General features: G+C 40.7%; 2 protein-coding genes across 5 annotated transcripts in view; both read left to right on the plus strand.

Moving 5' to 3' along the window:
- Positions 1–6,913: 6,913 nt before the first annotated feature.
- On the plus strand, positions 6,914–110,823 carry PASD1 (PAS domain containing repressor 1). Its single transcript, XM_015128424.3, has 17 exons — positions 6,914–7,109; positions 41,110–41,165; positions 42,144–42,298; positions 46,692–46,780; positions 53,714–53,803; positions 61,944–62,043; positions 62,495–62,605; positions 63,939–64,069; positions 66,446–66,528; positions 87,309–87,393; positions 96,083–96,209; positions 100,515–100,735; positions 105,208–105,357; positions 105,734–105,931; positions 106,333–106,811; positions 108,067–108,328; positions 110,151–110,823. The coding sequence occupies exons 2-17, from the start codon at positions 41,134–41,136 to the stop codon at positions 110,268–110,270; spliced, it is 2,433 nt and encodes an 810-aa protein (XP_014983910.1). The 5' UTR covers positions 6,914–7,109; positions 41,110–41,133; the 3' UTR covers positions 110,271–110,823.
- A 27,193-nt stretch (positions 110,824–138,016) lies between these two features.
- PRRG3 (proline rich and Gla domain 3) overlaps positions 138,017–144,179 on the plus strand; it is a 10,931-nt gene continuing 4,768 nt past the window's right edge. The window contains exons 1-4 of one of the 4 annotated variants that reach the window (XM_001092489.5): positions 138,017–138,353; positions 141,886–141,923; positions 143,098–143,258; positions 143,608–144,179. The exon at positions 143,608–144,179 is cut by the window's right edge and continues 4,768 nt beyond it. In XM_001092489.5, coding sequence (XP_001092489.3) covers positions 141,917–141,923; positions 143,098–143,258; positions 143,608–144,135 — 696 coding nt within the window. In that variant the 5' untranslated portion in view covers positions 138,017–138,353; positions 141,886–141,916 and the 3' untranslated portion in view covers positions 144,136–144,179. Of the gene's footprint in view, positions 138,434–138,505; positions 138,613–141,885; positions 141,924–143,097; positions 143,259–143,607 lie in introns of those variants that run through there. The other 3 variants (XM_077988217.1, XM_015128426.3, XM_077988218.1) reach the window with 3 other exon arrangements.

Here is a 144,179-nt window from a genome sequence, read left to right on the forward strand (position 1 = left end):
GCTTCAGTGGACTTAATCTTTCTTGCCTGAGAGCTCTGGAGAGAGCATCTGATCCTGACAAGGGGGATTCTCCCACCACAGCACACCAGCTCTGCTAAGGGACAGACTGCCTGCCTCCTTGAGTGGGTCCCTGACTCCCGTGCCTCCTGACTGGGAGACACCTCATAGAGGAGAGCTCTGGCTGGCATCAAGCCAGCGCCCTTCTGGGACGAAGCTTCCAGGGGAAGGAGCAGGCAGCAATCTTTGCTATTCTGCAGCCTCCACTGGTGACACCTAAGTGCACAGGGTATGGAGTGGACCTCCAGCAAACCACAACAGACCTGCAGAAGAGGGGCCTGAATATTAGAAGAAAAACTAACAAATAGAAAGCAACAACATCAAAATCAACAAAAAAGACCTCTACACAAAAACCCCTTCCAAAGGCCATCAGCCTCAAAGATCAAAGGTAGATAAATCCATGAAGATGAGGAAAAACCAGCACAAAAGGCTGAAAATTCCAAAAACCAGAATGCCTCTTCTCCAAATGATCACAACTCCTCTCCAGCAAGGGCACAAAACTAGATGGAAAATGAGATTGATGAATTGACAGAAGTAGGCTTGAGAAGGTAGGTAATAACAAACTCCTCTGAACTGAAGGAGCATGTTCTAACCCAATGCAAGGAAGCTAAGAACCTTGGTAAAAGGTTACAGGAACTGCTAACTAGAATAACCAGTTTAGAAAAGAACATAAATGACCTGAACTTCATGAAGCACACACAAGTATCGACAGCTGAATTGATCACGTGGAAGAAAGGATGTCAGAGATTTAAGATTACCTTACTGAAATAAGGCATGAAGACAAGATTAGAGAAAAAAGAATGAACAAAGACTCCAAAAAATATGTGAAACTTCTTGGGATTATGTGAAAAGACCAAACTTATGATTGATTGGTGTACCTGAAAGCGATTGGGAGAATGGAATCAAGTTGGAAAACCCACTTCAGGATATTCCCCAACCTAGCAAGACAGGCCAACACTCAAATTCAGGAAATACAGAGAACACCACTAAGATACTCCTCTAGAAGAGCAACCCCAAGACACATAATTGTCAGGTTCTTCAAGGTTGAAATGAAGGAAAAAATGTTAAGGGCTCAGAGCAAGAAAGGTCAGGTCACCTACAACGGGAAGCCCATCAGACTAACAGCGGATCTCTATGCAGAAACCCTACAAGCCAGAAGAGAGTGGGGGCCAATATTCAACATTCTTAAAGAAAAGAATTTTCAACCCAGAATTTCATATCCAGCCAAACTAAGCTTTATAAGCTAAGAAGAAATAAAATCCTTTACAGACAAGTAAATGCCAAGGGATTTTGTCACCACCAGGCCTGCCTTATAAGAGACCCTGAAGGAGACACTAAATATGGAAAGGAAAAACCGGTCCCAGCCACTGCAAAAACACACCAAAATATAAAGACCAATGACATTATGAAGAAACTGCATCAACTAATGTGCAAAATAACCAGCTAGCATCATGATGACAGGATCCAATTCACACCTAACCATATTAACCTTAAATGTAAATGGGCTAAATGCCCCAATTAAAAGACACTGACTGGCAAATAGGATAGAGTCAAGACCCATCTGTGTGTGGTATTCAGGAGACCCATCTCACATGCAAACACTCACATAGGCTCAAAATAAAGGGATGGAGGAATATTTACCAAGCAAATGGAAAGCATAAAAAGCAGGGATTTCAATCCTAGTCTCTGATGAAACAGACTTTAAACCAACAAAGATCAAAAAAGACAAAGAAGGGCGTTACATAATTGTAAAGGGATCAATGCCACAAGAAGAGCTAACTATCCTAAATATATGTGCACCCAATACAGGAGCACCCAGATTCACAAAAAAACAGTTCTTGGAGACCTACAAAGAGACTTAGACTCACACACAATAATAGTGGGAGCCTTTAACACCCCACTGTCAATATTAGACAGATCAATGAGACAGAAAATTAACAAGGATATTCAGGACTTGAACTCAGCTCTGGACCAAGTGGACCTAACAGACATCTACAGAACTCTCCACCCCAAATCAACAGAAAATACATTCTTCTCAGTCTCACATAGCACTTATTCTAAAATAAACCATATAATTGGAAGTAAAGCACTCCTCAGCACATGCCAAAGAAAGGAAATCATAACAAACAGTCTCTCAGACAGCAGTGCAATGAAATTAGAACTCGGGATCAAGAAACTCACTCAAAACTGCACAACTACATGGAAATTGAACAACCTGCTCCTGAATGACTCCTGGGTAAATAACGAAATTAACTCGGAAATAAAGAAGTTCTTGAAACCAACAAGAACAAAGAGACAACGTATCAGAATCTCTGGGATACAGCTAAAGCAATGTTAAGAGGGAAACTTAAAGCACTAAATGCCGGCATCAGAAAGCTGGAAAGATCTGAAATCAACACCCTAACATCACAATTAAAAGAACTAGAGAAGAGCAAACAAATTCAAAAGCTAGCAGAAGGCAAGAAATAACTAAGATCACAGCAGAACTGAAGGAGATAAAGACATGAAAAACCCTTCAAAAAAATCAATGAATCCAGAAGCTGATTTTTTGAAAAGATTAACAAAATAGATAGACCGCTAGCCAGACGAATAAAGAAGAGAGAAGAATCAAATAGACACAATAAAAAATGATAAAGGGGGTATCACCACTGATACCACAGAAATACAAACTACCATCAGAGAATACTATAAACTTTTATATGCAAATAAACTAGAAAATTTAGGAGAAATGGATAAATTCCTGGACACATACACCCTCCCAAGATTAAACCAGGAAGAAATCAAATCCCTGAATAGACCAATGACAAGTTCTATAATTGAGGCAGTAATTAATAGCCTACCAACCAAAAGAAGCCCAGGACCAGATGGATTCACAGCCGAATTCTACCAGAGGTAGAAAGAGGAGCTGGTACCATTCATTCTGAGACTATTCCAAGCAATAGAAAAAGAGGGACTCCTCCCTAATTCGTTTGACGAGGCCAGCATCATCCTGATACCAAAACCTAGCAGAGACACAACAAAAAAAGAGCCACTACATGTTCTCACTCATGAGTGGGAGTTGACCAACGAGAACACATGTACACAAGGTGAAAGACATCACACACCGGGGCCTGCTGGGGGTTGGGAGGCAAGGAGAGGGAGAGCATTAGGACAAATACCTAATGCATGCGGGGCTAAAACCTAGATGACGGGTTGATAGGCGCAGCAAACCACCATGGCACATGTATACCTATGTAACAAACCTGTGCGTTCTGCACATGTATCCCAGAGCTTAAAGTAAAAGAAAAAAATGGAAATTAATTGGCAATTCACCAAGAAAAAATTAATGAAATACATGATATTACTCTATAAAAAGATGTTCAACCCTAATGATAATATTTAAGAAATAAAAATCAAAACAATAAAAAACTCTAGCAAAGTTATGTATATTCACCTGTTGCGGAGTGAGGAGAGAAAAACTATCATTATAATTGGGAGGGGTATTAGAGGAGGTGAGGCTGGCATTAGGCCTTTCTCCACAAGCAAAAATGGTGGTGGTGGCGGTAGGGGAGCTGACAGTATTCCCATTATGGAAGTGATATGACATGAACTTCATTTTAGAGGTCACAATGGCTACTAGGCGGAGAACAATTTGCAGGGGTCGAGAGTGGAGGCAGCAAGAACTCCAGTCAGGAGTGCAGACTAGACTTAATGGCGATTTGAACTAAAGCAGTGCCAGTGATGGAGGAGAGGACAGTTCATATGGCATTTCTTGTGCCTAAAGAACATTTTTAGCACCAGAAAGCCTGACTGTTTTTGAGATTTTTGCCAGAGAGCAATAATCATGCTATATAGGAGAGACTTGGCATCTAGAAATGGATCTTATATCTGGTTTGTACTCCTGGAATTATGAAGACTATAGTAGGTAGTGAAATAGAAGTCACCCACTGTATGTTTGATAAACTGTATAGACATAAAATGAGGATTCTTCTAGAATTAATTGATTTTTAAAAAAATTCCAAATGAATTAAAATAGCACTACTTAAATTCCTTTTATGTATTTATCATTAAATTTTTCCACAAGTAAAATAGAGCAGATGTCTTTAAGGTACACCACTATGTATTAACATCATATGTCCCCCTCCCCCAGAAAAATGGAGGACTATTGAGGAAAACTCAAATCACACATTGATCAGTGTATTTCAGACGTAATGGAAATATTACCAAGGCTCCACAAAATTGCATTCAAATAAACTGGAGATGAGCAAAAGTGTGAGTATTCTTACAAGCCAAGATGACTTCATGTTGATTTTATACAAGTTTGCTCTGTTTTGCCTCAAGAGATGTGAAAATGAGATACTTATCTCCTCTGAGGATGAACCAAACAAATGACAGTTTGATGACCACATAGAAATAAAACCTTACCTCACTTGCCTTTATGTCTTCCAAGGAATTCCTCCAGAGATTTCTATGAAATTTTGGGACTTGCTGTACAGGCTACTCACAACTGTCTTTTCTTTGCAGACAAGTGCCTAGTCTTTGATATCGACCAGTCCCCCTGCGAGAAAGAGCAGAGGTAAGATGATACTTCCAAGAAAGACCACTAGAGTCTCAGGCCAAAGTTCCCCAAATCCTGCATCCCATGTTCAGGTGGGATGGACATCTAGAAGCCCTTCCTGCTTTTGGTGAGTATTCTATTGTGGTTCCCGGTGGTAATTACAGCCTCATTGACCACGACCACCTTCCTGCCAGGCCCTTTGCTAAGTGCTTTGCATGCATCATCCCATTGAAGCATCCCAATTTTGTGAGGCAAGTACTATTTATTACTGGGCCCATTGTCAGGAGAAGGACACCATGACTTCAGAGATATTAATTACGTTCTCTAAGACTGGTCAGGATTTATAGTTAAGCCCAAACTCTTCCCGTTCTTTGCTGCCGCTAATCTCTCTGCTTTTGTGGCGGAAGTCGTGCCTCCTTTCTGAGGAAGCTTGGTTGAGATTTTATCAGGAGAAAAGCATGTAAAAATCCTTTTTGAACGTCGTTTCTGACAACTCACTACTAAATTTACAATTAAAGTTAATTTATGCAGACAATATACTCTACAAATGACAAGTATTACATTCATACATGTTGTTATCACCCCTTTGCATGTAATATGGCACTTAAAGAAGGGAAGTGATTTGCTTAAGGACAAGAATTGCACGTGTGTTGGGGAAGAAGAGACCTGATTTCTCTGCCCCTGGAAGGAGATTGTGATTTAGGTTCCTAGAAGTGTTACATAAATGCCTGCCTCGCTAAACAACTTTTTTGCTCTATCATTTCCTGGTTATTTCAGATGTTACGTCATACTGAAGCTTTTACACTTAATAATTAGAGTTTGTTTGTAGAGACTGAAGGTTGCAGACACAGCTGCGAGTCAGAATGTTTTATTTAAAATGCCATCAGGAAGACCCATGCTGTTTTAAAATGAGTCCCTTCTGAAACTGGGTTTAGGAGCTTGTTTCTGAAGTGCCTTGATCTTCAGTTTTGATGTGGAGAAAATAATACATCCAAAGACCACCTTCAGAGTGGTCAACTTTTGACATTACAAGGATTGAGTAGGAGGCTGAACGCTCTAGGGCCCTTTCTGTGACATATCCTCCTTGTCAGAGGGGCAGGGGTTATCACTATTATGAATAAAATTTAATAGTAATGATGTTAAATTAATATGTACTTTGTTCTTCCTGTGCTTAGTGATACAGCAGAATTAAAGTTGATTTTTGGGCCGGGCGCAGTGGCTCATGCCTGTAATCCCAGCACTTTGGCAAGCTGAGGTGGGCGGATCACGAGGTCAGGAGATTGAGACCATCCTGGCTAACACGGTGAAACCCCGTCTCTACTAAAAATACAAAAAGAAATTAGCCGGGCGTGGTGGCGGGCACCTGTAGTCCCAGCTACTTGGAAGGCTGAGGGAGGAGAATGGCATGAATCCGGGAGGTGGAGGTTGCAGTGAGCCGAGATCATGCCACTGCGCTCCAGTCTGGGCAACAGAGCGAGACTCTGTCTCAAAAATAAATAAATAAGTAAACAAATAAAGTTAGTTTTGATCTTTTAACTCTTTGAATGTCTTTTTAACTTGTCTCAAAATTGGTCAGTTTAAGAAAATAACATGTAGTGTTAAATCTATTCCTCATTGAGGATTTATTCAACTCTGGAATGAGTGGTGAGGGAGGTTGTGAGATCATCTTCCCCGTGAGTGTTTAGAAACAGACTGGAGAAATCAAATGGTATAATATAGGGCAACCCTGCAAAGCTCAGTGGGTGTGTCTCCTGGAAAAGGCCAGAGAGGAGGGCGGATTGGGAGGTGTGAAAACAAGGCTGGCCTTGTGATTGAGACAACCATACTAAATGAGGCAGCAGGTCAAGGGGTACACTGTGCAGTTGTTGCCCTCCCTCTGACCTCTGGGGTTCCAGACACCCACTGATGCCCTGCTAAGCTGGACTTGATACTCAACAAGGGTCGCATTTTGCTCTGTGAGGCTACAAAGACCCTTTAGATCAGGATGGGGTCCTACCTTCTTTGTTCCACAATAGAGCCGTGATTGGACTCAAAAAGACCCCTCTTTTCTGTGATCCATACATTTTCTGGGCTCCATTAGGTGCTGCTCAGGTAGTGCTCCAGGGTCCAGGGAGGGTGGAGAGCCCAGATTGGGGTGGAACCTTTTGACTCGACAAGGTAAGGGCTACGTTGAAGTGGTTTATCTGCACCCCCAGTTTCAGAGGCAGTAGGGATCTCGCACTCCAACATCGCGAGGTCTGGGGAGAAATGCTACCACTCCTCCCCCCACTTCCGCAGCCACGCTGCCTCCGTGCCTGCCCCCCCCCCCGCCACGCCCCTACCACGCGCTTTGCACTCTGGGGCCCACGCACTTCCCTGGGGAGTTCACTGCGGGAGGAGTCAGTTAGAAGCTGCTCCTCATTTGCAGACTTTCCGGGAGCCCACCCGGTTCCCGGTCTCTCACCGGAGACCACAAGGAGGAGCTTCAAGTCACCCCAAGTTCCTACAGCCTTCAGCAGTGAAGACTTCCACAAGGGTGAGTGAAGTCCGTTAATGACGGCTACTCCAAAGTAACATGACTTGGGGTGGCGGCGGGGAGCCAGCCCCTTTGTCCCTCGGTGGCTGAGGAGCTCAAGCTACTCCATCAGAGACATTTCCTCCAGGACCCTCGTTTTCCTGGTCATCCTGGGAAGGTTGGTTGGGATGAGGGGGAGGGGGAGAGGTGGCAGTGGGTAGCTGGGGGTTGCACGAGGAAGATCTGCACATTCTGAACCTCCTCCCACATTGGGCACCAGCGCAGGTGCACCATAGGAGGCACCCGTTGAGTTTTCTTTGGACATTTCGAGAAATTGAAGCAGAGTTGGGATGAAAGGAAAGCTTGGGGTGTTGCGAATAGGCCGGCCTGAGCGCGCGTTTGAGTGAGAACGCCAGGCTCTGTCCGGTAGGGCTGGGCGCGTCTCCATTACCATGGTCGAGGACGGTGTGCTGCGGTGGGCGCGCATATCAAGAGGTTTGCCTCACTTTTAGCAGATTGAGCAGTTTGTGCACGTGAAATCTCAGACTTCAGAATTTTGAGGGCAGCAGTGGCTTTTCGGAGGATCTCCTTGAGGTTTTTGTTATTTGGGTTTGTTTTTCGCTTTTTTGGATTTCAAATGATGAGGAGTTTATGTCAGGATGTGTATTTGGGCACACTTAGACGGAGAACACAGAAGTTGTGGCTACCTTAGAAAATGTATTTTTACAAAATGGAGTCAGATTAGCGTGAAAGTGGCAGCAGCCACGTATCTGAAGACCTATAATGGAGGTGAGCGTGGGTCCGGTGGCATGCACCTTAGTCTCAGCTACTCGTAAGGCTGAGTTTGAGACCTGCTTGGGCAGACTTAGCGAGACCTGTTCTCTACAAAAATTTAAAAAAACAAAAAGCAAAAAACAAAAATTAGCCGGGCGTGTGGTGCCCAGCTAGTCAGGAGACTGAGGTGGGAGGAATCACTTGAGCCTGGGAGTTCTAGGTTGCAGTGAGTCACGAATGAACCATGGCACCCCAGCCTGAGCAACAGAGCAAGACCCTGTATTTTCATTCAAAATTTCCTGCAAAAATTACAACTCATAAGACAATATTTTATCAGTTACTCATCCATCTTAAGGGAACATAACTTTCCAACGGATAAAATCAAGAATGTAAATTAATCTACACTGGATTATGTATTATGCATGCCATACACCACACAATATGCCAGGAAAGGCAGGTGGCAAAGTCATGCTCCAAAGGAGATCCAGGAACAGAATCAGGCGTCCTAGTTTTTTTGAGATATCCCTACTGATTGGCTGTGCTTTTCTCTAACCTTAGTTCTTTCAGTAAGCTCAGTTTGTATCTAACGTAGATTTGTTGTGCTTATTTCTCTGCCTGTTCTAGAAAAGAGAGTATTGAGGGGTTAAGACACTCAGGCAGCAAAAGAGAATCCTTTCCACCAAACTCAAGAGAACGGGCAGAAAGCATTGGACTCATGACTTTGAAAGTATTCAGGCAAATGTAGCCAGTAGATGCCCTCCAGTCTGTCAGTACTTACTTAGACATCTGTCTCTGAGATTATCCTAGCACTTCCTTGGGAGAGTTGGGAGTGATGGAGGGAGGATGTGGGGGCGGGAACTGGACCTTTCTTCCATCAGCAAAGAACAGGCTGAGGGATGTTCCTCCTTTTTTTTCCCCAGCAAGTCAGGAGCCAGTGGGAAGTGGCTTTCCAATGGCTGGCCTTTATGTGGAGATTTCTTTGCAAAGTACTTCACAGATACCCAGTTTCTTGGGTGATAAGAATTACACTACAAATCCTCCTACTCTTAACTGAAAGCTGATAGGGTTTATAAAGTAATTAGGATTGTGGGGAGAGCATTTGGTTGTTGATAGTAAAATGAACATTTGTGATAAAAGTGTAGTTTAACTCTCCCGGTTTTAGTCTCAACATTTCATTCAACACATATTCAAAAGTTCTGTTAGAGGCACGTTTTGAGCTAAGATATAGGGCAAAGCAACTGAGAATAAAGATGCAAGCTTTTAGGGAGTCCACAGGCAAGTGGAGCTGAGAAACGTGCAAACAAATTATTATATCCCATTATTTGCTTTGAGCTATAATATGTGAATAAGAAACCCAGACACTGGACTTCAAAGAGAAGTGGGTTAGGGCCTCAGCCCATCTTCCCCAAAGAGGAGGATTTAGATTGGGTTTTGAATTATGAGATTAATAACTCTGGAAGGAGAAGGCAGAGGGAGACACACATATTAACAAAATGATGGAGGAGCAATAACGCCTAGCATTTTCTGAAGCAGGAGGTGACCAGGTGAGGGTGGCAACAGTAGAGAGCCATGGCAGGATTTTAAGAAAGTGATTCCCTATGCAGGTTGATATCCTTTATTCAAAATCCTTGGGACCAAAAGTGTATCAGATTTCAGATTTTGGAATACATGTATTTGCATTATGCTTACTGAGTGAGCATCCTTAATCTGAAAATCTGAAGTCCAAAAATGTTCCAGTGAGCATTTTTTGAATGTCATATTTACACTTAAAAAGTTTCAGATTTTGTCCAGGTGCGGTGGCTCACGCCTGTAATCCAAGCACTTTGGGAGGCCGAGGCAGGTGGATCACCTGAGGTCAGGAGTTCGAGACCAGCCTGACCAACATGGAAAAACCCCGTCTCTACCAAGCCCGGCGTGCGCCTGTAATCCCAGCTACTCAGGATGCTGAGGCAGGAGAATTGCTTGAACCTGGGAGGTGGAGGTAGTGGTGAGCCAAGATTGCACCACTGCACTCCAGCCTGGGCAATAAGAGTGAAACTCGTCTCAAAATAAATAAATAAATAAATAATAAAAATAAAATTTAAAAAGTTTCAGATTTTGGAGCATTTCAGATTTTGGATTTTCCATTTTTGAGTCAGGGATGCTCAACCATGAGTACACCTGATTTAGAGGTGTACTCATCAGGATTTGCTGGACTGGATTGTTTGGAGGCAGAGTGAAGGAGAGGGAGCTGTTAGCAAAGATCCTACAAGTTTTTGTTTTATACAACTGATTCCACTCACTGAGATGAGGAGCACCGGGACCAGGAGCAATTTGGTAACTTTAGTTTTGAACCTGAGCATAAGGTGCTGGTGAAATATCTAGGAAGTCACTGGATATGCTTCTAGAGCCAGAGCTCAAAGGAATAGTCACAGCTGGAAATAAAGATGCAGTGTCATCAAGGTTTCTTTTGGCAGAGGCTTCTGGGGACTACTAGCACCTCTTTATGGCTCTGGTGTCAGGGAAATCAGTCAGGGAAATGCCTACCCTGCTCTAGACATAAAAAGCTGCTGTTTATAGTCATGCTGATGTAACTTAGACTGTGTCTGAATGTTGATAGGCAAAGGTCTATGTGACAAAGGCTTCCACTAGATTTTCAAGGAGGTACTTCCCAAAAGTCAGTCTCTTAAAAGACAAGATCTAAGCAATTGTCTTTTCGTTTTGTTTTGTTTTGTTTTGTTTTGTTTGAGACAGGGTCGGTCTCTGTCACCCAGTCCGGAGTGCAGTGGCATGATCTCATCTCACTGCAACCTCTGCCTCCTGGGCTCAAGTGATCCTCCTACCTCAGCCTCCTGAGTAGCTGGGACCACAGGCATATGCCACTATACCCGGCTAATTTTTGTATTTTCTTGTAGAGACTGTAGGGTTTTGCTGTGTTGTCCAGGCTGGTCTTGAGTTCTTGAGCTCAAGCAATCCACCTGCCTCGGCCTCCCAAAGTTCTGGGATTACAGGTGTGAGCCACCACGCCCGGCCAATTGTCGTATTTTTTAATGGAAAATACAAACTACCTTTGACGTCCCAGTTTACACTGAAACTTTACATTTGCCCCTTGTCCTTTATCAAGGGCTTAAGATTTTGGCAAGGCTTTCTCCAAACACTATATAAATATTAAATTGACTTCCAAATGTTGTTTATGAGAACTGGAATACCATTCTTGTTATTTGATATGTATTTATGGAGTGTGTGTGTTCTGACTTGAGTCTAGCTAATGTCCCAGTAGGGTAGGATGTTTTGGACGTTGATGAGTTTTTCTTCTGATTCTATTTCTAACAGTTAAGCACATTGTTTAAGTAACTGGTTGTTTCTTGATTACAGAGTGTTCATGACCACTAATAAATGTTCCCCGTATTTAAACATACAAGTTGTACCTTTGGGATGGCAGGGAGCTAAGGGCCATCGGCTCTTTTATATGCTAATACCTGAGATCAAGGCACACAATACTACTCAGTCAAGCTAATATTTAGCTTTGGAAGTTAAAGCATAAATTCATGAATTTGAATAGTGTTCTTCTTTCTGCGTTGGTATTTAACCATAACGTATGTATGCACACAATGTTCCAAGATTTCTCCTTTTTGTTTTTATTTTTTTTTGATGATATATGTTTCACTTACTGCAATATTTGTTGATTTCATGAATACTACTGATATTTAGGGAAAAGATCTAAGAAGTGTTGAACTAGTGTGTCTTTCTTTAAGCTTGTCTCCTTGTTAAGGTGAACCTTAACATTCAAGGTTAAGGTGATCCTTATCATTTGAGACATTGACCAAATATATGGGTGAGCAATGCGCCTTAGACTTCTCCATCCGTGTGGTATCTGATCCTCCTGAGAGCGGCCTTATGTGGTAGGGAGGCCAGGGCTTAGCACCATTTTACAGGTACTCAGACAGGCTAGGTGACTTGCCCAAGATCACACAGCTAGTGCAGAGCTGGGACTAGATCCCAAGAATTCTGACCTCAAGAGGGGTGTTGATTTTCCATTGATTTTGCAATTCCCCCTACTTAAGTCACTAATTTTAAAGTGTGGATTAAGGCAAGTATATTTTGTTGGCTTGCTCTCCTCTAACTTTAGGTCTCCCAGTTGGGAGAATGAACTTGTAGGTTAATAGTTTTCTAGTAGAAAGCAATAAATATATTCCTTAGTGTAGACAATAAATTGTGGCAGTTCCACTCTCCTCCTTGGGCTGCGTCAAGATCACTTTGAAACATTCCTGGGTATTCTTCATACAGGACTTAGGGCTGTTTACTCTTTTCCTTCTCCCATATCAGCCTCCTTTGCCAATCATCTTCAGAAATATAGGTGTAAGCTGTGCTGTAAAGCATGAACCACACAGCACTTTGAAATGAGAAAGCTTTAAAGTAACAGGCAGGAATTTGAGGGGGAAATTGAAAAGTCTTTCTGCACAAAATGATTGTACTTTAAGGTGAAATTCACAAACAAGATCAATCAACATGAAGAATCTGGAAACTCTCATTGAGAGTTGTTTCTTTTTTTATACATTCCATAAGAAACAAGTTAGAGCTTTCGTGTAAAGTTCTAACTTGTGATTACGGAAGGCATTTGAAGTGTATAGAACAGAGTATATTGTAACTGGCAGCCAGGGCATTTGCAGAGCCTCACATAATGGGCAAGTGTCTTAACCATCAGCATTGAGAAAAGGAATGGCACAGGAGTAGGGGCTGAGGGTAAGGTGGGGAGAGGAGCTCTGGCATCAGGTAGCCAAGAGTCAGCAACAATTACAGAGATAATTTTAAGTGAGGAGGTCCATAGCATTTCTTTCGGGAAGTGGAAGGTTTCCTTGGCCCCTTTTTCTAATTTGAAAACAATGTGGCTCATACATTGTCAACCTTTTCACTCAGTGGTATATATTTTTTGACCTTTTATGTGATATTAATACTTAATTTGTATATCCATCTTAAATTAATTTTGTTGCATATAGATTTTTATGTGTGGACATAGCCCTTTATAAAAAAAATTATTCAACAGCTTCTAGGAGACAACTTCTCTGCTTTTTGGGATAAGGCATCCCTGCAGTAGGCAGAGCAGTAGGGTAGGATTCAGGAGAACCGGGGGTTAGGCTGGGGATTACTTGAAGATAAGGGATTTAAAGGAAGTTAGGATTCTGTTCCTCTTCTTGAAGTTGAAATAAAATAAATTAGGAGAAACCTAATTAGATACCTAATTGCTAAAGGGTTTGTTTCCCTACTCAGACTTGCCCTGATTCAAAAACTGTATTTACAGAATGTTCACAGCCATGTAAAATAGACTGGAAAGAAATACTCCAATATGGCAATGTTTCCCTCACAGTGGTAGAATTATGCTTGTGTTGTCTCTCCTTTCTATTTTGTAAATTTGGCACTCTTAAAAAAAGAAACCTAAAATAAATTTCCTTTAAAAAAAATGAAATTGTAAAAAGAAGCAAGAAGCCTGGCTCATTCCCAGCATTCTAATGGGAAATGATTATAGAGCTCCATAAAACTGGCCGAGGAGCTACATAGTGATGAAATGTTTTTGATCTCTTTGGGAAGTACTGTAGGGAACAGCTCTGCTGGCACTCCCACAGCCCCTTTCCTGTGTGGAGATTGGGCTCTGGGACCTTTGTCTTGAGTGGTAAACGCCCAGCATGCCACCAGGAGCCCTAGCTGTGGTCACTCCCTCATGGAGCACCTTTTGGGTCTGAGGCTGATAATTGTCCTGCTTCTTATGTGGTAAGCTGTCAGGACTGTGGGCTGCCAGCTGCCTTAGCTGTACTAAAAGGAGGTGGTTGATTCATTCTTTTACTGTGGATTGTCAGCTGAATAAAGCGGCCCACTACAGCCTTAGGGACAAAAGCTCTCCATTAGGATTACACTGCCAGGTTGGAGAATGGCCCTTTCAATGCTGTACAGCCTCAAACAGGGGCTGTATTAAGCTGACCACCTTTATGCAAATCTCTCTCCTTTGTCCAAAGGCTCCCTCATGACAGAGGCCAGCTAAGCCTTTCTGGACAAATAGGCTTTGTGCAAGTCTGGGGGATCACCCAGGTTAGGTGTTTCCAGGAAGAAAAGTGGATTGAGGCGGTTTTGTAAATGTCATTGCTAATAAACTGAACATTGGCAAAACTTGCACTTAAGACGTTACTTGGGAAGAACAGATTATTCTTAAAATGGAACAGATTGAGGTGCCATAGAGTTCTGGAGTGCTGAAATTGTTGTCCTTTGGCATTATGCAAAATAACATTATGTCTTTATCTGTCTTTTCCAGTTCCTTTCTAGTTTCCTCCCTGATCCTGAGCTGCTTTGTTTTTGTTCAGAGTGGAAAGGCTGCTCCCATCTGTGCTCATCTCCTCCTTAGTTGCTTTGGCTCTTTTCTCTCTCCTTGCTGCTGTGTTTTGCCTCCACCCATCTAACAGAATATTTCCAAGGTCTTATCTTCTTTTCCTCAAGTCACTTGCTTGGGGCGCTCAAGTAATTAGTCTAATTTCAAATATTCTCTGTGAACATGCCTTGTAGAGTCATGGATTCCCCAAGCTGAAAGAGACTTCGAAGTCATCTGTCCGACTCATGTCTATGTGGTCAAATTGACAATTCTTGTCAAATAGAGGTTGGAGTTTCTTCCATGTTTCATTGATGCCTAAGCATGCAAGAGAACCTAAAGTTGATGACTTTTCTGTCAGTACTTTTCCATGATTCAGTTTTTCTTTAGGAAAGAACACTCTCCTCTTCTGACCTTTAGCTATTTTAGCCCCCACTGCTCCAGGCCCACAGTAGCAACACATTTAATTCTTAATCTTTGTTCCTTCTCATATTAGTCTACCTCCTTCATAGCACGTCTGGGAGACATCCTCTCTTGCAACCTTTTTCTCTTCTTTCCGCAACAGCTAACCTCGAACCTCTTCTCAGCCTGTCTGCTTGAGCTCCCCTTGCATCACCTCTTTTAAAATTAGTTTGATCTTGTAAGTCAATTCTCGGAAAATTTTAGTAGTGCCCAGCTACCTCACATATTAAATAAAAATGTTACTACCTTCAGTTAGAGAATCCAGCCTGACCTGACCACTTTGATTTTCTCATTTGATTTTTCTTATCACCTTTTAACATTCCAGCTGCTCAAGTTTTAGAGAATCATTTTGACAGTTATAAGAGCTATAGCTCTTCTTTGAAATAGTAATATTTTAATTTTTCTTTAGGTCCTTTTGATTTACCAAAAAACCCCACAACAACAATAATAACAATAGCATTGAAAACACTGGACACAGTGCCTTGCTCATAGCAGATAACTGGGGGGCATGAATGATGAATAAATAAATAAAAGTATTTGAAATCACTGTAGATAACTTGATTTTCCCAGAAGCCAGAAATGTAGAACTCACTGTCCTGGAAACTGTATTCTTTCTTCCTTGGTAAATTCCTATGGCGTCAAGTAAAGGGAAACCTTAATAAATATGGACTGAGAGTGGCCTAAAATATCCCACTATAATCTCTAATACTTTCAGGTTCTCTACGGTTTAAATTTAAATTTTTCTGTTCATTTATATATGTAAATCTTTCGGTTTAAAAAGTCCTTTAATGAAGTGTTCCAGTATCATTTTCTCTAGATTGTTTTACTGATTGGCTGTCAATATTTTAAATTGAAAATGGACTGGAGACAGAGAAAAACTTACCTATCAGATTCTTAATTAAATGATTCATGAAGATGTCTTTTAAATGGTTCACTTGAAATATACTTTTATATGAACAGAAATGGCTATCTCCATATTAAGTCATCTGTATTAGTTCGTTCTTGCATTGCTACAAAGAAATGCCTGAGACTGAGTAATTTATAAAGAAAAGAGATTTAATTAACTAACGGTTCTTTAGGTTTTATAGGAAGCATGGTATTGGCTTCCGGATGGAGCTTTTACTTATGGTGGAAAGTGAAGCGGGAGCTTACACATCATGTGGCTAGAGCAAAAGGGGGTGCAGGAGGATGCGGTGGTGATGGGAGATGGGGGAAGGGCATGCTGGGGGTAGAGGATGGGAGTGGGGGGTGAGGGAGGGGAGGTTTTGGGGTGAGGGTGGTGGCTGGGGTCGGACTGGGGGAAGGTGCCACATACTTTTAAATGACCAAATCTCACAAGAACTCACTCACTATGGAGAAGACAGCACCAAGCCATAAGGGATCCACCCCCACGATCCAGTCACCTCCTACCAGGCCCCACCTCCAACCTCGGGGATGACAATTCAACATGAGATTTGGGCAAGGACAAATATTCAAGCTATATTATCATCTGTCCTTTATGTTTTCCTACATTTTTTTTCTATGTCTTAGGTCATTCTCTTCCTGCATCTCGTGATCTCTGGAGAAACAACAAGTTCTTGATTTTTCAGTTTTCAACTAGCTGAATGTTATTCTTCATAGTTTTACAGGCTATGTTTATATAGCCTTGTGTTGCGGAGAGAAGCTTACCCTATTCGCTGCACTAATCACGGAGAGACTGACAATACAGGACTTTGAAACAGTACCAAGTAAGGCAGGTGCCATAAGGGGTACAGGCAATGTGCTATGGAGCTGGAGGAGAGAGTATCAGAAAAGGCTTCTTGGAGAAGGTGCTTTGGGGGAAGTGCTTTGAAAGATTTATATTACTTCAGTATGTAAAGATACAGGGAAGGACATTTTAGGCAAGGAGATGATCATGAGCAAAGGCTGGGCAGTAGGAATGAAGAGTGAGTGTCTGGATAATAGTAGGTACTTCCTGGAATTCATGAATGGTGTGACTGGAAAGATGAGTTGGGTTGTATTATAGAGAGCCTTGGGTGACAGGCTGAGACAGTTTTACTGTGGTGATGCTTAAAATCTCCAGACAAGAACACATGTGATTATAATAGGAGAACATATTCAATAAATATTTGTGGAGAAATCATATATTGAACTTCTTATATTTTCCCTTTACTAACATGTTGTCTGTAATAAGGCAAGGTAGAAATGAATTTAATAAACCAAACCAAACTCAAACCTGTCTAACTAAGTGGGTTCCAAAGTCCACATGACTACTCCCGCTTGCTTCACAATGTTTTCAAGCGACAAACCTTGTGAGGGGATCTTCCTTGAGGTCACAATTGTGCCAAACAGGTAGTCCCAAGTGCCAGTCACTAGTGAAGTTAAGCACTGGGCATAAGTGCCAACTGTGGGCACCTAATCAGATTCTTGCCAGATGCTCCTTGACTGATGTGAATGAAAGTCATCTGTTGAGGAGTGGCTTCAGTTCATGTCACCGGATGATTCTTGAGCTTCAGCCCTGTGCTAGGTGCTGCAGACAGGGAGAAATCAGACCACATTCTGACCTTTTGCTCATACTCCACTGGGGGCGACAGACAAGGGGTCAAATAGTGATCAGACATCTTAGAAAGTGGCAAGTGCCCTGAGACAGTAGCGGACAATGAATTCTAGAGGGTTCAGGGAGAAGGAAGCTGAGGAAAACATTTGTGAGAGTGCCTTCTACCTGAATCTGGAAAAACTTGAAAAAAATGATGTACTTTGGGATCCAAGTGCATACATCCAGGTTCCACATACCTTTACACCCAGTAGATACTGTGGGGATTTATTTTGCCAAATATCAGAAACAGATTGCTTTTTTGGGACTATACTATTTGGCTTTAGCATTGGTATGCTCCAGAGGCAAAAATGGTGTGTCCCTCAGAAAAGGCAAGAATACTATTTGCCTAAAGTGAAGCAAGTCCATAGAATCCGTTAAAAGAAATTTTTGAACATCGACACTTACATTTTCTTCTTTTTTTATTAAAAAATAGAGATGAGGTCTCGTTATGTTGCCTAGGCTGGTCTTGAACTCCTAGGCTCAAGGAATCCTCCTGTCTCAGGCTTCCCAAAGTGTTGGGATTACAGGTGCAAGCCACTGCTCCCAGCCATCACTCATTTTTGTATCTATAAACCAACTTAAAGATTACAAGTAAGAGTTTTTACATTGCAGAGAAAGGAGAATTCCCTTAGAGGAAGATCTAAACACCATCTCTAGGGCTTGTATAAAAGACCACTGGACAAAATAGCATCAGAAAGCTCAGTCCCTTTGGTCAAGTAGACCACCGTGGTGATTGCGGGGGACTGGAATTGGGAGGAGACTGAAGACATTTGACTTCGTGCAAAAGGTAAAAGCGGTTTAAGAACATTTTTTCTCAGGGAGGGGGAGGTGATGAACATTCCCAGTTTCTCCAGTTGATAGCATTTCTGTGAGAATTGTAACACTATGAAAAGTCATTTCTAATCTGGAAAGTCTTGGTGGTTGAAAAGTTTCTCTTACCTTTATTTTCAGTTATGTGATTATTGAATTCCCTGGTGTTGCTAGACGGGCTATTTTTTATTTAAAAACGTCTTTTTTTCCTAAGATGATCTGGATAGACTATCCAGTGCCCATACACAACACTCACCAGCTTTTAAATCTCTCATTCTCAGGTAAGAAAACAATTTTTGTCTTTCAGACTTAACTTTTGTACTTACCTTTTTATATTTTACTATGTACTTGTAATGGAAGTAAGATTCCTCTGTAGTTTGAAACAGATCATCAAGTTGTAAGTGGGGAAAATCTAAGTAATGAGCTGGAATTTTTTTTTTTCTTTATTGAGACAAGGTCTGTCTCTGTCACCCAGGCTGGAGTACAGTGGCACAATCGTGACTCACTACAGCCTCGACTTCCAGGGCTCAAGCAATTATCCCACCTCAGCCTCCTCAGTAGCCAGTGAGTAGCTGGGACTACAGGCGTGCAGTACCGTGCCTAGCTAATTTATTTTTTTTTAAATTATTTTTATTTTTATTTATTTATTTTTTTGAGACAGAGTCTCACCCTGTTACCCAAGCTGGAGTGCAGTGGCACAATCTTGGCTTGCTACAACCTCTACTTCCCGGGTTCAAGTGATTCTCCTGCCTCAGCCTCCCAAGTAGCTGGGATTACAGGCACCTGCCACAACGCCTAATTTTTTTTTTGTACTTTTAGAATGGATAGGGTTTCACCATGTTGACCAGGCTGGTTTTGAACTCCTGACCTCAAGTGATCTGCCCACCTCGGCTTCTCAAAGTACTAGGATTACAGGTGTTAAGCCACCGCGCCCAGTCCTAATTTTTTACTTTTTTGTAGAGACGGTGTCTCCCTGTATTGCCCAGCCTGGTCTTGAACTCCTGGGCTCAAGTGATCCTCCCGCCTCAGCCTCCAAAAGTGTTGGGATTGTAGGCGTGAGCCACCTTGCCTAGCAATAAACTGCATTTTAAAATAATAACGCCTGAGTTAGTAATTCATACAATGCTCAGTCAGGCTTAAAGCACAGGTCAAGATGTAACATCATTCAAATAGTCATAATCAACCCTTATCCTAGTGAACTGATTACATGTGAAATTGTGTAGCATGAATAATAAAAATATCTGTTTATGGATGTTCTTGATTTTCACCAATGACAACTACAGATTTAAAGTGCAAATCATATTTTAATCTTGAGATTCTACTTGATCACTTTAAATGTAGCACTCTTCTAATTTCCCTCAGAGAATTGTAAAATCAAGTGAAGGAAAGATGTCTTAGTTTTGATAAATTGGTGATTGTAGATCAATAAGAAGTGTGTGTGCGTATGTGTGTGTGTGCACGCGTGTGTATGTGTACTCAGTTGTAGAACAATTGCAAACAGAAATGAACTTGAATGTTAATTATCGCCAACTACTGTAATTTTATGTTTATATAGATATTATATGATTGTATTCTCTCAAAACATAGCATATATTTATTGCCATAAATGTAATTTTTTTACATGATTTGCCATAAACGTAATTTGATACTTCTGTAATGAAAAAGTAAATAGATATAGAAAATAGATTTATAAATCTTAAGATATAACAATTACAGCTCATTCTCACCCAATTCTTTCAAAGGGGGCATTTTTCCAGCTATGCAGCTGGTCAGTTCTCTAAATATATTTTTTGAAATTACATGAGACAGCCTAGTGCAGTGGTTGTGCACCTGTAGTCTTAGTTATATGGGAGGCTCAGGTGGGAGGATTGCTTGAACCCAGGAATTATTAATAGAAGCCAGCCTGGGCAATATAGTGAGACCTGTCTTGAAAGAGAGAGAAAGAGAGCGAGAGAATGAGATTTACACTTCTGTTATGTTAAGTTGCTCATTTAATAAAAAATTCTCAGTAGAACCACATTTTATCCTTGCACAGCCTTGAAATTCCATTTTGGGACCATTTCCTTAGGATAGGAATTCTACTGTGATGGTACATATAGTGAACAGATTTTACCTTGTTTCTGTCTTCAAAGTTATTTCAATGGCAGGGATTAATAGCCTATTAATTTATGGTTCATACTGTTTGCCTGAAGGAGACTTATCTTACACAGATAATTCTGACAGAGATATATACCATAATGCACAGTCATTGCAATTGTTTTGTAAAAGAAAGGTTAGGTGAGAGTCTTTATTTATTTATTTATGAGATGGAGTCTTGCTCTGTTGCCCAGGCTGGAGTGCAGTGGTGCGATCTCAGCTCACCACAACCTCCGCCTCCCGGGTTCAAGTGATTCTCCTGCCTCAGCCTCCTGAGTAGCTGGGACTACAGGCATCCGCCACCATGCCCAGCTAATTGTTTTTGTATTTTCAGTAGAGACGGGGTTTCACCGTGTTAGCCAGGATGATCCCGATCTCCTGACCTCGTGATCTGCCCGCCTTGGCCTCCCAAAGTGCTGTGATTATAGGTATGAGCCACTCCACCTGGCCGTGAGAGTCCTTTATTCTTAGAGTTGTTTCGCAGGTATTTGGGCAGGCTATGCTGGGGACCTTTATGGGAGGACTTTGAACTACAACCAGTAAACCAGTTAAAAAGGATCTCTACTATTACCACATTCGTCTTTCCCTGGACCATTCATAAACCTTGGAGGGGATCCTAAGACTAGTATTTTTGTCACAGAGACCATTCAATATTTGTTAGGCTTTCAAAGTTTCCATTGTGTCATGCGTAAGCCAAAATGCATGCATAGGTGTTTGAGGATAGAAAGTAAAACAAGACAAAGACATATTGAAGTCATCTTGGAGATTCTCTGTGCTCTTAGGTCTATTAAAAGTGCTGAGATGTCTTGTGTCAATAAATCTGCTTCAGTATATTTAACCAGCATTTTTCAAATGTTCTCCACTAAGGAACACTTAATACCTATTTTTATTTTTGCTTAATCCTATTACCATCTTTTGGTATTCGTGTTCTGCAGGACCAGTGACCTTTAGGAAAGTTGTTGTTACCTGTATACCATTGTATATATGTGATCAATGGTATTTGGCTCAGCTATGTTGAATTCCCCAGGAGTAATATTGACCAGCCATTTCTGAGCAAGAAGACCATCAGCTAATTGCAGTGTCAAACTTCTTATGACAACTGGTTATTAATGTTTTTGTGCCAAATTCCCTGATGTATTGATTAAGGCTCTGGCAGGTTTGAAGGCAGCAAAAACTCCTGAGATATCTCCAGTAGGTTCAAAAACTGGCCTTGCAGGCTTAAGAACTTTCTCTGCTGCAGAGACAACAGAAACAAGCCTAACTCCCCAAATCCAGAATGACTCTGTTGACACAGTCCCCTCTGATCTTAGATGCTGTTGCATGGGGATGACATTTGCCAGAGATTTCTCCCCTCTCCCTCTCCTCTGAGTGGCTTTGAGATGGTGGGTTTTGATAACTGAGTTCACGTTGTTGGAGAGAAAGTGTGGACACCGGCATCACAACTGTGGTGAACAAAGAGGCTCCTCCCCTTCCAAGGAAGCTGGGAATGTGGATTGCTTCATTGAAGAGTTAAAGAAAATAGTTTTAGAATATATTATTTGATTTTTTTTTCTTTTTTCAGGGTCATCTCTTGGGCATTTAAGTCACAGACGAAATCTCATTCCATGTTTCTGATAATCCATCCTTTAAAATACTGTAGAAAAATGGGTTTGCCTGTAGTTTGACAAATTAACTTTTTTTTAAGGAAACAGTAAAATGTGATTTTCCCATTCCGCAAAATTTTGAAATTCTTTGATCAAGTTTCAGTGAGTTTTATTTTTAGTGTATATGGTTGGAATTCTGTTTAATACATCATTTTTAAAAGTCAGCATCTGTTTATATTGTATATAAGGTAGATCCAGTGTGGACAATGTCATATAAAATGTTAATCTTACAAGCCGGTAAAGGCTTCAAGTTTAACTTAAGCCTGTTACTAACTTTGCAAAATTTTTTAATAAGGTGAGGGACTAGAAAAACCTTAGTTTCTATAAATTTTAATAAACTCAAGTGAGAAAATATGTATGAAATGAAGTTTTACCCTTACATGAGTAATAATAGAAGTTTTAAAAGTGTTATGCAGATCTGTAGAATCCAAGTCAAAGGATAAGTTGTTATTCAGCTTTTGTAAGGAGCAAAGGAATAACTGTAGGAAGCTTAAAAGCTGTAGACATTTTAAGGAAAGAGGCATAGTGAAATGGACATGAGAGTAATGTAATCTTGACTCAATTTTAACTTTTTAAGTAATCATTTGCAAACTCCAATGCTTTAACTAATATTAAAACATGATTACTTCATTCATTTATTTATTCATTGAATACAAATTATTGGGAGAAAGTGAAGATGGAAGGTGTGGGGGAGATGTGCAGGAAAGAGCCTCTATTCTGGGTTGTTGGAGGCTGTCACTTAGTACTTCACATTATTTTTCTTATTAGACAAGATTACACATGTTGGATTGCCTCAGTGGTTTGAAATGGAAATTCTATTGAAATATAATGGGTGAAAATAGTTTTTCTTCTATAATGGTTTGCTCTCCTTATCTCAGTAGCAGTGTAGTCTATTTTCTCTGTGAGTCTAAGAATGACAGCCTGAGCTTTTCATTAGCCAGAGAACCCTGAACTTTACTCTAGCAGAGTTCAGGGCATTTAAGAAAAAGTATGATTACTTTAACCCAGGCGCCCCCCTGCTGTCCCTAACACTAGATGCTGACTCTCTGTGCTTCTGTTTCTGTATTCCATCTATGCTCTTCATTTTTATTTCTTCCTCTTAGCTTCCACAACACTTTATGTATAACTTTTTAAAGGGATTTATAAATTTTTACCTTGTATTCTAGTTATCTATCTATAAGTCTAATCTCCAAAGAGCAGAACGAATTGACTTCATCTCTTTATTCTCCAGAGTCAGCCACAGAGTTCACACTTAGAAAATGTCTATAAAATGAATAAATGTTAAATGAATAGTGGAATTTTATTTACAGAGGACTCTTCCGGAAAGATGTGTTATGTGATGTGTGTTATCTTTACTTCCACAAACGAGTCTCTACTTTTCATATAAGTGCTATCTGGTAAAGAGAACCAGGATGCTAGAATATGGGATTTTCTCCTGTTGACCTTTTCCTTCGAACATGCTCCCTTTACATCTTTTCTTATAGATGAACTATCAGTTATACGTTTTGAGTTTCTCATTCTTCATTTTTGGTAAATTCTCTGGTTGATTTCTTTTGAAGAGGAACCCATATTGGAACTTGGGGACAAAATGATGAAAAAAGAGAGAGGAAAAGAGCAGGATACAGGAATAAAGTGTCCACTAATGAACCCTGGAAAGAGGGGCCATGAACAGCCAGCTCTGTCAGCTCAATTTTGCATAGCTCTCAATTCAATGAATAGCTGAAATAGATAGGATAGAGTTACAATGTGTGAAGAGTAGACAGGAAAATTTCTCTGGGAGGTGTTCAGGGGCAGTATTCCCAATCGTGTGTCCTTGAATCCTTTTCTTTTTTCTTTTACCTTTTTTTTGTTGTTGTTGAGACAGAGTCTTGCTCTGTTACCCAGACTGGAGTGCAGGGCACGATCTTGGCTCACTGCAACCTCCGCCTCCTGGGTTCAAGTGATTCAACTGCCTCAGCCTCTCGAATAGCTGGATTACAGGTGCGTGTCACCATGCCCAGCTAATTTTTTGTATTTTTAGTAGAGATGGGGTTTCACCGTGTTAGCTAGGGTGGTCTCAATCTCCTGACCTCCTGATCCACCCACCTTGGCCTCTCAAAGTGCTGGGATTACAGGCATGAGCCACTGCGCCTGCCCCCCCCCACCTTTTTTTTGAGACAGAGTCTCACTCTGTCACCCAGGCTGGAGTCAGTGAGTGGCACAATCATGGCTCCCTGCAGCCTTGACCTCCCGGGCTCAAGTGATCCTCCTGCCTCAGCCTCCTGAGTAGCTGGGACTACAGACCTGTACCACCATGCCTGGCCTGTCTTTGGATCTTGAGTGCATCTAAGAGTATCAGCCTTGGTTCAGTGTCATGGTCCACTCGGATATGACAGCAACAAACACCCAAAGGGGCTTTAGGAGAGCTCTAGCTGGGAGAGAGGTGTAGCAGGAGCCTAGAACTCAAATACTGGAGGGGGAAGGAATGAGGAAGAAACAAGGATGGGATGCATTTCAAGATTCTTACCTCCTCCGAAGCCTAAAGTGCTGCTGCACTTCAGCCTTGATACTGTCTAGAGGTTTGAAGTACACTGGACTGTCACTCCTTTCTATACACTAGGAATTCTCAAATATTCAAATCCCGTGTCTTAGCAATCACTGTCAAGGGACCGAGCTCTCAACATGATGGAAACCAAGCTCTCCTATTTTTTTTTTTCAACGAACGACACTGATGTGTTTACAGACACTTTGTCACCATATTTATGATTTTTTTGTGAGTTTCAAGAGCATGATCAATTGCCAAAACATTATTGGACATAAATGTAATTGCTTCAGAACATCAAAGTAATTTGTTGATAGGCAAGGGAACCAGAATTGGGAGAAATGTGAGATGTTCGTGCTTATTCCTAGTGAGCTGAAGGTCACAGATGGAAATTGGGGGTGGGTGTGAGGAGGGTGGTCAGGATGGGCAAGAGTGTTGAAAAAGGGCCAATGCTAAGTAATGAAAAGGCAGTGCACTACAGCGAGTGAGTGCTCAGGCACTGCCGTGAACTCTCAAGATGGTCTTGGGAAAGTTAGCAAAAATATTTGGAACCCATTTTCCTCACGTGTAAAATGGGGAAGATAATGCCTGGGATGTAGTTTAAGTGTTTAATAAATATCATTTAATGTTATTACTATTTTTAATTTTTCTAAAATCTTATACTTTTCTACTGCTATAAATCTAAATTCACATGAGCCCCATTCCAAGGGAAGTTTATTGCTTAAATATAAAAGTAACATAAGGGGATGGTTTCATCTCCAAGGAACTCTTATAACAAGGGACCTGAGGACAGATTCCCTGTCAAGTCCCAGCGTAGTTTTTTTTTTGTGATTTTGAGGATGAATGAGAGTACCATACTTTTCATAATTAATTTAAAAATTGGCAATATTTTTCAGTTCTACCTGTCTTTTAGATTTCACAGACTGTTTTAATCTTGACAAAATCCTTTCTAATTGTGGAGTTATAATGATTGACTTAAATGCCTCTCCTTATTGACTGTGGACTTTGTGAGGACAGAGACTGTGGCATCTTCATCTCTGGATTCTCACACTTGGTATTGCTAAGGCTGGCTCAGAGTAGGCACTTCGTGAATGTATTGGGAATAAATGCAGTACTTCAGCTTTTCGACTTAAGGTGCTTTCATGTGTCCCAGTCCTAGAAGAATTCAGGTTAAGTCTAAGGGAAATCAAAAGAATATCCAAAAGAGATAAAAATTTACTGATATTTCTATCAGTTTTCAGCTAGATTTTTATAAGATGTCAATCTGGAGAAGAGTATGAATTTAATGAATTAATAGAACATCAAGGTTGGTATATAGGCACATTCCTAGTGAGCAGAAGGTCACAAATGGATGGAAATTGTGACATAGCTAGAAATGTAGGGACCATTAACAATAACTTCGGAATTCCCCTCTGAATCCCACAGTAGACCACTCTCATTGGGAAGTGAAGGCTAGCCTTTGAAATAGAGATCAAAGAAATCAATCAGGGAAAGATAGCACCAGACAATTATCCAGAAGAAAAGCAGAAGCTTTTCTTTTCTTCATATCAGGGGGGTTTATTGCTTCCTATACAGATTGATTTCTGTATTTAATATTAGGATATGCTTTGGGAATAATGAAAAACATTAAGTTCTACAGGCTGATTGAATTCCACTTAAAATCTTACAATTCGTGTTTGTCACCTGGGTATCTATAGGTCTTATTCACTAGGTTTTATTGTCCAGCTACTGCAACTAGCCGTGATAATGTGTACATTTGAGTAGCAGACTTCAGATTAATTTTCCTTTTCCAGGAAGTGAAGTCCTGCAAGGATGTCTTATTGTTTTACTGGAAATCAAAGTGATAATGAACTTCCCTTTGCCTATCGGGGGTGGAGTTAGCCCTGGACAGTTATAGATAGTGTGAAACAGCCCTTTAACCACTAGATGCAAGAAACTTGGAATCGATTTGTCTGGTAAATGCTTCCACAGTCTATTACCCGTTCTCTAACCCTTTGAAACGTCTTTAGACATGATGGGGTTGGTAAACATCACACAGAATTCACTATGGAAATTAAATATGCTGGATTTCTCTGGAATTATTTATTCTGTAAAATCCTAGGACTCCTAGTGACCCCATCTCTTTAATTTTGGTATTCTAAATTCTCATTTCCTCTCTTTTATCATCTCATTGTATAGGACCATATTCTGTCACTGCACTTTGCAAAGTAGAGGGTGAGGTGTTACAGTAACATAGTTTGCACCAAGTTATCTATATCATCTTTTGTACTTACATACATTTAATTTGATTGAACAAATACCCAATGCTTTGTGTCTATGGTGCACAGTTCTAGATGTTTTAGGATATAGAAAGTGGAATAAGCCTTCCTTGTCCTGAGGAAGCTTACATTCTAGTGGAAGAATAAGAAAAATGCACATAAAGGGCAGGGTTTGGAAAATAGGTCTTCAAAGGAAAGACTTAGGGGTAATCCGGGAAGACTTCTTGGAAACAGTAGCATAGGTATATAAGGAAATCCAGTGTACTTTTTAACCTTTATACCAGACTCTCTGGATTCAAATCTTTGATTTACTACTTACTAGCTGGTTAATCTTGGGCTACCTTTCTGTGACTCAGTTTTTTTCATCTGTAAAGTGAAGACAACATCAGATCATACCTCAAAGAGATGTGACAAATAAGTTACTTGCTGCAGAGGGCTTCAAGCAGGAACTTTCCAGTAGTCTGGGATAATGGGGGACCCAGGGGAGGACTTTAAGTGGAAGGACAGATCAAGTCAGTGTATAAGATCATATTGGCCGCTGGTTGAGGATGGACTAGATGGGGCAGGAATGGAGACCATGGAGGACGAGGTGGTTGCAGGAATTGAGGTGAAAGGGCCTGAGCTTGAGGCCTGGCATTGAGGATTGGTAGGAGCAGGCAAGTGTGAGCGATAGTACAAAGATGGGATCCAAGGACAGGCTATGGATGCTGGTCGATGGGCCCAAACCAGGGCAGAGAAGGAAGAGATGTTATGAAAATTGACTTGGCAACCATCATTTGCAGGAATAGATTGATGATATTGGTGCTTGAGAATTTTGTCATATAACTGGGATTTTCTCTGCTAATATCCAGGTAAATATGAATACCTGGCTTTCTACTCCTTTCAGAGGATTGTTATACAATAAATGTAGAAATTTAATTCTACCGAATTTCTGTTGTTTCAACCAAGGAAGGGGAATGTTGCATTCTGTTGATAAATAAGGAAGGGAAAGTAACAAACATTTAATCACCTGCCTGATACTGATCAGCAGAATTCTTACATGGCCTAGGGATTCTGGAGGAAAGGGTTGTGGGAAGGGCAGTCAGTTTGACCATGGAAGAGGAAGCAGATTGCTTTGGGGCTTCATGTACAACCCAGGAAAATGCTACATCTCTCAGATGTAGAAGACTGCATCTGAGAGAGTAGCTAGAGAGCTTTCCTGGGCTAGAGTGAATGTGAAGGCTGTTACGAAAGCTTAGGTGGTGTTGTCTGGAGAATGTAGTGGTTATAAACTGAATTCTAAAGTGTCCCACTTATTCATATACTCACTTTCACATCAGTTGGGCCTCCAAAATAGTTTAGAGAGCTTTTAGGGTAATCACTGCAGAGTTGAGTAAGAGAGAAAGAAAGTGGGTAGTGTAGCAAGACAGGGAAAGACCGCTTTCCTTGAGAATTGAAAAGCACTACAGAGGAGATGGTGAAGCAAATGTTTACAGACTGATTTTCCAGTGCTGTCAGGTAGTAGCTATGTAACTTCAGACAAGCTACTTAAACTCTGAGTCTCAGTACCCTCATGTGGGAAATGGGAGTAATAGCACCTATCGAACAGGGCTGTTGTGAGAATTAAATGGTGACTTGTGAAATACACAGGACCTAGTATGTATGTAGTAGTCTCAGTAAATGTTGGCTATTATGGCTCTACCTCTGCTGCCACTGCCCTGCTTCAAGGCCCCAACCTCTCCCAGCTGAACTCCTTGGGTCTTCTAACTTTAAGTGCTTCTCAAAGGTTAGCGTGCATAAGCATGGCTTAGAGAACTTGATGCTATGATGATTCTGATTCTACATGTCTGGGGCAGCCCTAGAACTTGCCATCTTCTGTGAAGCTTCTAGTTCAGTATTGATTACTCCCTTGCCCCTTGCCCTGAATCAGTGGATTTATATAGGTGCCAGTCTTCCCCACAAGCCTGTGTACTGCCAGGGTGTGGCAGGGACAGGGGTTGAATTGCTGAGATTTCAGAACTGGCAGGAGCACAGAAGGGTTTTATGGACTTAATTGGAATAAGACTAGGATTAATCGTTTAATGGATTGCTGATCTGTTTTAGAGTCTGCAGAAATTTTTGCTGGACCATCTAGAAACTTGAAATATTCTGCCGGAATGTTCAGGGATGCAAGAAATCTTCTGTTTCTTTAGTATTCCTTATTGTCTCAGACTAAGAGAACATGGCATACGAATTCCCAAAAGAGGGAAATCAGTAAGAAATACCCTTTTAAATCTGACTTAGTTTCTTTACAGATCTGGGTTTGCCTCGTTTTTTTTTTTTTTTTTTTTTTTTTTTTTGTATCTATCTTTTAGGAACAGGATTAGCTGGGTGAGAGGAGGTATTCAGCAAACTTTGGCTGACCATTTGCATTTTTCCAGGTAGGACTCAGCAATCCCTCATTCATTTATTCATCCACCAAACATTTATTCAACATGGGTTTAGGGTGCTAGGAATACAATAAGTGACAAAATTGGCCTGACCCTTTTCTCAGAAGGGGTCACAAAATATGCACCTGTGCTTAGAATGCACCTCAGCTTTGGTCTAGGAAAGAGTGAGCATTTTACCCATGCAGGTATGTGTGTATGTGTGTGTGCATGCTTCTGTGGAATTGAGTTCATTTTCTTCATTGCTTGGATTCCCTCACAACGCTGCCCAGGCCAGGGTCTATGCTTGTGCAGTAAGAGCTTACTGAAAGAACTAAGGTTAGAGAAAAGCACAGCCAGTCAGTAGGGATACGTCAGAAAAACCAGGACACCTGATTCTGTTCCTGGATGTCTTTTGGAGCATGACTTTGCCACTGCCTTTCCTGGCATATTCAGTGTTGTGTATGGCATGCATATTACATAATCCAGTGTAGATTAATTTACATTCTTGATTTTATCCATTGGAAAGTTGTGTTCCCTTAAGATGGATGAGTAACTGATAAAATACTGTCTTATAAGTTGTAATTTTTGAAGGAATTTTGGTTGAAAATAAATTGGAAATTTCCACTGACTTGGTTGATATATTTATATCATACACATTTAACATCATTACTATCTACTTGAGAATTGTAAATATTTCATTCTTTCTCACTGATTAAATGCCTTTAATAAACCTTATATGAGAAGATGACTTCACTCAAGTTGATGAAATCTGCCATAATGCATTTTCCCCTATAAACTTAAAACAAATTCCTGGAACCATATTGAGATTTGAAAGACCACTTTCCTTTGCTTGAGCAATTGTTTATAAAGAGTGTGTATGTGTTTCTCTATATATAAAGACAGAGTTGATCCCTGATAGTGCACAGCAAGTTTTATAACTACAAATACATGATGTGATTATCTTCCACAATAACATTTAAAATACTTTGAGGTTTTTACTTTAAAATAAACAAATATTGTAACCAAAGTAATATCCAAAGATGTATTAGTCTCTGCATTCTGCTTTTCTTCTGACCTTCTCTGGTTTTCTTTAAAATTCCATGTAAACATTTTAAATGATGTTTACATGAGCCAAACACTTTCTGGCCATTACTGCACCGTGAGGCCATAGAGTTTTCCTTCTCTCTGTCAGTCTGGCTAAGCTGACTGACAGACTGGGTGAGGGAGTTCAGACTGATCTGCAGAGCACGTTTCTGGGAGCTGCTGAAATAGTACTCATTCTGACAAATCGCTGATTAGGCCTGCCAGGAACTACCTGTGACTTAGGCAAGCCCACAGAGAGGGCAGTTATTCGTGGGTTCTAGAGCACTAACTAGTTAACTTTAACCTCTTCAGATGTGGAAGAGTGAGGATATGTTTTCTCTTTGTGTTGTTGGGGACAATGTCTCTTCTGTGCAGATCATTACCACTACAGAGTTATTCTCTTCTACCACATGTTGCACATTATGAGGACATACATTAGGTGCTGTGATACCCTGACTCTGCACCCAGACCTGAGACAGCACTTATTCATGACATGTTGGACTTACCTGGCAGGCCCACTGCATGGAGATTGGTCTCCACACAACTCTCTCATTGTTGCAACAACAGGTGATGTGAAGAAATCTCTCTGTATTGCCAAATTTTTGCCATCACTGACCCCTCTGAGAAGATTGCATCCTTGTCACAGTCTTTTAGATTTTACACTGCTATTAACAATCTCTAATTAAAGCCATAATTTATTGGGTGGTTGCTATGAGTCAGTCATAGTGCTAGCCACTTTATATACATTAACTTAATTCTCATAAAAACCTTGGCATGTAGGTATTATAACCCCCATTTTAAAATTGAGATAATTGAGACTCATAGAAGTTAAGGACCAAAGGTCACACATCTATAAACAGGTAGAGAGTTGGGATTTAAACCCAGATCCAATTGATTCCAGAGCCCAGTCTCTTCACTCTTCAACACTAGCATCCACATTATTTTTGAGAGGAGTTTCTTAATTCTGAATGACACACATACTAAATGTAACAAACTTTAAAAATATTTTAAAAATTTACTTGCTCATTGTTCTATCACTAAAGGACACCTTGTGAATGCTTTGCTTTTATTTCTCATTCTGTTTTCTACACAGTATTTCATTTGATCATTTGCTTAACATGATTGGGTTCATATGGCACATACAATCCTGTAACCTTTTTCAGACAAGATTATAATAAGTATTTTTCATAATACAGATTCTCTGCAAACATGCTTTTCACTAGCCTCTGCATTGATTACAAAACATGAAAAATCTACTGGGGAGTGTCACAAATGAGATACTCCATGAAATAAGAAATGTAATCTGGGGCAGGAGGATAAAGGGAGCTTGGACTCCTAGTCCTGGGCAAATGTTACTCTACTTGAAAATGAAGAATGCCACAAATATAGATATTTCACATGGAACTGCATTAAAATTCAACTTTAAAAGGCAGAACAGGCAAAGATGGATGAGTACAAGTATTTATCTGAATTTGTGAAGGATTTGTTGGAAAGGACATCAGCCCTGAGATATGTAAGTAAACTTATGAATTACAGTGCTTTAGTCTTTATTCTAAAACTCTTTCCTAGTCCCCTAGGTTTGCATTTAGAAAGTCACGATCTTGCAATTCTTGCTCCTCAGCCTGGTTGCTCTCCTTCCACAGCTGTCAGGTGTAGTAAAAGTCTGGCATTGTAAAGTAGTCCGTGGATGGTGGAAGATTTAATACCTTGAACCTAACCCCATAGTAAATGGGTCCTGGACTCATTTTCAGGACATGTTCCACTTTCACTTTTTATTTTTATTTTTACTTTTATTTGAGATGGTCTCACTCTGTCACCCAGGCTGGAGTGCACTGGTGCCATGTCATCTTACTGCAACCTCCACCTCCCAGGCTCAAGCGATCCTCTCACCTCAGCCTCCACAGTAGCTGGGTCTACAGGTGCACACCATCATGCCCAGCTTATTTCTTATATTTTCACCATATTGCCCAGGCTGGTCTTAAACTCCTGGGCTCAAGCTGTCCTCCTGCCTTGACCTCCCAAAGTGCCAGGATTACAGGTGTGAGCCACTGCACCCAGCCAGGACATGCTTCACTTTGACTCTAATTCAGGATTACAACTTTCGTGTCATTTAGTCCTGAAATGTTTGTTCTGGGAGATATGGCACATGACATGTATGTCACATAGGTCCCAGATAGAACTCCTGCAGCATGTTTCAGGAACATTATCTCCAGGAGCCCAGGTTTTGATCAGCAAGTTGCTTGTCTCTAGAAAAGGTTGGTATTGCTGTGGAGCTTGAGCCGGAAGTCTGATATTTGGGTCCTGGAAGTTTTGAGACTGAGAGAGTTAGACTGAGGATTCTTTTGACTGTGGACGTTATCCCAATTAGACACTGATAAATCTGTATTATCATAGTAGTCATGCCGGAAAGTATATATCTAAGTGATTCTCAACCACAGAGAACCAATGATGAATTAAATCCACCTATTCAGTGTATTTTCTTGTAAACTAAAACAAATATCTATGTGTGTATAGATGTGTGTGTACACATACATCTATCATATGTTTTTCCAGAAAATTAAAAATGGATGAGAACAACGCTCCCTTTCCCAGCTCTTAGAAGAAATGTTTGCAAGTGTGACCCTCTTGACCTTTATATTATACTTCCGTAATACAATTTGATGGGATTTTAGATTATTTCCCATTGATTTTGGAAAAATGTACTTATGTAAACTGCTTTTTCCAACCAATTAATTATTATTTTGTATAGGAGGGCTGACTATCCTTGGCCTGAGAGCTTTTAATTAGCCTTACTCTTTTTCAGTCTTTCCATGTTCTTTCACCGACATAAGTTTCTGAATCTGTTGTTTTAGAATGAATTACTGAGTGGAGAAGGTGCAAAGTCCATTAGCAGTTAGGTGTTTGAGCCTACCTTGTCCAGTAGGTAAGGAGAGTAGTCAGTTGTTTATCTGTGTATTTTGAGTGTGTGCTCTGTGTGAAGCTGTGTGCTGTTGGAGGTATCAAAGATATGCAAAGCATGGCTTCTGTCTTCAAAGAACTTGTAAACAAATTTTGTTGCCCCAAAACACAGAAAAGGCTGTATTAAACACACACACACACACACACACACACACACACACACACACACTCTCTCTCTCTCTGTCTGTGTGTCTCTCTTTTCTCTCTCTCTCCATGGTAAAACTTCAAAATTTTAATGCCTTTTTTATCATAAATCAAATTTCAATTTATGCATGGATCTGTTCTTATGTTGTCTCTTTTCTACTACATGTATGTATTTCACCATTATTCATTAGCCTAAATACTGTAGCTTTATAATAAACTTTGATGTCTAGTAGGCACACCGTTTATATTGCTGTTGTTCTTCAAAGTTATCGTAGATATTTTGGCCCTTTACTTTCCACAGGAATTTTGTAATTAACTTGTGAAGTGACATAGAAAAACAAAGTAAAACAAAACAAAAAAATTACTGGTTTGATCAGAATTATGTTAATTTGTACATTAGTTGAGAAGATCTGATAAATTGATGATATTGAGACATCCCTTACACAGACTTGGCATTGTCACTGCATTTATTTATTTTATGTGATTCAATAAAGCCCTATTATTTCCAGTGTAGTATTTCTGTGCATTTTTGTTAAATTAGCTACTAAGCACTGTATAGTTTCCTTCCTATATGAAGAAACCTATAAATATTATTTAAGAACATGAAAAACAGGTTTGAATAATTGTAGAGAACTTTTCTTGATGGAAATATGTACTGTGAAGATGTATAATGTAATTTTAATAAATTACAATTAGATTATTGAAGTTTTTGGAATTTAAAATTAATTTTTATAGTAAATAATTTTGAAATATTTTCCAATTTTCTTTGGGGTTTCTTCTTTGACCTACAGATTGTTTAGAAGTATGGCATTTAATTTCCAAATATTTGAGGGGTTTCCAGATATTTGTTTGTTTAGTATTGATTACTAATTTAATCTTGTTGTGGTCAGAGAACAAAATCTGTGTGATTTTAATGCTTTAAATTTATTGAAACTGTAGATGTTGAATCTTACTGAATGTTCCATATACAGTGGAAGATAATGTACATCCCATAGCTGCCTGGATGTGGTGTTCTGTGAATATTTTTGCTGGTAATGTTAAGTCTTCGATATCCTTACTTATTTTCTCTTTATTTATTCTATTGATTACTAAGGGGAGTATTTAAATTACCAACTCTTAATTGTGGATTTATGTATTTCTTCTTTCATTTCTGTCCGTTTTTACTTCACTGTCAAGCTTTGTAATTAGAGGTAAACATATTTAGGGTTGTTAAGTTTTCTTGATTGACTTCCTTTATCATTATGAAATGTCCCTCCTTTTCCCTAGTGATATATTTATCCTAGAGTCTACTTTGTGTAATATTAATATAGTCACCCAAATCTTTTATTATTAGGGCTGAGTGGTATATATGTTTTTATCCCACTTTTTTGTAGTTATTTAAATTCATTATTTTATTTTATTTTTAAAATTTTATTATTATACTTTAAGTTATAGGGTACATGTGCACAACATGCAGGTTTGACACATAGGTATACATGTGTCATATTGGTGTGCTGCACCCATCAACTCGTCATTTACATTAGGTATTTCTCCTAATGCTATCCCTCCCCCCTCCCCCCACCCCCGACAGGCCCCGGTGTGTGATGTTCCCTGACCCATGTCCAAGTGTTCTCATTGTTTGATCCCACCTATGAGTGAGAACATGCAGTGTTTGGTTTTCTGTCCTTGTGATAGTTTGCTGAGAATGATGGTTTCCAGCTTCATCCATGTCCCTGCAAAGGACATGAACTCATCCTTTTTTATGGCTGCATAGTATTCCATGGTGTATATGTGCCACATTTGCTTAATCCAGTCTATCATTGATTTGGGTTGGTTCTAAGTCTTTGCTATTGTGAATATGCTGCAATAAACATACGTATGCATGTGTCTTTATAGTAGTATGATTTATAATCCTTTGGGTATGTACCCAATAATGGGATGGCTGGGTCAAATGGTATTTCTAGTTCTAGATCCTTGAGGAATCGTCACACTGTCTTCCACAATGGTTAATCCTACTTTTAACCTGTGTCTTTATAATTAAATTGAGTTTCTTATAGACTATACATATAGTTTGGTCTTGCTTTTTAAAAATCTAATCATCAATCCTAAACTACATTTGTGTGTTTAGTCCATTGATAGTTTATATTATTATGAGTATGTTTTGATTTAAGTCTACCATCTTACTATATGTTTTCTGTTTGCCCTATTTGATCGCTGTTTCCATTGTCTTCTTTTTTCTGCTTCTTTTGGATTAAATGAGCTTTTAATTAGTATTCCATTTTATCTCTTTTTTGATTTATAATCTGTATCTGTGCCTTCTATTTGTTGCTCTAGGCAGTTTGTCATATACATCTTTAATTTATTACAGTCTGCCCATGGATTAATATTGTGCCACTTCATGTATAATGTAAGAAGCTTACAACAGCAGATTTTTATTTTCCACCCTCTCATCCTTTGTGCTATTATTGTCACAGGTTTTATTTCAGTATATATTATAAACTCTAGAATATTTTGCTTTTACATCAATTATCTTTTAAAGAAATTTAAAAAGAGAAACATTCTTTTATATTTATGAACATACATATTCTTAAGAGCCAGTGATTTTCATTCCTTTGTGTAGATCTGAGATTCCACCTGGGATCATTTTCCTTCTACCTGAAGTACTTCCTTTAACATTTCTATTAAAGCTGGTATGCTTCTCATTGACTTATTTCAGATTTTGTTCACCTGAAAATATCTTTAGTTTTCTCAAAGGGTGTATTTTTGCTGGATGTAGAATTCTAGGTTGATTTTCCAACTCCCCCTCCAAGCACTTTAAAGATGTTTCATTGTCTTTTGGTTTGAGTTGTTCTGATGGGAAGCCAGACAGAAAACATTATTTTTCCTCTGGTATTAAATGTATCTTTTATTTCTGTTTGCTTTTAAGATTTCTGTTTAAAATTGGTTTTCAGCAATTTCTTTTAGTTTTTCTTTGTGTTTATTTTATTGGAGTCACCAATATTCTTGGATATATGAGTTTATATTTTTCATCCAGTATGGCAAAAAAAATTGGTAATTATTTTTCCAAAAAATATGTTTGCCTCCCTCTTCTGGGAATCTAGTAACTTATATTTTAGATGGCCTGATACCATCCCACACTGAGAGAGAGACTGCTCATTTTCCTCTACACTGGCTAGATACAACTCAAATGTCTTCCGCCTATGCATGAACTGTGGTGGTTATTTAGTTTTGTATTCATACCATTTGTTCTCTCCCTGGTAGTTGATCTTTGACTGGTCTTGTAGAATGTCACCTTGCAGGCCAGGCGCGGTGGCTCACGCTTGTAATCCCAGCACTTTGGGAGGCTGAGGCTGGTAGATCACGAGGTCAGGAGATGGAGACCATCCTGGCTAACACGGTGAAACCCCGTCTCTACTAAAAATACAAAAAAAAGTAGCCGGGCGTTGTGGCAGGTGCCTGTAGTTCCAGCTATTCAGGAGGTTGAGGCAGGAGAATGGCATGAACCCGGGAGGTGGAGCTTGCAGCGAGCCGAGATTGTGCCACTGTACTCCAGCCCGGGTGACAGAGTGAGACTCCATCTCAAAAAACAAACAAACAAAAACAAACATGTATGCAGATTTCTGGAACTCTTTTTCCCCCAGAGCTCCCTTCTTTCTGATACTCTGCTCCATAAATTGTAACCATCTTTCTTGGCTTTCTGAACTCTTATGTCTGTCTCCTAAAACTTAATGAGACCACTTTATTCTGCTTGAGATCCTTCTCCCTCAATCATGGTCTGGAAGTGTCCTCAGGTAGAAATCTGGGATTATTGTGGAGCTCTTCTCATTTTTGCTCTTATCTCAAAGATCACAGGCATGTGCTACCTCTTTCCAGTGTCTTAGAACAGGCGTTTCCTATAATTTGTCCAGTTTCCTTGTTGTTCATGGCAGGAGGGCTGTTCCCACATCAGTTATTCTAGTGATAAGCAACAATCCTGTCTTAGTCTGTTTTCTGTTGTTATAACAGAATACCTGAGACTGGGTAATTTATAAAGAAAAGAGGTTTATTTAACTCAAGGTTCTGCAGGATGAGAAGTTCAAGGGCGTGGTCCTAGCTTCTGGCAAGGAATTTTGCACTACATCACAACATGGCAGAGAAAGTTGAAGGGGAAGGGGACATGAGCAAAAAGTGAGGCAAGAAGGAGGAGGAACTTCAGCTTCTAACAACCCAGTCTCTCAGAAACTAATCCATTCCCCTGAGAAGTAATCCTGTATCAGGAGAGTGAGAACTCACTACCAGGAGAATGGCACCAAACCATTCATAACCCAAACCTTCTCACTAGGCTCCACCTTCCAGCACTGCTTCTTTTTAAGGATCAAATTTCAACATGAGTTTTGGTGGAGACAGGAAACCACAACCAAGCCATAGCAGACCTCTATAATTTTTGGTGCTATTGTATGTTTTAAAAATACTTTCTAATTTTGGTTGCTGGTATGTAGGAACAAATTCGTTTTTAAATATTAATCTTGTACACAGCAACCTTGCTGAACTATTTTATTTCTAATAGTTTGCAGAATTTCTTAGGGTTTCTATGTAGATAATCAGAATGTTCATGAATGCAGACAGTTTTATTTTTCCTTTCCAATAATTATCCATTTTATTTACTTTTCTTGCCTTAAGGCATTGGTTAGCACTTTTAGCACTGTGTTAAGTGTTTTAGCAGCCACTCTTTTTTTTCCTGAAACTAAAAAATTCCTTTAATGTTCTACCTTTACATAGGAGGATTATATGTTCTGGTTGATAAATTTTATCAGGTTAAGGAACTTTCTGTGTATTCCTAGTCTGTTAAGAATATTTTCAAAAATCATATGTGTGTATTAAATTACATCAAATGTATTTTTCTGAATCTACAGAGATGATCACATGCTTTTTCTCTTTTTATCTGGGATGTTGAATTACATATTTTTTCTAATGTGAAAATATCCTGATATTTCTGGATTAACTCCACTTTCTTAATACCCTGCTGCTTTGGGTTTCTACAATTTATTTAGAATTTTTTCATATGGATCATAAATGAAACTGACATAAAGTTTCTCTTTTTGATGCTGCCTTTCTCTAGTTTGGTATGAAGAATATACTAGCATTATAAAATAGATTGGGTAGTTTCTCTTTTTGTGTGTTTTCTAGCATAATTTGCATGAGATAGGCGATACCTATCAGTTCTCTAAATGTTTAGAAGCATCCATTTGTGAAATCATCAGGTTTTGCTTAGATTTGTTTAGGTTATTTTCTGTGGATGGATTTTTCATTACCGAATTTATTTATTTAGATTTGTAGAGTTTATTCAGCTTTTTTTGTATCCTTAAATAGGTTTGGGTAAAATTCATTTTCCAAGGCAGTATCCCGTTTTATCTCTGTTTCACTGTTTTCAAATTTATGGGTGTAGAGTTGATCATACTGCTTTTTACTATGTTGTATTTATAGTATGCCCTTTCATTCCAAAATGTGTCCTCTCCCATGTTTCTTGATTAACATTGTATAACAATGCTTTATTTATTTCACTAGTTTTTATTTTAAGAAACCATTTTAAGATTTCTGTTCTATCTTTATTTTTATTGCATTATTTTCTGGTCCTATTTAGTATTTTCTTACTTCTCCTTTCTTTAGCTTTACTTTTATTTTTAATTTTTTTTGTTTACTAATTTACTGTTTTTTGTTTATTTGTTTTTTTGAGATGGAGTCTCACTCAGTCGCCTAGGCTGGAGTGCAGTCATGTGATCTCGGCTCACTGCAATCTCCGCCTCCCAGGTTCAAGCAATTCTCCAGCCTCAGCCTCCTGAGTAGCTGGAATTATAGGTGCCCACCACCACACCCGGCTAATTTTTGTATTTTAGTAGAGAGAGGGTTTTACCATGTTGCCCAGGCTAGTCTTGAACTCCTGACCTCAGGTGATCTGCCTGCCTCGGCCTCCCAAAGTGCTGGGATTACAGGTGTGAGCCACTGAGCCCGGCCAGCTTACTAATTTTGTTTACTAATTTGTTTACTAGTTTTTGTTTACTTTTTTTCCTAATAGGCATTTAAGACCAAATGCTTTGGTACTACTTTAGCTGCATTTTACTTTAATATATTTTTAACGTGGTATACTTGTAATATTTAGTTCTGAGTATTTTCTGCTTTTCAGAGCTATTTAGGAAGTTTTGTTATTTTGAATGTTCAAATCGATCAGGTTTTGTATTGTCTTTTTATTATTGATTTCTAATTTAATTGTATTTGGGCCAGAAATACGGTCTGTTTGATAATATTCTTTGGTATGTGTTGATCTTTTTCATGGCTTAGAATGGCTTAGCTGTTTTTGGTGCTCTGAAATTTCACTGTGATGTTTCTAGGTGTGGTTTTATTTTAATTTATCCAGATTGGGTCACATTTTCCATTCTGGAAAATTTAAAATTGTCTCCTTACTACTCATCTCCCCTTGCTATTATGCCTATCTGGAACCTCTCTTAGATATATACTGTGCCTTCCCATTTTGTCCTTCATATCTCATAACCTCTTGTTTCATATTTTCCAACCCATTTTCTCCTATTGTATGGCAAGTTTTCTCATAGCTCTGTTCCATTTATTAATTTCCTTATCTGATGTTTCTAATACATTGTTCAACCCATCTTTTAAAAATTAATTTCATTGAATATATCTATTTATATAACTTCTAATTCATCTTTCTCCACAGCTATTTGAAGTTCTTGCGGGTTTCATACTGTTGGGGGGTGTGTGTGTCCCTTAGTTTGGGGATTGATAGATTATTTCCTTACGTATTTTCTAATTTTGAATAGTGAGCTCATCTTCAACAGTGCCTTATCTGTGGAAATTCTGTGGAATCTGTCTTTAGAAAGTATCTCTCCAGAAGGGGTTTATCTTTGCCTTTTCTGGAACCCCAAGGTTGATTCCGTATGGTGGTGTCTTTTCCCCTGCACCCAGAGAACATGCTGAGACAGACAAGCTTCCTGTTTTCTTCTTTTGTTGGTGGGAGGATTTTTTTTTTTTTCTTTTTCAATGTAATGTTAGCCTCTGGGAGTCCTGGCTACATGTAGGCAGAGGTGGTGAGTTTTAATTCCACTTCCTTGTTTGGGTTATTCTTTATCCATTTTTTTTTTCAATGTAATGTTAGCCTCTGGGAGTTCTGGCTATACATAGGGAGAGATGGTGAGCTTTAGTTTCACTTCCCTGTTCAGGTTATTTTTTATCTAGGAGAGCATTAACACCAAGCACAGGTTCATATTTCGTGCTTAGTACCTTTCCAGTGTTTGACTCCCCAAGCTTTCCCTTACTTAGAGAGCATTTAAAGGATGTTTGCTATATTTTGATCACTTTTTTGTAACACATATGTATTGGGATGCCATTGACATCTACCTTGAGGCTTTGGCCTTGAGGTGATGTGTGAGTCTAATTGTACAGCTCAAAGCAGAGGACTTCAGTGATTTCAAGGTCATTGTTTTATGCACCAAGGATTTCTGTGAACAACAATAATGCAGATTTTTCTCTTTTGTGGCATGTACATGCTTGGCATGAAGCTTTCAAACTGCATCTGTCTTCATTTCCTTAAATTTTCTCAAAGTTAATGAAAGTTAAATGAATTTAAGGGTATGGAACTAAAACTACAAATACTTGTTTTTTGTTTTCGTTTTTGTTTTTTGATTAAGTGGTGTAACCACAGAATGTTTTTGTAACTTTTACAAATATATTCATGTGTAATGTTATTATCAAAAATATTCATTGGGGATTACACAATAAAGCAAGTCTTCAACATCTACATAACATATGAGAGTGTTATTGGTACTTAATGAAAGCCTATCTTTAAAAGAAGTAGGCATTCCTTGAGGGAAAAGTGTTATGCAATTGAGAATTTTGATTATCCTTATTGCTTTACTGTGATTCACCACTAAAACTGATTTCTTAGTCAAATATTGCTTCACTTTGATTTCAGGAGTCTTCCTTACATCACTGAATAATGAATGAGGATGAGAGAGAGAAAGAGAAGAGGTATGCATTCATAACTGACTGACATTTCTGTCAAAGCCCTCTCCCTCGTGCTCTGTTCCCATTTCACATCTAGCAAAATGCTATTTCCTCAGGGAAGCCTAATTCACTCAGAGAAATGTCGTTTCTCCAGTGTTTTTTTTTTTTTTTTTCCATAACTCTCAGCCCCAACTCTATTATAATACTTAGCACATTACCTATTTACCTGACAGCCCTCTTCCTCAAACTGTGTCCTCCATGCCTTGCATAGTGCCTGCCCAGAGCTGACTCTAATGGTTGTCAAATGACTGACAAGTATACAGTCCCTGATATTTTTAGAAGACTGTTTTTGAGCCTTGGCTTGCCTACAGCTTAAATTCATTTGTGTTTGAGAAGATAAATTAATTTATTTTTCCAGATCAAACTTCTAAAATAAATTCAAGTACACTGATCAAAAAGATTTTGTCAAAAGTTTGCAGTATGATCTGTGGTTTTTAAAAGTAAAAAATAAAAAATCAATTAGCATTTTATGGTTCAGTCTCCTCTCTGAGAAGAGCATTGGCTTTGAGAGAGCCTCTTGTGTGATTATAGACCACTTAGAAAGAATTTAATTTTATCAGAAACACTCTTGCTAAAGGATGTAATAATATATGGTGGAACAAAGACCCACTGTTAAATTCCAATTAATTTGGACTTATTTTATATAATTCTTAGGTCACTGTGCCAGGTACTGTGCGGGGCTTTGTTCTGGAAGAGACAAGGAGACAGATATGGTCCCTACCCTCAAGGGCCCCACAGCAAAGGGAAATGAAGTTGGCTTTCATTTCCTTATTTTAATAATGATTATTATTGTTGCTCTATGGGTAATCAAAGGACTGGATTTTTGCTCAAATATTGACACTAACTTCTCCCTTTCTCTCTTCTTCTATTGTTCCATCATCTGATTTCCCCACCCCACCCTTGCCATTAGTAACCCTGATTGGTTTTCTTTTTCTCAATTAGGGATGAATCTGATGAATTCGAAAAGGCAAAGAAGGCTGAATTAAATGCCGTCTTGACAAGACTCCGCAAAATACTGCAAACTCATGGCTATCCTGTAAAAGGAGACAAATCGGAAACATCACAGAGCACCACTGTCCTTTCACAAAAGGACAAAGGTTTGATTTGTTCAGCCTCCACCATCATTATAGGTTTTCGATTAGCCACATTGAAAATTAGCTGTGGGTGGGACAACTTGGTCTCTCACTTTACCTCAGACATTCGTTGGGAATAATTAATGATTAGAGGAACTCTTGAAGTACCTTCTAATACACAGATAGTTTGTTTCTTTGCATTCACAAGTTTGTATATGGTTGACACTTAAAATGTGATTGAGATTCATGCAAAAGTGGGCCAAGGAAATGAAAATTAATAGAAGCATATGTGGGAAATAATGCAAATTTCTGTATCTTAAGCACTTAAAGGTATGTGGTAAATGTTGCTGAGGGAAACATGGCCCCGAGCCTGTAAAATATTACCTACAATATTTTAAGGTTTAATTCAGTAGGTTTAACTCAAAACATCTGAGTAAGTCATGCCCATAAATATGTAATTATACTGTAATAATCTCTTACCTTAAAATAATTTTTGACCCCATGATACCTCCAGGTATTGCCCTATTTCTGTGTTCTCCTCCTTCACAGAAAAACTTACTGAAATGATTTTATGGGCCCTGTCTCCACTGGCTCACATCCCATTCTTTCCTCAACCGACTTCACTGAGGCTTTAGCTTCTACCATTCAACTACAACTACTTTTGTCAGGAATACCAGTGACCTTCACATTGCTGAATTATTTGGTTTAACTGTCCTCATCTTTCTTGACTTTTCCAAAACATTGGACATGTGACCACTCCCTCCTTTTTGAAACACTTTTCCCTCAGGTTCCGGGACAGCACAGTCACTAAGTTTCTTTCCTGGTTCATTGGCGTATTAGTCCACTTTCACACTGCTGCTAAAGACATACCCAAGCCTGTGCAATTTACAAAAGAAAAAGGCTTAATTGGACTTACAGTTCCACATGGCTGGGGAAGCCTCACAATCATGACGGAAGGGGAAAGGCACATGTTACATTGCAGCAGGCAAGAGAGAGGATGAGAGCCAAGAGAAATGGGTTTCCTGTTATGAAACCATCAGCTCTCCTGAGATTTTTTCACTACCATGAGAACAAGATGGGAGAAAGTGCACCAATGACTCAATTATCTCCCACCAGGTCCCTCCCACAAACGTGTGGGAATTATGGGAGTACAATTCAAGATGATATTTTGGCAGGGACACAAAGCCAAACCATATGAATTGGCCACTCTTTATCTGTGTTTTTTTACTTCTTCCTCCCCTTTCAACTTCTAAACATGGGTGTACCCATGGCTCAGTCCTTGGACTTTTTTCTCTTTTATATTTACACAGTACTCATTTTCCAGGTTACCTTATCTATTCCCTTGATTTGAAGTGTTATGTAGATATCAGTGACCTCCACTTTTAAAATCTATCTCCAGCCCTGAGCTCCTTCCCTGAGAATCATACTTATTATACAATTAGCAAAAGAGTTTTCTACGTGATGTCCTCAATTGCATATTAAATAGAAGGGTTAACATGGCCATAAAGGAACTCTTGATACCCCTACACTGCATTGCCTGTCTCATCCCCACCTCCAGTTCTCTTCATATCAGTAACTGGCAACCACCAGTCGTTCTGCCAGGCGCACAAGCAAAAAGTTTAGAAGCCGTTCTTATTTCCTCCACTTCATTCACCATCCTATCCAATTCCTCTGCAATATTTTTTTGGCTTCTACCTACACAGTATGTTTCATATCTATACATTTCTCACCATTTGCGTAGCCTTGATGTACCACCCAAATCCAGGCCACCATCATCTCTTACTTTTTTTTCTTTTTCTTTTTTAAATTGATCAATAAAAATTGTGTGGATTTATGGTATAGAACATGGTATTTTGATATATGTATACACTGTGGAATGGCTAAATCCAGCTAATTGATATATGCATTACCTCACATACTTACCTTTCTCCGATGAGACCACATCAAATCTACTCTCTTAGCAATTCTCAAGTGTACAATATATTGTTATTTACTGTAGTCACCATGATGTGTAATAGAACTTGAACTTATTCTAACTGAAATTTTGTATCCTTTGTCCAACATCTCCCCATTCCCTCATCTCTTACTTTTGATGAAGGTTCATAGCTAGATTCTGCCTCTATCTTTGCTACCCACTTCATTCTGTTTGCAACAAACAGCCATAGGGATCTTGTAAAAATCTACCATGTCACTCTCCTGCTTAAAAGCACTTCATGGGCTGGGCACGCTGGCTCACACCTGTCATCTCGGCACTTTGGGAGGCCGAGGTGGGTGGATCACCTGAACTCCTGAGGTCAGGAGTTCAAGACCAGCCTGGCCAACATGGTGAAACCCCATCTCTACTAAAAATACAAAAAATTAACTGGGTGTGATGGCAGGTACCTGTATTCCCCGCTACTCGAGAGGCTGAGGCAGGAGAATAGCTTGAACCCGGGAGGCGGAGGTTGCAGTGAGCTGAGATCGCGCCACTACACTGCAGCCTGGGAAACAGAGCGAGACTCTATCTCAAAATAATAATAATTAAAAGCATTTCATGTTTTACTCAGCATAAAATACAAACTTCTTACCATATACCCTACATGATCTGGCCCTTCCTATCTCTCAGGCTTTCCTACTGCTTTACCCCCTGGTCATCCCACTGCGGCCACTTTGGGATCCTTTCGTCTCTTCAAATAGGCAAAATGATTTCCTGCTTCATGTTGCACTTACTGCTTCATCTCCCTGAGATGATTTGGTCCCATATCTTCACACAGTTGGTTTCTTGTCTATCAAATCTTAGTTCAGATGTTACCTTCCTAGTACCTTCCTAGTAAGGCTTTTCTTGATCACCCGATCTTACCAATTATTGTACTTGCAGATACCTGAAACTGTCTGTTCTGTTGTCTATGTGTTGATTATTTGTCTACGCTGCCCCATCAGTCTGTAAGATACAAAAGAACAGTCACCTTATTTTTCTTGTTTATGCTATATCCTGAACCTGTAAAGCAGAATATGACCCATAGCAGAAGCTCTGTAAACATTTGTTAAATAAATGAATAAAAGAGGTTCAGTTTAACAAGTGTTAAATCCCTGCCATGACTTAAGTACCATGTTAGACATTGGGGATATGGTGAAGAATTGGATATGATGCACACCTTAGAGAATAAACAAAAACAAGTTCATGGGTAATAGTAAAGTAGAAAAGTCCTTTATGATTTATTTATAAAATACAGTGGTTATCCTTTCTTGACAGTATATGAATTCCCCTATCTTTTTTATTTCTTTGAATGAAGTATAGGAGGTGAAAGTTATTAGATGGAACTGGAAGGCAATGGAGAAATTTCTTCAGAAATTGACTGTGGAAGAGTATCATGGGTTGTTTCTTGAGTTTGAAGAGCTATGCCTAGAATTGAGTTTCCAAGCTGGGACAGTGGTCAGGATCACTGATCTTGAGGCATTTATGCAGTTGGCATGGTTTACTTTTCATGTTACTCCTATTTCACACCCAGTTACACACCCTATTTTCATTCCCTCATCAGTGAGGGCTCTAAAGCTCTCCTTATGCATGGCCTCCCTCTTACCCAACTCTACTTCTAGGAACGAGTCAGAGACTCATGCCTGTCAAGAAAGCAATAGCCACTGTAAACATTATCCTTGTCATACGATTTTATATTTTTAATAGAGATCAAAGTTGTATGCTATGGGTCTCATTTTTCTGTGAGGAGAAGGAACTAATGTTTATTGACATGAAGTATTAAAATCACTTGAGATTAGAGGGCTGTGTTAGTGAAGTCCCTTTGCTAGTGAAGTTAGTGGAGTAGGGTGGAGTTGGGGAGGTAGAGAGGGGCACATGTTGACAGCAAAGACAGGAGCAGAAACACACTTTTCATTGAGGAAACCAGAAAACCCTGAAGAATGTGATAGGACGGATGGGGGAGAGGACAGTACCAGTAGCTTGGAAGAGATGAAAGATAAAGCTTGAAGATATTCTAGTTAAGGGACCTTGTATAAAGCTTAAATAGATGAAACTAAAGAGTGGAATTTCATAATTTAGTCAGGACTAGGGGAGGACTTTGGGGGTCTGGACCTACTTAGAGCCCCTTGACTTACCTGGTGGATTATGGATACTGGGTTTTGGTAGAACTCAAGAGGAAAAAAATAACTAGAAGTTGAAAAATCATAAAAGTGTTTAACAGGTCATAATGTGTGGGGTAGAAATTGAGTTGGATGATCTTCAAAGTCTTTTTCAATTCCAAACACTTCTGTGTTTGTGATCATTTATATACAATTAGTTAGCCAACATCAGATCCTTCATTAGCACTCAGCATTTTCTCATGAGTCTTTTCTATAAATTAGGTATAACTTTGAAAAATCTAATACCCATAGCTAATCATTTTAATGTGACACTGTTCTGTACTTTCTTCCTTTTTCTAAAAAGACAAAGTCAATCCAAAAAGCTCTCAAAGGAAATTACATTGGATTCCATCTTTTCGTACCTATGATGACTTCAACCAAATGATGCTACAGGTAAGAGGGCTTTTGTTCTTTGATTACTTCATATGTTGAATACATGTAATAGAAGACAAAGAATAGTGTTCGTCAAAGTGTGATTAGGAGATAATATGCATTAGAATCAACCAGAGAGCTTGATAACTTAAATCGTCTGGATCAGAATCTCAAACCTGTTAGGGCCAGGAGTTTGCATTTCTCTTAAGCTCCCCGGATGCTTCCTATGCCAACTGAGTTTTGAGAAACACTGATTTTGAGTGACAACAAACACAAACAAATCTTTGCATAGGTTAGTGGCAAGTTAAGTGGTTATCTGGTAGACTTTTTCAACATAGATGGTTATACTCTAATGAATTAGCCTTCAAGTAGTTGTTCCCCCCTCAAGAATGTAAGGTGTTTATAGTTTCTATCTCCAAGAGAACTGGTTAGTTTCACAAGCCACAAACTGCACTCCGAAGGACCATATTCCTTTGAGTTGGACAGATAAGGATACAGATTTTGCCTTTGTCACTTACTTGCTGTGTGTCTTGACTGAATTACCATCTCTGAGCCTTGATTTCTTTCTCTTTAAAATGAGTAAAAATGATCTTTATCTCATTGAGATGATGTGAGAATAAAATAAAGTGAACATGTGTAAAATATATAGTACACTGTTTGGCAATATTGGACACCCAGAAATTATCAGTCTGGTCCCTTTTCTCTTTCGGTACTGGCTGATCACCCAGCACTATGACCATTAGTGGTCATAATGGTGTCTGAGAAAGGCATTGTGTGAGTGAATCTTTTCAAACCCATCCCAATGTTAGAGCCAAAATTCTACTGACTGTGAATGAGTGGAACCATATTTTAATATTCTACTTCATTTTTCTTCCTTTTAAGCAACAGACTCTCACTTTTTTTTTTTTTTTTTTGACACAGGGTCTCACTCTGTCATCCAGGTTGGAGTGCAGTTGTATGATTGTAGCTCACTGCAGCCTCAGCCTTCTGGGCCCGAGCAATCCTCCCACCTCAGCCCCCAAAGTAGCTGGGACCAGAGGTGCACACTACCATGCTCAGCTAATTATGTTTTATAACTCTTTATAGAGACAAGGTCTCACTATGTCACCCAGGCTGGTCTCCTGAGCTCCTGGGCTCAAGCGATTCACCTTGGCCTCCCAAAGTGCTGGGATTACAGGCATGAGCCACTGCACACGACCCTCTCTCAATTTTATTAAAGGTTTTGTTTTAGGGATCCTATACACAAATATTTGCTAAATAGAGGACTTAAAATGTGTTATGTGAAATCTTGTTACCAATTTTATGAAACCAGATGCTTATTTGAAATATTTTAGAAGCTAGACAAGGTATAACTACACCCTAGAGGGATAATTATGTTCACAACTACAGAATATATGGCATTCAACTGGAAGGATCAGAATATCTTGGGTAATTCCCTCCTTTCCACTTTATTCCCCTCCATTAGGCTTTAATAACTTCCCTAGAAAAGTCTGTTCTTTATTCATGAAGTTTTTTCTTGCAATAAACAAGCTCAGTCTGACCAATCAGGGCTGACTTCAGGCAGAGAGATGGAAACATCAGGAAATCTGAGAAGAGGGACAGTAGAGGGCTCTTTCTCTTCACTTTCTAGTTTCATTACAGCTTTGGCCATTCTTTTGAAGCATGAAAGAAAGCGGAGTTTGGAGGGCAAGAGAGCAAGGTGCCTTTGTTTCTTATGGCTTGTATTTCAGAGCAATGACTTAGCTTTGGATGTTTCCTTCCTGTTTGCCATACTGTTGGTCAAACGTAAGAGCCTCCTGACATCTGTGTAACAACCTACACAGTGCTCTCATGTAGAGTAGCCACTCTCATGTAGAGTGCTCTCGTGTAGAGTAGCCTACACAGTGCTCTCATGTAGAGCATCCTCTTATGAGCATCCTCATAAGAAGCCTATGAGTAAGTTAATAATGATGTTGATCGTTTTTACTGTAGGAAAGAGGAGACCAAACTGGGAGAGCTTGCACCTTGCACCTTGTGCTACTCCAAGACCTGTTGAGTAGCACAGCTAAGTAGCACACCATGTTTCCTCACTTATACTCCAGCCCATGGGGGTCCATACTAACTCAGAGCAAACCATCTCAGTAGAGAATGTGGTAATCAAAATGCCAAAAGCAAGCAGACATACAAAAAATGAGTAGAGGAGCAAAACGCCTTACCAGATCCGCCTAGACTGTTTTCTGAACCTATGTGTTTGGAAGGTCACTTCAGGCATGTGGCAGTTTTGGACGTTATCTTTTGACGTCTAATAGGAAATAGCAAGCACCCAGTTTTAAAAACTTTTACTTAAAATTTTATCTTACAAAAATGTATATAACATATATTAACAGTTAAAAAATAGTACAGGTAACACTGAGGTTAAGAAATAGAGCATTACCAGATCCTTTGAAATCCCCTTTGTCATGATCTTCTTCTTCCACACCACTTCTTCCCTACCACTTCCTGAGTTCTGTATCAATATTCCTTTGCCTTGCTTTGTATTTTTAGGACAAGTGTATGCATCTGTAAGTGATATGTTGTTTTCTTTTGCATGACTTTCACCTTTATATAAATTGAATTATATTGTATGTATTCTTCTCTGACTTGATATTTTTGCTCAACCTTTTTCAATTCATCCATGACACTGCATGTAACTCTAGTGCATTCATTTTTACTTCTGTATTCTTGTTAGAACATACTGTACAATTAACCATTTTACTGTTGATGGGCACTAGAAATCAGTTTTAGCTCATGCTCCTTAGGAAGTAGAGGCAGAAACAAAACTTACATGCTAAGGTTTTAGTGGGATATACATTCTCAGGATAGTGAGGGTGAGGGGGAAAGAAAAGTAAGGCAGGGAAGAAGGGAACTGAAATTTAGGATAGTTTATTACCAAGCTGGATACAGCTTCACAAGAACACACAGTGGGTTGTTCAGTCACTCTTAAACTATGTAAAAGGCACCGCACCTTAGAATAGTCTGTATAGGGGAGGAAGGGAAAATACTGTATCTACCAGTTCCTTTCTATCTCCTGTCATTTTCTGTCTCCTGTCCTTAGTCAAAAGTCACCTGGCTTTTTTGGAAACCCACTGGGGTACCCAGATCCGATGCCCCAAGGTGGATGAAGTTACTGCTTTCATGAATCCAGTCACTTTGGATGGATACTGAAAACCCCTACTGCTGGCGGAGTTAGGAGACTAGGCTGGGACTGCAAAAGGAAAGCTAAAATCCCTGGCTTGATTGAGGGTGGGATGGGGTATGAATCGGAGGCGCATAAACTGGGTCTTGCAGAGCTGTAGGTTTTTGTTATTGAGAGCAGTTTTGGTTTGAACATTTTTGTTCGTATATCCTTTTCCATATAAGCAAGAGTGTTTCTAGGTGTATATCTAGGAGTGAGATTGCTGGAGGGTAGAGTGGAGTGGTAGGGTAGCTCCCCTTTACATGAAAATGGCAATGCTTTTCAAGTGGCTGTGTTTCACTGTGTATTTTACTGTTCATTTATATTCTTAGTAGTAGTGGATGAAAGTTCTTATTGCTCCACATCCTTGCTAACAATTTATTGTCTAATTTTTAAATTTTTGTCAATTGGTTGGGAATGGAATGGTGTCTTGTTTCATTACAAATGACAATGAGCGTCTTTTCACAAATTTTGAGGCCATTTGTGTTTCCTCTTCTATGAGATGCTTGTTTCTAACCTTTGCTCAGTTTCTTATGATATTGTTGTTCTTTCTAATTATTCATATGTTGGAGATTTTAAACAGATTCTGGAAATGAATCACTTGCAAGTTATGTGTTGCAAAATTCTTGTTCTAGTTTGAAACTTGCCTTTTCACTATTTAAGGTGACTTTGGACAAACAGAAATTATTAATTTTAAAGTAATCAAATTTACCAAAGAGTGTTTACTTTCTTGTTTAAAAAATCCTTAACCTACCACAAGGTAATAAATATATTCTCTTATATTTTATTTTAAAAGCTTTAACGTTTTATCTGTTATATTTAATGTGTTCATACTTTTTGAGTTCTTTTTTGTGTATGCTATGAAGGAGAAACATTATAAAGATAAGAGAATATTTTAAAGTAGTGATTTTGCTGTTTAATGATGATGTGATTGGTTATATTTTTTACTTCTTCTCAAGTTACTTTTTGTAATTTATATTTTTCTAAGACTTGCTTTCAAATTTGTTGGCATAAAGTTGTTCATAATGAAGCTTCTGTAATGATATCCACTTTCACTCCTAATATTGTTTGTGTTTTTTGCCCCATGATTCGTCTTACCAGAGTTTTGTCAATTTTAATGTTCTTGTCGAAGAATTGACTTTTAACTTTCTTGATTCTCTCCATTGTGTCATTATTTTTTATTTTATTAGTTTCTGCTATTTTTATTATTTACTTTTTTCTACTTTTTTGGGTTCGTTTTTTGTTCTCTAACAATTTTAGATTATTTAATTCATTGATTTCTAACCAATTTTCTTTTCTAATATATACACTTAGGCAAAGATTCCCAAATGTTGTTTTAGCTGCATTTCACAAGTCTTGATAAATGGTGTTTAAAAAATTATTATATCATAAATACTTTCTAATCTCCATTATAACTTATTATTTGGCCTGTTTTTTTATTATTGTAAAATGTATATAACATGAATTTATCATTTAATCACTTTTAAATATAGAGTTCAGTGGCATTAAGTACATTCACATTATTGTGCAACCATCACCACCATCCATTTCCAGCTTTTAAAAGCTTGCGTAATTGAAACACAATAACTCCCCATTCTCACTTTCTCCCAGTTCCTGGTAACCACCATTCTACTTTGTGCATCTATCTATTTGGCTGTCCTAGGAACTTCATATAAATGGAATCATACAGTAGTGTCCTTTTGTGACTTGTTTCACTTAGTATAATATCTTCATGTTTCATCCATGTTGTAGTATGTGGCAAAATTCTCTTTCCTTTTAAGGCTGAATAATATTTCGTTGTTTGTTATACATTTTGGTTATACATTCATCTGTTGGACACTTAGATTGTTTACACCTTTTGGCCATTATGAATAATGCTTCTGTGAGCATAGGTGTACACATATCTGTTTGAGTTCCTGCTTTCAGGTTGTTTTTTTTTTTTATACACCCAGAAGTGGAAATGCTGAATCACATGATAGTTCTATGTTTAGTTATTTGAGAGACTGCCATAGAGTTCTCTATAGCAGCTTTGTCATTTTACACTAACCTCAATAGTGCATAGGGGTTTCAATTTCTTTATATCTTGTCCCAAAACTATTTGTTTTGTTTTAATCATAGCCCATCCTAATGGGTTTGAGGATTTCGTGACTTTATCCAAATGTAGAATCCTGTTTGCAATTACTTGGGCTTCCTGAATCTTAAGATTGATGTATTTTATTACTTCTGGATAATTTTCAACCTGTATCTCATTGCGTATTTCCTCTTCTCTGTTATATTATCTCCTTCTGGAACACTGATCAGACATATGTTGGACTTTCTCATTCTCTTCTCCATGAAATGAATTTATCTTATTTTTCCATTTGTATGTCTCCTTGTGTTACATTCTGAGTCATTTTCTCAGCTCTTTCCAGCTCAACAATTTTATTTCTGGCTGTGTTCTAACATACTATTTAACCTATACATTAAGTTTCTAATTTTGATGACAATATCATCTATAGACATTCTGTTTGATTATGTTTTATATCTCACGAGTCAGTTGTGAGTCTCTTGTTTCTTCATATTTTTAGTGCCCTTTGTTATTTATTTAAGCCTATTAAGCATACTTGTTTTGTATTCTGTATCTGATAATTCCAATATCTGTTATTTTTTAAATATGATTCTTTATTTTATTATGTCTGTTGCCTCTTGTTCATAATGCTTCATCTCTTCCTGTGTTTTATTTTTATTATAAGCTCGTATTATTTGTAACTTTATCTGCATGAGTTCTTGATTTTGATTTACTTTTGTTAGACATATGGGGTCAGGATCACTTTAAACTAGATATTAGACTTTGGTCGTTGAGGGCCACACAGGTAGTATATGAATTCTAGCTCCAAGTTTGTGTAAAGGTGGGCTTCTGCTTAGTGCCTCCTAAAGTTGACTATTTTCTCTTTTCCTACTCTTCCCAGGACTGAGGCTGAGGGAGGCATGCACATTCCCTGTCTCCTTTCACTGGATAAGATTTTTCTGTTTCACCTGTTGAAGGTGTCACCCTTTTGGAGACCTGGCTTTATATTGTGGTCTTTGATTTCACCTCCTGCCTTGTACAGGCCTCGGCTTTGCTTTTGTCCCCCAAGCTCTAGGCCATCAGTGTTGGAAGATAGTCTCAAGGCAAATACAGGGTCTAATATTCTCTGATGTCTTAATTCTCACAATCTAGTCATTTCTGACACCAGATTATTTCCCTTACTTTACCAATAGCTTGGTCCTGTTTTGAAAAATAAGTTTTAATATATTTTATTCATCATTTTAGATATTCTCTACCAGGAGGCATTTGTCTGGCTATTGAATCCATTATATAGCAGGAAAGTGATGGCAATATCCATATTTATAAGGAGATGACTAACCTAACCACAAATGAAAGTGTCCTTAAAATATTTTTAACTTTTTTGAAATTAAGTGTTCTTAAAGTGAAACAACCTACACATGGAAATGAATCTTCTTAGCTTGTGTTAGAGAATTTCATGTTAATTGGGTGTACATTGAAATTTGTTTGTTTAAGTGACATATCATTTGATAAACATTTCATGCTTAAGGTTAAGTAGATTCTGTGTAGGAGGCAGAATAATGGAATTTTAATTAAGTCTGTGCCTATTTTATTGATATTTAAGGACTGCAATACATTTCAGTGTGCCATTATAATTATCTAAGCATTTAGCAATAAAGCTATCATTTTATTATTGTTCCACTATTTAATTACATTATTATCCTCTCGTCATTAGTTATTAGATGGCTTTATGATTACACTGAGCGCAGATGGAGTGATCATTCATGTGGCTGAAAACATCTCTTCTCTTCTTGGACATTTACCAGTAAGTTCTTTCTACTTTTGGGAAAGTGGATCATTCTGGTTTGTTGTTTAGGGGTTCATTATTTATTTTCAGGAGCATAAAGCTCATCAGAGAAGATGTTTTCCATGTTGTCAAAACGTGCTCCTGTTTTATTGTCATTTTCATTGGTTTCAGAATACTGTAGATTGGGTGCCTTTGTAAGCAACACAAATTTACATTTTATAGTTTTAGAGTCTGAGAAATCCAAGATCAAGGTGCCAACAGATTTGGTGTCTAGTGAGGGCCCACTCTCTGGTTCATAGACATCTTTATTCTTATTATAACCTCATATAGTAGAAGAAGCAAGGGAGCTCTTTTTTTTTTTTTTTTTTTTTTTTTTTTTTTTTTTTTTTGAGATGGAATCTCACTCCGTCACCCAGGCTGGAGTGCAGTGGTGCGATCTCGGCTCACTGCAACCTCTGCCTCCTGGGTTCAAGTGATTCTCTTGCCTCAGCCTCCTCAGTAGCTGGGATTATAGGCACACGCCACCACGCCTGGCTAATTTTTGTATTTTTAGTAGAGACGGGGTTTCACCATGTTGGCCAGGCTGGCCTCAAACTCCTGACCTCAAGAGATCTGCCCATCTCGGCCTCCCAAAGTGCTGGGGTTAAAGGCATGAGCCACCATGCCCAGCCTAGGGGTCTCTTTTATAAGGACACTAATCCCATTAATCATCTCCAAAGGCCCCATCTCTTAATATAATACCGTCACATTGACAGTTAGATTATTTCAATATATAAAGTTTTGGGGGACATAAACATTCAGTCTGTAGCAAGGCCTTGATATTCCACTTATACAGGTGCTTGAGGAGGGGTTACCTAGAATACATTTACCAACAACAACCCTCCCACACAAACTGTCTGCCATTGGCATGGTTGTGTTAACAAAAAGTTTTGGGAGAGGATATGAAGAAATTGAAACCCCTATGCACTATTGGTGGTAGTGTAAAACAATCATATCTCGGTTGTTTTCATTACGTATTCCTCATTCTCACAGAGTTGTCTCAAGAACTTGACAAACCCTGATCCAGAGATCTATAGCACTCAAGTTTGGAACATGGAAATTAATAGAAGCTAGGGTTAGATTATCCTGTAGTTAGGTTGGAAGTGGATTAAAAACATTTCACTAGTTTAGCCAGGCCAGTTGGCATGTTCCGTGGCCTGCTTGGAAACTCAGAGTCCTTACACCCTTTAAAAAAAATTACAGATGCGGCCGGGCACGGTGGCTCACGCCTGTAATCTCAGCACTTTGGGAGGCCGAGGCGGGCGGATCACGAGGTCAGGAGATCGAGACCATCCTGGCAAACACGGTGAAACTCCATCTCTACTAAAAATACAAAAAAAAATTAGCCGGGCGTGGTGGCGGGCGTCTGTAGTCCCAGCTTCTCGGGAGGCTGAGGCAGGAGAATGGCGTGAACCTGGGAGGCAGCAGAGCTTGCAGTGAGCGGAGATCGCTCCACTGCACTCCAGCCTGGGTGACAGAGCGAGACTCCGTCTCAAAAAAAAAAAAAAAAAAAAAAAAAAAAAAAAAAAAAAAATTACAGATGCTAGAATCAATCTCTTTTATTTCTCATTCTCTTTCGTTTTTTTAAAAAACAGTTTACATTTTCAAATTCAGCTTATATTTGTAGGCTACCAAAACAGCTGAATAAAATGCAAATAGAGATATTTATTGGATTGCACTTTAGTATATTTAAATCATAGAAGGAAAAGATTCTTTTAAAATCTATATTTAAAGAAGGAATGTGCGAGTATGATCCATTACAGCTTAAATTTTATTATAATGAAGACCAGAAAACTACCCAAATTTTTGTGGCATCAGATATTGCTTAAACCAAATTGGTCATTGGCTGAGACTGGTGACTTTTTCTTATTATGTGAAGATTTATTATAATGATGGTGTTAGTTATGATATGATCTTGCTTCTTTATGTATTTGGTTCAGAGTTTTCATTATCAAGAAGCTCTTTCACCCTTCAACATTTGAGGTACGACACACACACACGCTGCCCCAAAACCACAAGGTCTAGAGAGGTATCTGGGACATGTGCTTTGAACTGCCAGCCTTAAACAATAGACTTGATTTACCTGAGATCAGTGTACTTAAAAATAAATGTATAACTATTATATTTGTACATAAACATTAAATGGGAATTAAGTTATATATTCCTATAAAACAAGGTTAAAAACGACTACACCTGAGGCATAGTTTCACACTTCCTCATTAAATCCTAACTGTTCTTAATTTTTCGAAACAGGCAATCTTTTTCTCAGGCTTTGATTAAAAATTTCATTTTGTAAGTCATCCAACTTATATTATAAAATGGAGACCGAACCATTTCTAGAGTGTCTGCGTGGCTCCAGGAATCTTCAGTTTCATTGCACATCTAGGCACCTCTGTCTGTGGAGCAACTCCAAACTAATAGCATGGTGGAATGGAAAGAACTTGGTCTTTGGAATCAAATAATCAAATAATCTAGAAATTAAAATTTGCTTTGTTTCTCTCTAACTACGTAACCTTTAGTTTCTCTTCTATAAGTGGGGAAATAATATTACTTAGAGAGTGCTGGGAGATGAGTTATTATAAATAACGTGATTATACAGAGACCTGAATGGAGTATGTGTGATATGCAGGTAATTGGAGCAAGTATCTTTCAGACAGAGGAGAAAGCATATGTAAGAGCCTGAAAGCAGGAAAAGGTACAGCAGAGAGAACAGTGTGACTGGAGTGATGTGAGCAAAAGGAAAATAGAGATGATAAAGTCAGAGCAGTAACAGGAGAAGTAACATCCCTTTTCCTCTGAGATGGGAGGAAGCCATTGGGGAGGTTGGAGCAGATGAAAGAAATGATCTGACTTAAGTTTTATCAGAATCGCTTTGGCTTTTATGTCAAGAATTGGCTATGAGGGGCAGGCATGGAAGTACAGAGTCCACTTGGAGGGCTATAGATGGTAGTGGGTTGGATTAATGTGGCAGTGAAAGTATTTTGTAGGTAAAATAAGTTGTTTTGCTGATGTATTGAAGATGGGTATGACAGAGAGATAAGATGTGTCCAAGTTATGCTGTTACAACATATACCATGAATAAAGTGATGCCTGTTATCGTTATCATCATGGCATTAAACTTTTATCTGAAACCTTCCATCATATTTTCCCAATCATTGATTTTATTGACAGTTTTTTTTTTCCTTTGGAAAAACTCATAGTCATTTGTAGTAGTAAGTTCTAGTCACTGCCCCCTGTTCTTAGCAGCCTGCCCTCCTACTCACCCCCACTCCATTGTTCCCCCTGAAAATAAAATCAAATCTGGGAGTTTACATATATTTATTCTCTTTTGCAGTTCTAAAGCAAATGAAACTTTTAAAACATACGCTACATCTGAAAAGATTCTCAGCATTGAATCTTTAAGAGATTAGACTTTAGCGAATTTTGAACATAGGTACATGGTTAGTTTGTGATAACTGTGATGAGATTTGCTCTGTTTTCCCTGAGAAGCTTACAGATAGCAGAGATTTAGTAGTGATGAGTCTCATTTGATTTGAGATGCAGCCTAAATCTCCTGCAGAGGATCTTATCCTTCCCTGTGCCCCATACAGTTGAATAGCTTTCTAATGCATGTGTAATATGAATGTCTTTGGCAGTAAAAAAGATGATTCTTGCCTAGATTCTCAGTAAATGTCATGGAGTCCCCAGTAAATTTCTTAATTCTTTTTTTTTTGTTTTGTTTTTTTGGCGTAACTGAGACTCACCATGCTAATATTTGTGTGACAACTAATAGATATTTGCAAACTTGGCTTTTGAAAAAACACCTTATTTTTTCACTGGTATTTATCCTTGCTTCATTAAGTTCTAAGTACCTTGATCTTTCTACCTTGTGTAATAAGAGCAAATGCTAAAAATTTACAAAAATAACATGAGGTTAATCACGCTTTCAGGTCTCTGCCCTTTTTCTAACTAAGGAACAAGGTCACTGGAACAGATCCACTGTTTCAATTGGTGGTTAATTATAAAGCTTATTGTCACTATTCCTATCCCTAGAGAATCAAAAAGAAACTCATTACCACTAGTCACATCCAAGAGAATGTAGACTATCAAAAGATAGCTCACTTTGAACTCTTTTAAGTGACAATACTATCTTCATTTTTCATCTAATGAAAGAACTTATGAGACATAGCACTTTGTACCTCTTGTTAGGGTATTATTTTATACTTTACATCATAATTGATTGTGCATATTTAATCTGCCCTACTAGACTATGTGCTCATTGGAATTCATTGTCAGGTTCACCTTTTGTAACCCTTATAAGAAATAAGTGTAAAATCTTATTCAGTGAATTACTTCATGTAGAATGTCCAAAATACAGGAACTGGTCCAGTAGCAAATTTTCTGTTCCTGATGCAAATTGGACTTAGGCAGCTATGGTGTAGTAAAAGGCACAATAGATACGGAATTAGATGTAGCTTTCATGTCAATTTCATTTCTGCATTTCTGAACTCTTGACAATTGGAGAAGCCTTAATTTCTGAAGAATAAGACAAGGGATAATTCTTACTCTCCCAGGGGATTAAGTGAGCTTGTATATGTGAACATACCTAGAATAGTGACTGGCATGGAGCAGTTGTTTATCGTGTGTTAGGTGAGTGAATGAATGAGTCGTCTCCACAGAGGTAACCTAGTTTGGCATCTAAAGTCTATTTTATAACTAAACCAACAAAAACGTTTTTATTGAAAAAGTTAAATTTAGTGAAAAAAATCTACCTTTCTTTTTACTGTGTGACTTTCACTGTCAAGATGTATTGCCTGTTAATTCCATAATGTTTTGTTTGGTAAATTAAGGTAATATTTCTATCCTTAATCAAGCCAAACTTGATTGAGACAGCATCCATCTGCTAATTCGAGCATTGACCAGTTCATAGGCTGGCTTCTACAAATGGGCCATAAAGATATATTTCTGAATATTGACTGTAGATTATTAATGCTAATCAGTTAAAAAATCATTGGAATTTGTGGTTTGTCACACAAAGCCATTATTCAGCTACAAAGAATACTTTATTACTTTGTTGCTATCACATTAAAAGCTCATTACTTCTATATCTGATATTCAATTTATCCATGTCTCACCATATTTCAGCTACATGATACAATATTATTCATTCATTCAACCAATATTTACTGAATGCTTACCAGTGCCAAGCTCTGTTCTAGGTGTTGAGGATATAGCAGTGAATAAGACAGGCAAGGTCTCTGTTATACTGCAATTTACATTTTAATGGGGAAGGCAGATAATAAACAGATAACAAAAAAGGCAATAAGAGAATGTCAAGGAGTTGGTGCTATGTAAAATACTTTTGAGTAAAGACCTGTATTAAGTGAGAGAGAAAGCCATTGCAAGTATTTGGGAACCAGTGCTTCACATTTAAGGAGGAGTCAGTTCAAGGGCTCTGTGATGAGTATTTGCTCTCGTTGTGTTTGGATGTGAATGAGGAGTTAGGTGTACCTGGAGTGCAGTGAGCAAGAGAGAGAGAGAGCAGATAAGGTCAATAGCAACAAGGAACTAGAATATTGAGTGGTGAAAGCCCTTATAAAGACGTTGGCTTTTATTCAGAATGACTTGGATAATCAGTGGAAAATTTTGAGTGAACATAGGAATAGCATGATGTGGCTTATGTTTGGAAAGGATCACGCTGGATGTTCTATAGAGAATGGAGTGGTGGTGGAGGCATGGCAAGAACAGATGCAGGGAGAGCAGTTAACGGCTACTGCAGTAATCCAAACTGGGAATGAGACTTGGACCAGGTGGTGAAAAGTGTACTGAGTCTGTACGTGTTTTGAAAATTGATCCATTAGAGATTGCTGATGGATGTTGAGTTTGAGAGATAAAAGGCAAGTCAAGGACAAGTAAATGGGTAAATGGTGGTTGCCATTACTGATATTAGGAAGACTGAGGGAGGAACATATTTTGTCAAAGAAAAGATCAGGAGTTCTTTTTGGATCTCTTAAAATTGAAATCTGATTAGACATCCAAATTGAGTTATCGTGCGGGCAACAGACGAGTATCTGCGAGTCATTAACAGATAGGTGGTATTTAATGAGATGGAAGTGGAAGAGACTACGTAGGGAAACAGGCCTAATGACTAAGCCCTGGTACTCCGATGCCTAGTATTCAGGAAGCAAGAGTAAGATCTAGCAAATTGTGAAGGAGTAGCCTTTGAGGTAGAAGTATATCCTCATGTGTGTGGTGTCCTGCAAGTCAAGTAAATGTATCAAGGGAAAAGGAAGGATCAGTTGCATCAAATGCTGAAATGCTTGGTAAGGTGAGGGCTGAGAAGGGCTGAGAAGTGATGATTTGATTTGGCAATATGGAGGGCATTAGTGACCTTGACAAAAGCAGTTTCAGTGGAGTGGTTAGATATAAACTTCATTAGTGTGGTTTCAAGAAAGAGTGAGAAGTGAAGAAAGGGGAGGTGACAAGTATAGTTTCATTTCAGGAATTTTTGTCCCGAAGTGGACCAGATAAGTAGAGTTATAATTGAAGGGAGAGGCGGTAATGTAAAGGAAGATTATGCATGTTCAGAATTTTGTGTTGTTTTTGTTTTCCTGATTATTTTTAAAATTTCTTATTAGCCGGGCACGGTGGCTCAAGCCTGTAATCCCAGCACTTTGGGAGGCTGAGACGGGCGGATCACAAGGTCAGGAGATCGAGACCATCCTGGCTAACACGGTGAAACCCCGTCTCTACTAAAAAATACAAAAAACTAGCCGGGCGAGGTGGCGGGCGCCTGTGGTCCCAGCTACTCCGGAGGCTGAGGCAGGAGAATGGCGTAAACCCGGGAGGCGGAGCTTGCAGTGAGCTGAGATCCGGCCACTGCACTCCAGCCTGGGCAACAGAGCCAGACTCAGTCTCAAAAAAAAAAAAAAAAAAAAAAAAAATTTCTTATTGATGTATAATATTTGTACATAACTCCAGATAAGTAGAGTTATAGTTGAAGGGAGAGGCAGTAATGTAAAGGAAGGTTATGCATTTTTAGATTTTTGTGCTGTTGTTTTTGTTTTCCTGATTATTTTTAAAGTTTCTTATTGATATGTAATATTTGTACATATTTATGGCATACATGTGATATTTTGATACATGCATACAGTGTTTAATGACCAAATAGATGACAGATATCATAGCATGTATAATACAGCATTCTGTATGCTTATCGGAACACCCAGTCAGGAGGAAAAGAAAACTTAATGTGTGGGGTAGAGTAAGACTTTCTAGAACAATGTCTTTTCATAGTCTACAGAAAATGGGATGCAGTGCACAGGCGAAGGAGTCAAATTTAGGTAACAGCTTATTCATTGGAAGAGGAGGGAAAGCAGGTCTCTAGGCACAGGAATAGATATTATCGGTTGGTAGATTTGGTGTCAGATGTTGACATTTCCCATTTTTTTCACTGACTGAAACAAGAAATTAGGTCAGCTGAAAAGGAAGGCTGGGGCGTTGGAGGTTTGAAGGAGGAAAAAGAGTAGGGGAGCAAATTGTCTAAATAAATGAATTTTGGGCAGAGTTGAATAAGTATTTCAAACAATATACTGCTTAGTTGTGGGTTTTTCTTCATCTACATTCAATTGCTTGGGTGAAGGTGTGGGTGTAAATGAAAGGTTGGAAGTAACTAGAGTCAAAATTTTCCCAGGCAAGTGTGGTAGAGGGAAAGAGCACATAGGAATGATTACAGTGACCATGGAATCTGAGCTGGATAGGGAAAGATGTGATGATTTGAGGAAGATAATGCACAGTGAAAATGTGATAGAAATGGGTTAGAGGTCTTAGTGGATGGAATCATTGTTGGAGAGGTGGTACATACAAGAGGGGTATTTGTATGAGTGCACTGGAAAGGTAGAAGGTAGTGGTCATAAAGTAGGATAATGTGAATTGTATTTTTTAGAGGTATAACAGATGTAACTGTAGATGGCTGAGGTGGGGCAGAGCATGAGCTCGCTGGAGGTAAGGAGATAGAGGAACTGAACAGTATTAACACAGATAAAAAAGGAACTGAACAGTATTAACACAGATAAAAAAGTTTACTCTCTCCCTCTTCCCCTTCCTTTCCCCTTCACCTCCTCCTCTCCTCTCCCGCCAGGCTGAGATTGTGGGCAGAAAATTATTAAGCCTTCTGCCTGATGAAGAGAAAGATGAAGTCTACCAAAAGATTATTCTCAGATTTCCTTTGTTAAACTCAGGTATGTATATTTTTAAAAGTAGTAAATTCTTAGGTTTTAAAGGACAAGTAACAATCACTCAATGGATTAATTTTTAAAAAGATAATTAGAGCATATATGGCTGTTGATCATATATTAATTTACTTTTATATAATATTACAAACTATATTTTTAGTGTTAAAAATCTCTCCTCCATTAAATCTTATTCTTCACCACAGACCCTGAGTATTGTAGCATTTGTACAATTGCATTAGTGCTGTATAAATAATGGACCATCGTGTGTAGTGTTCTAGCTGGTGCCCTGCTCTACTGATACAACATAGATAGCTATGTAAATGCTAATGTTCATGGAAAGAAAATAATATTTTTGTGAAATCTAATCTAAGTAAGACATTGGTCATATGAAATAATCCAGTAGAATATGGTAAAGTACAAATGTAGACTTGTTTTGTGTTTGTTCTCTTTTTATTAGAAACACATATTGAATTTTGCTGTCATTTAAAAAGAGGAAATGTTGAACATGGTGATAGTTCTGCTTACGAATACGTGAAATTTATTGTGAATGTAAGAGATATTTGTAATGGTAAGCAATTCTGTTTATCTTATCTATATGACATTTATGAGTTATGTAGCCTCTCATTACTAACATAAATGCTCTTCTGCTTGGTACTTTCAAACTGTCTGATATCCCTGTGGCCACAGTTTCTGACTACTCACATTAATTAGACTTTAAAAAAATTAACAGTGAAATTTACAAGGTGGGGGACACTGAGTTGTTAAGGATGGCTCTTTCCTTTTATAAAACAAGGAAATGATTGCAAACATATAACAAAAGAAGTTTAATGCATATCCAAGCTTAAAATAATGGGGACTCTATGTGTCTATGTGTACCAGAAATTAAAGTTTAAAGCAGTATGATAATGATAAGAAGAAGCTGATTTTGTGGTGGCCTTGGTGGGTTTTAAGTCATGCATAGGCTCCATTGGCTGGGGTCAGGAATTCTAACACCCAGTCAAGCACCAGTATATAAAACCTAGAGATCAATAAAGTGATCAATAAAGTTCTGTCCATTGGCCCAGAAGAATAGTGAGTGGGTTCATCATCTCTCTCTGGGAATTTGAATGGACAAAATGTGCCACTTACAGGAAACCAAAACCCAAATTTTTGTTGTGTGTGGATATAGGGTCCATTTTACAAATTTTGAGGTGTCAGAAACTGCAAGCTGAGAAATTAACATAAATTAATTAATATTAACTGGTTTGGAGCCATTAAAATATCTGGGACTTGAATCAGAGGTAAATAGCCCAAATAGCTAACAAATATATGAAAAGATACTCAAACTCACTAATAAGCAAAGAATGAAACATTTAAAAACCAATGACATTAGCACTCTACACCCATCAGAATGGGAAAAATTAGAAGTGTGAATAATACCAAATATTGGTGAACATGTGAGAAATAAATAAATGAAATTAACTCACGCAAAAGCTGGCTGATATATTTGTCATGATTCTTGGAAATTAAAGGTCATACTTTTTGAAAAAATCTTACTTGACTATGTGTGCACAGGTTACACACACACACACACACACACACACTCCCACACACTCTACCCATGTGGTCTATATAAAAGAGAGGAGCCACATCTCTTTTGAAGGCTAAAATGTCCATCCACAGGGTAATAACGGAAGACTGAAAACCAACCTTAACTCTCAACATTTGATTCTCAGTAATGAATTATTTATGTTTTGGTGGGGAGGGTGGCTGAAAAGGAAAGAAGACAGGAAAAATCCCATGGCTCAGAATTTTGAAAATTGTCAATGGGTTAGCAAACAGCACATGGATGTGGCAGGTATTTGTCTTCTTGTTTTACTGGTCCACCTTTCTGTTGTCACATGTGTGTCTATCTTCCTTAGAGTCTACTATGGTCTTTAGTGGCTTATTTTCCAGCCACCTCCATGCTGACTTGTCTGCTGCATGTATTCCTCAGGAGGATCGGTTTTATCTTGTGGGAAATGTTTGCATTCTCAGGACTCAGCTCCTGCAGGTGGGTATACTGTGTTTGTGCTTCCCCCATTGTGGTGACATGGGCTTCCTTTGAAGGGTCACTTCCCCTTTGGTCTCTCAGCCACAGGACGCATTGCTAAATTACTCAGTGTGTGCAGAGGGTTGTGCTAGGATATGCAAATAAGGAAAATCAGCTCCTATGTTTCAGAAAGTGAACATCTCAATGAAAATTTGGACACACTCAAAAGAAATGCACAATCATTTACAAGTAGTCTTGACATAATATAAAATATTATAAAAGGTAGGTGCTGGGGACTGGAACACATTAAGAGAAATGAGCATTTTGGCAGGGAGATGAAGGAAGGCTTCTGATACCAGGTGAGTTTTGAGGCAGCTCCACCACAGCCCCATTGGGTAGCTGATTGTAAAGACTTCTGCTCTCTTTGTGTTCTCTAATATACCATTCACAAATTCTAGCTCTAAAAATGATTCACTTTGGGATTCCTCTGATAGATTAAGCATCCATTAATTTATCCATTCAGTAACATATTTAGTAAGCACCTACTGTGTTCCAGGTACTGTGCTAGGTGCCAGAGAGACATTAGGGGAGATAGGCAATGGCTAAATAATATTGGAAAGTGCCATGGAGGATGACAGAATAATGTGCTAATGACTAGTGCGGGTGGAGAGTTCAGACAGTCGTCAGGGAAGGTCCTTTTCGGATAATTTGTCTCTTGAGCAGAGACCCCTAGGGATGCTAAGAAAGGAAGGCAATGCAGGTAGAGGGTTCAACATCTGTAAAAGACCTGAGGTAGTAACTAGCTTGGAGAGTTCCAAGTAACAAAGTAAGTTATGTGACCAGAATAAGGTGAAAGTGGGAAGGAGCAACAGAAAATAAGATCCAGGAGAGAGACAGGGGACTAATTATGTAGAACTTTGAGATCCATGGTAATCAGTTTGGGTTTTATTTCAAGTGCATTGGAAAGCAGGAAGGTGACATGATCTGATTTTCTTTGTTAAAGGTCAGGCTGAATACTGGGTGAGAAATGGAGTATAGAGAAACAAGAATGGAAGCAAGAAGACCTAAGTGAAAGATGACAGGGGCTTGGACTATGATTATACTAATGGAGATAAAAGTATTCTGATTTGGGATATATTTTGGAGATAGTGCCCTTGCTGATGAGTTAAAAGTGTCTAGGAGAAGGGAGAGAAACATCTCATGGAGGACTCTTAGCTTTTTGGCTTATGGAACTCAGCAAATGGAGGTGCCATTAACTGATTTTAGCAAGACTGGGACAATGTGGATCAGGCAATGTGGGAGGCTAAAATCAACAGCACTGTTTGGGCCATGTTAATATTGTGTTGATGTTACAACATAAAACATATCCAGCTCATTACCTTATAAGGGAAGCCTCTGATCCAGATTTCCTGTGTTCAAATCCTTTCCCTACCAGCTATGTGACCTTGGCCAAGTCACATCCTTTAGCCTCAGTTTCTTTTTCTATAAATGGCAGTCATAGTACCTTCTATTAGGGTTGTAAGGAGTAAATAAGACAGTTTCTCCTATATGGTAAGCACTCAGTAAATGTGAACTATTAAAATTGTCGTGATCATTGTTATTACTGTCATTATTACTGCCAGTGATCCAGAGAGGGCAACATACTTGCTTTACTTTTCATCTCTGGTTTAAAATGTGGGATTTTCAGACCACATTTTAGAAACCGTGGAGTGGGCCTTTACATTCAGTTTTAGAACAAGTAATATATGTCATCATTTCTTCAAATTTAAGATGGTAAGAAAAGTAGTATAGAAGAAAGACAGTTTAAGGAGGTTGCCTAATTCAGTTGCCCCTTCCATTATTCCTTCTTTGTAGCCTTGTGGGATTTGAACTGTCACATCTGCTATGAGAATACAGACATCCCACTTTGGAAGTCAACCCCAGTACCTACTTCCTTCTCTGAGAAAGAGAAAATAATCTTATTTGGCCCAATACCTTGGTTGCCCTTACAGCACAAGGAACTCTATTTGTGTTCTAGTCCAGTTTCTCTCTAGGTTTATAGGATGTTTGTTCCATATTAGTGGACATTTTGGAGAAAAAATCTTGTGCAAACAGATGGCTTTTTGGAGGAAGATTTTTTCACAGTGTGACTGTGTAGTACAGTGGGAAGAGTGATGAACTCACAGTTCAAACTTTGAAATTCTGCTCCTAGATCTACTAGCTCTATTTCTTGTGTCAAATCATTGTATCTCTATAATCTTAAGTTTTCAAATCTGTAAAACTCCAGTGCATTTCTCACATTGATATGCAGATTATTTGTAACATTGGATATGAGCATGCCTCCAAAATTAATATATGCTATGCATTTTTACTATTTGCATACATACTAAATATTTAAATATTTGAATTTTTCTGCAGCAACTTTACACTTCAAAGGCAGTCAGTGACGAAGCTGAACTTATACAAGATTCAGATGAGGAACCTTTTGTGGGAGAGCTCAGGTGAGAGGTAGTATTGATAAAGGTAATGAAGATCTAGAATACAATTTTACTAAACAAAGCTAAAACAAGAGAAATAACACCTACAGATATTTTTTTCCCATCAAATTGAAAATAAAAAGAAAAAAGAAACAAATGGGCCAGGGATGGTGGCTCATGTCTGTAGTCCCAGAACTTTGGGAGGCTGAGGCAGGAGGAGCCCTTGAGCCCAAGAGTTTGAGACCAGCTTGAGCAACATAGTGAGACCCTGTTTCTACAAAAAATACAAAAAAAGTAGCCAAGCATGGTGGCATGTGCTTGTAGTCCTAGCTAGCTGGGAGACTGATGTGGGAGGATCAATTGAGCCTGGGAGATCAAGTCTGCAGTGAGCAGTGACCGTGCCACTGCATTCCAACCTTGACAACAGAGTGAGACCCTGTCACTAAATAAATAAATAAAACCAGAATAGCAGTCTACTAGTCTGAACTTCCTTTCCCAGCTCATATAATTTACATGTTTTTCCAACAGAATATAAATACAGGTGATTGGCTTTTTATTGTTTTTTAAAAAACATTAAAGCAATAAATAGAGAAAACTTAACTGACCCAGACATGTAATGACTTTCAAATTAAGGTAATGCATTTTAATATACTACTTCATTACTTTTTTCCTTGAAAATAAAGGTAATGTTTAGACACTTTTAAATGGTAGAAGAGCAAGTATGCGTTGTGGTAACTGCTAATTATACAGGATCCTTCTTTTGTGAATCTAATATGTTCTTTAAAATTTGTTTACTAACACATTTTCAGAGAGTAGAAGCCAATATTCCACTATTTTACATGAGAAAAGTAAAAATATATTCCTAACCCCCAGGAAAATGCTGATAAATTTGCCAGATACCACTAACACCCCTTTATAAACTTATTTAACAAACCACAAAGGAGTTCTGTAAAATGTAAATTATTTATAATACTGTACAGTTATTCAGCATTTGATAAACTAATTGTTAGGTACGTTTATATGTAGTAAGCCACAAGAGCATACACCATAGTGTCTGGTATTGGGAATGGATTCCATTTTCCTTCTACATTGCAGTGTACATGTACTGGTAAATAAATAATGAAATAATATATTAAATATATTAAAGATGTGCACTGTATGCCAGTAATACTTAGCAAAATAAAATAAGCAAACAAGGGAACTTTCAAAGAGGTTTCTTGGGATCAAAGGCATGCTTGTATGAGGTCTGATGGTGACAAGAGTGAGCTGGAAGCTGTGGTCACTGTTACTATTCAGAGGCAGGAGGAGGTAAGGAAGCCAGAGCTGGTGAAGGAATTAGTTAAACAGGAAATATTTGAGGCTCATCTGGATTTAAGAGAAGGCAGGGAGAATCTTCCATTCCCATCAGAAGAGTACAGAGGTGATTGGCTGTCAACCATTGTCTGATGCTACACACAGAGCAATGGGATGAGAAACAGAACTTATGGTGGCTAGCTATTTACATCCCCTTTGGTTAAAAATTCTTGTTAGCATAAAGCTGCATTTGTATTAATAATTGTGTAATTGTGTATTGAATGTGACAATATGACTTGTCTGCTCATGCCATGATCACATTTATTTGTACCAGCATGCTGTTTTTATGGAATCTAATTTTTTTTTTTTTTTTGAGACAGAGTCTCACTCTGTCGCCCAGGCTGAAATGCAGTGGTGCAGTATTGGCTCACTGCAACCTCCGCCTCCCGGGTTCAAGTGATTCTCCTGCCTCAGCCTCCTGAGTAGCTGGGATTATAGGCATGCACCACCACGCCCAGCTAATTTTTGTATTTTTAGTAGAGACTGGGTTGCACCATGTTGGTCAGGCTGGTCTCGAACTCCTGACCTCGTGATCCACCCGCCTCGGCCTCCCAAAGTGCTGGGATTGAAGGTGTGATCCGCTGCACTCGGCCGTAATCTAAATTTTTAAATGAATCTTCAGTGTTTTATGTTTGGCTCCTAGGAGTGGGGAGCACATGCATGACCAAACTTAAGACTTCTAGCCAGTCTCTGAATGTGCTTTATTGCTCCCAACTTTTCTTGTAGTACATGGACTTCAATAGGCCTGTAAGTCTTGCCCACTTCTTTCATTAGTTTCTCTAGTTTCTTAGAAGACCTTTTACTGAATAATGTGGAGAATAAGATACATACAAGACAACATGTTTAAACAACATGAACTCAAGACGCTATAAGGAGAATGACTGAGACACAATAGCATGCATGACTTAAACATATTCTTGCATGCGCCCTAAAACAGATTTATTTAGCAGGTTTGGGTAATGAGTTTTGTTTAAAAATTAGCATATCAGTGTAGCAAATATTTAGACAGTGGGAGTTTAGAGAACAAAGATACCTGTATTTTATTTAAAGGTAGAGCTTAGTTGGATGAAAAATATTCTGATGCAGCAAGGAGCCAGCTACCACATCTATGCCATAATCTTCATAAGATACATAAGAAAAGTGTTTTCTGAAGGCTTAAAATTATGTCTTTTCTAATTTTGTAAGAAAGTATGACTCAAATGTGGGTGAATGCACACTCTTTCCCCTTAAGTTCAAAACTAGACAATGGATTGTTTATCATGTAGGAAGTAAGATAGAAAATGACACTTGGGGAAAAAACGGATGCATTCAATGAAGAAAAGTCTGATTAATTCCAGACTGCTTGTCCCTCTCATATCCCTCCCTCCTCCAACTCCATCGCCACTACTCTGGCCCCAGTCTCTTCAACTCTCATGTGATAGACTGTTGGTGGACCTGGCTGGACCACTAACTTGAGCTTTGTAAGGCAGGACCTGTCACCCTCATCCTTGTCTAGCACAGAGCCTGATATTGAGTAGGCAGAAGTGACATCTGCTCATTAACTGATTGGTTACTTGATCTTATCAGAATGGTAATACATTCCAGGCCATGAGATCTCTCAATCATTATGCAGTATTGTTAGAAAAAAGTGCAAACCAGTACCCTATTGCTTGATTTTTTCATAGACTTGTCCCTTCTCCCCATGATATTTTCAATTAAAAAGGAGAAGAGATTGCTTTGTATCAGGGTTGTAATTTTTAGTTATTAATAGTCTGGCTTCCATTTTACCCTCTGGGGGATAGTTAGAAAAGCAATTGGTGACAAATGTCTTAGGGACCTACAGCTCCCAAAATGTTTCCCTTATCTTGGTAATTCAGTTTTTTAAGAGTAAGAAGCATCCTCCTGAGTTTTTTCTACGCTTATGAAGGAAACACAAAGATGGGAATTTGAAGTGTTTAGCAGAAAGGGTGTATTTCCACATAGAATGTCCTGTTTGTGCATGTTTAAGATTTGAGGCTTAAAAATCTTTCATTTCAGGAGAGGGCCTGAACAGCTGGGGTATTTTTCATTGAGGCTACAGATGTACTGGAGTGGAAAGTCTTGCTTTCCTGGACTACTGAAGGTAGAAAGAAGTAAGGGATTTGTGAGTCAGTGAGGGTCAGGCAAAGAAGTGAATATTGAGTAGCCCTCTGCTGTCTTGCTACTGCTAGAGTCAGAAGTAAGCAACTAAGTTACTTTTTGGATTTACCCAGTTGTATGTATTGGTAAGGCCCAAATTCCTATCATAGCATCATCTTTTAACACAGTGCAATTTGTTCTTCATACTTCATGATGCTATATTATGTTTATTACTCAGTTATTTTCTACACATCTAAAAGGTAGATTTTAGACTTATTGTACAGGTGAGAAAGTGCATTCGCAGAGGATGTATGATTCACCCAAACTCACACAGCTGGTTAGGCAGTATAGCTGTATTTGGGACCTAAATTATCCTAGGCTCCATTCCACGAGGACACCAATTTCAGGAGCTGTGGCTGGTGTAAGATTCAAGAGAGAAAACTCAATGAGTCTTTGGGAAGTACGTGACCAGGGATGTTACTAAGAAAAAGCATTTTTCTTTTTAATTTCACCTTAGAGGGAGGAGACTATACCAATTAGTTAGTCCTAATACTTTTTACAAAGATGGCACATTTTCACCCAAAAGTAAAGTAGAAAACACTGGAAAATCAAATGATGAGTATTTCCCAGGTTCTGATAGCTGTTACCTGTGCTTGCAAAGTCCTCAGAAACTCTGCTACAGGACTGGAATTGGTCCCTGGGGAGACTCCATCTGTCAGCAACTCCACCAGAAAGAATGTTCCTGCCTAATTCCTCTTTCAGTGAAGACACACCTTGTACAAAGGTGTGGGGAAAATTTTGCAAAGATGTGCAATGGTCCTAATTAATGAGGTTTTGTTGTACTGAGTCTTTTTACCGTACTATACCGTATTGACTCCATTCCTTATGTCTGCCCCATCTTGAACAGAGGAGGAGCCTTGCACATCATGGTAAATGTGGCTAGCGTGCCTAGTCTTACCACTTTAGTCCCAACGAAACTTATTTATTCATACAGAAAATATTTAGCATCTACTATGTGGAAGTTTCTGTTCCAAGATTTAAGGATATGGTAGTGAGCAAAAGTCCTTATCTTCATGGTGATTACATTCTGGTGGAGGAAAAAGATAATAAACAAATCAATAGACTATAGAGTAGGTGAGATGATGAGGGCCAAGGGAAAAAAAATTGAGCAGTGAAAGGGGGGGGTAGGGAATGTTATTGGGGGAAGGTTAAATATTACTAGATTTTGAAATGGCATTTTATAGGTTAAAAATGGAGTAATGTTGGCAATTCCCTGTGGTTCCCTTGTGGCCAGAAAGGGCCTCAACAAGAAGGTGACTTGAGTTAACATCTGAAAGGAGTGGAGGAGCAAGCCTCGTGGATTTTGGAGGAGATATTCCAGACAGAGGGAAGAGCAGATGCAAAGTCCTTGAGGCAGAAGTACATGGCAGAAGCGTATGTTTGAGAAACAGCAAGGGAGCCAGTGTAGCTGGAGCAGAGTCACTAGAGAGGAACATTCAGAGCATGCAGGGCCTGTGAGCAACTGTGAGGGAAGGACCAGGATCATGTCAGCTCGACCCTGCCTTGTGGAATAGCTCCTGCTAGAGTCATTCACCATTATTTCTCTTGTTTTTCAATGTCGTGTGGAGACTCAGTCAACACTACCTGCTCTCCCTTTACACGTTACTTGGCCATTTCTACTAATTCTAGTCTCCTAATTCTACCTGTCACCTTTGGCAAATACTGTGGAGGTCTTATAGTATAGTTTTAAAACAACATAAAATTAGGATTTTTAAAAACTATAATGCTTAGGTTTTATTTCTCAGTTTTGCCATTTACAGGTTGTGTGATCTTGGAGAAGCCTGTTAAGTCTCACGTTCTTTATCTATAAATGGTGAAGATAATTACCGCAGAATGGGTATGAGGCTTAAATAAAAAAAAAAGAAATAAGATCTATATGTTTTGTAAAATACTATGCAAAGTCAAATTATTATGGATTAGAAAGTCCTTCCAAATATGGAGTAATTATAATTTAACACTATAGTCCTGACTAATCTATACAGACACTATTAAATACAAAGGGCTACCTGTGAACATAGCAGACAGTCATGATCTGAAGTTTGTGTCTGGTGATTTCTTCAATATTCTTATTATTTTTCTATAAATTTAAGGTAGTTCTTTTTTTTCTGCTTAAAGCCAGTACATTTTAACCTCCATACTGAGATGGTACTCTCTCCATTAACAACCAAGTTATTCCATGAAGAGCATCCATGTCTCCTTGCAGGGTGAAGTGGGTGTGGCCAACTTTGAATATGGTGAAACTTCCAGCTTGGAGGCCACATCCAGCCAGATGATTCTATGCTCTTACACCCACCAGAGAGATAATTCACATGCTGACACCTGGTGTTAACAGATAAGGAAAGGAGTTGGGGCTTTTCAGGCTGACATCCAGGGAAAGAACCTGAGCCCATTCCCATGCAGCTGTATTCCATGCAGAGATTTGAAGCCAGCCTCTTGGTGTACATTTAACTAGTCATGTTAGTAGTATGTACAGGGCCTGGTCCTTGAAAAGGACAGACATCAAAAAACATAGGTAGCAGGGATAGTAGTCTCAGGATTCTGGGTTTTATATATCATTTTCTTTATGATGTGACTTCTAGCCAACCCATACTCCATCTTCAGCTATATGACAAATTATTTTGATCGTCCAAAAGCATAAAATCATTATACTATTAGATTTGCGATTGATAAGAGCAATTTTGTTGTTAATATTTTTTGAAAAGCTCTGTGTAAGGATTTGTACTCAAAACTCATTGAAGCAACACTGAAATCACTGAGGGTTTAGACACTAATGAAAAAAAAGAGTCTAATAAATATAAAAGTTTTAAAAAGTGGGATGAATTACCTGATATATTTGCCTATTTTATGAAAAGCAATTTTAAATAAATATTCTGACAGCTGCATATTCTTCTCAAATAATAATGTTATTTTTTTCTCACAGTATTCATTTGTCACTCCACAATATAGATGCCCAGTTGTGTGTTGGTCATCTGAAGATGTGGAATGCGATTCATCCAGCTCTCCTTTCACTTAGTGATTTTTGCTTTACCTCTTTCTTATCTTGGGACCATTTTTTGCTTTAGGTCCATTGCCTTTTTTTTTTTTTTTTTTACTTTTTAACTTTTTATTTGAATATTGGTGGGAACTATATGTGTCCTCTTTTATCTATACTCACAACTTTTTACAGCTTGCGCCATTTGCTTTATTATCATTCTCTCCCTTTCTCTCCTTCTTTCAACTTCTTCCCATCTTTTCTTCCCTCTCTCATCTCTCTCTCTTCATATAGATAGACATTTTGTGCATGTGTAATTTATTATGAACTATGGAAGTACACCTCTATTTCTCAAATACTTCTATGTATTTCCTGTGTTTAAGTTTATTACAATACATAACCTCAGTATGGTTATAAAATCAGGAATTTTGGTATCTGTGGAATATTATTATCTAATCCACAGTCCATATTCAAATGTTGTCAGTTATCTTTTGTAGCTTTTTTTTGGTATAAGATCCAATTTAGGATCATGATTACATTTAGTTGTCATATGTCTTTAATCTGGAATAGTTTCCCAGACGCCCTTTGATATTCTTAACTTTGAAATTTGTGATGAGTGCAGACTGAATATTTTATGGAATGTCCCTCCATTTGAGTTTGTCTGATGTGTCTTCTTAACTAGAGTCAAGTTATGCATTTTTGTCAGGAATACCACAGAAGCAATGTTGTATTCTCAGTACAACATATCAAAAGATGGATGATGTTGATATTTCTCACAAGCTGATATTAACTTTGATCACATGGTTGAAGAGATGTCCACCAAGTTTCTCACCTGTAAAGTAAAATTTCCCTTTGTAAATTTTAAGTAACTTATGGGAAAGTACTTGAAGACATGTAAATACTCTGTTCCTCAAGAAATTTTTACCCGCTAGTCTTAGTACCTGTTGATAATTTTCTAACACCATCATACCTTCTACATTTATTGGTTGGCATTTTGATTAGGAAGTTTCCCCTGTGCCTCATTGATTGATTTGTTATTTATTTATTCACTGGCTTATAATATATTACTATTATTACTTATTTCAATGCTCACATTATCTCGGAATTGGCCAGTGGGAGCCTCTTCCAGCTGACTCATTTCTTTTTAATGTGTCCCATCATTCTTTGAGCATCCCCCTTACTACCTGGCACAAGACTGTTCAGGTTCATTTTGTACTTTCTCTGCCTCAGAGAAATCAGCCAGTTCTCTTAGTCTGAGCAACTCCAGCTTCTTTAATTGGAAGTGTTTAGAAACCAAGATCTAGGCACTACTTGTGGTCATTGTTACTTGTGTGCTACTGCTTTTAAGTGCTTTCAGAACTAGAAAACAAATACACATGTACCTACATATAAAGATATATATCTATATGTATTTCCATATCTACCCATCTATATGTATGTGTACCTTTGTGTATGAGTGTGTGTAAAATAATACAAATCATGAGTTCATAGTGATGCTTCAGATTCTAAGCCAAAACCATAGGGTTCATTCTAGAACCCTAGCCTTTCCATTTCTGTATTTGCAACACTCTTTTCCAATAATCACAAAGGCCTGGCCCCATTGTCCTCAATATAGTTACTTACTTGCTCAAATATCAAATGCACAGAAAGTAGTTTTAGGGTTGCCAACTTATGTCATTGCAAAAAGAAAACCTTCTAAAGTGAGTTTAATATTATTTACATTTGTAAAGTAAAATTTACATGTAGTAAAATACACCTATCTTAAGTCTATCATTCCATGAACTTTGAATGGAGAAGCCCATATAAACCTCATTCCTGTCAAGATGTACAATGTACATCATGGTGGCTATGGTTAACAACATTGTATTTTATGTTTGAAAATTGTTAAGAGAGTAGATTTTAAGTGTTTTCACTACAAAAATGATAAGTATGTGAGGTAATGCTTGCATATTTTAAATAGCTTGATTTAGCCATTCCGCAGTGTATACATATATCAAAACATTATATTGTACTCCAGAAATATATAATTTTTACTTCTTAATTAAAAATTTTTAAAGATAAACAATGCTTTCAGCACACTGGAAAGCTTCTTTGTGCCCCTTCTCTGACATCCTCCCACCTAGAGGCAACTGCTGTTTTAAATTTTTTCACTGTAGATTAATTTTGCGTTTACTAGAACTTCATAAAAATAGAACCAGACAGTATATATTCTGTTGATTCTGCCCTCTAACCCAGCATAAATTGTATGTATCAGTAGTTCATTCTTTTTGTTGCTGAGGAGTATTCTATTGTAAGACTATACCACAATTTGTTATGTATTTACCTTTTGATGGACATTTGTTTCTAGTTTTGGATTATTACAAATAAAGCTGCAATGAACATTCTTTTAAAAAAGGCTTTTTGTGGATATGTGTTTTCTTTTTTTTTTTCTTTTCTTTTTTTTTAAATTTTTTGAGATGGAGTCTCGCTCTGTCGCCCGGGTTGAAGTGCAGTGGTGTGATCTCAGCTCACTGGAACCTCCGCCTCCCAGGTTCAAACGATTCTCCTGCTTCAGCCTCCTGAGTAGCTGGGATTACAGATGCCTGCCACCAGGCCCACCTAAATTTTGCATTTTTAATAGAGATGGGGTTTTACCATGTTGGCCAGGCTGGTCTTGAACTCCTTACCTCAGGTAATCCACCCTCCTTGGCCTCCTAAAGTGCTAGGATTACAGGCATGAGCCACCGTGCCCGGCCTGTATTTTCATTTTGAAAATTATTTCTTAAACAATTTATCTGTTAAATTGTGTACTAAAATTGTTTTTTTTTTCCTCTTGGTATACAGTTCTGTGGATTTTAAGTAAGCTATAGATTCATTCAACCACCACCGTAATCAGAATACAGAACAGTTCTGTTATCCCTCAAAAAACTTCCTTGTCCTGCCTATTTATTGTCAGCCCTACCCCACCTCACCCTTAACTCATTTCAACCACTGATCTATACTTCATCCCTATAGTTTTGTCTTTTTGAGAATGTCATATAAATGGAGTCATACAGTATGCAATCTTTAGACACTGGCTTCTTTCAGCACAATTCCTTTAAGATTCATCCGAGTTGTTGCATGCATCAAAGGTGTTGTCATTTTTTAAAGTTTTAGCCACTAATAGGCACATAGTGGTATTGAGTTATGTTTTTAATTTGCATTCCCCCTAAAGACTAATAATGTTGAATATCTTTTCATCATTTTCCATCATTGCATCTTCTTTGACAAAGTGTATGTTTTAATCTTTTGCCTAATTTTAAAATTTTGTTGTTTGTTTTCTTATTGAGTTTTGAGAATTCTTTTTTGTTTCATTTTTTATTCACAAAATATTTTCTCATATTCATTGTCTTTAATCTTTTCAGCATCCTGCAAACATTGTTCTAATATTAATTTTGTAAAGTCAGAGCAGTAAAAATTAAAACTGTGGTCTCCAAAGCTAACAATCTGGGTTCAAATTCTGGGTTTGTCACTTATTGCTGTATAACTTTAGCAGCTTGACTTCCCCGAACCTTGGTATCTTCAACTGTGAAATCATACTCATATAAAACCATCATTCCCAGCAAACTATCACAAGGAGAGAAAACCAAACACCACATGTTCTCACTCATAGGTGGAATTGAACAATGAGAACGCTTGGACAGAGGGAGGGGAACATCACATACTGGGACCTTTCAGGGAGTGGGGAATGGGGGAGAGAAAGCATTAGGAGAAATACATGATGTAAATGTCGAGTTGATGGGTGCAACAAACCAACATGGCACATGTGTATACCTATGTAACAAACCTGCACTTTGTGCACATGTGCCCTAGAACTTAAAGTGAGAAAAAAAAAAAAAAGCAATAACAACACTTGCTGAGTGCTTACTATGTATCAGGCACTGTTCAGAATATTTTAAACACATCTTAGCTCATTTCATCCTCACCACAGTCTATGAGTTTTGAGAATTCTTTATACATTCTGGATACAAGTTCTTTGTTCAATATTTGATGTGCAAGTACTTTCTCAAGTCTGGGGCTTCTATTTTCATTCTCTTAACAGTGTATTTTGCAGAACAAAGGGTTTTTATTTTAAGGAAGGAATATTTTGTTATTTTTTTTTCTTTGATGGATTGCTTTTGGTGCCATGTCTTAAGAATTCATTACCAAACCAAGGCCACATAAACATTTTTAGTTTTTTTTTCCCAAAAGTTTTATCATTCTGGATTTTAAGTTTGTATCTATGATCTACTTTGAGTTAATATTTTTACAAGGTGTGAAATTTAGGTCAAAGTTCATTGTTTTTGGTATATGGATGTCCAGTTGTTCCAATATCATTTGTTGAAATATGATCTTGTTACTGTCCTGCTCAAAAACTTTCAGTGCTTTTCCCATTGCACTTAGAATAAAATCCGAACTCCTTTTGTATGGTCTGTAAAGCATACTGCTCTCATGCCTACTTATTTCTGAAACCTCATTTTGTGTTATATTCCTTTTTGTCTGTCAGACTTCAGCCTCCCTGGCTTCTCTTTTCTGTGAGTTCTCAACACTCTTTTCCAACATAGAGTCTTTGCACATGTTTGTGTCCTCAACCTGAAATATTTTTCCATTATGTTGTTCAATAGTTGGCTTATACTCGTTCCCCTAAGTTCATTTTTTATTCTCTCCTCTGGCATTCTGCCCTTTTCCTTAATCATACTTATTATAATTTTTAACTTTATAGTTATCTCTAAACTAATCATTCATTGTCTGGATTTCCCATGAAACTGTAAGATCCATGAAACTGTGTTTGCAGTGCCCACTACTGTGCCTATCCTCATAAAACTTGCTGCCTAGTGCTGAGATGTACAACTAAATGAGAAACTACAATATTACAAGAAGCTACACCATTCTGCATAAATGCCATTTAAGTTCTTCACTATTTCTACATGGACTAAAATGTTTTTCCCCTCTGTATTTTGTATACTTGAATCCTTCTCACCCCTCAAGAAACAGTTCCATCTTCCCTCTCTGAGAAGTTCCTCCTGGTACCCAGTTTGGAAGAGCTCTTCCTCCCTGCTTTCTACTCTCCTACTGACACTCTCCACTTTGCCTTAAGATCACAGAGACTGACTTAGCTCTTCTCCTAGAAAATCAAAAGCTTGCTAAGGGTGGGATCCAAATTGCATTCAGCTTGTGTCTCCTTCAGTACACAGACCAGCTCATTTTATTCAGTTAACTCATTTTCTGATTTCTAGAATACAGTCATGTGTTTATCCATGGGTCCATCTTGCCATTGGAAACTAACAGAGCTGATTTTCAGAACAAAAAAGAAAACAAGGCCAAACTTCAAATCATATCTCATATTTGCACAGCCAACACATAGGCCATTAGCTTTTTAATAAGTAGCAAAGACATAAAACGTTTTCTTTTAACATGTGCTGGGACTTGACTGGTCTCTGTTGCTTTATTTCCCCAACTGGCTCAACAATAGTCTTATAAAAGTGACAGAAAGACCATACACCATGTTACCTTAGAGGGATGACTGAGTGGGTTACAAAAGTAGGAAGACTCAGATGCCAAATAAAACATGGGCTGTTTGGCAAAACCTTAGCATGAACATATGGACCTAGTCCAGGCGCTCTAAAGTTACTGGCTGTATTAAAAAGAAGTTGGACCTGCCCTGTTTTATGATGTAAAAATGTGTGTGTGTTTGTGTGTGTCTTGATTCATTGAAGTGAAAGCAAATGATTTTAACGGAATAGTGACAAACATTAATTCATAAAATAGTTTTTAGACTGGAAAAATATTTGATAATGGATCCAAATATGAAAATAATGAAATATAAAAATCAATGTAGTACCTTACAAACTGTAGAAATTATATCTGAGCTGTCAGTTCTAGTCGTTCAAAAACCCTGTCCTCTTTGAGTGAGAGATACATCCCTATAGAACATCCTGTCCTCAGCTGGAAGGCTTGGCCTTAAGGGCTTATTAGTTAGTGGGAACAGAGCAAACTTTCTTTATATCTTACCACACAGTTCTGGTCTTAGTATAGTCTTGTGTCTGATTTATGAATTTCTCCTGGAATGAATTTTCCACAAATATATGATGGCGAACTGTGTAGCCTTGACATTCATTCTGCCCATGAATGTCTTTAGTGTTAGCAACTGGCATCCAGGCATTTTCCAGTGACTCACCAACCAAAGCTATACATTGCCTTCTCTACGTTTGAAAAGGGGCAGGGGGCGGACCACAGAACACTAATCAGATTCTAAAGTTGCTTTCATGTTTACTTAATATTTCTACACTGCTCAGAGGAAGCCAATATCAGCAATATTCTTTTTGAGATGACAAAACCTTGAAACTTTTTAAGTTAATTTTAGAGCAATAGAGTTTTTGTTGACTTAGTGTTCACTTTTCTGTCTTGTCTTTATTATTTGACATTAGGGCAACTCTTACCGTAGATTACTTGCTCTTCAGGGTATATGAGACTAAGATTTCTACCATGTTGATGATCATATTTACTTTTTAAGTGTAATGAATATTGTGCGTTACTATTTTTTTTTTAATTCTGGTGAGGAAATACCACCAAGTGCCGTTCGGTGTTTTTCCTCTTTTGATGTGTTTGTGAAAAACTGGTGTAACCAAAAAAGCACATTAGAGGAATTCAAAATGGCCCTTTAGAGAGTGATGGTTTCTATGAAATGGATGGAGTATGATTTTAGTGGAAATTTTCCCATTTTGACTTCATCCTTTGTAAAACACCTAAATGTATCAGAGTCACACCATTTGGCTTCTTTTTAATTGTGTATTAGTAGTTATTTAAAGCAAGTCTTTACCATACAGCTAAAAGAAGAATTGAATTTTCTTAGCTATGCCATAAAAGTAATTACCTGCCAGATAAAAGGGACCTCATGTTCTAAATAGTTGAAATTCAACATTTTGTTTTAAATCTTCATTTTCTGATATGTAAAATTATCTGAATTAATCTGTATGGTGTAGGTTTAGTCATGTTATCAGCTTCAGATATATCAGATATATATATATATGTTAACCCACTCAAAGAATATGATTTTGAAAGCCACAAGAATCCATATCTGTGTCTCGTACAGGAAGACAGGAAGGCTGAAATGGAAAGATGCATATAGACCCTAACTCATTGTCTCATGAAAGTCAGTCCTCTTCATGCTGTGGCCAGGGAGCAGTAAGGGGTGTGATGCTCAGGGTAGGGAATTGGAGAGGAGAAGGGTGCATTATTTTCTGAGTCATCTTGTTTCACTTTCTGCCTATCTCTCAATCCTAATACACACCATAGGCGTGTACACACGTGTACACACACACACACACACACACACACACGTATACCAGACATTTTCCTTTTCCATCCTTTTAGGCCCTGGAGTAATAAATTACTCTGTTGGAGAGAACTGGTAAATTCAAATAGCACACTCCTTCCATTCAGAATATCTGAATGAAATATCATACTTTTCCCTCACATCAAAAAAAGACAGAACTTTTTGTGACTAAAAGTTAATTTCTTAAGCCAAAGAAAATTTCTGGAAGCAGTCACTCAGGAAGAGTTTCCTAAAACATTCATATGCTAAGATGGTAAACGATGGGATTTGTTGTCCCTTTGTTAGCAAGAAACCATGATCTTGAGCAGCTTCAGGTCCATTAAGATCTCTCCCAAGTGAGAATGCAATGGGCTTCTCTGGCTGTAAGTTGTCCATTGCCTCTGATTCCATTGGAGAGAAAGAAACCAATCACCTGCTCGTGTTTTTTCAAATTTCCAAATCCATTCTTACGTTGTAAAAAACAGGCTGCTGCTGATTTTGGCTCACAGGCCATAGTTTGGACAAAACCCTTATCTATTCAGTATACTAAGTATCTGTTCATATCAATATATTATTCTTGATTACATGCAATGACTACATTCTTGATTATAGTCAATGGATATATTATTATTTTCAACATTTTAAGGAATGTTTAATTTGTAAAAAGTTAAAAGTCGCAGAATGATTTGCCGTTCTTATGAATAAAAACAGAATTTCAGGACTTCATATGAATGTTTTTAGTTTATGCTAATTTAATAATACATTTTTAAAGAATTCATTTTCTAATTTTTCAATGATTTAGCATGTTTTCAGATTTTATCAACAATATCATCAAATGACTCATTTGCCAAATTTACCATTTTCCCCAAACTTGTATCTGTGAACTCTGACAAAGCTTAATGACTTAGAGTGGATTGAAATATTTTAACAGTTTTTGAAGATACTTAGGATATATTGTACTTGGCCAATTTTTCTGTTAACATTTTAAGGAAGGTTCCATTTGTCTGTACCCCAGGTCCCTTACTGCTGCAGCTGAATTGAGCAGGGGACAAGAGAAGGGAACTTGCGATGGGGGAAAGAAACAAAGGAGAACCAGCAACCAGCACAGCTTGGGCTACCAACCCCTGAAGTTGGTTTGGGAGGAAATGAGTCCATGAGAGAAGGAGATGAGGAACTCAGCAGGTGTCTGAAGCCCTCAGGACTCTGAAATCCTTCCTTCCTACAATAGTCTTAAACTCTGCCAACTCAGCACACTTAAAATTTTATGAATAGCTTAAAGAAACAGGTTTTTGGTAAATCAATATATTTGGATAATTTGACAAATTGATGCTTTGATTCATGTTCATTCAGTCCATTTGTCTCCTGGCAAGTTGGCTTTTGGAAAATTTAATATTAGTAGATTGACTTGGGAAGTTGGTATGCTTCCATACTGAAAAGCAGTGGCTTTCCAGAGGCAAAACTAAGAAGGAGCCAGGAGTGGGTCAAGATTGCATCCTTTCTGGAAACAATAGTGTGCACAAACTACCTGGCAAAGTTGATAGTAGCTCATAGTTATCTGCAGTTCATTCTGTGGAGGATGTTAGTGGGTTAACTTGTGGTGTGAATATAAAGTGATGGAACTGATCTTAACATATGGGCCTATCGATTTCAAAGACATACACATTTTGGTAATAGAGACAAATGAAGGCATCACATGCCTGTATCAAAACATTTCATGTACCCCATAAATATATACACCTACTATGTACACACAAAAATCAAAATAAAAAATAAAAGTAAAAATTAACAAATTAGGGCATATTGGATGTGTGGCATGACAAAATCAAGGCATTTCTGGCTGGGATTAAACAAAACTAGAGATTATTTTACTACTCCCTAATGGTGACACAACTATTGCCCTTACTGGTATAAGGAGTTAGCAGACTGGGTTCATATTCTGGCTTTGTCATTTACTAGTTGTGAACTTATATGTTATTCACGTTATAAAGCTTTATTTTCCTCATCTATAAAGTGGAGACGATAACAGAACATATGTCATTGAGTTATTGTAGGACTCAGAAAGGTAATATGTAAAAGATACAGACCCCATGGTAGGAACTTGGTAAATGATAGTGTCTTTTCTGTCAGTCAGAGATGAGATTGGTTGTGGGTAGGCAGTATGGTTAGTTAGCAATTACCTTAAGATTATTGAGGGTGATGATGAAACATTCACTTCAAATTACTGATATTCTGAACCGATCAAAATTACATCCATTGACTATCTGCCTTTAGTTAAGGTTCCTAAAATGAACTAAATTCATCTTCAAATAATGTAAATCTATTAAGATGACTATCTCCAATTATTTAGTTAGTAAAAGTTGCTATATTGAAAGAGAATGACCTGTCAAATATTTAGAGGGGCCGGGCGCGGTGGCTCACGCCTGTAATCCCTGCACTTTGGGAGGCCGAGGCGGGCGGATCACGAGGTCAGTAGATCGAGACCATCCTGGCTAACACGGTGAAACCCCGTCTCTACTAAAATACAAAAAATTAGCCGGGCGCAGTGGCGGGCGCCTGTAGTCCCAGCTACTCCGGAGGCTGAGGCAGGAGAATGGCGCGAACCCGGGAGGCGGAGCTTGCAGTGAGCCGAGATGGTGCCACTGCACTCCAGCCTGGGCGACAGAGTGAAGACTCCGCCTCAAAAAAAAAAAAAAAAAAAAAAAAAAAAAAAAAAAAATTTAGAGGGCAGTGTAGTTATTTTGTATTCGGAAGGATCAAGATTTGTACATTGATTCAGAGGATATTTACAAGTATACATTGTATGCAGAGCCTTGTAGCCACAGAACACACTTCTCTTCTCCCCCTCAAAGGAGGATATTGATCTAGGTGATCTATAGCAATAGCAACGTTCCCAAGTCTCTCAGTGCAGTTTCAAGTCACAAAACCCAGGCTCTTGATCCCTATTCTGCTCATCTTAACACTAGAGCACCTGCTTCTTGGCTCCAAAGGAATAGAGAAATGATAGCGCATGCAGAACTCATCTTGCAGGAAGACATTTTCTAGGAGAGAGAATTAAAATTACAAAAGAACAATTGTAAAGCAAATTACAGTATCATACCTCTCAAATCATATAGTTAAGTGGAATAGAAACTTAGAGATGTACGGTGGTCAATGAAAGAATGGCTAATGAGGGCATTTGAGCTGACCACACTTACGGAGACTCTACAGATTACAATGTACTTTTTCTTTTTTTTAATTTTTCAGAATTTTGTTTTCACTTTTTGCATGTGGAGTTGAGAAAAATATTTTTTCTAGCTTTATTTAGGTATAATTGACCAATATTGAGGGTGTGTGACCCCAGCTTCTGTTCACCTTCCATGGCATGCCTAGAATACTGAATAAAATAGTAGGGGGCTAGGGCAAAGAGAGGCTGTTTCAGGCTTGATTCCTAGGGAGCCACTTAACAGGAATCCTCTTCTAAGAACATAATGACTCTTGAGGAGAGGTAGGCTTTGGAGCTGCTAGTATCTAGTTATCAGGGATGGCTGAGATGCAGTTGGATTTGAAGGAAAAGTTGATACCTGATCCTGGACTCAAGATTTTACATTTCAGACAGGGCATGGTAGTGAGCTTCCTCTGAGAGCCTATAGACTAGCCTTGGTTAGAGTAGCCTTAAAAATTAGCTTCTTAAACTTTGTTCATAACCTGCAACCAAGAAGGGAAATCTGGTTTTCTTTCCTTCCATCACTTCAGATTATATAATCTCAGCTGTAAATTAAATAGGGAGAGACATTTAGGATTATATTTTTACTGTCATCAGTTTCCTGACTCTGCCACAACTGTTCAAAACACACCTTAGTTTGTACTCCATTGGCGTATGAAAGGACAGCATTCCTTTGACATCTTTTTCATATTTACAGTTTCATTTATACAGCAAGTAGAAGTAGATGATATTTTAAGCCAAGAACAACCTTGCATTAAAGCAATTCAGCAGTGTTAAGCACTTTACCAATGGATATCAAATCTCGGTAAAATATTTAAAATGAAGAGAGAGAAGAAACATGAAGGGCTCAATTTAAGAGTAACATTTTGAGATTTTACATAATGAAACGGAGGTACTCGTCTTTGTAGAATTAGGTGTTCTTTTATGTAACTACAACTGGCAAAGTGTTCTTTGATCTTTCTCCTTCTTTTTAAAAATTAAGTGATACAATTTGGAAAAAAGAAAGTTGTGCTTGTATCTGTTCCTACCCAAAGGCCAGCAGTGGATATGGCTGCAAACCCTCTGTTACATGTTATATCCCATATCCTGAGCCTGAACTCATTATTTACATGCACAAACTAGTTAGGTATGAAATATTCCCTAATGTTTTTCTTTAAAATTGTAAGTGCTTCTCTGTGGCTTTTAATTGTGAGGTGTTTTGTTTTGTTTTCGGGTCTCGCCGTGTCGTCTAGGCTGGAGTGCGTTGGCGTGATCACAGCTCACTGCAGCCTTGACCTCCCCAGCTCAAGCGATCCTCCCGCTTCAGCGTCCTGAATAGCTATGACCACTGGCATGCACCGCCACATCTGACTTATTTTTTATTTTTTCTAGAGATGGAATCTCACCCTATTGTCCTGGCTGGTCTCAAACTCCTGGGCTCAAGTGATCCTTCCACCTTGGCCTCCCAGAGTGCCTGTGACTTTTATATTCTACCTCAAATATTTGCCATTTATATTGACTTATGGAGAGGCAAAAAATGTAAATTCACTGAATAATTTGGAAAATATTCACTTTTATTTATATTCGTGATATTTAAGTCAGTGGATTTGAAACAAAACATACTTGCTTCACAATATATTGCTGTCAAAGAGTTTTGTCCAGAAAAACTTACTGCATCCTTTAATACAGCACTATCCAGTAGAACTTTCTGTGATGATTGCAGTGGCCTATAATCTGCTTCATCCAACACAGTAACTGCTAGCTATGGAGCACTTGAAATGTGGCTACTGTGACTGAAGACTACATTTTAAATTGTATTTAATTTAAATTAACTTAAATTTTGATTTAGCCACATGTGCCTAGTGACTGCCATATTGGACAATGCAGCAAGCAATACATTCATATATTGTTTATCTCAGATATAAAATTATGCACTATTTAGAAGCCAATATAAAGGTATTAGATTGCTTTTAAGGAACAAATAGAAGCTCCAGCTTGTCCATTAAAATAATTTTGTCAATCCAAGCAGATTGGGATGAAGGATGTGAAACATTTTGATTGAATTGACTGCTAAGTTGTATCTGTTTATTTCTTTTTTTACTTAGCAAATATCCATTAAGCACATAGTAATTGCTCTCCATTGTGTGAAGTGCCTGGGATACAAGAAGTTTAAAGCATGTTCATTGCCTTGAAGAAATTCACCCCGTAGAAAAAGTAGATAGAAAGTAATAAGAAACATTTGTATAAGGTAGAAGAGAGTTGAGAAAGAGGGAAGAGTCTAGGATGACTTGTAGATTTCAGTCTTGAGTGACTGGGTGGAGGGTGGCACTGTTCACCAAGTAGGAGACACTGGAGGGGGAACAGGAGTCTATACCATGTTGAATTGAAGTTAGATATCCACATGCATGTGCTGAAGGCAGTTGGATATGTGGGTCTACAGCTTGGGAAGAGGTCTTGAGGTAGAGCTGTGGGAGTCACCCATAGTTGAAGCCAAGGAATACGACATGGTCTGCAAGGCAGATAATACAAGAAATAACTTGGCTTATAAATTTAGTCGGAGATCGAAAAATTATTTTAAAAATATATAATAATATAGGAATTTTGTTTTTAAATAATATGTTGCAGATTTACAAGTGACTCCATTTATGTTTGTTTCATGACACTGAAAAATCAGTAAGAAATATTCTATATTTTACATATTTCATATTTATTTTAATTAATATTAACATAAATATTAATAAATATATTTAATTAAATATATACTTTTTATATATTTTAAACATTCTATATTCGATATAGTCCAATTATACACACAAATGCCTGACTCAACTTATTAACTAGTTGTTTTATGCTGTGTAAATACTTCCTAAATATTACATATTTTTGATATCCAAAATAAATTTTTTCAAACTCTTAATTTTTTGGTGTTAGAAATAAATGCTATAAATAAAATAGATTTTTGTCAGGGTCCTCTGAAATACAGAATGGAAAATTTCTCTCCATTGGCTCAGAATTCACTTTTTGAAACCATGTGAAATAACCCAGGTTTTCTCTTAATTACGTGTCTCTGAATATGCTTCGAAAGTTTTATAGATACCATTTTGCCACTGTCTTGCTGCTCTGAGGTCTTGTTTTTTATAATATTTATTATCAGACTTTAATTTCTCATTTTTTGGAGTAATAGGGGCTTTTCAAAAGAAAAACTCTTGAAAACAAAATACATGTCAATAACAGAATCTCAGTTACGAAATTTTTAAGGCTTGAAACACTGTTATCAGTATTAAAAATAAGATTCTCATTCATTCATATTTTCTCCCCCCCATACTTAATTGGTGAAAAGTAAGCTAGTATTTAGACTCTAGTGTGCCATGAAGCTGCATCTCACCTTCATCGAAATTCTAATTTTGATAGAAATGAATTGTTAATGAGCCCCGAGAATGGAGAGTTTCTCTAATTACAAGAAACAAAATTAAATTGGGCCTAAAGGCATTTTTTTTGTAATTGCAGTTGGTTTAAAAATCGAAAAAGAATATTTACTCATACACCTTGGCTTTAAAAATACTGGTTTGCTCCCCACTGTTAAAAAGGCATTGAGACCTGCAGCAAACTTCATTCTAATGAGGGTCCAGATGATTTTTTTTGTGTGTAGATGTGCAGAACAACTTTGTGGGAAAAATGATACCTCAAAGATTAATGATGTTAATGATGTTCTGTAGTAGGGAAAATAAAACAAATAGTTTTTATTTGAACCTTTTTATTGTATGATAGAAAATTTTGATTTAAATGGCAAGTGAGATATGCTTACCATCTCTCTTTTTACCTATTTATAGTAGCTCTCAAGGTCAAAGAGGACATACTAGCATGGAAGTCGTGTATGTTGAACCTGCTGCTGCTGCTGCTGCTGCTATCTCAGATGTATGTACATTGAGGACCACAGACTACAATCTTGGACCCTTACCGTGTGATGTTGATTATTTAGTTAATGTGTGTTACCAAGAAGTATGTCAGATGGACGTGACACATGAGCAGTGTTCCACAGTTACCATCTTGTAGACATTTCTTATTAGGAGCCAGTAACTGCCAGACTTGGAATGGTCCCTGTAGTGCTTGAAAAAGAATTAAGCTAAACTCTATCCCAGATGTTGTTCAGGGTCCTTTGCCTTGTGAGTACATTTCATAATGAAAGTTTACTGACCTGCATGGTATAGAAAGCCATGAAGGCGGCTGGGCGCAGTGGCTCACGCCTGTAATCCCAGCACTTTGGGAGGCCGAGGCGGGCGGATCACAAGGTCAGGAGATCAAGACGATCCTGGCTAACTCAGTGAAACCCCATCTCTACTAAAAATACAAAAAATTAGCAGGGCGTGGTGGCGGGCGCCTGTAGTCCCAGCTGCTTGGGAGGCTGAGGGAGGAAGAATGGCGTGAACCCGGGAGGCGGAGCTTGCAGTGAGCCGAGATTGTGCCACTGCACTCCAGCCTGGGTGACAGAGCGAGACTCCGTCTCAAAAAAAAAAAAAAAAAAAGCCATGAAGGCCAGAACCCAGTGCCTAATTAGCCTAGGTTGTCTGCATCCGTCCTCTAAGACAATGAATGTATCATCTGTTTATTCATTAACCAGATATTACTAGAAAGAATCCTTAAGAGATATACATTAATATAAATTTAAAACCTGGGTCTGCCCTCAGTGATCTGATGAAACTCTCGTCTGGGAAATAAAATCAAACTGCAAGGAGAGAGAGAGGTAGAGAAGAACAGAAGAGGTATCTCAGAAGGCATTTCCCACGTTAAAAAGTGAGAGGGTGGTTCCTCGCCTTACATGCCACTCCATGGGTGCATGTACCACAGCTGATAGGCTGGATCACCACAGTGGTAACAGTGCTACAGAGAGAAAACATGGCTGAGACATCAGAAGACAAGGGTTTGATTCCTGATTCTGCCCTTACCAGTTACATGGCCTGGGGAAAGTTATTTTACCTCAGCCTCAGTTTCCTCATCTGTAAAATGGGAGTAATAATAATAATCTCTACCAGGCTACCTCATAGGCATATAATAATGCTCAAAGTAATCTTATCGGGATATTTATTTTACTCCTGTAATAGAATGAAACCTCTGTGAGAGGAGAGACCATTGGCTGTCTTGTTGGTCAACTTTGAACAAGGCTTGTTACACATAGTAGGCAGTCATAAATATTAGATGCACAAATGAGTACTCTGTGTTAAAGCAGTCTGTTATTTTTATAGAACTCTTCAAATATTTGGTAAAGGGATTTCAAGAGCAGTATAAACAGGCTGCATGCATAGACTCTAACTTTGGTTTTCAGGCCTCCATGTGTTTTGCCTGAATGAATTTGTACTGGGATCAGTGCAAATAGCAGGTCCTTTCAGTATTTAAGTTCTCCTGTAACATGGAGATGCCATGAGCACATATTTTAAACATGAAGTGCTGATTTTGCATTGAATTTTCCAAGAATTGATCATTTAACAAAGTATGTCTATGTAAATAAAACTTTCTCCATTCTGAATAAGTACCTCTGCTTAACCTAATACTCTGTTCAAAGAAGTATGAAACAAAGAGGAAATTAGGTAGAAGAATGCTAATTTAGACAGAGCAATGTTCTCTTTACACACAAACTAATTACAGGTATGCTAGGAAAAGGGGCCAAGCCAACCATATAGCTCCAGCAATCAGTGTAACATCTACACAGCTGTCAGGCTTGCTTCATCAGCCCGTCAGTAAATAAGTATTTATCCAGGGTTTATAGTGTACTGTGTGTGAAGAATCCAAAGTCCTTAAACTTAGTATGTGTGGAAGAAAGCTGGATTAAAATATTCTCATTTTACAAAATATATAATGCCTAAGTAATTATAATATTTAGAGAAAAGTGGGTTAAAAAAAAAAAGAAATACATAACCCCACTGCTGTGGCACAGCTGCTGTTTAATTTTGCTTATTCCCATTCAGTCTTAGTCCACCAACGTATATATTTTGCATGTAGTTACAATGAAAAATATAGCTTACATTCTACGGCATACCCTTGGCTTCCACTTATCCCTAAGTTCCATTTTTTTCTACAGTCACATTGATCATTTTTTAAAACTGTATAATATTCCATGGAATTGTGAGACTTCTGCTTCCAGCCAAGATGGAGTGAGGGGGCCAGGTTAACTTGCCTACCTGAAACGGGCAAAAATAAAACAGACAAAATATATGACATAACAGTTTTCATGATAATGGCCAGCAGGCAGCAAAGGCCACAGATTCTTGAGCAATTGGAAATCAATGAGAGGAGCTCCACAGTTACCAGAGCTTACTACATAGCAAGATTCTAGGCCACATTTCAGAGAGGGAGAACACATATGGAGCCCAGTGGACTGCCTGAGTTGACATTGAGGTGAGAGTATAGGGAGACTAAGTTTGCTAGCAGAGTCCTAGAGAAGAGAGAGCTGCATGGAGAAAGAATGCTAGAGATCTGTGAGGGGCCTCCTCTAGTATTCAGCAGCATATTGATTGGCGTATTAACTTGAGGAAGCTACTTGAAGTGGGGCTAGGGGAAAACCATTCCAGAGGATTACAGAGAACAATGCTAGTACTCACAAAGGGTTGGTAATAGTTCCTCTTCCTACCAGCCATACTGGAAATCCTCATAACACACAAGACATTAAGTGAGAGTACACAGAAATGTCTTGCATCAGGTGTGGAGAAAAATTAACTCTAGTGATATGGTTTGGATCTCCTTTTCAATTGACTTTGTCCCAAATACTTCTTTTAATGATGAGTGTAGGTGACTTATGTTAGTAGCCACTCACATTCTGCCATCCATCCCTAGAGATAGGTTGCTCCTTAGCCATGTTACACTAAACAGGCATGTTTGGCAGAATTGGCGCTTGTGCATTATCAGATTGCTTTTGCATCCAAATCCATTGTTGCAGGAGGTGGCAGGTGGGGTGGCATCTTCAGAAGCAGCTGTCTCTGAGCATGAACCAAGGGCTGGGTAGGATACCAGCAGACAACACAGAAACAGTCTGCTAGAGCTGATTATGTGCAAATGAGAGGCCAGGACAAACCTGGTTTAGGGAATAATCATGAGAGCATCTTGCATTGATTTTAAAACCTACTATATGGTAGGCATTTAGTCATTTATTCATTCAACAGATACGTATTTAAGATTCTAAAAAGTAGTCAAAGAAGGTCAACCCTGAAGAAGAATAATAACACTGAAAGCTAAAGTGTCTTGAGAGCTTCCTATTTGTGCATTTTGCTGGGTGCTTAACTCCCACAACAGACCTATGAGGCATTATCATTCCAGTTTTACAGATGGCAAATATCAGAGTCTTGCTATTAAATAAGTTGCCCAAAGTCACACAGTAAATGTCAGAGCCAGGATTCAAACCCAGATCTGTCTGATCTCAGTATCTATGTCTCTTACTGCCCAGTGAGGCATCTACTTTTAAAACTATTTTGTCATATTGTCCTATTCGTTGCATGGTTTCCCTTTTGTTCTTTATATATTCGAACATGTTAAATGTGTTTATTTTTAAAGGCCATTTCTGATTCCTTCATTTACTGATTTATTGAACAACTATTTATTGAACACCTACCAGATACCAGATACTGTTTTAAATTGGAGGGTGGATTCGTTAGTTAACAAAACAGTGAAAAATTGTTGCTCTAGAGGAACTTACATTCCAACAGTGAGAAACAGACAATAACGAGATGAAAATATTAAATAAAGAAATCATTGATTAGAAGGTGACAAGACTTAGGCCGGGCACAGTGGCTCGTGCCTGTAATCCCAGCACATTGGGAGGCCGAGGCAGGCAGATCATGAGGTCAGGAGTTTGAGACCAGCCTGACCAATATGGTGAAACCCCATCTCTACTAAAAAATACAAAAAGTAGCCGGTGGTGACGCGCGCCTGTAGTCCCAGCTACTCAGGAGGCTGAGGCAGGAGAATTGCTTGAACCCGGGAGGCGGAGGTTGCAGTGAGCTAAGATCGTGTCACTGCATTCCAGTGTGGGCGACAGAGTGAGACTCAGTCTCAAAAAAAAAAGAAGGTGACAAGACTTATTGAAAAGATAGAGCAAGATGAGGAGGTTTGGGAATGCAAGAGGTGGGGGAGTACAGTATTAAATATAAGCAATGACTTAAAAAAGGGGAGAAAGCTAGCCATGAAGACATCTGTGGTCGGGGAGACTATTTCAAGAAGAGGAAAAACTTCTGCAGGATTTTGAGGTGGAAGCATGCCCAGTGTTTAGAGGAATAACAAGAAGGTCAGAGCAGCTGGAGCAGAGTGAGCAAAGCTGAGAGTAGGTATTGATGAAGTCATAGATGTAATGGAGGTCAGGTTGAGTAAGGCTTTGTAAGCCATTGTATAGATTTTGGCTTTAACTCTGAGTGAAAAGGAGAATGATTAGAGAGTTTTGAGCAGAAGAATGGCATGACCTGACTTGTTTATTAAAAGAGTCACAGTGTTGAGAATAGACTGTGGAAGGAAGGGCAGGAATGGAAGTTAAGGAGTCCAGTTAGGAGGCTCTCTCAGCAGTCCAAACGAGAGATGATAATGGCTTGAAGCAGGGTGGTAACCGTAGAAGTTGTGAGAAGTGGTCAGATTCTGAAAATATATATGTATGTGTATATATGTGTGTGTGTGTGTATATATGTGTGCATATATATGTATGTGTGTGTATATATATGTGTGTATATACACACACACATATACATATAATACATATATACACATATATATGTGTGTGTGTGTGTGTGTGTGTGTATATATATGTATGTTGAGACGAAGTTTTGCCCTTGTCACTCAGGCTGGAGTGCAGTGGCGCCATCTCGGCTCACTGCAACCTCCGGCTCCCAGGTTCAAGCAATTCTCCTGCCTTAGCCTCCCAAGTAGCTGGATTACAGGCACCCGCCACCACACCTGGCTAATTTTTGTATTATTAGTAGAGACGGGGTTTCACTGTGTTGGCCAGGCTGGTCTTGAACTTCTGACCTCAGGTGATCCACCTGCTTCGGCCTCCCAAAGTGCTGGGATTACAGGCATGAGCCACCGTGCCCCGCCTTCTGAAAATATTTTGAAGGAAGAGCCCTTGAATTTGTTGGCATTTGATGAGGGGTGTGGAAAAAGAGAGGAGTTAGGGATGATTTTAAGGTACTTGACATGAGCAACTGATGGGATAATGTTGCATTAACTAAGATGGAAAAAATTATGGGAAGAATTCACAAGCTTAGGGATGTTTTCTTTCTTTCTTTCTTTCTTTCTTTCCTTCTTTCCTTCTTTCTTTCTTCCTTCCTTCCTTCCTTCTTCCTTCTTCCTCCTTCCTTCCTCCCTCCCTCTCTCCCTTCCTCCTCCTCCTTCTTCTTCCTTCTCCTTCCTTCCTTCCTTCCTTCCTTCCTTCCTTCCTTCCTTCCTTCCTTCCTTCCTTCCTCTCTCTTTCCTTCCTCTCTCTCTCTTTCCTTCCTCTCTCTTTCTTCTTTCTTTTCTTTTCTTTTCTTTTTTCTTTTCTTTTGAGACAGGGTCTCTCACTCTGTTGCCCAGACTGGAATGCAGTGGTATGGTCAGCTCACTGCAACTTCTGCTTTCCAGGCTTAAATGATCCTCCCACTTCAGCCTCCCAAGTAGCTGGGACTACAGGCACACACTGCCACACTCAGCTAATTTTAAATTTTTTGTAGAGACAAGGTCTCACTATATTGCCCAGGCTGGTCTCAAACTTCTGGGCTCAAGCAGTCCTCCCACCTCAGCCTCCCAAAGTGTTGGGGTTATAGGCATGAGCCACTGTGCCTAGCCAATGGTGTTTTCTTTGAGGGGAGGAGTAATATCAGGGACTTAGTTTTGAAAATGTTTATGACTGAGATGCCCATTAGTCATCCAACTGGAGATGTAATACTGGACTGGAAATTTGAATTTGGGAATCATCAGTATGGATGGTCTTAAAGCTGTAAGCCTGGAAGATGGTCACTAAGGTAGATAGCAACAAGGACCAAGGACTGAGCCTTGAAGTACACCCAAAGTTAAGAAATTAGGGGAGAAAAAGGAGGAATTAGCAAAAGAGACTGACAAGTAACTAGTGAGGTAGGAGGTACGCAAAGTGAATAAAGTATTTACAGGAAGAAGGAATGATGAACAATGTCAAATACTGCTGATAGATTAGATAGGTGGACAATTGAGAAGTGACCATTAGAGTTAGGACCTGTAGATCGTTGCTAAACTTGACAAAAGTTTTGGTGGAGTATGGTGGGGTTCAAGGAGATAATGTCTGATCACAGTAGGTTTAAGAGAAGATGGTGGAATTGGAGACATTGTATATAAAAAAATCCTTTTGAGAAGTTTTGCTATAAAGGAAATCACATAAGTGGGGTGGCAGGTAAATAAGAGATGAGGTCCAGAGAGGATTTCTAAACTCAGTGTATTTTTTTTTAAAAAATTCTGCTCTATTTTATCTAGCATTTTCCCCATGTCTCTCCAATCTGCTGTCTTGATTGGAAGCCCTATGGCCTTTCGCCCACCACCTCCAAAAAAGTAAAATGCAAGGATCTCCTAAAAATTAGTCAGAGCACTTTAACAATAAGCCACCACAGGGAAAATGCAAAGATTTGGGGACAAACTTCTTGAATGCCCTCTTCCCCCTCTCCCCCTACATATTTGCAGTTTACATAACCATCAGGTATTGGAGTTTGCATTTGAAGCCTACTTTATGTCCAGCCTCAAAACCCATGCCTCTCTTTTCAAATCCTTTAGCATACTAATCGTGGAGACAATTACGGAATAAAGGTGAATCAAAAACTCCACTCAAAACTGTAAAAGCATGTTGATTGTCTTCCTATCTCCATGCATGCTTTTTCACCTTAGTCCTAATTGCATTTTAAGCTGGTATCTTTTTGCTTCCAAAGTAGTTTCTTGGCTTTATTTTTTTCCAGGCCAATTACCATTACTGCACATAATGCTGTCATTTAAGTTAATTTAAGCTCACTGCATTTATATTGATAAGCCCAAACATATGAATGCCCAAAAGTGGACATCTTAATTAACATTTGAGAATATAAATTTCTATTGAAAATAATCCAGAAAGCAAAGAGTTAGTGATTAAATCGATAGATGGCTATGAAGAAGAACAGAAGGAAGAGGAAAGAGACAGGTCATATCTCCTCTTAATGAATACCGATTCACCATAATATCATCGTAAATAATGAAAAGATTGTCACATCCCTGGCAACATATCACTTATTTTAGGGAGTATAAAACATAGTCACTTGAACAGTGAGGTTGCACAATTTCCTGAAGTTGAAATACTGGGATGTGATCCAACAAACAGATTCCTTGTAGAAAAATCACCATGGGTCTGTGTCTTAAGCCAGTCCAGAACAAAAGCAAAAAAAAAAAATATATATTTTGTCAGGGATGTAAAATATTTCACTGCTAAACAAGGTACTTAAATTTCAGGGCCGGGCGCGGTGGCTCAAGCCTGTAATCCCAGCACTTTGGGAGGCCAAGATGGGTGGATCACAAGGTCAGGAGATCGAGACCATCCTGGCTAACACGTTGAAACCCCGTCTCTACTAAAAAAAATACAAAAAACTAGCCGGGCGACGTGGCGGGTGCCTGTAGTCCCAGCTACTCAGGAGGCTGAGGCAGGAGAATGGCGTAAACCTGGGAGGTGGAGCTTGCAGTGAGCTGAGATCCGGCCACTGCACTCCAGCCTGGGCGACAGAGCCAGACTCCATCTCAAAAAAAAAAAAAAAAAATTTCAATGGACAGTGATCCACAGACTATTCAAAAAGGATCCAGTTGTTCAGGAAATAGGACAGGATCACTCAATAGAAATACATATATAGTTTAAAGCAACAAATGGCTTAAAGGTAGCCAGACTTAGGAAAAAGAGCATTGGGTTTGGAGTCAGTGGATTCTGTCTCTCACTCTGCTCCTGTCTGTCTGTATGGCCTTGCCCTCTTTGACACTATCCAATGAGAACATTGCACTAGAAGCTCTTAGAGGCCTTTTCACCTCTCTGCTAAAAGTACTTTTGCTAATAATACTTTCAACTTTAATCTGCCTAAAGACATAGTTGTTAAACAGCCCCCGGTTGGCCTTTTCTTTCTCTAAGCTTAGGATGCAAGTGCAGGAACTCTGGGAAAATGGCCTTATCAATGGTGGTGCAGGTCTCCCACTGCTGTCCCATTTGTCTGTGAGCCAGTGTGTTTGGGTCTAATAATGAGGAATGGGAGATGAGGTGACTACCATCCTTGGCTACTATCATGACAGCATCCTACTGACACCACTGAAAGGCAGAATTGTTTTTGCCATGCCTTTTGATCTATAAACATTTTTGATGCCTTTATTTTTAGTATTATGTATACTGTGTTTCTCTTCTTAAGTTTGTCAGTGTATACCTTGTGGCATCTATAATCTCTGCTTGTTATCTTCCAGCAATATTTTTAAAGAGGTATTTGATGACGATTTTTTGTTAGGTTTTCAGTTGATTGCAGCAGTGTTAGAAATTGTGATGTGAAATGCATCAAAGTTTGTATTCTGCCTGTGTTTCCTATTCTTTCTAACTCCAAAATGCGATATCCTATATTTCTCTTTCGAACATTTACAGGACCAAATCGATATTGCAGAGGTTGAGCAGTATGGACCACAAGAAAATGTTCATGTAATGTTTGTAGATTCTGATTCAACTTATTGCTCCAGCACAGTTTCCCTGTATACTATTCCTGAATCTCCAGGTAGGTACATTTATGCATTTGGATAGGGACTATTAGAAGAAAAATAGTGACCAACAGCGTAGTTACAGTTTTTCAAATGAATATAATGCTCTATAATAGTGTGAAATCACAGAGTGAATTCCAGCTTTCTTCATCTTCTGTAAATATTTGAGATGATGATTTGAGAATAATAAAAATGAGTATTTCATCACAGGTTCAAGTGCTTGGAAATGGTCTTTTCTCCTATTTAATTTTAATCTTCTAAAAATTGGCACTGGATCTCAGTCCTTGAAGGAATAGCGTTTTATCTTTTTATACTCATGTAGTCTATTCTGCTATCACACAGTATTTGGATTCCAAAGAAACCTCTTGTTATTGAGTTTTCATGGCAATAAAGGGGGAAAGTGAGAGTCTCTCAAAAACAGTGATATTTCTTTCATGAGTTTCAATATTAAAGACCTTTCATAACTGTAATTGTTTAAAAAGTACAAAACTTAAGAAAATGGTGTATGCATAATGCAAATCGTATCTCCTAATTAATCTGATCATAAATAATTGGTATGTGAAATCTTATATAGAAGTAGTAAGCTCTATTTTAATTTTTATTTCACTTTTTTCAGTTTTTAAATCCAGTGTTAGTATCTCCACTTTTAAAACTCTTAGTTAACAACTTTTCCATTGTTGCTGTCAATCTCAAAGCTGTGTTTAAAAAATTCCTTCCAAAACAATTGATTTTTGGCAGGAGAGGTCAAACTCCATGAACTCATAATTGTGATTTCTAAAATTTATAAGAGATTGATTGCTTTAAACCTATTTATCTGGACCTACCATTGTAACTTTGCTATAGAGAATTATTTGTGTTTACTACTGTTAAGCCAATGATGGAGAAATCCTTATAACCTTCCACAGATGACTATTTCAACAAAATGAGCATACTGAGATGACTAGCAGCTTATGGCTGATATGGTAGAAGTCAAGTAACTCCTAGGTTTCTCACTATCACTTATAGATAATTTAGTAGCTTTGTTTACTTGGAATCAGAAAATTAAAAGATGCTAAACTGGGCTGGGTGCGGTGGCTCATGCCTGTAATCCCAGCACTTTGGGAGGCCGAGGTCGTCGGATCACGAGGTCGGGAGATCAAGACCATCTTGGCTACCATGATGAAACCCCATCTCTACTAAAAATACAAAAAATTAGCCAGGCGTGGTAGCGGGCACCTGTAGTCCCAGCTATTCGGGAGGCTGGGGCAGGAGAATGGCTGGAACCCAGGAGGCGGAAGTTGCAGTGAGCCGAGATGGCGCCACTGCACTCCAGCCTGGATGACAGAGCAAGACTCCGTCTCAAAAAAGAAAAAGAAAAAAAAAATGCTAAACTGATTTGGAAAATGGCTTTTAGTGGAAAAAGAGTTAAGCAGACGAATTTAGCCAACGGTCTAAACACTGGAAGTGTCCAGAAACCAGAATTTTCCAAAATATTTTCAATGGTCATCCCAAACTCATGCTATGATTGAAGGACAATTTGCTCATGACCATAGCCTGGTAAGATATGCAACCCCAGGCTGCAAAGAGCAGATAGGAAGTGACAGAGTGGTTCATTCTGCCTAATCCAGATGTTTCTCTTTTCCAAACTTTTAATCTTGAAATAATTTTGGACTTAAAGAAGATTTGCAAAAATAGCACAAAGAAAAAAAATAGAAAAATAAGGGAAATATACCATTTAGGATAACCTTCATTTAGCTTCCCCTAACGTAACATTTTACATAACCACAGTACAACTGTCAAAACTAAAAATTTAACATTGATACAATACTTTTAAGTGAGCTTCAGCCTTTACTCAGTTTTCCCAGAAAATTGTTTTTCTGTTCTAATAACTAATCCAGTATCTTTCATTGAATTTAAATAATATGTGTTTTTAGTTTCTTCTGGTCTTTGACAGTGTCTTAGTCTTGCTTTTCTTTTTTTTATCATCTGATACTTTTGAAGGATATGGGCCAGGTATTTGACAGAATGTCCCTCAATTTGGACTCGTCTGATGATTTTTCAAGATGAGATTGAGGTCTTGCATTTTGGGAAAGAATACCACAGATGTGATGTGCCCTCCTTAGTGCATCATATCAGAATATACATGATGGTATATTTTATTGCTGGTGGTGTTAACTTGATTGCTTGGTAAAGGTGATACTGTTTTCCCCTTTGTACTTACCAAATATTTGAGGGGAGCTACATTGAGAACATGCAAATAATGTTTCCTGTTTCTCCTTAAACTCTCCTTCACATTGTAGCATCATCAGTGGAATTGGCCTGTAGCAATTACTTCTAATGCCATTTTTTTATATCCTTTATTTTTTGTGTATTTATTAGCTGCAATCTTGCTGTAAGAAAGAGTTGTTCCTTGTCTCTCTTTCATTCATTTATTCGTAGATTCATTTACATCAGGATGTATTCATGGGCATTTTTTTATTATTTGGTTTGTAATCCAATACCATCATTAAAAAAAAAAATTGCTCCAGCTTTGGCTCATGGGGCTCTTTTAGGTTGGCTCCCTTGTCCTTTTATCATGTCTGCATCTTTTTTTTCCCCCTTCACTTCCTTATTTCCGTTATTACATGTTGTCATTGAAATCAACCCCTTCTTTAAGGAGCCTTATTTAGGTCCTTTATTTGGAAAGTGGTATTTAGAAACGAAGATCTGGGTGCTAGTTGTACTCACTGTTACAGGTATGTCACTACTTCTAAACCCTCTCAGTAGACACAGCTAAGAAAGATGTCTGTTCATACTAACCTGTGCAACCATATACAACCATCTGTATTTATTTCAGCGTGTAACAACCAACAACAGCAGCAGGAGTTCACTGATATTTCCTACTCCAGCCCAGTATCATAGGGTTCATTCTAGCCTTTTCTGTCTGCTTATTTGTAATTTGTATCTCTGACAGTGATAAATCTGTCTCTCATTATGTATAGTATATTTATTGATTTTTCCAATACATAAACATTCATAAAAAGTAGTTTCACAATTGCTAACCTGTACCCCTTAAGGAACAAATTTACCATGTGGAATTAATTTGTGTGTGCATTTTTTTTTTTTTTTTGGTCTTTAGCTTTGCAGTATCCAGGCAAACCTCTGTTTTCCGAAGTTCCTACGTTAGCTTCTTTATTTCTCACCCCCATCACTGTGGATATGTCATTTATTTGTAATAGAATTAGATTCATTTGTTACAGTCTGCATATTCACCTAGGTTTTCCTACCTCCTGATCAATTTATTTTCAAATTTATATACAGTAAAATTCACTCTTTGATATATACAGTTCTATGGATTTTGACAAATGTTAAAGAGTCATGTATCCATCAACATAGTACCAAACAGAATAGTTCCATCACCCCCAAAATTCCTTTGTGCTCCCTCTTTGTACTCAACCTTTGTCTCCCATCCCCTGACAACCATTGATCTGTATTTCACCTCTGCAGGTTTCCCTTTTCCAGAATGTCATGTAAGAGGAATCATATGACATCTTGCCTTTTTGGTCTAGCCCCTTTCACTTAGCAAAATGCATTTAGGATTCATCCATGTTTGCATGAATCAATGGTTAATTCCCTTTTATTGCTGAGTAGTACTACATCTTATGAATTTATCAAGTTTTAACACTTCATTCACCTGTAAAAGAACATCTGGGTTGTTTCCAAGTGTTTTTTGATCATGAATAAAGCTACATTAAACATTTGCATAGAAGTTTTAGTGTTGTATGAATATACGTTTTCAAGTCCTGGTTGTGGGACTGCTGGGTCATTTGGGAAGTATGTGTTTAACTTTATTAGAAACTGACAAAGGGTTTTCAAAAACAACTGTACCATTTTGCATTATTCAAATAATGTTCTCCACTGTCCTTTTCAGGGCTGTTGAAGCCAAGTCATGTCATAACACCTCCCAGAGCACTTTGAGCACTCCCAAGGTCCCACATTCTGGGCAATCCAATTGTTCAGAAGTGATTTATGACTAGATTTTATTTGGTTTTATCAGTTGGATGGTACTAAATCTCCAAAAGTAGAGCCAAAATAATTTTATAATGAATGAAATGACACTAATAAATGCAGTGGGTTTAGGCACTAGCTTAAGCTGGAGGATAGGCAGTGGTAATTTCAAACACTCTCTCTCTTTTCTTCATTTTCAAATATGAACAGATTTTAAAAACAATATTCTGAATGATTCCTGGCACCTGGCACATCTCATCCTTAACATGGACTAAAATGACCCTCGTACAGTCTTTTTGATAACATCAGTACTTTTGCTTTTTAAGTCATGAACTCCCCTGTGCTTTCTTCCTCAGCCTTATCCTTGCAGGACTTTCAAGTTGAGCCTGAGGTGAATCCATTGTACAGGGCAGACCCAGTGGACCTGGAGTTCTCAGTGGACCAGGAGGACTCAGTGGACCAGGAGGGCCCAATGGACCAGCAGGACCCAGAGAACCCAGTGGACCTGTTAGACCAGGCAGGCCTGATGGATCCAAAGGACTCAGTGGACCTGGGGGCTGCTGGCACAAGTGCTCAGGTACTTCTGAAAGTCTCGCTTCACTCGCTTCACATGTTTGTCTAGACAGCTAACCTTGCAAAGCCCAAATTTTCACTCTTGTGACCAGTTTCACTTTGCAGAAAGTATGTTTGTTACTTTTTCAAAACTATGTCACTATTTCTGTTGTACTGGATTTTCAGATGCAGCTGAGAACTCAGTGGACCCTCACAAACAGGGAGATTGGAGGTTCTCTACGTAAGACCAAATCCCTGTGCTCTTCTTAATTTGAAATCCCATGGACACTCTGTACTTGAGGAAAAGTTTGAGCCAAATAGGAAGCTTAGCTACTAAGAAAAGGTGGTATTTTTAAAAGCCCTGATTTTAATCACCTGTGAGAGCATACTAACCATCTAGAGGGAAGACAACCTTCTGGCCTACCCATACCAACCCTCTTCCTGCACCACAAGCTAGGTTTTCCCAGTGGAATTTTTATTAGGTTAGAACATGCATTTCAGAGTCGTTAGATATACCCAACCTTGAAACGTCAGTACCAATGTACAGTCCAAAGCCAAATCAAAATGATTGGATTAACTACTGTGTAGTTCCTCTACCCCGAAATGTGTTTACATAACCATGATTTGAACAATCATCTTTTATGTTAGACAGGATTATTAAAATCAGGATTAGAAGCCAAGCTAGTGAGTTTATGGTCAGTTACATGGAATTGTGTGCATTCATCACCAAGCCTAAGACGAGTGACTCCGTGTCAAAAGGATCCTCATCTAATGAAAAGAATTAAGGGCTAGAACACAATTGTTTGAGTTTAGTATCAGCAGTGTGGCCTTGGCAAATTACTGAGTCTCAGTTTCTCCATGTTGAAATGGTCTTGCCTTGCAGGGATTTGCAGACTACTGTGAAAATTCTCTGAGCTATTTAAAAGGAAATTTCTGTGAAAATCTGCTGTGGCCTGATTTATGCCCTTATTATGCCAAAAAGTTGTGGTTCTCTTTTGCTGTTGACAGGTTTATCTTCTCTTTTGGATTAACTTGTAATTAAATTTTTAAGTATGACTTTTAAAAAATCACCAAAATAACCAGCAATGAATGTGTGTCATCTGCCTCTGCATGTGCTAGTGTATTAGGCTTATTTCTGGGTGCCATGTATCAACAACCTGGAGTGTATCCAAAAGATGGAGACCAGGATGAGGAAGGGGCTGGAAGACATCTTAATCAGTTGCTGAAGACACTGAGAAGGGAAGAATGGGAAGGGACAGGGACAGCTTTATCCAAATAGTTGAAGGATCATAAAGTGGAAGATGTGGTTCCAGAGGATCAAGGAAGCAGTCTGGCACTATTAGCCCTTCTCAGACAGATTAGGTCACCTCTTGAAATAGCAAGTCCTCTCTCCTTCAATGGAAAGGTTAGAGCCAATGCTTGGCAGCTCCTTTTCCAGGAACAGCAGAGAAGATTTCTGCTTGGAGAGGGTGAGAGGATGTGAGAACCTGTAAGGTTTGTCTCTTCCAGTCCTGAGTTTAAAGGGGTGTGGGGGGTGTGTGTGTGTGTGTACGTGCGCGTTCATGTGTGTGTGGTTTTTTTTTTTTTTTTTGGTCTAATGAACGTCTGCTTTCATATAGGAAGAGACATACAATGCATAGTGAAAGAAGGACAAATTGAACAGTTTTCAATGGACTAAAAATACATATATAATTTTTATTCCAAATGATGAAAACAACAACTTGTAGGGTGTTCTCTCTCTTTCTCTCAACTCATCTATGTACTTACATTACTCATAAAGGGTACTGATGAACCACAGTATATTTTTGGTTTCTAGAAGTTGCAAGTATATGTACCTTTTTCTTATCATTAATATTGTAAATTCTTTATCGATCAGGACTGTGGCTCTCTGACCTTGTTTATATGCATGGTATTCAGCACAGTTCCGGGCAAATAGCAATTGTTCCCAGGCCTTACTTCAGCCTTGAAAGATATTTTCCAAGAATCTCATCTCTCTTCTGTCCCTCTCAGCCTCTCAGCCAATCAGTTGAGAAATCCCATCCACCTTTTTTTTTTTTAAAAGAGTTGTGGTTTTTGCTTTGTTGCCCAGGCTGGTCTCAAGCCTCAGGCAGCTCTCCCACGTCAGCCTCCTGAGTAGCTGGAATTACAGATGCGAGCCACCACACCCAGCTCAGCTTCTTTTTTATTATTGTTTTTTAAACTTTATTTTACTTTAAGATATTCTGGATATTAATCTGTTTCTTAGAATTTTGTTTATTTTTGATATATTATAGTTGTATATATTATATATACTATACGTGTGTATATGTGTATATATATATACATATACTATATATAGTATAATAGTATAGTGCCAATTGATGGTTTTCATATTTTATATATATACTATATATAGTATATATATACGCTCTATATATTATGTTGTACATAGTTTTGGATACAGGTACATATTTGGATACATGTATACAGTGTGTAATGATCAAGTCAGGGTAATCAGGATACCCATCACTTCAAATATTTGTTTTTTCTTTGTGTTGGGAGCATTACAATTCTTCTAGCTATTTTAAAATATACAGTAAATTGTTTTAACTCTAATTTTCCTACTTGAGCACTAGAACTTGTTCCTAATGTTTAACTGTATTTTTGTACCAAATAATCAACTTCTCTTCATCCACCTCTCCCACCTTCCCTTCCTAGCCTCTGGTAACCACCATTCTACTCTGCACCTCCGTGAGATCAACATTTTTAACTTTCACATATGAGTGAGAACATGTGATATTTGTCTTTCTGTACCTGGCTTATTTCACTTAACATAATGTCCTCCAGTTCCATCCATGTTGCTGCAGATGACGTGAATTTATTCTTTTTATGGCTGAATAATATTCCATTGTGTATATATAACACATTTTTTAGCCATTTGTCTGTTGATAATACTTGGGTTAATTCCAAATGTTGGCTATTGTGAATAGTACTGCAACGAATATGGGGGTGCAGATACCTTTTTGATCTACTGATTTCCTTTCTTTTGGTGTATATTCAGTAGTGGGATTTGCTGGATCATATGGTAGTTGCATTTTTAGTTCTATGAGGAACCTCCATAGTGTTTTCCATAGTGGCTGTACTAATTTACATTCCTACCAACAGTGTATGAGTGTTCTTCTTTCTCCACATCCTCACCAGCATTTGTTATTTTCTTAATTTCTCTCAAATATGTCTCTTCCTTTTTATATCATCTACCTCTGGATTGTTCCATGCCCTTATTATCTCTACCTTGAATTACTCCCACAGCCTTCTAATTGACTTGTCCCGAACTCCACGCTTCTTTTCTCCCACCACTTCATCTTCTGCACAGCTGCCAGAAGGCATGTTTTACAACTGAGATCTGAGCATGTTACATCCCTGATAAGATATGGATTGTAGAACACATCTTCTAACAGCAGTACCAGGTGACTGATGAATAAAATCCAAGTTCCTTGGCTGCCTGAACCTGTACAAAACTCTGGCTTCTCCTTTACATGTGACCTGCCTTACTCCTTCTATTCCAGCCAATTTGGAGCATCATTTGCCCCATAACACACTCTCTACTTTTTTTTTTTTTTTTTTTTTTTGAGACGGAGTCTCGCTCTGCCGCCCAGGCTGGAGTGCAGTGGCTGGATCTCAGCTCACTGCAAGCTCCGCCTCCCGGGTTCACGCCATTCTCCTGCCTCAGCCTCCCGAGTAGTTGGGACTACAGGCGCCCGCCACCGCGCCCGGCTAGTTTTTTGTATTTTTTAGTAGAGACGGGGTTTCACCGTGTTAGCCAGGATGGTCTCGATCTCCTGACCTCGTGATCCGCCCGTCTCGGCCTCCCAAAGTGCTGGGATTACAGGCTTGAGCCGCCGCGCCCGGCCTCACACTCTCTACCTTTATAAACCTGCACGTTTGCTTCTTTCCAGATGTGAAGCTGTTATCCAAGTTAAAATTAGATTTCCAGAACCTAGAAGAGAGTTCATCTAAGTACTATAATTGTTAATGAGAACAATAATAGTACCTGCTTTTCAGGGCTCTGTGAAGATCAGACCTATGAGTTTTCATGCAATGTTTAGAAGAGTGCCTGGAACAAAGGAAGTGCCAGTTGATGGTTTTCATTATTGCATTGCTAACAGGGGCCCTATTGGTGGACTGTCATTTGTGATTTGACCCAGGAGCAGAATACTTTGGCACTGGCCCATGACTCTTCCACTAAGGACTTTGGACAGGTTGCTTCATGTCTCTGGGTCAATTCCACTTCTTTCTTTTTGGGAAAAGAATCAGGCTAAATAATCTTCGTGGTCCATTTCTTATCTAGAATTCCTAAATTAACCATTTTTTTCAAACTTTCTAGTAATGAATGAAATCTGAATTGGAGAGCTACCTTTTGCATTTTCAGTCTTTCAGAAATTTTGAAGTGAAACAGGATGGTAAGACTTGGAGAAACCAGTGTCGCTATACATGAACCATAAGTAATTCTCCCCACAGCCATCATCACCAGTTGCCTACGACATCATTAGCCGGGAACTGGAACTGATGAAGAAGTTGAAGGAGCAGCTAGAAGAGAGGACTCAGTTGCTCCATGATGCCATCCAAAACCAGCAGAATGCATTGGAATTGATGATGGATCAGCTTCAGGTCAGTGAGGATGCTAGGTTTCAGGTCAGAGAGCAATTCTATATAAGTAGCAGAAGGAAGAGGAGAGAGGGACCTTGGCAAGCCTTAAGGAGTTAGTCAGTAGTGCCTGCCAGTAGTGACAGCTGCTGCCCGCAGGGTGATATGGGATATCTAATGTGATCTCCAGCAGGGACTTAGAGTTTTGCCCTTTTTCTCCTGACTACAAGAGCTGAGATTGGCCCAGCCAGGCCTTGGCAGTGGTTGATGTGGCTTATATATAGCCAAGGCTTCCTGTAGGCTTGCCTATGGGCAGTCCTGCTCCATGCCCAGCTTGTCTTATGCCCTACGGAAAGGTGTGGACTGTGAATAAGACCTTTGTGGTACTGTGTCCTTACAGAAGCAGCCAAACACATTATGCCACATTGTCAGTCCTGATCTCCAATCTTCAGAGGCAGTGCCCAAGAAACAACACACTGGGCAAGTGAAGTGGCCTCTCCCACATCCCAAGGAGGTCAAGTGTTTCTGCGGTTTATCTTTATCCAACTGTCTCAAAAACACTGGGGAACTTCAGGAGCCTTGTGTTGCCTTCAACCAGGTATGGAAAGGCTGTTTTAACTGTGTATCTGAAAGGGGATTTTGTTTTCTTGAGGACTTTGACTCACTTGGTTCTCCTTAGGGGGTAGTGACTATCCAGTTGGCTGCAATTTATTTGCCCAAGATAGTAAAAAATCCTGGGCTACCTAGACCTGAATGCACACACTAGACCATGTGTACCTACATGTACATATGTGCTGGATTAGCAGACTCTTGCTGCCAGGTGCACGGCTGCAACTAGTATCCAGTCTAACAAGTAGACAGTCACACAGATCACTATGTGCAGAGAGGCTCAACTGTTGCTGCCTTTTGCTTTGCGAGAATTGAATGGGGGTGTTAAATAAATTTCTGGGGGGCTCTTGCAGACACCAGGGTGCTTTTATCTGTTGCCTTTTGATGCAGCAGCAACTGGCGCAGCAAGAACAACGCCTGAAGGAGCAGCAGCGGCAGCTACGAAAGCAGCTGCAGCAGCTGAGGGAGCAAAGGAAGGTGCAGAAGCAGAAGAAGATGCAGGAGAAGAAGCTGCTGCAGGAGCAGAAAATGCAGGAGAAGAAGAAGCTGCAGGAGCAGAGGTGGCAAAAGAAGAAGAAGCTGCAGGAGCGGAAGAAGCGGCAGGGGCAGATGCTGCAGAAAGAGCCAAAGGAGAAGCAGCAGAGTCAGCAGTTGCAAGAGCAGCCACTGAAGCGTAATGTCATCGTGGGGAATCAGAGGGTGCAGATATGCCTGCAAAACCCAAGTGGCGTATCTGTGCCCCTCTGCAATAACCCTGTTAGGCTTTTACAGACCCAACCCATTGTTCCTATCCAGATAGTAGCTGAACAACAGTCCTCTGGCTTCTATCAAGATGAAAACTGTGGGCAACAGGAAGATGAGAGTCAAAGGTAAGACATGCATGGGATAGTGATAGTGGCTATGATTATTGCTTTTCCCTCATGGCTGGATCCCATGCCTGAGACCACAGACAGACAACCTGTCCGTGTGGCACCAGCGTCCCTCCTGTCAATAACAACTTGCCCTCAACTTACCTTCTCTGTGGCCACTGCCATCATCATTCTGCATGTGTGGTGCATGACTGAGCATCCATTGATGGAACAAAGGGGTACCAGTGAAGAAAGTACTAGATAAGGAAGCCTCAGTGCTAGGTAATTAGCCCACAAACCTTGAAATCACTTGGTTGGATTCCCCAAGCCTAGTCTCTTGCACAGGGTGTCTATGGACAAGTCTTTTGTGCCCACAGCTGAATAACTTCTGGGCTTCCAGTTTCATTCCCTAACTTTCCTGGAATCTGGTGATTGCAGTAGGCCAAGTGTAGGTATCTCCCTGTCATTTATGAACAGTAGGAGGGAAGTGAGTGTGAAACAATTGCTAGATTGCTAAGATCAGCCAAGAATACATGAAGGCTAAGTCCTGAGTGGCAATATAAGGACACAAACACATTTCTGCCCAATAATAAGGTCTTCAGTTCCAAATGCTAGAAAGAGAAGGTTCTGCCTAGCAATGAAAGGATTGCTTAGCATATAGTTGGGGCCCACTAAATAGTTTTGAATGAATGCTAGCCTTCCCAAAGCTCTCTGGACTTCCTTCTGGGCCTTGCTTTAGAATGAGTGACTTTGACATGTAGACTGCTTTAGGGCCCTATTGCCCACCTGACCTGATCATCAGAATCCACCTGAGGAGGATTTGGAAAGTAGAGATTCAGAGTCTGGGATGGGGTTCAAAAATCTATATTGATCACAAGACTTTCAGGCTTAGGGTTGTGGAGGGACCACTGGATTTGGAGTTTGGAAATCTGCCTTACGGTCTCCTCTCAGCCATTAGCTCCCTGAGTGCTTTCAAAGTAGGTGAAATGACTTTCCAAGACCACAGAGAGCATAGTTGTAGCAGGACCAAGACTGTCCAAGTAACATAAATAAAACCAGTTGAGACAAAGGATTGTAATTTCTGTCAGTGTCTACATTCACTTTACTTTGACAAGTTGAATCTTAGTCAGGCCAAAGTGAGAATACAAACAAGTGAATCCTATGGTGTGGCCACCAAAACCAAATGTGCCTGAAGCACCTACTGATGACCACATGAGTGTCTCATCTGTTATCATATCCAGATCCACGTCACTGCAACAGCTTTCTTCTCTTACAGTTTTTATCCTGAGGCGTATCAAGGACCCCCCATGAACCAGCTGCCGTTGACAGATACCTCAAACTCTGAGACAATTTCTTCTTCCAGCATTCCTCAGTCTCCCATAACTTCAGACTCAACCATAAGCACCCTGGAGACCCCACAGGATTACATCCAGCTTTGGCAACAGCTGTCTGATCCACTCGGTCCTGTTGTTGTCCAAGTGAATACTTGGACTTGCGATGAGCAGGGCACCTTGCACAGACAACCCCCCTACCATCAGGTATGCAACAGCCTCCTCCTTTTCCCTCCAGTGCAGGTCAAGAGGGATTCTGGGCCCCTTCCACATAAGGCACACACCCCAAGTGCATGCTGTGTGTGAGAGCCAGACTTCAAAGCTGAGTACATTTGAGGGCAGTTAGTCACATGACTAACTTTTACTCATTGTTGAATAAAAATATTCTCTACAAGGTTCCTCAAAAAAGTGAGCTGGCCTAGTCGATCTTAGATGCAATCTGACTGAAACTTCTGTCAAAACTATGTTACACGGGCAAAGTGAGCCATGCCGTGTTTTTAATCTGAGCTTATCGTCTGATCCCAAGCCTCCTTCTAGACTTAGGATCTTTAGTTCTGCTACAAAATCTAGGACCTCGTGTAGGTATGTTTCCTTGTACTAAAAATAAACTTAGGGCCCCTCTGTTGAATGTGCTTGGTATCCATCTACGGAGTACCCCGTATTTGGAAGGGCAGGCCTACCTTGTGGACCATCTGCAGTGGCCATGTTTCCAGGATGGAAGCTCGTCCAGATGGCAGTTACATAGCAGGTTTTGCTCCCCGCAGGCCCTGTGGGGACCACACACTCACAATTTCACGAATGAGTGGAACTTTCAAAAAGTGTTTTCACTCTAGCTTTAAAAATCTTATTATAGCCTAACCCTTTTTTTTCTTCAAACACAAAACCAAACCAGAACAAACAGTAAGCTAAGGCAGAAAGGAGTTTAAATATTTTAGGCAAGCAAATGTGTGATTATTTTCACATATACACCTTGACCAGCTGTGCCACCAGTACTGCTAGAAACTTGGTCACTTAGAGGGACTGCTCACATGGAGAGATCAGAGTGGGCAATAGGTCCCTATGGTTCCGTTACCAAGCCAGACTTTGTTGAGAACATTTTTTACGCCTATTTTTGAGGCACTTTCCCACCTAGAGGGGGTCCTGAGAGACCAAGCCAGCACAAGGCTTAGCACGTTGCCCAGGGAAGTGGGAAAAGTCAGATTCTGCAAGGTTGCTCAGCTGGGAGAAAGCAGTGGAACAAGCCAAGGGCAGGACCGTATCGGAACTTCCCTGCCCACAAATCCTCAGGGGCTCCCTGCTATCCTCAGGATGAAGCCCGAGCTCCTCTTCTTAGCTTCCCAGCCCTCACTGCCCTGTCCTGGCTTATCCCTACTGTCTTCTGTGACCTTTCTGCCTGCAGGTCCCCAGACGCCTCCAGCTGTTTGTCCAGAGCCCAGCCCTGCTCCTTTTGCTCCCTGTGTCTTCTCCGCCCCCTTGGATTCCACTTACTGAAATCTTACATCACCTTGCAATATAACCCAAGGAATCCTTCCTCCTTAACCAGGAAAGACCCCCTCAGCCCATAGTTTGAACACCATCTTTGTATCTATTCCTTCTCCCTCCTCCACACCCCAGTGTGGGTTGGTACCTCTCCTGTCACTTTGTTAAAGTGGGCCAAGTAGCTGCAAATCAGAGTAAGCATAGAAATGACTGAGCCCAAGATCCAAGGCTCGTGGCCTTGGCCAGCCATGGCTGGCAGAGAAGCTGGACGAGGGAGGGCCAGACACAGACCCAGGAGCCTTAAGCAACTTTGAGAAAGCCTGAGTCTGCTTCCACTGCTCTTTAAGCCAAGATGCTGCTGGGAGAGAGAAGAGGAGAGGAACCTCATCTTTTGTAGCTCCCCTGTCTACCATCACCTTGCAGGCTCATATTCCAAAGAGGTATTTCTCAGCAGCTTGCGTATTCGAACTAAAGGGTTCCTCCCACCACCAAAAAATGGGCCCACAAACTCTAGCAAAACATTCCACCTTGTTTCACTTTTTCTTGGCAGGTGCAAGTTTCTGAGGTAGGAGTCGAGGGGCCTCCTGGTCCACAGGCTTTCCAAGGCCCTGCTGCATACCAGTCAGATCAAATGAGATACTTGATGCCTGCGGAGCAGTGTGACTCATGAGGGGAAATGGGGGGAGGGGGCAGGCCAATAAGGTCTGCATGGCCAGGGGACCTTCAAGGTGCATAAAGTTAGTAGGTAGAGACTTACTCATTTCCTGATAGGTTATGTTTGTAATTGTTTGTGAAGCACAGCCTGTTTCTTGGAAGTTATGCTGCAGAGGCAGCCTGTGATCTGTAGTATTTTAGGGTGTGACAGCAGCCAGCCACAGCTGGATCTGATGTCTCATCTGCCCTGCCCAGCTTTGTATATCCATGTTCTACCACAGGAAGGTGGCCGGCCAAGAGTCTGATCAAAGTTTTCAACACAAAAAAAAGAAAAAAAATGCCAGAGTGCTTTTCAATCTAGTAAATCTAGAGGGTGTTTTGTCTTAGCCACAATAATTCTGAGGTCTTGACCCTGATGATTAAGCCCTGCCTCCCCTCCATAGTCTTGTTGGAGAAGCCCAGAGAGAATGGGACTCCAACTAAAGGAACCTGAAATCAGCTCAATGGAGGCGCTTAAGAGCTAAAATAATTATGGCTTCCTTGCTTAATAAACATTTTCGTTCACTGCAGCTTTGTGAATTGATGTGTGACGTTTGGAACCCGACTGTGCCAAGGTCCCTGGTGAAGGGCTCGTTCCCTACAGTTAGGCCCCTTTTGCGGACCCTGCTCAGTCTCTTGTTCACACCTCAGCTCCATGCCACATTTGCAGAGGCCAGCGACTGCTGCCTTCCCACATGGCCGTGTGCCCAGGCACGCTGTGTAGCTTTTCTTTGTGTAGCTCAGGCATGCTGGCTCCTTCATTGACACCAAGGGCAGCCACAGGACCACTGAACTCTGAAACAGTTTGCCTAGGGGCTACCTTCTCAGGGTAGATGGTGTTTGTGCCTCACATATTACTTCAGAAGTAAGCCTGAACACTAAAGGACAGTGTACCCATACCCCTTATATGTGGGTTCTTTCTCTCCCATCAGTAGACTTTTTAATGGATATGGGTACCCCCTAGAGGGAAAATGATTTTGGTTACAAGTCAGGCACCAAGAAGGACATCTTCGCAGTTGTCTGCATGGTGCAGAGAGAGGTTCGGATAGCCAAACCAGAGATCATTGTGTGCCTTTCTTAAGGTAATGAACCATTGATTGGAGAAAGCAAAGGAGACCCCAGTCTCTAGTGGCAAGTTAAAATAAAGGAGGCACATTAGGCCTCACATCACAGGAGGAGCCAGAGATTCCTTAGGAAGTGTGATCTCTACCATGGTTTTATAGACAATGTTTGTGCCCCACCCCAAATTCATATATTGAAGCTGTAACTACCCAGTGTCAGAGTGTTTGAAGAGGATGCCTTTGACGGGTGATTAAGGTTAGATGAAGTCACTAGGGTGAGACTATCATGACGGGATTAGTGCCCTTAAAAGAGAAAACACCAGGAAGCTTTCTGTGCCCACCAAGCCCCTTCGCGTGCACATGGGCGCATGCACACACATACGTACGCACACACACACAAGAGGTCATGTGAGCACACAGCGAGATTGTGGCTGCCTACCAGCCAAGGGAAGAGGCTCGAGGACAAAACCTACCTTGCCAAAGCCTTGATGTTGGGTTTTTCAGCCTTCAGAACTGAGAAATGCATGTTTGTTGCTGAAGCTACCCAGTCAGTGGTATGTTGTTAGGGCACCCTGAGCTGATGAAGACACACAGGCTGTTCTCAGGTGTGTCCTTTGCAGACACTGGGAAGGGGCAGCTGATGGCTCAGTTGGTTGTCAAAAGTCAGCCACTTGACACATAGAGGTATACCTCTCCTTGTAATCATCAGATGCAGAGCATTCCTAAGAGCCAGGTAACTGGCACCCAGTAGAGACAAGCAGAGTTTGGGGGTATTCTTTATACCCTCTGTGACTTTGGACAGGCAGAGTTGAAAGTGTCTGGCATTCCTGGCTGTTGGCAGGAACTCTCTTGACAGGCCAAATCCAGCTCAGAGGCGGAAGCAGCCACACCTGCCACCTCCTCCCCTCCTGCCAGAGTGTGCAGGGCCACACATGTGGAAAACCAAGCCACACCTGTCAGAGGAGTGAGGAAGGTGTGCAAGGGAGTGAGAGGGCACTGACTGCTGGCATGCACAATAGAGGCCTAGAACCAGAGCAGGGGAAGGGATGGTGGTAGTGATATGTGAAGCCCTTCCAGCTACTCAGCCAGCCTGCTAGCATTCTGACTACAGGGGAGGCTCAGGGGTTTACTGTGCAGCATCAGTAGTTCCCACCATTACAGGCCCAGTTTTACCTTAGGAGAGTCACCTAAGTTCTCTGGGCCTCACTTTCTCTATCTGAATGAAAAGGAGTTTGGAGGAGATAATGCCTTTCCAATCTAGCTCTTACAGCAGATGAGGACACATGAATGGAATGGTAGAGCTGAAAGAGCCTCAGGGAGAGGCACTGTGAAACCGGCTAGGCTGGAGACATTAGGCTGGGGTTACTGTTTGAATTCAGTGTTTATAGAGTGTGCCTGGGCTAGGGTTTATCTGAACTGGGGGAGTCTGTGGTCGACTGCTTAACTCTTAGCTCAGCCCTGCAGCCAGGGTACCAGAGGGTTTGGTGGCTGCCTTGGTCTGCTTTTACCTAGGAATCCTCCCAGGAGTAGCTCCAAGGACAACCCATCTTAGGATTGAGGTAAGAAGGGGTTACAGGGGCCAAAAGCCCAGAATGAGCACTCCTGTGCAGGATTGCCCAGTTGTTTTGTGAATTACTAAAGTCAGACTGTGGTGAGTGAATTCTCCGCGACCTCTTAGGCAGTTCCAGGGTCGAATGCCTGCTTCAAGGCATCTGTGGTGCTGCTGGCAGGCCCGTTCCAGCTTGTTCCTGGCCTGGACACCTTAGCTTGGCTCCCTTGGCAGATCAGTAGCTCTGCCTAGAGTCCGTTGGTGCTTATCTTTTTGCTCATTGTCCCAGGCACAAGCCGTAACTCCCCCAGCTCCAGAGGGCCAGGGAGAAAGCCGTCAACCCTCAGTCCAGGGCTTTGGGAGAGGCAGACGAAGCAAAAGGATGGCAGTGTGAAAACTAAGCAGCGGGGCTTGTACCAGCCTTGCCCAGGGTAGGAGAGAAGTCTGGGAACAACTTGGGTCAAGAAGACCTGTCACAGACCAAGCTTTCAGGGTCACAGCTCGCACTAGGAGGCAGTATGGCTGTCCCCATGGTCTGTGCTAGGCTGCTCCATGAGGCTCTGGGGGACTCTGGAACTCATACCACAAAGTTTTACAAGGGAAATCGTCAAATGGACGCTTCACCTGAAACTACTCAGGACAAACATTTTCTGTCCCTTGGCCTTCTAGCCTCACACACTGCATGCACACAATGCACCCCATCTTTACCATCAGGCTCTTCTTGGGGTGAAGGAGATAACAGTGGGTTATGAGCTGTCTCACCAGCAGCCCAAGGCCAGGCAGACACCGGGTGAGAAGTTGGGAGGGCAAATAAGAAGATGCAGCAGTCCATGAGTGCAGGACCCCATCTCCGACACCACTGGCCTTCGCTGATGGGCTCTCCTTGGTGGCAGCCTCCTTCCTGGGTGGCCCCAGAGTGCCAGTGGCATTCTGCCTCATGCCCTGAGCACAGTGGCCCACACACTACTAGATGGCTGGGAACTTGACTTGGGCCAAAAGGGCTGCCTGTTCCCAGAGGTTCCTGCCCTCTGCTGGGATGCTGTGAACTCCTCCCTTGCTCTAGCTGCCCAGCCCACACAAGCTTCCCCTTTGATGGGGTAGGTAGAGGCCCAGAGGGTCCAAAGCACTGTGAGTTTGTTGGTACAGGGATCCTGCAGCAGGAACCCATCCCTCCCCTCTTCCTTTCCTTCCAGAGGAACTGCTGACAGCACCTGCAGATCCAATGTCATGCCAGAAAAGGAGGCCCAAGCCCAGGCCTTTCTCCAACCCTCAACACAGCCACCAGCAACCCCAAGATTGAAAACAGGAAGTGCTGGTCCCCTTTCATGCCCAAATAGCTTGATGGTAGTTCAGTTTGGATTTCTTTACCCCTCCAGCATGAAGGGGTAAAGCCAGATTGGCTTCACCTGTCTGGAAAAGTGTAAGAGTTGCATTTGCATGTGGGCTGGTACGGTAGGGGAAGCTGGAAGAACATGACAGAGGTAGGCCAGCCACCACACATGGCAGAGCTTCCAGAAACAGCCACCTCGACCTCCACATCAGTTCATTCCCAGGTGGGCAGTACAGCAGTCCTCACTGAGCAGCACTCAGTCTGTATGTACATAATAGAATATTGCATACACAGCCTTAAAACTGAATATTCATGTTTTCAAAACACATCAAACATTCATAAATGTTCCTATTCCCAAGCCCATTTTCTAATAGAGAAGGAAGAGTGTTATTAAAACTACCAGCCCCAGTTCATGTTTGCAGCACACACCACAGCATCGGCTGATGCCCACTGTGGTGTCTTCAGTGTGTTTTGAAGCATATTTTGAAGACAATGAAAAGGAAGGCAGCTATAGAATGTTCTTGGGTATGAGTTTTGTTCATCTCTGCCAAAATCACTGGGAAGGAAAGGTTGGAGAAGAAGGGCTACTGTGACAGGAAGTGAGCCAGGCAGACATGGGAACTGGGAACTGCAGCTTCAGGCCACACTGCCTATGAGGTGAAAGGAGGGAGCTGGTCCATCAAGGCCTTGGAATGTGTCTCTAGCCTCAGTGGAGACTGCAGTAAACTTCACCTGCATCTCTAAAAATGGGCTACATCAACCTTAATGAAGACTGGTTTATAGCTAGGACCAAATTAAATATTCCCTAGGGGATATTAAATAATTGGAATTTTTTTGTTTGGTTTGTTTTAATGGGTAGGGAAGACAGCACTGAGTGCTTCTCCATTGCCTATCAAATAGAATCCAGGTTCTCCACCTGGCCTGGCCTCCCTCTTCCTCTGCAGCTGCATTTCTCTCCTCCAGTCATGCACTCTGCACCCAGTCTCCTGAGCCCTTGGGTTTCATAGAAGTCCTGGGCCTTTCTGCCCTTGTACATTTGTCACTATTCCGTGTGCTCTTATGCCCTTGCCTCCCAGCTCTATATTTTCAACCTTTGCCCACCACCATGCAGAGCCTTGCTGGGAAGGAGCCCTGCTCCATGTGCCCCTACCCCCACCTGTACCTCACTTGGAACACGCATGCCATTGCCCTTCTAGACTGAGCTACAGTGGGCAGAGATTGGGACAGATCTTGGATGCCCCCAGTACCTTGCAGGTAAGCCTTCCCTCTATGAATGTTCACAGCTCCCGGGCCCCAGGAAAGCCTTCCTCCAGTGCTCATTTTCTATTTAGGTAGAGCCCTTCTTAAGCTTCTGAACATTAACCAGAAACCTTGCAGCTCTTCCTCAGGGAGGAGCTCCTCAATGAGGGTCTGTCAGACCTGCTGGCATGCCCTGCAGTGGGGGTGCAGTTCTGGCCCTGGGACTGCAACTTTCCTATGGGTCTGGGGCACAAGGGAACTTGGTAGATGAGACAGCAGGGTGTAAGTCATGAAGTGCAAAGCACTGCACACAAGTTGGTGAGCATCCCTGGTAGTGGCTCCAGTTAGCCTCTGCAAATCCCTTTGTGGCACACGGAAGTCAGGACCACTGCAGGGAGATGGGGGCTGTGGGGAACTGTAGGGGGAACTGATGGTGACAATTAAATGCCAAGAGGCCCAAAACTCCTGGAGCCATGGATGTTTCCTGCCCAGATGGAGGCTCTGACCCCAAAGGTCAAAGGGTAATTAACCACCTGATCACCTTGGTGGTGAAACAAAACCCACAACCCTGCAGAATCAAAACATGTCAATTACAGAGAGGCAAAGGTCGGCAGACAGGACAGACAAATTGCAGTATTTAGAAAGTGTGCAATCTATTTCCAGTTCTACCCTGTGGGGAAAGTAGGTGGGAGAGAGGCTGGAAATTTGGCTGACTAGGAGTGGGGCGGACTTCAGCAGAGAAAGAGGCTCAGGGCTCTAGGTAAGAGCCATGCTCTTGAGGCCATTTACACCCCGAACCTTGGACATGCCATCTGCTAGGAAAGGCAACCTGGGACTGCCTGCAAAAGGGGTAATGGGACAGCAGAAGACTCAAGACGGGGGTCTTGAACTGAGTTCAGTACTGGTCTTTTATTGTTCCCCTCACTTGTCAGTAGGCAGTGCCCACCAGTTTCCATGTGGGATGTGGTGCCAGTGGAGGCAAGGCATTGACTGTTTAGGCTTCTACCTGCTACCCACCTGCTGTGAAACCCTGGGCAAATCACTTTACCACTCCCTGTCTCTGCTGACTCACTGGAACATGGGGACAAAGATAAGACACTTACTTGAGAGGCTAGAATCCAGAGGTCCTCCTGGATCAAGGAACCAATGAATGAGAGAACAAATGTCAGTCTGTCTCCCTGCCATTCTGAGCCCTATGTCCTCCTTCTCAGCTCTGATGAAGATACAACATGGGTTCCTGGAAGATGGCCATACCACATCTTCCTGGAAGATGGCATCTTCACCCTTATTGCATTCACCTCCCCCTCTCTCTTCTCGGGCCAATTGGGTCTTCTCTTCTGGTCTTTATCAGCACACTGTTCCCCTCCTTTAACTCCTGCACTGCTTCCTGTCTTTGATAGGCACCTCCATCCTCTGAGTCACCCAAGCTAACACACACACTCTGCCTGAATCCTCCCTTTCTTCCATCTATCACCTTAGACATAATTGTCTGTTTCTTCCACTAATACAGGGAAGGGAGCATGAAAGTGTGAATTAATGAGGAAGTAAATAAATGAACAGATGACTGTCCAGTCTCCATTCTCTTCTGTTCCCAGGCTCAGCATGGTCTGGGCTTATAGGAGGCATCAGGGGAGATCTGGTGGTCAATGGGTTCTCTCCACCAGAGCCTTCCCATGCCCCTCCTTAGGCACAGACACCTTTTCCAGGCTCAGGGCCCTTAGCTCTAGGAGCCCTCTAGATTAGGGCCAGCCGCTAACACTATAACCTATGGTACCAGCCTTGGGAAAGATGTTTGATGGCTCTTCAGGGCCAGCACATAGATTGGCATTCTTGGTGCCATATCTCAGGGTGCCCCCATAACACTCAAGAGTCAGCTTCCCAGGGTTGCTCAGGGCTGGGGCATTGCCCAGCGCCCAGACATGGACAAGAGCACAGGATGGGTGCAAACAAAGGAAGTTCCTTTATCTGTGTCTCAGATTCATGGTTTCATCTGTCCTTGCCCCACACACCCCACCGCCACCAATTTGGTGGTAGATACAGTAGGCTCCAGCTCAGGTAGGCAGCATCATGCACCCCAAAGCCCTAGGAGCAGTCAGCTAGGCCAGTGGAGCTCAGGACACACAACCCCCAAGTCCTAGGTAGGGTGTGGTCAAACTCATTTATTGTCATCTCTTGCCCCCTGGTGCTTGATCACAGTATTGCAGCTCTCCAGGGTCCTCCCTTGTGACCAATTTGGTTAACATTTTCTGACTACCTATTCCAGGTCAGGCCTTAAGCCATACAGAATTCTATTCTCAAGGTTTCAGTCCAGCCCTTGGTCAACTTTCTGATGAATCTTCCTTCTCTATTCTCCTCAAACACCCCAGGGCCATGATCCATCATATAATCATCTTATTTCCCTTTTTTGCCTCTGTCACAATTGACTGACAAATTCCCACTCTTGGATGAACTCAACTGTGCCCTCTGTGTGTCTGCACTTATGCATCTCCGTGCTTCCAGAGAAAATCACACACATCGGCAGATTGTGTACCGCTATAGGCTTATGATCTTCAGCCTCACCAAGGCACATCTCACTGCTCAGGACTTCCATGTTTGGTGTCTTTCCAGTCCGGTTCTCAGAATGGTGATTTGCCCTTTTCTCAAACTCCCCATGTCGTTCCATTTCTCTCCTGCTTTCTTTGTCAATACTCAATTTAGATGTTACAAGATATGGAATAGAAATTCCCTCATCCTCCCATCACTAATCCTTCCTGTACCTTCCTCTGACTGAACTCAGCTTTCCTCAAGCTAAAATGGCAGAAGTATCCCTTCTCCTTTCTAAGACTGATGTCTTCATTTGTGTTCTAGATCACATCCCATGCCACTTGCCCCTCCCTCCAGCATCAATGAATCCCCCCTTTCTACTTGATCAGTCCCATCACCATGGAAACTTGCTATATTTTCTGTCTTTACAAAAAACCAGTCCTTGACTCTCACATCCCTCTCCAGTAAGTGCCACATTTCTCTGCCTGTGTTCAAGGCACTTGTCTGCATGTACTGTCTCCTCATCTTGTCTTCCCAATATACCCAACAAGTTAGCTTGTGTTCTTTTAAGAGGTCTCTCTCTCTCTCTGTCTCTCTCTCTGCACAGAGGAAAGGCCATATGAGGACACAGCAAGAAGGCAGCCATCTGCAAGCCAGGAAGAGAGCCCTCACCAAGAACCAAATTTGCAGGCACCTTGACTGTAGACTTTTAGCCACTTTTAGAACTGTGAGAAAAATGGGTGCCTGTTGTTTACATCACCTAGTCTGTAGTACCTGGATGTGGCAGTATAAACTGACTAATGCAGCCACCTAGTTTGTGGTACTTTCTTAGGTGGCCCTAGCAAACTAATACAACTGGGATCATTCTTAACTACATCCTTTTCCTCGACTCCAAATATCCAATTAATGTCCACGTTTTGTTAGCTGTGCCTCCAAAATCCATCTGGAATCCCTCTATTGCTCTCCATCCCCAAAGCTCCCATGATCATCTGTCACAAGTATTGCTGGTAAAACACTTTTAGCTGGTCTCCTTATTTCCATCCTTGCTCCTTATAGTGCATTCCCCACACAATATCACAGTGATCTTTACAAAGTATAAAACTGACCATTCTCTTGCTTAAAACTCCAGTGCATTACATTATTATCAGAAAGAGGGTCAACCCCTCGAAAAGTTCTCTACGGCCCCTCTCCAAACCATCTCCTCCTACTACCCCCACCCTTGCTTACCATGTCCCAGCCACACTGGCCTCCTTTCTGGCCAGTGGACATCAAGCCTCAAACTCACGTCACATGACTGACTCTTTCCCTTTAGGTCTCAGTTTAATTGTCACTTCTTCAAAGGGAAGTTGCAATTGTGACATCCAAAAATGGATTTTTTCCCATCTTAATACCTAACTGGTTATTGTTGATTTGTAGGAAAGGTGCTGAATTTTGTAAAATTGGCTTGATTCCATCTGCCTTGCTAAACACAGTTCTTAGTTAATTATCTTTAGCTTTCTAAGCAGCTAATCATATAATCTGTAAGTAATAATACATTTTTGTAGTGGGGCATTTCTAATAGGTTTGCCTCTTGTTTCTTGTCCAAATCTTACTACATCACTTTAAGTAAGATCCCCTTCCTTGTTTTAAGTAAGATCCCCTTCCTTGTCATAAGTGCTCCTAACAACACAGCACATCTTAATCTGTACTTTTATCTTGTTGCGTCCAATAGGTAAGTGAATACATGCACTTAAATAGATTGAATGAGTAACTGTGTGGCTTTTGCTCTCTCCTCTGAATTACAAGTATCATAAAGTGGGGACAATGATTGAGTCCAGGCAACAAGGTAGACAGTCATTAGATGTCTACTGAAAAAAAAAAAAGGAAATAAATGAAGATGCTTTAATAGAAGCATATAGTGGCTTGTTGAGTGGAGGTAAAACATGACAACAAGACCATTTCTAGATGAAAGGGGAGTGTCAGCACAGGTTTCTACCAGATCTCAACTCCAAATGGATGTTGCCAGGTAGAGAAGCAGGTGCACATTACAGGGAAAGGAAGCAGCTATGGCAAAGGCCAAGGAGCTATGGAAGCCTTATAAACCCCACCTCACTAGATGGGCTGCCACACCTGTGGGCCTCTGGATTTCCTGTTTCCTCTAAGTCTAAAGCCACAAGAAAACTAAGAAACAAGATGTGTCAGTTATCTTTCTGATCCCTGGATGGATAGGTGGAGGGATGGATGAGGCTTTCTGTGTTTAAAAGAAATGGAAAGAATCACAAAGGAAAGACAAAGCAATAGATTTATCTACATTAAAATAGTAAACTTCTGCATGTCAAACATATAAGCACCAATAAGAGACAAACCAAAGCATAAATATGTGCTATATAATGTGCGAAGAACATACGAGAATCAGTTAAAAAACACTAAGATTGCAACAGAAAACTAAGACCACACAGTTAATGCACAGAAAATAAAAGGAAAATGGTGAATGAATATGAGAAAATATAAGCATGATTAAAAATACAAACTAAAACCACTGCTCGGTGAAATAAAAGAGGACACAAGCAAATGGAAGAACATACCATGCACATGGATAGGAAGAATCAATATTGTGAAAATGGCCATACTGCCCAAGGTAATTTGTAGATTCAATGCCATCCCCATCAAGCTACCAATGACTTTCTTCACAGAATTGGAAAAAACTGCTTTAAAGTTCATATGGAACCAAAAAAGAGCCCGCATCTCCAAGACAATCCTAAGTCAAAAGAACAAAGCTGGAGGCATCACGCTACCTGACTTCAAACTATACTACAAGGCTACAGTAACCAAAACAGCATGGTACTGGTACCAAAACAGAGATATAGACCAATGGAACAGAACAGAGCCCTCAGAAATAATACCACACATCTACAGCCATCTGATCTTTGACAAACCTGAGAAAAACAAGAAATGGGGAAAGGATTCGCTATTTAATAAATGGTGCTGGGAAAATTGGCTAGCCACAAGTAGAAAGCTGAAACTGGATCCTTTCCTTACTCCTTATACGAAAATTAATTCAAGATGGATTAGAGACTTAAATGTTAGACCTAATACCATAAAAACCCTAGAAGAAAACCTAGGTAATACCATTCAGGACATAGGCATGGGCAAGGACTTCATGTCTAAAACACCAAAAGCAACAGCAACAAAAGCCAAAATTGACAAATGGGATCTAATTAAACTAAAGAGCTTCTGCACAGCAACAGAAACTACCATCAGAGTGAACAGGCAACCTACAGAATGGGAGAAAAGTTTTGCAATCTACTCATCTGACAAAGGGCTAATATCCAGCACCTACAAAGAACTCAAACAAATTTACAAGAAAAAAACAAACAACCCCATCAAAAAGTGGGCAAGGGATATGAACAGACACTTCTCAAAAGAAGACATTCATACAGCCAACAGACACATGAAAAAATGCTCATCATCACTCACCATCAGAGAAATGCAAATCAAAACCACAATGAGATACCATCTCACACCAATTAGAATGGCAATCATTAAAAAGTCAGAAAACAACAGGTGCTGGAGAGGATGTGGAGAAATAGGAACACTTTTACACTGTTGGTGGGACTGTAAACTAGTTCAACCATTGTGGAAAACAGTGTGGCGATTCCTCAAGGATCTAGAACTGGAAGTACCATATGACCCAGCCATCCCATTACTGGGGATACACCCAAAGGATTTTAAGTCATGCTGCTATAAAGACACATGCACACATAGTTTATTGTGGCACTATTCACAATAGCAAAGACTTGGAATCAACCCAAATGTCCATCAGTGACAGACTGGATTAAGAAAATGTGGCACATATACACTATGGAATACTATGCAGCCATAAAAAAGTATGAGTTCGTGTCCTTTGTAGGGACATGGATGCAGCTGGAAACCATCATTCTCGGCAAACTATCGCAAGAACAGAAAACCAAATACCGCATGTTCTCACTCATAGGTGGGAATTGAACAATGAGATCACTTGGACACAGGAAGGGGAGCATCACATACCGGGTCCTATTGTGGAGAGGGGGTAGAGGGGAGGGATAGCATTAGGAGATAAACCTAATGTAAATGACGAGTTAATGGGTGCAGCACACCAACATGGCACATGTATACATATGTAACAAACCTGCACATTGTGCACATGTACCCTAGAACTTAAAGTATAATAATAAAAAAATATACAAACTAAAACAATGAAATACTAATAAATTTTGCAAGGACCATTAAGTTGTGATATTTCCTGCTGGCAAGGGTGAAGTGAAATGAACACTTTTATGCACTGGGATGTGGTACAACCTTGTTGTATGGCAAATCAGATCTACAGAGTAAGGCCTTTTAAAGGTTCATATTCTTTAAACCAGTAATTTAATTGCTAAAGATCTATAATTCTACTTTTTAAAAGTAGGTAAATATTTATAAAATGATTAATTTTCAGCATCAATTACAGTAATACAAAGTAGAGACAGCATGAGTCTCCAATTGCCTGAGGAATTATTAGATAAATTTTGAAACCTCCATAAAATGTAATACTTTCCATCCATTAAAAATACTGCAAATAAACAAAAGTCACTTAATAAAATTTAACTTCTGTTTCTGATTAAAATGACAAATAATAGTGAACTAGGAATCAAAGGAGTCTTCCTCAATATGATGCATTCAGTGTATCATAACCAATGGTAAATGTTGGTGTAAACCGAATCATAAGAGGCATTGCCCTGAAAGCTAGGGACAGGATCTTGTATTAAGATTATGTCAAGAAACAAATAGCATACAAGCTGGAATGGAGGAGACATATTCATCATTATTTGCAAATTGTATGCTCATCGTTTAAAAAACTAAACATGTTTAAGAAACATTTTTTAGCAAAGCTGATGGATACAGGTAATTTTACAAAAATCAGCATCTTTCTCACAAACTAGCAATAACCAGTTGGCAACTATAATGGAAATCACAATTGCAGCATATATATGTGTATGTATGTGTGTGTGTGTATATATATAACAACTATGTGTGAAATATTAAAATGTGCAGCATCTAATGTATAAAAGGAAAACTAGAAAACTTACCTAGGAATATTAAACAAGATTTAGGAAAATATTACGAACACCAAGGGATTGATTGAAAAGGTTTATAGTGTAAAGATATCAGTTTTTCCCAATTTTAATCCAAAAATTTAATACAATTACAACCAAGATATCAATGGTATTTCTTCTTTTGTAACTTTATAAAACTATTCTAGAGGTTAGAAAACAATAAATAAACAAGAATGAACAAGAAAATTGGAGGGAAAGAAGTAGAAATGATTAGGGACAAGAGGAGAGAAGGTAATTGATCCACCAGATAATAAAAGTTGTGTTAAAGCTACACTGGTTTCAACAGTGTATTACTGGCATAGGAAGAGATGGGCTATGGCAATGGACTGACCAGAAACACAACCAATAATACACAAAAAAGAAATACCTGGTAAAACTAGTGCTTCCATCAGTGTGGAAGAATTGTGGCTCCAAAATAGCTTTAAAGACAGATCTGAATGGTGGCTCTCTGGTCAGTAGGGAGGGGAGAAGATTCGTAAAGGCTGAGGAAATATTAATTGTCCATGTGAAAGAGACACTGAGAGGGTGGTTAATGGATATTAAGTCTCCTAAGCTACCCCTTCTCTCCAACAGTGGTGGAGAAATGACAGTTCCCAAACAGAATAAACACTTAGAAAAATACAGTTAATCCCTAGCTTAAATCTTAAGCCAAATTCAATTTCATACAGGGATTAAAAATTTAACACATTATCTAATGAAAACATAAAGGTATAGGTGAAAATAACAAGTATTTTAAATGTTGGAAGTGGAGAAAACCAAAGCATGAAAGCAAAGGGAGAAAATGGTCAAATGTCAAAGATACATGTACAAGCAGGGCCATAACAGCATTGTCTACAATGGTAAAAAAAAAAAAAAAAAAAAAAAAGAAAAGAAAAAAAAAAAGGAAATAGGTAAAGAAGTATTAGTTCAGCCACACTCTGTACTGCCTTGACAAAGAGAGATGCCCATGTGATCGCAATATATTGTTAAGGGAAAAAAGGCATTTCATAATTCCTTTGTGTGTGTGAAAAAAACATATGTGAAAGAAAACATACAGAGGGATAGAAAACATACAGAAGGATAGATAGGAAAGTACTGAAGTGATTTTCAACAGATGAGGGGATTAGAGGTGAATTTTAACTTTCTATTTCATATATTTGTGTTTTGCCTGAATATTTTATAATGTATACTTTATGAATTTTATAATTAGATAAAAAACAAAGGAAATTAAAAATCTTTTCACAGTGTATGAACTAAATGATGTAGAATTGAATTTGTAGAGTGAGAAATAAGGTGATTTGGAAACATTTTAATAATGGCTTTCTCTGGCTAGTGGAATTGTGAGTGGTCATTTTCAAAGTTGCCACCATGAGAGTATATTATTTTTAGAATCAGAACAAAAAGATACATATATAATTCCTATGCTACATGGTGTGGAATTATGTGAGAAAGACAGGAGGGAGCTGAGGTTACAGAAATGTCCCTGCCCTCATGAAACCAGTAATCTGGTGGGGAAGGCAGAGCGATCACAAGGAAATAGGAGTGAATCAGAAAAATGTCAGAGGGCAAATGCTCTGGAGGAAAGAAAACAGGAACTGAGATACAATGTAGAAGGGGATGAGCTATTTTGCAGCGTATATCTGGGAAGGCTTCTTTGAGGTTGTGACATTAGAGCAAAAAGCTAAAGGGCAAGCAGGAGCCAGCTATGGAAAATTTAAGGGAGAATCATCTGAGCTAATCTCCTACACTCTTTTATGGTGATATTTGATGTAGACACATTGAGCTTCTGTTAGATTCCTGTGTCCCTAGTTCCACAGGACAGTGCCAAACCAAAGATCAGATTATGGGCAACACAAGAGGTGCGTGCTCTGTTGCTAAGGAGCCAATAACATACTAAAAACTATAAGGTAGGGAGGGAGGTGTCTTAGTCCATTTGGGCTGCTACAACAAAACGCCTTAGACTGAGTAACTTATACACAGCACAAATTTATTGCTCACAGTTCTCGGGGCTGGAAAACCCAAGATCAAGGCACCAGCAGATTCAGTGTCTGGTGAGGGCTGTCTTCAGATGGCTCTGTTTTCATGGTCTGATCATCCCTTAAAGTCCCACCTCTTAGTACTATCACATTGTTAATCAGGTTTCAACATATTAATTTTCTAAGGGACATAAATATTCAGATCAAAGCAGGGGGCTAGGTGGAAAGTCCCATCCCTCACTAGAACCAGGGAAGTGGGTAAGGAATTGCTTCATGGTAACCTTGCATAATAGAAAAGAGAGTGGAAAAGGGTCTTGTGGCAGCTCCTCACAGGACTATCCATCTTTTGATATTCCTGGGAGGATCATCAGGCACTCCGCCAAGACTGGACTCAAGACTGTGGTTGAACATTGCCTCTGTGGCCTGTGTGAAATCTTTCCCTTGCACTCCTTGTGCCTCATACATGCCAACCACACTTTTGCCCCAGGGCCTTTGCACTTGTCATTTCCTTTTACAAGAACACTCTTCTCCCAGTTATCTACACAGCTATCACCCTTATTCCTTTAAATGCTGCTTGAGTATTACTTCTCAGTGAGTCCTTCCCCGACCAGCTGGTTTAAAACTGCAATCCAGAGGCAGAGCAAGACGTCCAAATAGAAAACTCTGCTGATCATCCTCCCTGCAGGAACACTGAATTGAACAACTTTCCACACAAAAAAAGTACCTTCACAATAACTGAAAATCAGGTGAGCAATCACAGTTCCTGGTTTGATAAGAACCAAAAATCAGGTGAGTAATTACTGTTCCTAGTTTTAACTTGATATCACTGAAAGAGGCACTGAAGAGGGTAGGAAAGACAGTCTTGGGTCACCAATACCGCTTATCCCCCATCCCCTGGCAGTGGCCAGTAGTCTGGCATGGAGAAAGAATCTCTGAACCTGGTGGAGGGAGAGTTCAGTGATTGTGAGATTTTACATTGAAACTCAGTGCTGCTTTGTCAAGTGGAAAGCAACACCAGGCACAGCTCAGCTGGCACCTATATAAGGAGTATTTAGACCAGTCCTAGCCAGAGGGGAATAACCCATCCCAACAGTTAGAACCTGAGTTCCGGCAAGCCCCACTACTCTGGGCTAACATGCTCTGGGGTTCTAAATAAACTTGAAAGGCAGTCTAGGTCACAAGGACTTCAATTCCTGGGCAAGGCCTGGTGCTGAACTGGGCCCAGAATCAGTAGACTTGGAGTGCGTGTGACCTAGTGAGATGCCAGTTGATGTGGCCAAAGGAGTGCTTATGTCACCCCTCCACTAACCCCAGGCAGCACAGCTTGCAGCTCCAGGAGGAGAGGGAAGAGTAAAGAGGACTTTGTCTTGAAACTGGTGTACCAGCTCAGCCACAACAAATTAAAGTACCAAGCAGAGTCCTGAAGCCTCTATGGGCCATAGCTCCTGGACAACATTTCTAGAACCACCATGGACTAGAAGGGAACCCACTGCCCTGAAGGGAAGGACCCAGTCCTGCCAGAATTCAACAGCTTCTGACTAAATAGCCCTTGGTCCTTGAATAAAACATTAACAGCAGCCAGGCAACAGTCACCACAGACCTTTGGCAAAACACAGTACCATGCTGGCTTCAGGTGTGACCCAGAACATCCCCAGCTGTGGTGACTATGAGGAGGGACTATTTTTGCTTGAGAAAAGGAGAGGGAAGTGTAAAGGGAACTTTGTTTTGCAGCTTATGTACCAACTCAACCACAATGGAGTAGAGCACCAAGGAGGTTCATGAGATTACCAGTTTCAGGCCTTAGCTCTTGGGCAGCATTTCTGGACCTGCCCTGAGCCAGAGGGGAGCCCACTGCCCCCAAGGGGGAGTCCCAGGCCTGGCAGTATTCAATACCAGATGATTAAACAGCCCTTGGGCCTTGAAGGAACATCAGTAGTAGCCAGACAGTACTTTTCACGGGCCTTGGGTGGTGGTAGCCATTGGGAAGACATGACCTCTGCTTGGGGAAAGAGGAGGCAAGAGTAGGAAGGACTTTGTCTTGTGGCTTGGGTGCCAGCTCATCCACAGTAGAATAGAGCACCAGGTAGATTCCTAAAGTTTCTGAGTCCAGACCCTGGCTCCCTGATGGCATCTCTGGACCCACTTGGGACTGTGGGGACTTGCTGCCCTGAAGGGAAGGATACAAGCCTTGCTGGCTTCACCACCTGCTGATTGTAGAGTCCTAGGGCCTTGAGCAAACATAGGCAGTAGACAGACAGTGGTTATCTCAGGCCTTGAGTGAGGCACCAGTGCCATGCTGGCTTCAGGTGTGATCCAGTGCAGTCTCAATGGTGGTGGCCACAGGGGTGCTTATGTCATCTCTCCCCCAGTTCCAAGCAGCTCAACACGGATACATACACACACACACACACACACACACACACACACACACACACACACACATATACACATACACACACAGAAAGAGAGAGAGAGAAAGAGACTTCATATCTTTGGGAGAAATTAAGGAAATAAAACAAGAGTCTCTTCCTGGTTATCCAGAGAATTCTTTGAGATCTTACCCAAGACCACCAAGGTGGTACCTTCACAAGTCTGAAAGAGCCACAGTGTTACTAGGCTTCAGGTGGTCCTTGATGCAGGTATGGCTGCAGTAACCAAACACTTAGATCATAACACTCAAATCCCTTTGAATACCTGGAAAGCCTTCCCAAGAAGGATGGGTACAAACAAGCCCAGACTGCAAAGACTAGAATAAATACTTAATTCTTCAATGCCCAGACACTGACTAACATCCATAAGTATCAAGACCTTCCAGGAAAACATGACTTCACCAAATGAACTAAATAAGGCACCAGGGATCAATCCCAGAGAGACAGAGATATGTGACTTTTCAGATTGAGAATTGAAAATAACTGTTTTGAGGAAACTCAAAGAAATTCAAGATAACACAGAGAAGAAATTCAGAATCCTACAAGATAGACTTTAAGAGATTGAAATAATTTAAAAGAATCAAGCAGAAAATCTGGAGCTGAAAAATGCAACTGGCGTACTGGAGAATGCATCATTGCTCTTTAATAGCACAACTGATCAAGCAGAAGAAAGAAATAGTGAGCCTGAGGATAGGCTATTTGAAAACATGCAGTCAGAGGAGACAAAAGAAAAAATAAAGAATTAAGCCTGCCTACAAGATCTAGAAAATAGCCTCAAAAGGGTAAATCTAAGAGTTATTGAACCCTTGAAGAAGAGGTAAAGAAAAAGATGGGGTAGAAAGTTTATTCAAAGGGAAAATAACAGAACCTCCCAACCCTAAAGAAAGATATCAACATTCAAGTACAAGAAGGTTATAGAACATTAAGCAGATTGACCCAAAGAAGACCACCTCAAGACAGCTAACCATCAAACTCGCAAAGGTCGAGGATAAAGAAAGGATCCTTACTGTTTTCCATAACGGTTGAACTAGTTTACAATCCCACCAACAGTGTAAAAGTGTTCCTATTTCTCCACATCCTCTCCAGCACCTGTTGTTTCCTGACTTTTTAATGATTGCCATTCTAACTGGTGTGAGATGGTATCTCATTGTGGTTTTGATTTGCATTTCTCTGATGGCCAGTGGTGACGAGCATTTTTTCATGTGTCTGTTGGCTATATGCATGTCTTCTTTTGAGAAATGTCTGTTCATATCCCTTGCCCACTTTTTGATGGGGTTGTTTGTTTTTTTCTTGTAAATTTGTTTGAGTTCTTTGTAGGTGCTGGATATTAGCCCTTTGTCAGATGAGTAGATTGCAAAACTTTTCTCCCATTCTGTAGGTTGCCTGTTCACTCTGATGGTAGTTTCTGTTGCTGTGCAGAAGCTCTTTAGTTTAATTAGATCCCATTTGTCAATTTTGGCTTTTGTTGCTGTTGCTTTTGGTGTTTTAGACATGAAGTCCTTGCCCATGCCTATGTCCTGAATGGTATTACCTAGGTTTTCTTCTAGGGTTTTTATGGTATTAGGTCTAACATTTAAGTCTCTAATCCACCTTGAATTAATTTTCGTATAAGGAGTAAGGAAAGGATCCAGTTTCAGCTTTCTACTTGTGGCTAGCCAATTTTCCCAGCACCATTTATTAAATAGCGAATCCTTTCCCCATTTCTTGTTTTTCTCAGGTTTGTCAAAGATCAGATGGCTGTAGATGTGTGGTATTATTTCTGAGGGCTCTGTTCTGTTCCATTGGTCTATATCTCTGTTTTGGTACCAGTACCATGCTGTTTTGGTTACTGTAGCCTTGTAGTATAGTTTGAAGTCAGGTAGCATGATGCCTCCAGCTTTGTTCTTTTGACTTAGGATTGTCTTGGCAATGCAGGGTCTTTTTTGGTTCCATATGAACTTTAAAGCAGTTTTTTCCAATTCTGTGAAGAAATTCATTGGTGAAGAAATTCATTGGTAGCTTGATGGGAATGGCATTGAATCTATAAATTACCTTGGGCAGTATGGCCATTTTCACAATATTGATTCTTCCTATCCATGTGCATGGTATGTTCTTCCATTTGTTTGTGTCTTCTTTTATTTCACTGAGCAGTGGTTTGTAGTTCTCCTTGAAGAGGTCCTTTACATCCCTTGTAAGTTGGATTCCTAGGTATTTTATTCTCTTTGAAGCAATTGTGAATGGAAGTTCATTCATGATTTGGCTCTCTGTTTGTCTGTTACTGGTGTATAAGAATGCTTGTGATTTTTGCACATTATGGAAAACAGTATGGCGATTCCTCAAGGATCTACAACTAGAAGTACCGTATGACCCAGCCATCCAATTACTGGGTATATACCCAAAGAATTATAAATCATGCTGCTATAAAGACACATGCACACGTATGTTCATTGTGGCACTACTCACAATAGCAAAGACTTGGAATCAACCCAGATGTCCATCAGTGACAGACTGGATTAAGAAAATGTGGCACATATACACCATGGAATACTATGCAACCATAAAAAAGCATGAGTTTGTGTCCTTTGTAGGGACATGGATGCAGCTGGAAACCATCATTCTCAGCAAACTATCGCAAGAACAGAAAACCAAACACCACATGTTCCCACTCATAGGTGGGAACTGAACAATGAGATCACTTGGACTCAGGAAGGGGAACATCACACACGGGAGCCTCTTATGGGGAGGGGGGAGGGGGGAGGGATTGCATTGGGAGTTATACCTGATGTAAAGGACGAGTTGATGGGTGCTGACAAGTTGATGGGTGCAGCACACCAACATGGCACAAGTATACATATGTAACAAACCTGCACATTATGCACATGTACCCTAGAACTTAAAGTATAATAATAAAAAAATAAATAAAAAATAAAAAATTCAAAAAAAAAAAAAAAGAAAGGATCCTAAAAGCAGCAAAAGAAGCAAATCTCATACAATGGAGGTCCAATATGTCTGGCAATAGACTTCTCAGTGTCAACAATATAGGCCAGAAAAGAGTGGCATGACATATTTAAAGTGCTGAAAGAAAAAAAATTATCCCAGAATAGTATATCCAGTGAAAATGCCCTTTGAACATAAAGGAGAAACACTTTCCCAGACAAACAAAAACTGAGGGATTTCATCAACACCTGTCCTACAAAAAATGCTAAAGGAATTTCTTAAATCTGAAAGAAAAGGATGTCAAGGAACTGTAAGAAATTATCTGAAGGCACAAAACTCAGTTGGGCACTGTGGCTTACACTTGTAATCCCAGCACTTTGGGAGGCTGAGGTGGGAGGATTGCTTGAGCCCAGGAAGTTGAGGCTGCAGTGAGCCATGATTATGCCACTGCACTCTAGTCTGGGCGAGACCATACCTCAAACAATCAAACAAGCAAACAAAAATCCTTACTTATAATAGTAAGTACACAGAAAAGCACAGAATATCATAATGCTATAATTGTGGTGTGTGAATTGCTCATATCTTGAATAGATTGACTGAAAAATGGGCTGGGCATGGTGGCTCATGCCTGTAATCCCAGCACCTTGGAAGGCCAAGGTTGGCAAATTGCTTGAGCCCAGGAGTTGGAGACCAGCCTGGCAACCTAACAAAATCCCATCTCTAAAAAAATATACCCGCCTCAACACCCCCCCCCCCCCCCCCACACACACACTAAAAGCCAGGCATGGGAGTGTGCACCTGTAGTCCCAGCTACTTGGGAGGCTGAGATGGGTGGATTGCTTGAGCCCAGGTGGTTGAGTCTGCAGTAAGCAAGATCATGCCACTGAACTCCATCTTGGGTGACAGAGCAAGACCCTGTCTCAAAAAAAGAGACTAAAACATAAACCAATCAAAAATAATAACTATAGCAACTTTTCAAGACATAGGCAGTACAATAAGATATAAATAGAAACAACAAAAAGTTAAAAAGCAGGAGTGTGAAGTTAAAGTGGAGAGTTTTCATTGGTTTTCTCTTTGTTTATGAAGTCAGTGTTAAGTTGTCATCAGTTTAAAACAATGGGTTATACTATAGTATTTGCAAGCCTCATAGTAACCTCAAATCAAAAAATACACAACAGATACACAAAAAAATTAAAAAAAAACAAGAAATTAAAACATACCACCAGAAAAACTCATCTTCACTAAAAGGAAGACAGGAAGGGAAAAAAGGAAGGAAGAGAAGACCACAAAACAACGAAAAAACAAATAACAAAGTGGCAAGAATAAATCTTTACTTGTCAATAGTAACATAGAATGCAAACAGACTGAATTGTCCTATCAAAAGATATATGGTTAATTATTTAAAGAAAAGCTGTCTCTGCAACACTTCTGATGTCACAGAGGGTGATATGTGTAGCAACACAGGGACACCAACAAGCCTAGGTCAAAAAATGATTCAGATGAGTTGGACTCTGAATGCAAGTAGGTTTACTTTAACCAATTTATTTTGCTTCTATTTTCCTTTTTATGTAAGCACCAGTGAAATCTATGATAAGAATCAATGTCTCATTAAGTGTAAAAGAACTCTTTCAATAGGCATAGCATAAAAAATTTTAAGTGCTATGAAAGCATTATATCATGACTTAATTGAAAGCCTAACTTAATTGACAGGTCATGTAATTGATGTCACCTTAAATTTGGTGGAATCTGATCTATATTGTGCTGACTTACTAATGTAACTGTCTGTCTTCCCCTGCTGTAACATCCATGAAGGTAGATTCTTTAGTCTGCTTGGTTCACCGATGGACTCTTGGCATCTAGAACATACCTGTGCATAGTGGGTGTTCAGTAAATGTTTGTTATACATCTTGAACAAAGAGAATTCCAGACAAAGAAACAGCAAGTGTAAACATCCTGAGGTGGGGACACGCTCGTGGGGTTTCTGGAGTATCATGGTGATTTGAGCAGGGTGATAAAAGAAGCTTGTCATTTGGCCTCTCAGGCCTTTCTTTGACATCTTGTTTACAGTGTCCATTCCCAATGACCAGAGGCTGGTGGCTGGTGGTACCTCTGATGTTTGGTGAATAATCAAGGAAAGAGAGTGGCTCCAGGAACTCAATCCCTTCTGGAAATCAGCACGATTCCCATGCCTTAACCCCAATCATAAGATTCAGGGGTGAGGAATGTATTTGGATTTGAGTTTGGAGCCCTCAAGCATGGTTGATGACAGTTGTGTGGTAATGACATCCTGAGAGGCCTGGCCTAGGAAAGGAACATGCTCTCAGGGATGGAGGTGGTAGCTACAGTGCCCACAGTGTCCAGGACATGGCAGTAGGGAAAATGAGATGCACTGGGGTTGAGACCCATGGGAACTTGTCTACTTAAGCATTTTTTTCCTGGCTTAGAGTGTATGTGTAGGTTGGGATCCAGGGTGTGTGTGGGTGGGAGGATGGCAAAGTTTTTGGTAATTTCAATATCTGCATAGATAATTCTACTCTCTGATCTCCTACTCCCTTGACCTACTCTCCACTGGTGCTCTTGCCCTGTTCTCTACGTCAGCTACTTCCTTCTACAGTCATCCTAAGACCTGGTTGACATCTATAACCACCGTCTCTCCAGAATCTCCATTTCATGCATCCAGCTCTCTAACCACCTGCTCACTCCTTTTAGTATTACAACACTCCTCTGACCCCTACGGGGACCCTCAAACCAAAGATTCTAATGTTGATTTCACTCTCCTTCACCAAACCCTGATTCTGTCCTTACCTCCCTCCTTAACCAGCCTAAAATCCATGGTCAATCGTTATCATTTCTCCCTTGAATCCACATAAAACTACTGTGTCCCTCCATTATATCCCTGTACTCATCTGGCAAAACCCTAACCCTGATGAAATCCAACTCTACCTCCTCTAAATCTCCACAAGAACAATTGAATATGGTTGGAGAAAGTCACGCACATATGTTGAGTAGTTTCACTTTAAAGTAATGACCATCAACCCTCAAGTGGGCCCTCCATGCAGCCCAGAAATCACGCTACAGTTCCAGAGAACATCCTGGCTCCCAGAAGAAGACTATTTCAAGCCTTCTCTCCTCAAACCACTGACATCCCTCACCCCAACTCCCAACTGGTGGATTGGCTTTCTGTGTCACTGGAAAAATAGAAGCCATCAGAAGAGAACTTTTCCAAGCTCTGCCATCGCCTCTCCCACCTACCTACATCTGTGTCTCTCCCTCCTGCATCACCAATTTTTCCCACTTTACTGGCTCATTCGCATACAAACGTTACCGGGATGGAATTTATCTCATATTTTAAAAATACTTTTATCTTGTCCTCTCATATCCCTACCACCCCCAACCCAAGTTTCTCTGTTCTCCTTTACAACAAAACTCCTTACAATACTTGTCAATCATTGGGTACTCGCTGTTTTCAATTCCTTTTTTCCTACTCTTGTCCCTCCACATTTTCCTGGAAATAGCCCCTGTAAAGACATTCGTGACCACAACATTGACAGACATAATGCTGAATTCTTTGTTCTCTTCTTATTTGTCCAGTCCGTAGGATTGGAATAGCTGCTCACTGCCTCTTTCCTGATACACTTACTGCAGTTGCCTCCATGTCTTGCTGCACCCCTCCTGCCTCACCCATCACTCCTTCCTGGCCCCCTTGCTGGCTTTTCCTTGTCTAAATGTAGGACTGCCTGGGGCTTCGTTCTGGGGCTGGTTTTCTTTCTCTACATTCATTATCTTGTGCATCTGATCCAGTCTCATGACTTGTAATATGAACGAAATGTTACTCATTCTGTGATTATAACTCCAGCCTTGATATTGTCCCTGAACTTCACACACATCTATATAACCCATTCCATCACTGCTTTTCTTATCTCAGTTAAAGGGCCTCCATCCTTCCTGTTCCCTTGACTGAGAACCTTAGCGCCATAATTGATTTCTGTCTCTGCCCTAGCCCAACTCCAAACTGGCATCAAACCCTAATGACTCTTCCATCAAAATCAGTCTAGAATCTGCCTGCTTCTTACCACCTCCACTTAATTGCCTGATGTAAAATAGAAATCAGATCGTGGTAACCATTGACTCAGAATCCTCACTGTCTCTCCACATGACTCTGACTAGTAGCCAAAGTCCTGACAGTGGTCTACAAGGCCCTGCATGATCTCACGCTACCCCCATCTTAACTACTCTGACCTAGTTGCCTACCACCCTCCTCTGACTTGCTTCACTTCAGCACACCAGCCTCCTGCCTAACCCTAGAACATGCTAAGCTTCTGCTCCCAGGGCTGTTGCACTTGTGAATTTCCTGACCTGGAATAGGATGGCCTCTTACCTCTTTCAAATCTTGGTTCAAATGCCATCTTCTCAGTGGGGCATTCCCTGACTACCTTATTTGAAATCTCTGCTTCACTTTTTCTTCATGGAAACAATCATCATCCAGCATCCTGTATCTTTGACTTTTTTTTTTTTTTTTTGTCTAATATCCATGAGGTTAGGAGTTTTTATTTAATTTTTTGGCTTCTGTAATCCCAGGTCCTAGAACAGTGGATAGCACATAATATCACTGAGTGAATACTTGATGTGGGAGTTGGTTCAGTCTGTCTTAACAAAGTAGATACTGTGGACTGGGTGGCTTGAACAACAGGAATGTATTGTCTTCCAGTTCTGGAGGCTGGAAGTCTGAGACCAAGGTGTGGGCAGGGTCAGTTTCTCCTGAACCTTTCTTGGTGGCTTGTGGATGGCCACACTCTCCCTATGTCTCCACATAGTCATCCCTCTGTACATGCCTGTGTCCTAATTTCCTCTTTTTATAAGGACTCTAGTCGCACTGGATTAGGGACCAGCCTAATAAACCTATTTTACCTTAATAACCTCTATAAAGGCCCATTTCGAAGTATGATCACATTGTGGAGTACTGGGGATTAGGACTTCAACATGAATTTGCAGAGGGACACAACTCAATCCATAACACCTGATCAACTTGTTGATCAGTTTGCAGAGATGGAATGAGTCTCTTACAGGGTAAGGATCAATGTTTAGGCTCAGTCGGGACATAAAAGGATGGGAGCAGCAGAGCTCAGATAAAGTTATCCATTCAATTCTGGAACAGATGAGTGTTGGGGAAAGAGTGAAACTCTGGGAGTAAATGAGGTTGGCAGAGAGTGCTCCTCTTAGCCAAAGGGTGAGGCACAGGGATGGGGCTAGGGAGGGGCAATGTGGAGGAAGGTAATGGAATTGGTGGTGAGGAAAGAGGCAACTGGTCAAGGCTTGCAGAGGGGAGAAGGTAAGGAGTCACAAGTGGTAGGTGATTGAGAATTCTGTTCCCTGGGATAGGATCGGGGATATTGGAGATACCACTCATAGGCACCATGGCTTACATACTTTGTGGGACCCAGTGAAAGTGAAAATGAAGGCCTCTTGTTCAAAAAGCATTAGAATTTCAAGATGGTGATAGCACAGCCTTGAGCCAAGTGTCCAGAGCCCTCTTAAGCACAGGGCCCTGTCTGACTCCATAGGTCATACACCCACAATTCCGTCTCTGCAAAATGGGATTTGATACAGAAATGGGGGCAGGTAAGAAGGCAATGAAGGCCTTCTCAGCCCCAGCCTCTCCAGTCTCAGCTTTACAAGGCTCTAGAGAGCACCAGCTGTGGATGTGGCTCTGTGTGAGATGCTAGGGACATAGGAAGAGACAAGGCCCCCGGCCCCAAGAGAGGAGGCAAGTGTGCACATAAGTGAGCTACCAAATGAACACAACGCAGCTGGATGCAGGCCACAGCTGATGTGCATTAAGCTCACACTTAAGCGCCAGGCACATTCTATATGATTAGCTCCATTACCCCTTAGCAACGCTTTGAGGCAGGCACTGTTAGCATCATTCCCATATGAAAGGTAAGGAAACCAAGATGCAGAGAGGTCAAATCACTTGCTGGAGATAATAGAGCCTACTAGGTAGTACTGCCAAGAGATATAGCAGGCAGTACGCTCCAGAGGCACTGCTATTCTGCCTCCCCCCGCTTGCTATCCCCCAAGGCTCCCATGTTCATAGTCTCTTCAGATAGTCCTGAGAGTGGAATGGTGGACTGGGGTGCGGGGAAGATCCTGCAAGACCTCACAGTAGAGATGTCATGCGCACTGTGTGGGAAGAATGAATGCAAGTGCTCTGGCTCCACAGTGGGAGGAAAGGCATTCTGGGCAGTGGGAAGTAGAAGTAGCCTCATGTTGCTGGAGCCAGAAGCTAAAGTTGGAGTGCCAGGAGGAGGGCAGAAGCCATAGACCCTTGTGCACATACTGGAAGAGCTGCTTTTTCAACAGTCAGCTGTACAAGGGTCTATGCCGTGTTAAGATCAGGATGGGAACATGCTGGTGGGCTAGGAAACTCAGGAGGTTAGTTCCAGAAGAGCCTGTGGAACTCTGCCCCACAGGCTCCGGGGGCATGGGAGGAAGGCCGTAGAAGAGCTGCCCTGGGTAAGGAAGATTCCTGCAGCCGTGGAATAGCAAGCAAGCTAGGGAAGAACTCTTAACAGGAGGCAGAAATGGAAGGGAAAGCACCATGCGGGGAGAGAAATGTAGGGGTGGGCATCGGGGGAGCTAGGGGATCTGGGCCCTGGGTGTTGGAGAGGAGACGGCCTGTGGCAGTGAAGACCTTCTCCCACCCCTCTTCCGCCCCCTTGCAGGGCAGGTGGCTAATACCCGCCCTGGGATAGGGGTGGGAGTGGTTCTGGAAACGCCTTCTGAGACTCATTCCCATCAAAAGCAACACTTGGGGTGGAGGGAGGAAGAGGACGCCAACACCAGTGCCTGGTCGGGTTCTAGAGGTGCAGAGAACAAAAAGGAACCCTGAAAACCCAGCATCCCCTTCTCGGAGGAAGGCTTTCCTAGACCCAGAGCCTTAGCCCACTCGGAACCCCCTTGCCCCTCTCTTAGCAGTCGACCTGTCATGTAGTTCTTCCTGGACTAGTGTAATCTCTGCTATGCGTCTTGTCCTGCCATGCTAAACCTCTCACAGTGCGGCCTCCAAAGGAGCCCCCATCTAGCGCTCCTTGCAGGCCCAGAAGATTCCTTCTCCCCTTACTGAGCCTTAGAGTTTTCCAAACCCATTTCCTCCTTCAACTCGCTGCAGCCTCGCGAGGGAGGCAGAATTCTCCCCATTTCTCGGTCTTTTCAGGAGAGAAGCCTGCCTTCCCAGGGGCAGGGTGGGGTTAGGTAAGTGAGGAAGCCAAGGTCACCCAGTCATTGGCGGAACGCGGCCTCGACTCGGCCCTTCTTCTGCGGGCCCTGTGGATCCCTGGCAAGGCAGGCCTAGGCTGCAGGCTAGACCCCCTCTCTTTTCGGCGGCCCCAGGAGCCGAGCGGGCCTGAATGGCAGGTGAGCCCGGAGTGGGGACAGGACGGGGGTTGGGCTGCGCAGGGACGCCTGGCGCGCGGGCCTTGAGAGCGGCCGCCCGAGCTCCCTGCTGCGCGGTATCTTCCGAGGGCCCACGCCTTGGGTCACGACTGGACCAGGGCTTTGGCCAAGGGTCCTCTGTGCGCCCCAAGCCCGCCAGTCAGGCCCCGCCCCCCGGCGGCACGGGCGGGGGCAGGGGCGGCGCCGGCTGAGTGGGGCGCGGGCGCGCTGTGCTCGGTGCGCGCCGCCGCCCCTCCGGCCCAGCTTGCCCGCCCGCTCTCCCAACCCCCTCGGCCCACTCCGTCGCCCCCACCCCTCCTTCCTCCACTCGGCCAGGAGACCCGGCGGCCCGGTGCGCAGGGCAGCGCGACGATCGCGGCCTGGCGATCGGGGCACTGCGGTCGTGGCGCGCGAGGCGCGGGGCGCGAGGCCAGCCCTGGCGCGGCGGGGTGTGGGGGGCGGGCAGCTGCGGAGCTCCCAGAGGAGAGCAGGGGCAGGCAGGGGGGTGCCGAGGTAATGGGCAGGGCCTGGGCGCCCGGCTGCGAGGGGCGGGTTTCCAGGCGCACTTCGGCCCTGGAGGGGCGGGCGACAGGGTACCTGGGGCGGTGGGAGGGCAGCAGGGAGGGAGGGAGGAGACGACTGGGCAGGACCGGGGGGCTTGGCAGACGGGGAGCAGGTGGGCGGGGACAGGGCCCCTGCTGGAAGAGGCGCAGCAGCGAGGTGGCGGGCTGCGTGCGCAAACAGGGCGGCCGCCTTCTGGGCCCGGAGAACGGTGAGGCCATTTGGGTTGGGTGTCCCAGTCCCGAGGGCACGGTTCAGTGTCCAGGGCCAACGAGCTGGGCGCAGGGCATTGTTGGAGAGGGAAGACCTAGAGGCCTGGCCGGGCCAAGGTGATGGGGGGGGTCTTGAGCAGCCCCGGGAGAAGATTGTTGCTGGGTCAGGGCGCTGGTGTCCAGCGAAGGTGGGCGAGGACAGGCACTTTCAGAGCTGGTCTGAGTGGAAAGGGACAAGGGGGCCCCAGAGTTTGAGTTTGAGCATAATTTGGGAGTTGTTGTGTCACTGGGTGGGTCGATGAGTCATGCGATTTGGAGATCACGGAGCCGTTTCCTGGCGATCAGTTCTGAGGGATGGAAATAAGGTCTAGGGTATGGAGAAGTGGTCTGGAGGCCATGTCTTGGGACACCAGGTGCTCTGGTGGTCACCAGGCTTCATGTGAAGGACTTTGGGAGTTGTGTCCCAGAGGGCTGAGATTCAGAAGCTTCAGTCTGGGGTGGAGTTAAGCAAGGTCTTTGTGGTGGCCAGTTCCCTGCCTTCCTTCCTTTCCAGGCTGTCAGGATTCAGCTGTGTTCCTGTGGGGAGTGGGTTAAAAATTCCTTCCGCCTACAGTCAGCTTTACAGTATCCACCAGGGGCAGGAGGGACATATACATGTATGGCTGCAGCATCATTCTCTGTCGTGGAGCCCTCACGCTTGCTTCCTTATTGTTGCCATAGTAACTGTCTATTGATGGTGTATTTATAGGGGAAGAAGCAGGCGCTACATTTTGGGGAGGGAGGGGGAAGAGGCCTCATGGCAGGCGGCAGCAGCAGTGAAGGTGGCTACAGAATTGCTAATGGAGTGGACCATGCCGTGGGAACTGTTTTGGGGGGTTCCCGGCTCGACTGAAGCTTAAAAATGAACTGATGACTTTAGCAGATGCATCAGGATAACATGTATTTGGGTCTATGATAGGTGTGACATATAGCCATCTTTGACCAAGGCTAGGTGTGTGGGGGACAAAAGATGGATATATATAATCTATTATGTAAATTTTTCCACATTTTTTAAAAAACCACTGCAGTTTCCTTTGATAAGCAATGCAACATATTTTTCTCTCTTCCCTTATTAGTTAAGACTATATGCATTCTTTTCAAACCCAGATACAACAGCTCCATTTTTCTTCAATCAAAAAATCCTTGCCATGAGGCATACTACATCCACACCCTCACCACATAAAGCTCAGCTATCCATAATGCAAGCATAATTTTGAGATCATATTCCATCTTGGTTCTGACAAACATTGAGGGCCAACTGTCTCACAAGGCAGTCCCATCTGTTGGCAAATTCACATGTTGATAGTTTTGAATGGGATTGTTACAGGTTTCAAAAGAGAAAGCCCCTTGATGTAGCTTTTCCACAAATAGGTGTCAGATTTGCTGTTTTACCTTTAATTTTCCTTCCTTCCTTCCTTCCTTCCTTCCTTCCCTCCCTCCCTCCCATCTTTCTTTCTTTCTTTCTTTCTTTCTTTCTTTCTTTCTTTCTTTCTTTTCTTCTTTCTTTCTTCCTTTCTTCCTCTCTTCCTTTCTCCTTTCCTTTCTCCCTTCCCTTCCCTTCCCATTCCTTCCTTCCTTCCTTGCTTCCTTCCTTCCTCTCTCTTTTCTTTCTTCTTTCTTTCTTGCTTTCTTGCTTTCTTTTCTTTCTTGCCCAAATTGGAGTGCAGTGGCGCAATCTCGGCTTACTGCAATCTCCGCCTCCCTGGTTCCAGTGATTCTCCTGTCTCAGCCTCCTGAGTAGCTGGGACTACAGGCGTGCACGGCACCGTGCCCAATTAATTTTTGTATTTTTAGTAGAGATGGGGTTTCACCATTTTCTGGTCAGGCTGGTCTCAAACTCCTGACCTCAGGTGATCTGCCCACCTCAGCCTCCCAAAGTGTTGGGATTACAGGCATGAGCCACTGCGATAGCCTAAATTATTGATTTATATCCCAACTGTTTGCCAAAAGGATTAGGTGACATATTATACATGCACAATAAGACACTGAAAACATAAATAGAAAGCTGTATACCACATCACAGGAGAGAAGCATATGTGCTTAACAACTGGGCTTCCAGTGTGCCTATACTTGACTGGCAATAGTGATGCTGTACTTCCTGGCAGCCTAGGCAAAAAGGAGGGCTCAATGGATTCCGCAGTTCACGTGTCTTGCAACCAGTTAGTCATAAAACCAGAGCTTCTGCTTGGGGAGGGGAGCAGTGGGGTGATTGCTCCCAGATGTGGACAGCTCAGCAAGGGCTCCAGAATGTGTGTATGAGTGGGCGTGTGTGTTGTGGGGAGGGACAGAGGGAGCAGTGTGCTGTGACCACGGTTTAAGTACTGGCTGGATAGCTCCTTAGCAGGAGAAAGGCTTTCGGACAATAGCTCACATTAGGGGCAACTCTTCTAGTTGGCATCTCAGTGTTGGTCATCTAAATTCATGTCTTGATACTCTACTGCTATAGGATTTAATGCAAAGAGAGAAGAGAGGCCTGGTTCCAGAACATTCCAGGTATCTTGCCTCTTTGTCTGGTGAAGATGAACACAGTGGGTCACCTGGGCTTGGGTCTTCTGGATATGCCTGGGAATATGAAGAATGCAGCATTGCTGTGCATTGAGGATGAGACCCTGTAGAAGATGTGTCAATTGAAGATTGCTGTAGGCTAGTCCCAGCAGGGCAGTGACTTTTGAGATGGTTGATGATGTGTTAAGCTTTGTTTTCAGGGAACGTGCTTGTCATTGGAGGTATCTGTGACTCACCATTGTGATCAAAATTAGTTGTGAATTCTGGTCCTGCCACTGTCACTGTTGATTTGCTTAACCTTGTCTGAGCACGTCTCTCTGGGCTTTATTTCCTCATCTATCTCTGAGGTCCTTTCCAACTGGAAGTTGCAAAGATTCATTGAGGGGAGCAAGGAAGGAGGAGCCTCAGTCTGTAGGAGCTTTCCTTTCTTAAAGAAAAAGGTCAACCCCTAGTTCTTATGGATGCTCAGAACATGTTCTTGGGGGAAAACGCTTAAAGGTTTGCTTTGGGCCCTGCTGGGCCTGGGGAGGTCTCTGGAGAAGAGCTTGGGGCAGAATCAGAAGCAGCAGAAGCTATGGGTGGCTGCATGGAGGATGATGCGCCCCACAAGGTGCTGCTTCAACCTTTTGACCAGGCCAGTGGGAAGGGGGCACATCCTAGAACCAAGAGGGTTCCCTGTAAATTTCTAGATGTGGTTTCACTGCAACTTTGCTTTTCTCTTACTCCAGAGAAGTGAGACCCTGGAGCTGAGGGAGCATCATGGCAGGTGAGTTTTTCCAGACCCGGGCAGAGCTGTGGAGGGTCATGCTTAGGGGTTCATGAGTCAGGTTTCAAGTCCTTCCCAGCTTCCCTGCCTCCCACCCCCCAAGTGGCCCTGTAGCCATTTTCCAAATAGCTGAGTAGCAGTTTTGCCCTCTCAACACTTTGGCTCCCTTCTGGAGCATATGTTACTTGTAGATGTGTACCTACCCAGACTTGCCTGAGTGACACTAACGTGACAGGCCATAGGACCTGGGGAAGGGTGCTTGCCCACTGGCAAAGACATGCCAGCTTGGGCATCCAGGGGGAGTTGCTTTACATGGGAACCAGGAAGTCCCACCTCTAGGTGAACAACAGGAGCAAACGTCACCTCTTCTTTCATCCTTCACAGTCTCAACTTAGGCTTATGTGGGTGCAGAGCTCAAGCTATTCTGGTCAGCCTGGTTGTAGCTGGGTCTCTCTCTCTGGAATAAGTAGATATGTGCACCATCCAAAGACAGTATTGTAGGGGGAGTCTGTGCCCTGTCTGTAAAGGCTTAGACTCTCCATCTGAGCCCTGCTACTTCCCATCCCCAGAGGTGCTCTTAGGCTCATGTATGCCCACTTGTCTGATCTAGCCCAGGCTGGCTTTGCATTAGGCTTTCTTGAACAAGACTATTGATGCCAGACAACCTGGTGGCACAGGTGGATGTTCAGGTGGAGGAATGCCACCCTGGTAGAGTCTTCTAGGATTATCTGGTATTAGTTCTACCAGTATCAGCCTTAAAGAGGAATACATTCTCATTGCAAGGGCTCCAACTTTCACTTTTCAAGGTGATGCAAAAGATACTGGAGATTTAGTCACTGAAGATTGCCTACTCACAGTTCTTATTCTTTATTGTTCCTGTGCAACGTGCACTTTCCTTGCAGTTGGCTCCCATTTTCTTCCATGTAACCAGGGGCCTGAGCCTTGTTGGGGCCATGGTATTCTAGACAGGTGTATCATGGCACCATAGAATGTCAGCCTTTCCATCCCTTTTACAAAGGGCTGGCCATGTCCTTTGATCAGAAGCCTAGTGTCTTGCCTGCTCACTCGGCCTTGTTTCCCTGCGTAATTATGCTTCAGTTGCTGGGCTGGGCCTGGTTTGAAGGAGCCCCTGGGCATCTCCCCATTCCAGGCCTCAGTAGGGCTCTCTCTTCAGTTTTTCTGGAGGCCAAGGATGCCCATTCGGTCCTGAAACGATTCCCTCGTGCCAATGAGTTCCTGGAGGAGCTGCGCCAGGGCACCATCGAGCGAGAGTGCATGGAGGAGATCTGCAGCTACGAGGAGGTCAAGGAAGTGTTTGAGAACAAAGAGAAAACGGCATGTACCACCCTGGGGCTGGTTCTGGGAGTAGAAGTAGCCTCAGGAATAACAAGAACAGGCCCTGGTAATGCAGATGAGTCAGAAGCAAGGAAAGCCACCCAGCGTAAGGCATAGCCACTAGGGCCATCAAGGAGCAGATAAAGTCCGTAGAGTCCCATTGTCTGACTCTTTTGGGGTCCTCCTCACTTGGGAGCATTGTCCTTTGCCCTTGGTACATTCTGCTGCCTCTCTAGTAACTCTCTGAGACAAGTCAGATGGGGAAGGGTAGGAAGCAGCAGACTTACTGAAGGTCTCTGAGCCCACCTGGAGCTTGAGCTTCTCGTAAGTACCCCTTTTTCTTTTGCAGATGGAGTTCTGGAAGGGATACCCAAATGCAGTATACTCAGTCCGAGACCCCTCACAGAGCTCAGATGCCATGTACGTGGTGGTACCCCTTCTGGGGGTGGCATTGCTGATTGTCATCGCCTTGTTCATCATCTGGAGGTGCCAGCTGCAGAAAGCGACCCGTCACCACCCCTCCTATGCTCAGAACCGGTACCTAGCCAGTCGCGCCGGGCACACCCTCCCCCGGGTCATGGTGTACCGGGGTACCATGCATAGTCAAGGGGAGCCTTCTGGGCACCGAGAGGCAGTGAGCAGCCCCCAGGTGGTGGTGGGGCCCAGTCAGGGGGGCAGGACCACAGTCCGACTTGAGAGCACTCTCTACCTCCCTGAGCTCTCTCTCTCCAGACTGTCCAGCACCACCCCTCCCCCCTCCTACGAGGAGGTGACTGCGCCCCAAGAGAGCAGCAGTGAGGAGGCCAGTATGTCTTACAGCGACCCACCCCCAAAGTACGAGGAGATAGTGGCCGCCAACCCTGGCGCTGACAAATAGTGGGACGTTTATGCCCTGTCCCGGATGAATGCCTCTTTCTGAGG

Source organism: Macaca mulatta, chromosome X (genome assembly GCF_049350105.2).
Source record: "Macaca mulatta isolate MMU2019108-1 chromosome X, T2T-MMU8v2.0, whole genome shotgun sequence".
Lineage (NCBI taxonomy): Eukaryota > Metazoa > Chordata > Mammalia > Primates > Cercopithecidae > Macaca > Macaca mulatta.

Excerpts from the sequence above, each read along its gene's own strand:
- PASD1 (XM_015128424.3), top strand. The coding sequence starts at position 41,134 with ATGAATGAGGATGAGAGAGAGAAAGAGAAGAG. Across the intron at positions 41,166-42,143 it reads GAGAGAGAGAAAGAGAAGAG|GGATGAATCTGATGAATTCG; the intron begins GTATGCATTCAT and ends TTTCTCAATTAG. Across the intron at positions 66,529-87,308 it reads CCTTTTGTGGGAGAGCTCAG|TAGCTCTCAAGGTCAAAGAG; the intron begins GTGAGAGGTAGT and ends ACCTATTTATAG.